The following is a 142,583-nucleotide window of genomic DNA, read 5'->3' as shown; positions in this document are numbered from 1 at the left end:
TTCCTAAAGAGTTGTATGTGTTTCTAAAATATTTTGGATATTAAGTGGGGTGCCTGGGTGGTTCAGCTGCTTGGGCGTCTGACTCTTGTTTTTGGCTCAGGGTTGTGGGATCAACCTCCACAATAAGCCCTGCATCAGGCTCCCTGTTCAGTGGGGAGTTTGCTTTTCCCTCTCCCTCTACCCTCACCTGGCTCATGTGCACTCTCTTTCTCTCTCTCTCTCAAATAAATAAATAAATTTTTTAAAAAATATTTTGGATGTTAAGCCCTTATCAGATATATAATTTAAAAATATATTCTTTCATTCTTTAGTTGCCTTTTCCTTTTGTTGATGGTTCCCTTTCCTGTACAGAAGCATTTTAGTTTGATATAGTCACACTTGTTTATTTTTGCTTTTTTTGCCTTTGCTTTCAGTTTCAAATTAAAAAAAAAATCATTGCTAAGACTATAATATCAAAGAGCTTACCCTTTGTCTTCTGGAATTTTATGTCTTCAGGCCTTATCTTCAAGTCTTTAAATCATTTTGAGTTCATTTTGTGTTTGGTTGAAGATAGAGCTCCAGTTTCACGTTTTTGCACATGGCTGCTGAATTTTCCCAACACAATTTATTAAAGATACTATCCTTTTCCCTTTGAAAATTAATTGGCCATAAAGGTGTGGGCTGTTCAGATTTTACATTTTTCATGGTTTAGTCTTGATAGTTTTATGTTTCTAGGAATTTACATCTGAGTTTTCCAATTTGTTGGCATATAACTCTTCATATAGAATCTTGTAGACTTTCGTATTTCTGTGGTATCAGTTATAACATCACCTGTTTCATTTATGATTTTATTTATTTGATCCTCTTTATTTTTTCCTGGGAATCTAGCTAAAGGTTTGTTTAGTTTATCTTTAAAAAAAATAGCTTTTTGTTTCATTGATCTTTTCTTTCTCTTTTTAAGATTTTTTTTTTTTTTTTTTTTTTATTCATGAGAGACAGAGAGAGAGGCAGAGACATAGACAGAGGAAGAAGCAGGCTCCATGTAAGGAGCCTGATGTGGGACTCAATCCTGGGACTCCAGGATCATGCCCTGGGCTGAAGGCAGGCACTAAACTGCTGAGCCACCCAGGGATCCCTTCATTGATCTTTTCTACTGCTTTTTAAGTCTCTATTTCATTGGTTTCCATTCTGATCTTTGTTATTTCCTTCCTTCTACTAACTTTGGACTCTTTTTCTACTTCCTTTAAGTGTAAAGTTAGGTAGTTTATTTGACATCTTTCTTGTTTCTCAATGTAGGTGTTTATCACTGTGAATTTGCCTCTTAGAACTGCTCTTTGCTGCATCCCGTGAGTTTTGGTATATTGTATTTCTGTTTTCATTTATCTCAAGATATTTTTTACTTCTCTTTTTGATTTCTTGTCTTTTGATATTGGTTGTTCAGTAGCATGTTGTTTATTCTCCATGTATTTGTGAATTTTCTAGTTTTCTTCTTGTAATTGATTTCTAGTTTTATGCCATGGTGGTCAAAAAAGGTGTTTGATATGATTTGGGTCTTCTTAAATTTCTTAAGCTTGTTTTGTGACCTAAAATATGATCTATCCTGGAGAATGTTCCATGTGCACTAGGAAAGAGTATGTTTTCTGTTGCTTTTGGATGGAATGTTCTCTATACGGCTGTTAAGTCATTCTTTTTCACTCTTTTTTCTTTTTGCTTCTTTGATTGGATGCATTGGATGAAAGATGCCAGGTCTTTCAGTTTGCTGCTCCTTTCTTCTGTTTCATCTAGTCTGATGTTGAGCCCTCTTATTGAATTTTTCAGTTTAATTCTTGTATTCTTCAGCTGTATGATTTCTGTTTGGTATTTTCTTATATTTTAAATCTCTTATTGAAGTTTCCATTTTGTTTTTGCATTGTTCTCCTGATGAGCGTTTTTATGACCACTATTTTGAACTCTTTATTAGGTAAACCCCTTTACTCTGTTTCATTAAGGTCTTTTTCTGGGGCTTTATCTTTTTATTTCATTTGGAATGTATTCTTCTGCTTCTTCATTTTCCTTGACTATCTAAGTTGGTTTCTATGCATTAGATAATACAGCTGTCTCTCCCAGTCTTGAAAAAGTGGCCTCATATAGGAGATGAACTTATCATTCAATCCTACCCTAGCTCTTGGTTGTCTCTCAAACCTTTATATTTGTCCAAGCAGCCTTCTTTGTTCTTAGGGGCTCCCAGTAGTTGAGGGTGTGCCAAGGCGTGTCAGTGTCCCAGAAGAAAGAATTTCAGTCAGCACCAAGATGTAGGCTGATCGGAAGCTGGACTCTCAGGCGGCAGCTTTTAAAGTATGCAAGTACACCTCTTGCAGGGGAATACTGGGAGATGATTATTTCTCTTTGTTTCTTCTGCACCTGATCCCTGGGAGGATAGCCAGTTAAGAACTATTTCTGTGTTTGCTAGAGTCCTATTGAACCTGTGAACACAAGTCATACCGGCCACCAAAGCTAGGCTATCTAAGAGTTGTATCTTCTGGGCCACAGCCACAAAAGCCAGGGTGCCAGACATACTCACAAGTTCCTTTTATGGAGACACAAAAGATTTGAGGCAGGGTAGAGGGAGTGTTAACATGGCACTAGCCAGCCTCCTCTTTCTCTAAAGGGGATTGCAGTTGGCTCCTAGATTTGTGTTAAATTAGTGACCCTCAGATGGCAGTTTTAAGATCTTAAGATCTTTAAAAAAGGGCCTTAAGTGGAAAAACTGGATGGTTCAGTCTACTGCCTCTGTGCTGTGCCCTGGGGGGATAGGCAGTTAAAATTTGTTTTTGTTTGTTTGTTTGTTACAGTTCTGTGAGACCCTGGAATGTAAGGCCCACTGACCACCAGAGCCACATAATCAAGGGGTGTGTTCTGGGAGGCAATTGCAAAGCCTAGGGTACCAGATGTGTGCACAAATTCCTGTCTGGGAGACACAGCAACCTGGAGTGAGGCATAGGGGAAGTGTAAAGATGGATTAACTAATTCTTAATTTAAAATATTGTGTTTCTTCAATTGTAGAATATCCCTCCCCCCCTTTTTTAGCAATTCAATTCCTTTGTTGGCATTCTTTATCATTTCATCCATTTTGCCCATCTTGTCTTTTCTTTAACATATTTATAATAGTTATTTTAAAGTCCTTGTCTGTTATTCTAATTCCAATTCTGGATGACCTGTGAGACTCTTTTTTTTTTTTTTTTTTTAAAGATTTTATTTATTAATGAAAGACACAGAGAGAGGCAGAGACACAGGCAGAGGGAAAAGCAGGCTCCATGCAGGGAGCCCGATGTGGGACTCGATCCCGACACTCCAGGACCACGCCCTGGGCCAAAGGCAGGCGCTAAACCACTGAGCCATCCAGGGATCCCCGTGAGACTCTTTTTATTGTCTATTTTTTCTCTTGCTTATAGGTCCAATTTCCTACTGTTTTTTCTACTTCTCTCTCTTTCTCTCTGTCTTGTATGGTAATATCCATATAATCTGAAGTAGATGTTATTTTTTCCCAGAAAGAGAACAACCCTTTCTTCTCTGAGATAGCTGAAATGATAGACTCATTACTTCAATCCAGTTTGATATTGAGCTGGATCAGTTTACTTTTAGTTTCAAATATCTTAAGATTGATGCTTAACTTGTGCTTATTGCAGGCCTTCTTTTCAAGCAGACTTCTCTTTCTCAAACATAGTATTTCAGAAAATCTTTCCCTGAATTTATGTTCTAACCCATAGACTCCTCTATTGCACAGAATATAGTATAAATCCTGTGGGGGATGACTGGCAGGTGGGGAAACCAGCTGTGCATCTGAGACTTCTTGAGATTCTACTTTATTAAGCCAGCCTACATGGCCATTAAAAACTGGCTTTTTTTTTTTCTCATTCTCTCTCTCTCAGCAGGTTTGCCTTTGCTCTGATGAGTCCAATTTCTAGGAGTCCATGCCCAGATTCAGCAAATGCCTCAGAGAGGAAAGCAGTCACTAATCTTCAATTCATCTTAGAAGAGTTCTTTCTGCTCTGATATTTAGTTCCATTAGACTTCTTCATATCTATAGCTTTCCAATATCTTTAAAAAGAAATGTGATTTTTCTCAGCTTATCTATTTTCCTCCCAATTGTTAACAGTGAATACAGTGATCTGCTGCTACCTTCTACATCTTAACCATCAGTTACAAATATTTTGAATTCCCATTATTATTTCTTATTTTACTCATTAATTATTTAAACAAGTTTCTGGGCACCTGGGTGGCTTAGTCTGTTAAGTTTCTGTCTCTTAATGTCAGCTTAGGTCATAATCTCAGTGTTGTGAGATTGAGCCCCATGTTGGGCTCTCACTCAGCATAGAGTCTTCTTGAGATTCTTTCTCTGTCCTTCCCCCTGCTCATGCTCTTTCAAATAAAATCTTAAAAATAAAATTTAAAAAAGAGCTTCTAAGTTTTTACCTTCATAATTTCCAAAACATGAAGCTTTAAAATTTATAATTTTTTTTTGTTAACTCCTGACTTAATTGTGTGTTGATCATAGACTATGGGATTGGGCAAATTTATCCTGTGAAGGGCCAGAAAATAAATATTTTAGGATTTATGGACCATATGGTCTGTATCATTGTAGCTCTATAAATGACCATACAGTCACTGTAGACAATATGTAAATGAATGGGTATGGTTGTGTTCAAATAAAACCTTATTTATAAAACTAGATGGCAGGGGGCAGCCCAGGTGGCTCAGCGGTTTAGCCCCACCTTCAGCCCAGGGTGTGATCCTGGAGACCCGGGATCAAGTCTCACATGGGGCTCCCTGCATGGAGCCTGCTTCTCCCTCTGCCTGTGTCTCTGCCTCTCTCTGTGTGTGTCTCTCATGAATAAATAAATAAAATATTAAAAAAAATAAAAATAAAACTAGGTGGCAGACTGGATTTGGCCTGCAGACTATAGTTTGCTAACCCCTGGTCTATATTGTATTTATTTTTTAGAAATCTATTAAGAGTTACTTTGCTAATATTTTATGTGTGTTTAAAAATAATATATATTCTCTGTTAAATAAAGAATTCTATATATGTCTATTGGATTAGACTTATAATTTTGTTGTTCAGCTCTTCTATGTCTTTGTTGACTTGGCTTGTTTGCTTGACCTAGCAACAGACAGAAATATATTTAAATCTCTTCTTAAAATGTGGATTTGTTAGATGTCCAATAGGTCTAACAATTTTTACTTTAACTATTTAAACGGAAATTATAAAAAAGATTTTATTTGTTTCAGAGAGAGAGAGCATGCACAAGCAGGGGGTAGGGGCAGAGGGAGAGGGAGAAGCAGACTCCCCACTGAGCTGGGAGCCGGATGAGGAACTCTACCCCAGGACGTTGGGATCAGGACCAGAGCCAAAGGCAGATGCTTAATTGACTGAGTCACTCAGGCACCCCACACCTAAAGGCCAATTTATGAACATTTTAGTATCTTCTTTATAAGTTAAAATTTTAACATTCTTGTAGTGAATTGTTTGTCTAATGATGCCTTTCATTTTATAGTCTATATTGTTTGATATTAACTCACCAGCTTTCTTTTGATAAGTAAGTCACCTGATATATCTTTTTTTCATTCAACTCTCCTGTCATGCTTCAGACATACCTCTTCTAAATAGTATTTGGCAATATTTTTGTTGTTTAGTACATTAACATTTCTATAATTTTTAATATATTCAAACTTTTTTCTACCATCTTTATTTTTATGTCTATTTTAATCTATTTTTACCTATGTTTCTTTTTACATATATTTCATTTTTCTCTTTTCTTCTCCTTTTTTTTGGGGGGGGGGCTATGGAATTGGGAGGTTGATAGATAAATCTTTTTCCAAAGAAGTATTTAGCATGCTTTCATGTACTTTGGTCTCTTCTACTCCTGTAACTTGCCACATTGCCATTGTATAGAATCTTAGTTCTGTGTTGTTATTGATAAACGTTCACTTACCTGGCTACTTTCTTCAAAAATATTTTCAAGGAGAGACTTTATGTGGCAAGTTGAGGACTTATTTTTTAATTTTTATTTATTTATGATAGTCACACACAGAAAGAGAGAGAGAGAGAGAGAGAGAGAGAGAGAGGCAGAGACACAGGCAGAGGGAGAAGCAGGCCCCATGCACCGGGAGCCTGATGTGGGACTTGATCCTGGGTTTCCAGGATCGTGCCCTGGGCCAAAGGCAGGCACTAAACCGCTGTGCCACCCAGGGATCCCCCCCCCCCTTTTTTTTTTTAATTTTTAAGTTGAGGACTTATATACTTAAAGGTATTTTTATTATGCTCTCATATTTAAGTGATAATTTGGCTGGATATAAAATTCTAGATTCAAGAATCTTTTCCTTCAATTCATTAAACCCATTGTTTTATCTCACTGTCACTGTTGAGAAACCTACTGTCAAACTAGCTCTTATTTTCTTTTGGGTGATTTTGTGTCACTCTAGAAGTTTTTAGAATTTTCTCTATGATATCCTGTAATGTGGGATGGATTTTCCCTTATATATTTTGCAGTCAAATCTTTACCATTGAGCATGTACTCTCTGCCTTATAGCTTTTGTTTAGCACTCTGTGGCCTTTTCAATCTGAAGTCCTTCATTTTGTTTCTTAATTGTAGGAAATGTATCTTTTTTTTCCCAAATATTTTCTATTGTTTTTTCTTTTTCTGTGACTCCTATTATCAAAATATTGACACTTCTACTTCTATCCTTCATATTGTTTAACTTTTCTATTTCTTTTTCTTTCCCTACCACTTACTAAGAGAGTTTCTCAATTCAGCAATTCATTCTTCAGCTGTATCCATTCTAATAGATGTATCCATTTATTACATTTTACGTTTTATTTTCTTAACAATGTCTCCCAAAGAGCAAATATTTTTAATTTTAATGGGGTTTACTTTAATTTGTTAGTTTTTCTTTCATGGCCTATGTTTTGGTGCCACACACACACACACACACACACACACACACACACATATATATATATATATATATATATATATATATATATATAATTTCCTATTATATTGTTTTTTTTTTTATTTTTTTTATTTTAAGATTTTATTTCTTTATTCATGAGAGACACTTATATTGTTTTTCAACTCAGTATTATGTTTTTTATGTATAATACCTCTAGATTTTTAAAATAATTTCATTTTATTTCATGCTATTCTTCTTTATCTCATTAAATAGATCTGTCATCTTAAATTTTTAAAATTTAAATAAGTATATCTTTCATCTTTATTTTACATTCTTGTATGCCTATTCTAATATTTCTGCTTCAAATGGTATATGTTACCTGGTTTGTTGATGTTCTTTTCAGATAGTTTTGTTCCTCATATATCTAATTAGTTGCTTGGTGAGCTTCTTCACCTAAGGGTTATCTACTACTCTGATTTAGAATGTGTACTGGGTTAGAGCCTAAGGCTGGAGCCTAATCTGAGTTAGTCCCAGTGAATTCATAGAGATGGGAGAGGAAGAGCCATAGGATGTAGGGTCCTGGACCCCCAAGCCCCCAGTTAAACATTTCTGTTAGCCCCAAGTATTTTCTTGGTTAGGGTTTTGGGGGTTGACCTTTAGTCTCTGGGGAAGAAGCAGTACTGGGAAGGAATATCTCACTGGGTTACCATCTCCAGCCCTTGGGGCTCTGTGAGTAATACCTGAGGCTGGTCAAGCCTCACTTGCTTTTATGGCTCTTTGCTCAAGCAGGCCTTCTGCCCCTATTTTACTCCATGAACCCCTGTGCTGGAATCTGAGATATTCCTGCCCCTAGCAAAGAAGCAGGAAGTAACTGTCTCAGGTTATATGCAGGGAGAGGCAGGAGAAGATTTTACATCATTTTTCTCTAACCTTCACCATCTTTCACCTACTCAATCAGACATTTCCTATAGTTAGTTGATACATGTGGATATGGTTGTTTTTCTTTGTAGCAGTGGTAATAAAAATGGGATTTTATACATTACTCTGTATCTAACTTTTTTGGCTTAACAATACATTATGGATAACCATTTTGATTTATGTCACCTTTTCCCTTTTTTAATAGCTTCTTATAGGTCTAAATGAAATATTATCCACCAGGTACCTTACTGCTGATAAAAACACAGTATGTCTTATAGTCAACTGTGAAGGAATGGGGGGAGGGCTGGGTGAAGATATAAATCTGATGGTGGGATTAGGCCTGAGAGGCCAGAGGAAAGGAGATTGACATTTCCGAGGGAAATTGACAGTTTAGTCAATGTCCCAGGTCAAATCCATCTTCTTAGAATCACCTGGCATTTCTTCTGATAACTAAAATACTTACTATTAAACACTTACTGCTGACACTATGGCTGCCTGGCTCATTTTTTTTGTTTGGTGTATATGTGCTTAATCTGTGTTTTGTCTATTTGAGGACTTCATAGTTCAAATCTGCTCCCAGCCCCCACCACTCACTCGCATCCTTTCCCTCCTATGCCTGTTACACAAAAGGCAGCACTTACTGGGTCAAATTGGGAATTTATCCCTCCTCTGAGAGAGTTAGGGTTATGTATGTGGCTAGTGTCTGGTCCCAAGATCCTAGTCTATCTAAATTTCTGAGTCTGCTTATGAGGTCAGGTGATGCTTCTGGCGGAGAGAACAGGGTGGACTGTCCTGGGATTGAAGCTTGGGATCTAAACTGTTGGACAGTGTCTTGAGTTCTATACAAAAGAGAATTGAATTGTAGATCAGCTGGGAGGTTATTGTGATAGCCCTGGTGCCCTGCGCCTCCAGGGCACTGGAACCCTGTGGGAGCACATAGCTGGCATATTTTGCTTGAGATAGGAAGTCTTTTGCTTCCTCTGTGAAGAGGCTTGAATTCAAAAGACTGTTGTGGTAGGATGGAGTCTTTTTCGTGGTAAAAATGAAATTGAGATTTGGCTTCAGTTGTTACGAGGTGGTGGGCAAATGAGCTCTCTCTCCAGTATTTGGCAGAAAGCCGGCTTAAGAGCTTGTGGTCATATTTTTGTCCGACATCATAGAGGGCATAGAGAAGCTGTGATTCCAGCCCCAGAGGAGTGAGCTTTTATCTCGATGTGATTCTCCAAAGACCATCTTTATGCAAGAAGTGTCAGAGACCCATTTCATAGTAAGTTTCTTTCAAGGTTTTGTTTCGGTTGGTGATAAGTTCCCTATCATCACTCAAGGGCTGACGTCATTTCCAGATAGTGGTGTCCCTGAGAGCCTTCCCAGCCCTGGGCGGTACTGACTGGTGGTGGGATGACCAGGCTGAGAGGCAGGTCCCTGTGTTGTGTTTCTTCCTGGGCCTCAGTCTGGCTCTCTCTGAAATGTGCTAATCATCTCTCTGTCGACTTCCTGGGCTATTGGCAGAGAAATCTGAAAGAGAATTTAAGTTGCCTTTTTATACTCTGCCAAATTTTGTTTTCCCTGAGTTGGGTCTTTTGTTAGCATATTTGTTGGAGTAGACCTTGTCTAAGCTTTGGTTTCTCAATTTGGAGAAAAAATTGGGTAGTACCCATTCACAAGTACCCATTCACAAGTAGCCTGGGACTGGATGTGCAGAATGAATGTGTGAATAAACATGCACTGGGTTGGATGTGGTGAGGAACTTCAGAGTGACACAAGAAGCATGTTCTGAGGACAGTTTACTCCAGAAACTAAGAGGTCATGGCTGTGAAGTAGTAAATACACATAAGCATTGGCGGTTTAAATATATGGTCCAGGTCAAGAATTCAAGACTGAAACAAAAGCACATGAGAGGGATGTCAGTGAGTTGGGGAGCATCCGAGGCTCGGACCAGAGTTAGGAATCAGATCCTTGTGACCTTAATTTAACATTCTTCAGAATGTGGGCCAGTCTGCACAGCCACCCTGTGTCAGCCTGCCCAGCTGAAGGCCACATGTACTTGAAGTTGCTATTATGTTTATTCTTGCTTTAATCAGAACATTTATAAGTCTGGGGTCTTCTCTTGGATCTGGTTGGTCAGTGATTGTGTCTTTGCTAAGAACCACAAATAAGCATGATTGTCATCCTTGGGAGGTAGTGGGAGGGAAGAAAGGGTTTTATGCGAGTCTAGAGCCCTAAGGCCAACAGAAAGAAGTCAGTTACAGCCAGCCACCAGTGGAAAAAACCTGCTTTTAAGGCGGAGATCCTGCATACCAGGTATTGTCTTGGATGGGGATGGGAGTGGGACATGATATGCTAGGTTCTTTCCAGGTCTCAGAGAATATGCTTTCACCTCCTGGAGTCTCATCCCCTGGGAAATTAATCTCTAAATGGCTAAAATCCTTGTATTTTATCCACCTCTAACCCCATTAGACAACTGGTCCCATTTCTCTCTATGGCTACTAATTCCTTGTTCGGTGTTCTCTCAAATTATCATCTGTGAATTCCTCTTCCATGTGGAGAGCATGAGAGAGTGGAAGAGAACCAGGGTCTATTATACTTTTGATGAGTGAATGCACTTGACTGTCGACATAGAGAATGTGGCTCTCAACTTGAGCAGGTGGCAGAAAGGCTAAGGGGGCTTATTAAGCACAGATCATTGGCTTCTTCCCCAAAGTTTTCCAATCTGATATGTCTGTGGCAGGGCCTGAGAATGTGTATTTTTAACAAGTTCCCAGGTAATGTTGCTGCCACTCATCTAGGCACTTTGAGAACCACTGTCCTAGAGGGTAGAGACCCAGGCCAGCCTACTCTCAGCAAGGCCCAAGTCTGCAGGGGGTGAGTTAATAAATTATAAAGGACACCCTCCTTTTTACCACTTCCTCCTCCTCTTTTATTTAGTCTCATTTGTCCTTGCCTAAGGGGTTTTAAAGAAAACCCTGGCCTAGACCAATGTGTCCCAGATCCAAAGTCACCTCTCTGGGAAGCCTTCCATGAACCCCAGGATTAGATGTCATGGCTTTCTATACTTCCTCATGATAGTTACCAGCTACAAGTCACAATTTAGGTAATTAACGTGATTTCTTAACACCTCTCTCCCCTAAGAGACTATAAGGAAAGCTCTCTGAAGGAAGGGTTTAAGAACAGTAGGAAAAAGGTAAAGTGGCTGGGTGGGGGAATCGTGGTTGGTCATCCCCAGGATTATGGAAGAGAGTGGAAGAACAGGGGCTTTTGTCCCCAAAGAAGTGCCTCATGAGGGGAAGAGGAAGAAAGGAGGTGACATTCTCTAGGAATTTTGGCTCAGGTCTACCCCAGCTCTGGCTGGCACCAACCAGATACTTGTCTTCTCTACTTTACCCACTAGTCTGAGTATTTCATCTCTCTGTAGATTGTAAAACCTGAGTTGGTTTTGCTTGCTCTAAGCCTCAGCTACTGCACCCAAAAGATAAAAAGTTAAAGCCCCAGGAAGGGAGAGACCTGAATTCAAAGCTCCATTCTGCTACATTTTCATGTGTATTACTGTTGCATTTCTTTTTTTTTTTTTTTTTTGTATATTTTTTTATTGGAGTTCGATTTACCAACGTATAGTATAACATCCAGTGCTCGTCCTGTCAAGTGCCCCCCTCAGTGCTCATTTCTATGAGCACTTGACTTAGCTTCTGTAAGCTTCAGCTTCCCTTGGCACAAGAAAATGGTTTCTGTTTCCTAGCATTTTGGGGAAACTTCCAGAGTCAATGCACAGTACCTGATAAGTATGATGAGGGCTCTGTGCACATGGGCTAGCATTCATCACTGTTCCCACCATCCTTTTTTTACCATTGCCATGATTCCTGCCCCTCACCCAAGGTTTTTATGAGGTTACTATGAGTAGGATCAAGAACTTCATAGCCATACAGCACCTTCTGCATGTCTAGGGTACCAAGTGCCCCAAGCCTTGCCCACGAGGCCACCGTACAATCCTCTTCATTGGAAACAAGGCCCATGCCTTTCTATCCACAGCACGCCAGCGCACGTTCTCCCCCTGCCAGTCCTTTGGTGACTCTTGATATGACAAATGCATCTTTTGTCTCTTTCCGTTCTCAGGACTCTAACTAACCAACTAAAGAACTGTTACCCAGAGCATTGTTCCCACGGAAGAAAAGAGCTAAACACCCACCCACTACTGCTTTGTGCCAGGAATCTACAGTTGGTTTGCAAGGCAGCATATGTTGTCCTTTTGGGAAAATGAGAGTGAGACCAAGTGAAGAGGCAGCAGAGGTGTCTCAAGTCATCCCAAGGCAAGTGGCCATACCACGGTGGTCTCACTCTTCCCTGGGCTAGATCCTTCCTGGCCTTTTGCAGTATGTAGCTTCCTATTCTCCATAAATAAGACAAATAAAAGAATACTCAAGTCTCATGATCTCAAAGGGTAGATCCTAAGGTTTAAACCCACTTATTTTACCGATGAGGCCCAGAGAGGGACACTTTCCCAAGATTACACAGTGATTTATAACTGGACCAGAACTTACTATAGTTACATCTTTTTGTTTGAAGTAGTGGGGCTAATGCCATCTACAGTGTGATTTTTTTTTAAAAGGCAAATGCTGTGTTCATCATAGCTTGATAAACTGTAAAAGGCCTCTCTCTCCTGAGTACTCACTTCCCTTCCCTACTAGCCTCTGTGTCTGAATTGATGCCATGCAGTTGAGGGAGAGCATAATAGAATGATGGAGCGTGGGGGAGCTGGAGCGAGCCTGATTTCAAAGTTTGGCTCTGCTACTGACCCGCTGTATGAGGTTGGGAAATTCCTCAATCTTCTTGAGCCTCAATAAAATAAGATAATGTTACTTAAGAGAGATTCTTGTGATTTAATGTCTTGAGTCATCTGTAGCTGGGCCTACCAAACAATAAACACTCAAAAATTGCTAGTTATAGTTACCTCCAAGTAAATTGTTTAAGAAAAAGATGGAAAGTCAATTGATTAGGGTGTTCATGGTGTCTGAAAACAAGGCTAAAATGATAAAAAGAAACTCTAAATGGAAACAAAAAAGGAATCCTGCCATTAGGAGACATAAATGAATTATAGATTTTTTTGTTATTAAAATGCTGGGATATCTGGATCCCTAATTTCAGGTCAATGATTCAAGAAATGAAGTATCTACTTTGAAAGTGTGTTATGATGGTGCCTGTGTCAGCTATTTTGGGAAAGGCAACACTTGGTTTACATAGATGCTTTAGAATCTGAGGAGGGAGTTCTAAAGAGATCTGTGCAAGCAAGTCCCAGGGAGAAGAGTGACAGGTTCCAAGGGTAATGGAGCGATAGGGGAATGCCAGCTCACAGCACGAAGTAGGCTGTGTATGCAGAATGGAACCATGGTGGGCCAGTGGAAATGCCATGAATTTCTACGTGAACTTTAGATCAAATAGTCTCTTGACAAAAAGCAATGCTGAACTGAATGACCTTCAAACTGTGTGCCCTGGGCCAGTCACAAGGGCTCCTTTTCCCCTTCCACTCCCATCTCTTGGGTAACAGCAGATAGGAAGCCATGGAAGAAGGGGACAGACTCATGGGAACGTAAGAAATGAATGCCAATAGAGAAGATGTAATATTTATTCTCGGTAAGGTTGCTTTGGTGATCCAGAGCAGTGTTTGAACTAGATTTAGGAAGTTACCAAGGTATCATAATGGAAGGCAAGAGTGCCTGTGGAGTGAGTTGAGAAACTGCTCTGAATGCTAGTGGGGCAGCTTGGCTCCTGCAGGCTCTTGTTGCAGAGGGCCTGGGTCTGGGAAGCCTATGGTTCCCCTCACTCCAGCATTCAGGAGGCTGAGGTATAAGGAGGGGTGGATGCCATGACACAGGCTCTGGAGGAGAGGCAGCATGCAGAGTGGGAAGAAAAGGCTCTGGAGTCTGTAAGATCTGCACCTATGCTCTCTCTCCAGGTCCTGCTGTGCGATTTTGAGAAAATTCCAGGACCCCTGAGTGTCAGCATCCTCATCCCTAAATTAGAATCGTATTATCCCCCTTGTAATGTTGTGACAGGATCAAATGAGAAAATGTATATGAATTGTAGTGCAGCTAGTCCTCTGTGAATGCAACTCTTTCTTCTTGTGGCATCATTAATGGTTATTGAGCAACAAGGTTTCTTCCAGCTTCCATCCAGGCCATGCTAATGGCTCCCTTGAGGGATCCTCATAGCTGTATGTGATCCTCACCACAATCCAGTGAGGTGGACAGTAGAGCAGTTGTAATTGGGTTACACACTGAGGGTTGGAAAGGTTAAGCAGCCTCCCTGAAACCATTTGGGGAACAGGAGGTAGACCCTGAACCAGAGACGGTTCCCTGGCTCCTAGTTCAGGGCTCTTCTGCCTCAACCTGCTCCTGATGGGCAGGGACCAGCTCCCTGGGCCTCAGGTACTTGCTACGACATAAAAAAACACCCACAAACTTAGTGACTTGAAAAAATAAACTCATGATTCTCTATTTCAGCAATTTGGTTGAGCTCAGCTGGGTGGTTGTAAAGGAAGAAACACTCCACTTGTATGTCTCCTTCTCACTTCTCAGACTCAACCATGTGTGGGGGGTTACCAATGTGTGGGGTTTCTTCTCACACCAAACAATTCTGCAACACCAGAATTGCAGAATGTCTTATGATCAAACTCAATTCTATTTAAGATGAAAGAGGACTCCAACCACCTCCATTTTGACCTCAGTCTAATTCTAAGTGATTTCTTTTTTTTTTTTTTTTCTAACTGATTTCTAACTAATTTTCTAACTGATTAAGTTCTTCTTCCCGGCTTATCTCTTAACTCAGAAAAAAGACTGAGTGAGCAAAGCATCCCGTGATGGGAACCAAAACTACCCCCTCAAGAAATAGGGACTGCCCTGAGCCAGTAAGGCCCTGTGGGACTGACCCAGACACCATGAATGACCTGACTGTTGCTGCCCACCTGCATGTACTCCCTGACCTTCGTCCCACATTTTCTTTATATAAACCTCCAGGTACTTTTGTCTCCCTTTGGAGACAGTCTTTGAGACATTAATTAGTCCGCTGTCTTTCAGATGATTTCCTCACTGAAATAAATTCCTTTCTGGTTTCACCACCACTCATTCCTCTGCCTTTGGATTATGTCAGTGGTGAGTGGCCAGACCTGATCTGTTTGGGACTCTGGAGCCAGGTGCTCTTATAATCCTGTGCCTTGGTTATAGAGACAGTGTCAGACTATGGTCTGACACTTGGTCCCAAAGGATACCCTCTCCCCTCTCTTTGATGCCAATCACAAGGTCAGGTTGTCACCTGGGCTTCTGATCAATCAGCTATAGAATCTCAATTCTCTGTCCTCAGGTTTGCTTACTTGGCTAGAGCAGCTCAGAGTTCAGGGAAATATTGACTTGCTAGATTACTTATTTATCATAAAAGGATATAACTCAGGAATAGCCAGATGGAAAAGATGCATATGGCAGGGTATGTGGGAAGAGGTGCAGAGCTGCCCTCCCAGGGCAGTCACTCTCCTAGAATCTCCATGTGTTCCCCAACCTGGAAGCTCTATGAACCCTGTCCTTTCAAGTTTTTCATGGAGGCTCCAATACAGTCAAGAGTGATTTAATCATTGCCCTTTGGTGACTAATGTATCCTCCAGGCCCTGCTCCTGCCTTGCAGAGGGGCAAGCTGAAAGTTCCCACCTTTAAAGTATAAGGTTGGTTCCCCAGGCAACCATCCTCATTAACATAAAACTCAGCATCATTGAAAGGAACTTGTTATGAGTGTCAAGACACTCCTCTCACCTTTATCACTGGAACTATTTCAGGAACTGGAGCTATTTGGGGACAAAAGACCAATGATTATAATACAGGATTCTCTCATTTCTCTTAAAACTTGAGAAATTACAAGGATTTTAGGAGCTGTGTGCCAGAAATGGAGACAGAGACCACATATATATTTCTTATTATAAATCACAATATCACAGTGGTGCTGCAAAGCTGAGCCAGGTGTGGCTGGTTTGGGCTAGACTTGTTCCCGCATCTTACTTCCCTGGTTGGCTGGGGGCTAGCTGGCCTTAGATACTCAGCTGGGATGGCTGTTTCTATCTCATGTGGCCTGTCATCATCCAATAGGGTAGCTGGGGGTTCTTCCCTTGGCAGCAGAGCCAGGGATTCCAGGAGCAACAAGAGAGTTAGCCCCTCATGAATAAACATTTTTCAAACCTTTTCTTGTGACTGCATTGTCCAGCTTGCCAAAGCAAGTCATTGGCCAAGGCCAGGTCTTTGTGAATGAGAACTACCCAGGGCCATGGATAGAGAAAGGCATGCCCATGGTTGCAACAATCTACCATGTGTACAGTTATCAGGGGAAGAAGATGAGCACCAGCATTCCAATCTTTATCCAACCTAGGATTCTGTACTGTGGCTAAAGGCTGGTTTCCTACTCTGAGAAGTCTTCTTGGGTTCCCAGATATGTGTAGTTCAAAATAAACTTCCCCATTCTTCTCCCACCATCACAATGCACTGTAATTTCTCTTTGTTATATGCTCTGCAAGGCAGGGACCATATCTATCTTTTCTACTCTAGTGCTCCTAACCTCTAGCACTGAGATTAGCATGCAGTTGGTGCTAAATAAATACTTGTTGATCGGACATTTGTATATTTTCTTCTCTCAGAATTACAGAGAGGTGTTTTCTCATGTTTCATAATGGGACTGTATCTGGCAGCCTGATGCCCTTCCTGGGCTTCTCTTGTCCACCGTGAATTGGTGAATGCAGATAAAATGAAACACCAATATTCATAATAATAACCATTTATTTAGTACTTACAGTTACCACTTAGGTACCTACTATAAGTCAGGCTCTCTGCATGATTTATTCTGATCCCCCACCAGGAGTGTTCTAGACTATACTAAACCTTCAGATTCAAAGGTTTGAATCTGCCACGGGCCACACTTGGCCCCATTCTGCCTGTGGGGCTATAAGACAGGAACCACAGCTTGCTGGCAGGACAATGCCAACTGTTTCTTTTCTGAGGGAGTCCGTGCAGAAGTCCACAGATGAGACTTTGGTTAGATGTGAGAAGAAGAGAAGACAAGCTCTCACTGGGTAGGTGCAGGATTCCTCCTGGCTTAAAAAGCCTTCTGCCCAGCAGGAGCCAAATTCTCTTGTTATGACTCCATAGGGACATTTTCCGGGGTCTCTTCAGGGGATGAAACAAGAGTCATCTCACTGGGGGAAACCTAGAGCTATGCCATCCCATCTAGTATTTATAATTTTTCCAACCCAGGAACAACCTATCAATGAGGGATCATTTTCTTTATCATCAGAAATGTTACTCAGTAACAGAGGCACCAGGGTGGTGCAGTCAGTTGAGAGTCCTACTCTTGATTTCAGCCTAGGTCATGATCTCAGGGTCCTGGGATTGAGCCCCACATTGGGCTCCATGCTCAGCAGGAAGACTGAGGATTCTCTCTCCCTCTCCCTCTGCACACCCCCCAACCCAAGTGCTCTCTCTCAGATAAATCTTTTCTTTCCTTTTTTTTTTTTTTTTTTTTTTAAGATTTTATTTACTTATTCATGAGAGACACAGAGAGAGGCAGAGACAAGAGAAGCAGGCTCCATGCAAGGTGCCTGATATGGGACTCGATCCCGGGACTCCGGGATCACGTCCTGAGCTGAAGGTAGGTGCTCAACCGCTGAGCCACGCAGGCATCTCATCTCTCAAATATGTCTTTAAAAAAAAAGAGAAGTGTTACTCATAACATAGTTGATATTCTATCCTTAACTGTAACTGAACTAACATGAGTTCCCTCCTTGGTGAGTCACAGATAGAACTTACACCAGGTGGAGTTGTCACACAAAAGAAACTTTATTTGCAACAAATAAGGAAACCACAGGGAATAATTTCCAAAGCTGTGACGCCCTGAACAAGGATGATTTTTTTTTTTTAATTTTTTTTTTTGATTTTTTTTTTTTTTTAATTCAGGGTCAGGATGAATATTTAGAAAGGGAGCCTTGTCATTGCATATGGAGGCAAGCATAAAGTCACACATGCACCTCAAGGAAACATGCCTAGACGTACATTGTAAGTTACATAAATAAGGCTTGTGCTCTTCCTTGGGTGGAGATTTTAGTATCACAATGAGGTAGAGTTGGGTGCCTAGGTGGCTCAGTCAGTGAAGCATCTGTCTTCAGCTTGGGTCATGATCTTGGGGTCCTGGGACTAAGTCCCACATTGGGCTCCCTGCTCAGTGGGGAGTCTGCTTCTTCCTGTTTTTCTGCTGCTCCCCCCACTTGTGCTCTCTTTCTCCATCAAATAAGTAAATAAAATCTAAAAAAAAAACAACCAAAAAACAATGAGGTAGGGTTGACTGTTGGTCAGCGCACAGGTTGCCCCATGACCCATCCATGTAGGTGTGAGTCCAAAGTGGACTGAGCTTTCTGTCAGGGTGCTCATTATTGCTTGAAGGGTAGTTTCAGTTTCCAGTGGGGATGCTCTGCATGAAGGTTCTTTTCCTGAGTTAAAAGATAAGATGGAAAGAAGAGCTTTAAGGAAAAATGTTGGTGAGTACAAGCAGGTAAACAACAAAGGTCAGACCTGGGGAGCTAGCTGGTGACAGATAACTGGGAGAGTGGAACTAGAGCATTAACCTAAGGCCAAATTCTAATGCAAAAGGAAAAAAGTTATTAATTCTCACCTATTACCTTCCTCATTTTATAGACAAGGAAACAAGCTCAGAGAAATTCAGTAAGTGGCAGAGTAAGGATGAGAACCCAAGTCCCAGGCTACATTACTATTTTACCTGTTAGCCTATTATAAGCATAATTAGAGAAACATCTTTTTAATTTTTTATTGATTTTTAAAAAGATTTTATTTGTTTATTTGAGAGAGAGAGCAGAGCGAGAGAGAGAGTACAGTGAGCTGGAAGGGAAGACGGAGAAGGAGAAGCAGACTCCTCGCTGAGCAGGAAGCCCGATGTGGGGTTCCATCCCAGGACCTCAGGATCGTGACCTGAGCCGAAGGCAGATGCTTAACTGACTGAGTCACCCAGGGGTTCCAGGGAATATCTTTTATAAACACAAATCATAAATTATAAAGCAAAGTGTATATTATCTTCAGGTCACATTCTGCTTTGGCCTGTATTAGGTATTGGGTTTTAATTAGCACAAGTTGTTGAAGTCTATGACCTCTTGTCAGGTCAGAAGAGCTGTGGACAAAACCAAGAAGGCTTTACACTCTCGGCCAGGGTTCTCCAAACCTTTTCGGTCCTGCTCTCTATCAGTAAAATATTTCTGCAGACACATTCCTCCATACGTTTCACACTTACTATGTGTCAACACAGGGGGACATACAAAGTCCCTGTATCCTGGGAGTTTATCCTCCAGTAGGAGAGGGGGGCTAAAAGTAAGTAAATATAAGACAGGTACAGATATTTCCAAGTTCACTGAAGAACATATGACAGCCAAGTTCTGTATGTGTCTTCTCACCCTGAGAAATATTCAGGATGAAGGAATGAAGTATGAGCTTTAAATTAAATTTTGGGTGCACCTGGGTGGCTCAATCGGTTAAGCATCTGCCCTCAGCTCAGGCCATAATCTCAGGGTTCTGGGATGGAGCCCCATGTTGGGCTCCCTGCTCAGGGGGCGTGGGGAGCCTACTTCTCCCTCTCTCTCTGCTGCTCCCCTCTGCTTGTGCTCCGTGCTCTCTGTGTCAAATAAATAAAATCTTAAAAAAAAATTAATAGAATTTTGTTTATATAAACAAATAACAAAGAAACCCCCACAAATTTTGTTTATGCTTCTGAGCTGAGCCACAGAGTGTTTGGGATGTTGGGGGCACCAGATATCCCACCAACACCAGCTCTAGCAGAATTCATCAATACTGAGCCACTGGGATCCAGTGGCTGGGGGCCCAGTGTTACGTCAATGTTTAGAAGCCTGGACTCTTGGCTTACTCTCTTTGAACTGAAAAGACCTTCACTAATTGGTAGGCAAATCACATTAATATTTCTAAGCTGCTCAGTATATGGTAGAGACTGAATAAAATTGCTATGAATGTTGACTTAGGACATCTGACACTTATTGAATTATTTTATCATTCTTCAGTAAGCCTTTCGGAATACGAACTATAAGATCTCTACCCAGTGTAACCAGTAAAAAAAAAAAAAAAGAAAGAAAAAAAAAGATCTTTATTAATTGACATGAAAAGATTTTCATAGTATATAATTCCATGAAAAAAGTAGATTTAAAAAGAATATGAGTGGAACACCTGGGTAGCTTAGCGGTTGAGGGTCTACCTTTGACTCAGGGCATGATCCTGGGATCCGGAGCGAGTCCCCATATCTAGCTCCCTGCGGGGAGCCTGCTTCTCTTTCTGCTTGTGTCTCTGCTTCTCTCTGTGTGTCTCTCATGAATAAATAAATATATCTTAAAAAAAGAAAAAGAGTGTAAGAGCATGGTTCCATTTTGGTGTTGTTACTGGTGTGTAGTTATCTGGAGAAAAATATAAGGGAGGATATAGACCAAAATGTTAATAGAACTTCTTTCTTTTTTAAAGATTTTATTTACTCATAGACACAGAGAGAGAGGCAGAGACACAGGCAGAGGGAGAAGCAGGCTCCATGCAGGGAGCCCGACGTGGGACTCAATCCTGGGTCTCCAGGATCACACCCCAGGCTGCAGGCGGCGCCAAACCGCTGCGCCACCGGGGCTGCCCTAGAACTTATTTCTGTAATGAGTAAAGATCATTTCAATTTTTAAACTACTTGCCTGTATTTCATGACTTTTTTTTGTGAGGTGTGCGCATTGCTTTTATAATTAGAGAAGTAATTTTTACCCAGAGCTACACCCTACCCTGGTTGAATTAGGCGAAAAGAATGACTCTGGTGAAGGTCACACTTCCAAAATTTGGACTTTTTGAGGCTGTCTTGGCTAATTTCCATTTCTGTTGGATTTCCTCCTTGAAGCAAGATCCTATTTTTGGACCTCTTTGTAAGCAGAGGAGGCTGTAGTTGGTTGACGAGGCACCACCTGCGGACTGGGTTCCAGGAGATTCCTTCTAGAATAATATCCTGCCAGAAACCTTAGACATTTTACTTGGGATTATAGATCCTTCTAGAAACAGAGGCCTGTTTGCTAACCCGGTCCTCAGTATTGGGGTGTTCAGCTTCCCAACTTGTAAAGGAGAGGAATGAGGTTGATGAGCGCCTCACTCTTTCTCCTTTGGGCTTTGCTTTTCTCCAGGCCTCCCAGCCCGGATTGCTGAAAGCAGAAGAGAAGAAAGAACCCAGGCACAGCGGGCGTCCTCCCCACCATGGGGCAGACTTGCCAACAAGGATGCGTAAGTCCTCCCCTTACTCTTTTCTGACTTCACGTGGTCACAGGCACCACTGCCTGCCCACCCTTCTCCCGTGGGAGATTACTTGGGGTCCGTTGTCTCGGAGGGAGACCCAGACCCAGAGCACGGCAGACACGTGTTGTGGGGTGAGGCAGGAGGCCCTCAGATCCATCCTCTAGCTCTCTTTGCAGTTTAATTTTACCCCCGGGGTCAGATAGGTCCTGGCAAGGAAAGCCCAGAGGGTCATTTGTGTCACCCCTAAGTGGATTAATCACTTCTTAGGTCCTTTTGCTGCAAAGTCATGAACATGTGTTGAACACAGGAATGTGGCTTTTTCTAGGTGAAGTCTTCCCTGGCCAGATTGTATATGGCCGTGTAAAAGCAGAAGCCCATTCTTGCCTCTCACAGAGAGCTTTACTTCTCCCCTGGGTGTTGGAACAAACCCTGGAAAATGTTTATGGGACAAATTATGTTCTTCTGAGTAGCTGGTTCATTTTTAGTAACCTAATCTACAGATGGTTACACCAGAGCAAGGACTACACAGGATCCCCTTTAATAGTTTGGGGAAATGAGGTACAGTCGGGATTAAGCCCAGTGACAAACCCGGGGCTGGGACTTGAGGTGTGCACCAGGGAGAGGATTCTCTCAAAGCAGCCTGTCAACCCCTCCTGTCGCCTGGCCTGCCTGCCTTGTGAAGACTTCCAGCTCAGTCTGTGGGTGGGGGAAATTCTTTCCCAGGTAATGGGGAGGAGTGGGGAGGAGGGAACACAAGGCCAAGGAGTTTTTCCTCTCTATGTGAGGTGGGTGGGCAATTGTCCCCAGTCCTACAGGCCTGGCTCGAAAAGCCCCCTTCATTACCTCTGAGGGAATCCCTATGGTCCAGCCCAGAAATATCCTTCCTACCTCACGGGGCTCTGAGAGAGCTGAATTGCACCCCACTTCTGACACCCCCGTGACAGCTCAGGCTCTCAGTCTTAGTCTCATCTCTGTAATCCGAGACACCTCCCTGGGTTAGAGTGAGCAGGAGGCCACTAAATACACACCTGAAAACTCCTTGGGTCCCGGGCCCCAATGCCTGTTCCTTCTCCTTTATTCCACACTTGGGGTGAAAAAAAATTTTGCCTGCTCTGGGAAAGGAGGAGCTCCTCCAAATCAGGGGGTCTGTTTGGGCTGTCATTGCCACCTTTCATGGTCCCCACTGTCCCCTTCTGTGCCCCTACCTGGCCTGGCAGGCCTTAGGCAGAATGCTACCGAGAGAGTAACGCCCCTCACTCTTTCTGGCCAGTAAAATAAGTAAATATAAGACAGGTACAGCTTTGGAGGCCAGGCCAGCTTTGGAGAGGTGACACAAAGCAGCCAGTGTCACAGGCGCCACGCGGCAGTCAGCAGGCTTGGGCACTGGTACTTGGAGTTCAGGGCCAGTCTGTGGGTCTCCGGCTGGTCCTCTGTGGTCCTTGGGGGTCCGGAGAGAGGAACATGGGCTCTGGGATCTCAGACACAAGCAGGAAACCCAGGAGTTGGAAATCGATTTGTTCTCTCAAGTGGCCCTCGTGAGTCACAGTTATTGCCCTATGTCTCTGTGAGTCTATGATCTTTACTGGTGTCATTCACTGAGCAACTACTCTGTGCCAGCCACTTCACACAGTCTCCTTAAATTTCACAAAGTTCCAACAAAGTAGGTATCATTCTCATCTTACAGATGGGAAAACCCAGGCATAGGGAAGGTAAGTTACTTGCCTAATTTTATACTTATCAGTGACAGAACTCAAGTCCCTGTAACTCCCAGCCTATGTGCTCTTTCTACCTCCAGGACAAACTCAGGGCTGGGGGTGAGGCATGTGACTCCACCTGTAATTACATAAGGACATTCATATTTTGAGGTGTTCCAAACTTAGAAATGGTGTGCTCTGGATATTGAATTCCCACTCTTAGTCTAATGGACCCAAAATCATGTGGTCCATTCAATTACTTTCTCCTTGGCTCCTAGGCCTCCTAGGCTGTTCCAAGCTACAGACTGTATTTTTTGTTGTTTCCTTACTCTTAACTCTCCTGAAGGCCTATAAATATCTCTAAGGCTTCATTAGAGTGCCTTTCAGCAGCAAGCTTGCTTTCATGGGATATCAGCATAAAGCCTAGTCTTTGGTTTTTGTCCACGTGAAAAACTTGCTAAGATTGTCCTGGTCACTTGGGTTGTCTTTGGGATACCTTTTTTTGCTTCCCTAGGGCCATGATTTCTGTAGAGCTTCTTTGAATAGCAGCCTACTCAGAAGAGGGCATGGTTTCTCACTTCACAAACAACAAACATTTATTAAGCACCTACCCTGTGTGAGGCAGGACAAGAAGTGCTGAAAAGATGGTCTCTGCCCTTCAGGGAGAATCCATGGGTTACCCCTGATTCTTATTCAGACTGGCTACATGTCTGTGGGCCACTATCCAACCTTCTAGAAACCTCAGTCTCTTTCCTTATAAAGTGGGATTGCCTCGTGTATTTTATCACTCCTGGTTCCCTCCCTCCTCACCCACCAAGAATCGTGGTTGTAAGAGTCCCAAGAGCAGCAAGAGATGGCAGGCCCCAGCACGAGCATTTTTGAAGGGTCTGCTTGTATCCTGTTGTTATTGTCCTACTGGCTAAAGCAAGTCACACAGTCAAATCCAGAGTCCCCGTGGGAGGAGACACCAAAAAGTATGCTTACAAGAAGAACAATTTTGGCTCTTTTGTGCAATGTATTACACCTTCCTTCTCCCTTCAGCTGCCATCATGAAGAGATCTAAATGGGCCTCTCTCGTGACTGGCAGCAACTTCCAAAATCTATAAGGCATGGAAAGTTATAAGAGGGTTATGGAAAGGCAGGATGCTAGCCCATCCAGCTGGTTGCTACTTGACAACCATGTTCCCTCCATGTTCATCTGGGAAGTATTGCATCCTGCAATCTTCGGGACACAGTGTGGCCAGTGGCTCAGCAAGGACAGAGCCCTGTGTTTCCACAGTCTCCCTACATGCCTCTCTAGTGGCTCAGTCAGTGCTGTGCTTTCATGATTGATTGGCACATCTGTCTACTCTGATGGGCTGTGGACTCCCTGTAGGGAGAGCCACTGCTGTTTGTCGTCTTTGAACCCTCACTTCCTAGCACAGTACCTGTACCTTGGTAAGCACCTAATCAATGTTGATGTGAATAAATTCATGAATAAGACATTTCTGAGCTCTGCTGCATTTCATCCAGAGACTCATTAATCATGTCAGAATGTAGCCAGTGATTTCAGGGTTACTTGTAGTTACTGTTGCTTTCTAAACAAGATTGATTAGTTATAAGCATCAATACGCTGTGAATACAAGTTGCTAAGATGCCTTTGTCACAGCTTATTTTGTCCTGTCTTTTATTAAGAGTGAAGCATCTGAGAGGCCAATCAAGCCCTCGCTTACTGAAGTTAAGGTAAGAAACCTAAATGTTCTTTCCATCTCCTTCTGTAACCTTTTCTGTAAAAGAGGGATAGCGTGTGGCAATTCCATTTGGGAATTCTGATCATGGCTTCAGTGAGCCAAGCAGCCTTATGGTGGATTCCCAGGGGAGGAAGAGCTTTTACTTCTAACTTGTTCCTACCCAGGCCCAGCCCACCCCATAGGGCAGGTGCTTTATAAGGATGCCTTTGTCACTACACTCTCCTCTCTTAGCCCTTGTTTGGGAGCTTGGGAGCCTTCCTGCCCTGGAGCCATATGGCCTAATGACTGTGGGAGGGGTTCTGGGAGAGGGAATGGAAGGGTCTATTCCCTCGCTTGTCTTTTCTGGTGTGCAGAATCTGACATGCCAGGAACTTGGTATCCATGTCCTCTGCACTGGACCATGGGCAAGTTTCAGATCTTTCCTGTTGACCTATCCCATATGCTTTCAAATCAGAGAATTGTCTGTGTTATCTGTGATGGCCCCCCACCTTCCCTCTCACTCCCAAGCAGGCACTTTACTGTGTCTGGAAAATTGCATTTTGCGGGTGGATTGCTTCATGTGAAGGTGATGAGGCGGGGGCTTTAGAGAGCCAGCTTGCTGGGAGAAGAGTACAGTAACTTTTGATTTCTCCTGCATCTGGTCCCCTTATCTAGTCCCAGGTGAGGTCCAAGGCTGGGTCTGGATTCATAGCAGCCACCTCTGCCCTGCTTCTTATTCCACTGATCAAACAACCATATTCTTGTTCTTACAAAAGTGAATAAGAGACTCCAGCATTTGAGGATGTAGGGCTGAGAACTGAAGCTCAACGTACAAAAAAGGAAAAAGTTACAACACAGGGTGACACATGCCTTCAGAGCCAGATGAGGGAGGGGTCCACCCTGTCTTGGGGAGAGAAGGAAGGTTGGATAGAAGAGGTGAGGTTGGCATGGGTCGTGTAGCAGAAGAAGGAATCTACAGGCCAGGAGGGACATTCCAGGCAGAGGTGGCAGCAATGGCAAAGGCAGAGCCTATGAGGATGGAAAGAGCCTGGGAGGCTGCCTGCTGTGGAGCTGGTGGGGAAGGCGGGAAGGGAGGCTGATGGAGTTGGGTGGGGCTGGCACTAGATGTCGGTTATGGTCTATTGGTCTGTTGAGGGGGCCCAAAAGATCTTTAGGCTGAAGAGTCATGTGATTAAATTGTGTTCTGACACCAGCAAGGAGCATGAGCCTTGAGCTTCCAGGGTACCAGTCAGGAGATAGTGGGGATGCGTGTAGAAAGATCTCCAGAGGTGATGTGTGTGCCAGATGATCTACCTTGGAGTGGGAAGAAAGTTTTACAAGTTCCATTGCTAACAATTTTTAAAAGCTCAATCAGCACTGGTAGCCTTCCTTGGTGAGCCTTCCAGATGGTTACTTGTATGATTTTGTACTCAGGGTCTCTCAATAAAAAGGGGGAGGAACATGGTTCCTTCCTTTGTTTCCAGGGCCATTTTTAGCATATCACAAGGCATTACTGTCTTATGACTGCCTGGTTGAGGTAGTTTCATACATCATATCTGGCTTTAACTAGGCTGACCCTCACAAAATAAGCAAGTGGCTTAGAAAGATTTCTGCATAGAAACTGTGGATTAACACTAATGAATAATGGAGGCACCTGGTTGGCTCAGCTAGAAGGGAAAGTGACTCTTGATCTTTGGGTCTTGGGTTTGAGCCCCATGTTGGATGTAGAGATTACTAAAAAAAAAAAAAAAAAAAAAAGCTAATGAACAATGAGAAGAGTGCTGACTCATTTCCTATCCCTGGTACCAGCTGCTTATCAGCCACATCTTGGGGTTAAAAAAAATAAAAGATCTGATCAGATTTATATTTGAGCAGTCAGAGAAATAAAACAGGCTAGACTATTTGAATTCTGGCTTTATTCTGTATATCACTAATGATAAGCTAATCCTTATGTATAGAAAGGCCTTAAGATAATGAGCTAATGATACTATTAGGCCACCACACTTTAAAATAGTTTATCTCATCTTTATGTCTCTTTTTAATTGAAGTAGAATTTATTAGCAGTCAAATGCATACATCCTAAGTGTCAGTTTGAGAAATCTGAACATGTGTATAGAACCCAGTTCAAGATATAGAACATTTCCATCACCCCCCAAAGCTCATGTCCCTATCCATTTACTACTTTCCCATCCCCTGTCCTGAGGTTATCATTGTTCTGACTTCTATCACCATAGGTTAGTTTTCCTGTTCTTGAATGTCATATAAGTGTCATTATACATGTGTGTTCTTTTGTGCCTGGCTTCAATATTTTCATATTGCTGTGTGTATCAAGTTCATCCTACATGATCTTGTATATAGACAATCCTGGGATCCCTGGGTGGCGCAGCGGTTTGGCGCCTGCCTTTGGCCCAGGGCGCGATCTTGGAGACCCGGGATCGAATCCCACGTCAGGCTCTCGGTGCATGGAGCCTGCTTCTCCCTCTGCCTGTGTCTCTGCCTCTCTCTCTCTCTCTCTCTCTCTCTCTGTGACTATCATAAAAAAAAAAAAAAAAAAAGACAATCCTAAGGCACACACACACACACACACACACACACACACATACACACACTATTAGAATAAACACATTCAGCAAGGTTATAGGATACAAAATCGATATGTGAAAATCAATTGTACTTCTATACATTCACAATGAACAATCCAAAAATGAAATTCAGGAAATAGTTTCATGTCTAATAGCACAAAAAAAAAAAAAAGAGAACAAAACACTTAGGAATAAACTTAAATGAAGTCCAAGACTTATACTCTGAAAACTATAAAACATTGATGAAAGAAATCAAAGAAGATCTAAATAAACGGAAAGATAGTCCATGTCCATGGATTGTAAGACTTAATATTAAGGTGGCATTACTCCCCAAATTGATCTATAGAGTCAACACAATCCCTGTTAAAAATTCCAGCTGGCTTCTTTGCAGGAGTTAACATGCCAATTCTAAAATTTATATGGCAATGGAAGGTACTCAGATTAGCCAAAACATCTTAAATAATAAGAAAGTCAAGGAATTCACATTTCCTGTTTTCAAAATTTATAAAGCTACAGCATGGCACTGGCATAAAGATAGACCTATAGAAGACACAAAGAGATGGAAAAATATTCCATGCTCATGGATTGGAAGAATTAATATTGTGAAAATGTCAGTGTTACCCAGGGCAATTTACACGTTTAATGCAATCCCTGTCAAAATACCATGGACGTTCTTCAGAGAGTTGGAACAAATTATTTTAAGATTTGTGTGGAATCAGAAAAGATCCCGAATAGCCAGGGGAATTTTATTTATTTTATTTTTTATTTAAAAAAATTTTTTTAAATTTATTTATGATAGTCACAGAGAGAGAGAGAGAGAGAGAGAGGGGCAGAGACATAGGCAGAGGGAGAAGCAGGCTCCATGCACCGGGAGCCCGACGTGGGATTCGATCCTGGGTCTCCAGGATCGCGCCCTAGGCCAAAGGCAGGCGCCAAACCGCTGTGCCGCCCAGGGATCCCACCAGGGGAATTTTAAAAAAGAAAACCATAACTGGGGGCATCACAATGCCAGATTTCAGGTTGTACTACAAAGCTGTGGTCATCAAGACAGTGTGGTACTGGCACAAAAAACAGACACATAGATCAATGGAACAGAATAGAGAATCCAGAAGTGGACCCTCAACTTTATGGTCAACTAATATTCGACAAAGGAGGAAAGACTATCCACTGGATAAAAGACAGTCTCTTCAATATATGGTGCTGGTAAAATTGGACATCCACATGCAGAAGAATGAAACTAGACCACTCTCTTGCACCATACACAAAGATAAACTCAAAATGGATGAAAGATTTTAATGTGAGACAAGATTCCATCAAAATCCTAGAGGACAACACAGGCAACACCCTTTTTAAACTTGGCCACAGTAACTTCTCGCAAGATTCATCCATGAAGGCAAGAGAAACAAAAGCAAAAATGATCTATTGGGACTTCATCAAGATAAGAAGCTTTTGCACAGCAAAGGATACAGTCAACAAAACTCAAAGACAACCTACAGAATGGGAGAAGATATTTGCGAAAGACGTGTCAGATAAAGGGCTAGTTTCCAAGATCTATAAAGAACTTATTAAACTCAACAGCAAAGAAACAAACAATCCAATCATGAAATGGGCAAAAGACATGAACAGAAATCTCACAGAGGAAGACATAGACATGGTCAACATGCACATGAGGAAATGCTCCGCATCACTCGCCATCAGGGAAATACAAATCAAAACCACAATGAGATACCACCTCACACCAGTGAGAATGGGGAAAATTAACAAAGCAGGAAACCACAAATGTTGGAGAGGATGCGGAGAAAGGGGAACCCTCCTGCACTGTTGGTGGGAATGTGAACTGGTGCAGCCACTCTGGAAAACTGTGTGGAGGGCAGCCCCGCTGGCGCAGCGGTTTAGCGCCCCCTGCAGCCCAGGGTGTGATCCTGGAGCCCTGGATGGAGTCCCACGTCAGGCTCTCTACATGGAGCCTGCTTCTCCCTCTGCCTGTGTCTCTGCTACTCTCTCTCTCTCTGTATCTCTATGAATAAATAAATAAAATCTTAAAAAAAAATGGTGTGGAGGTTCCTCAAAGAGTTAAAAATAGACCTGCCCCACGATCCCGCAATTACACTGCTGGAGATTTACCCCAAAGATACAGATGCAATGAAACACCGGGACACCTGCACCCCGATGTTTCTAGCAGCAATGTCCACAATAGCCAAACTGTGGAAGGAGCCTCGGTGTCCATCGAAAGATGAATGGATAAAGAAGCTGTGGTCTATGTATACAATGGAATATTACTCAGCCATTAGAAATGACAAATACCCACCATTTGCTTCGACGTGCATGGAACTGAAGGGTATTATGCTGAATGAAATAAGTCAATTGGAGAAGGACAAACATTATATGGTCTCATTCATTTGGGAATATAAAAAATAATGAAAGGGAATAAAGGGGAAAGGAGAAAAAATGAGTGGGAAATATCAGAAAGGGAGACAGAACATGAAAGACTCCTAACTCTGGGAAACGAACTAGGGGTGGTGGAAGGGGAGGTGGGCGGGGGATGGGGGTGATTGGGTGACAGGCACTGAGGTGGGCACTTGATGGGATGAGCACTGGGTGTTATTCTATATGTTGGCAAATTGAACACCAATAAAAAATAAATTTATTTAAAAAAACGGGGAAGAAAAAGATAGACCTATAGATCTATGGAATAGAATTAAGAGTCCAGAGATAAACTCATACATTTAGAGTCATTTGGTTTTCACAGGGGTATGAAAACAATTCAATGGGGTAAGAACAATCTTCAACAAACAATGCTGTGACAATTGAATATCCACATGCAAAAGAGTCAAGTTAAATCCCTACCTCATACCATATACAAAAATTAATTCAAAATATTCAATAGCTCAAATTATAAAACTCTTAGAAGAAAACATAGGTATGAATCTTTGTGACTTTGGATTTGGCAGTAGTTTCTTAATATGATATCTGTTATGGGCTGAATTGTGCCCCTCCACTACCAAATTCATATGTTGAACTTTTAACCCCCAGTACTTCAGAATGTAATCACATTTGGAGATGGGGTCTTTAAAGAGTTAATTAATTAAAAGTGAGGTCTTTAGAATGGGCCCTATTCCATTTTGGTGGGTTTTTTAAAAGATTTTATTTATTTATTCATGAGAGACACACAAAGAGAGGCAGAGACATAGGCAGAGGGAGAAGCAGGCTCCCTGCAAGAAGCCCAATGCGAGACTTGATCCTGGACCCCAAGATCACACCCTGAGCTGAAGGCAGACACTCAACCACTGAGGCACCCGGGTGTCCCCCCCTATTCCAGTTTGAATGGCATCTTTTCAAGAAGAGGAAATTTGGACACACAGAGAGACATCCTGGATGTGTACACACAGGGAGGGAGATCATGTGAGGAAGGGGGATTTTGCATGCTAAGGAAAGAGTCCTAAGAAGAAGGTAAACCTGCCAACACCTTGATCTTGGGCTTCTAGCCTCTAGAATTGTGAAAAAAATACATTTCTGTTGTTTAAGACAGTATGTAATATTTTATGGCAACCCTACTTAATTAATACAACCCCAAAGTGGAAACAACCAAAGATTAGTCAACTGATGATCGGATAAACAAAGGTGATGTATCCACACAATGGGATCTTATTCAGAAGTAAAAAGGACTGAAGTTCAGATATGTACTACAACATGAATGAACCTTAAAAATATGCTAAATGAAGGAAGCCATTCACCAAAGATCACATATTGTATGATTCCATTTATATGAAACATCCAGAACAGGCACATCTGTAGACAGAAAGTAGGTTAGTGGTTGCCTGAGGTTGGGGAGCACAGGAGTTTGGGAGGTGACAGCTAATGGGTACAAGGTTTCTTTTTGAGATCATGAAAATTCTCTAAAAATGACTGAAGTGATGATGTTACCACCCTGCAATTATATTAAAAATCATGAAACTATACTTTAAATAGGCAAATTATATGATATATGGATTATATTTCAGTAAAACTGTTACCAAAGGGAGAAAAAGACATCATTCCATTTTTTATACTGAGAACTTTGAAGTATGGATAGATATAGTACGGTTTTTTAATCTGCTCACCTGCTCATGGACATTTGGTTGTTTCTAGTTAGGGCTATAAAGTGCTGAGAACATTTGTGTACAAATCCTTGTATGGACAAATGCTTTAATTTCTCTTGGGTAAATATCCAGGAATGGAATAGCTGGGTCACATGGTCAGTATATATTAAACCTTTTTAAAAAGATTTATTTATTTATTAGAGAGAGAGAGAGAGAGAGAGAGAGTGTATGTATGTATGTATGAGTGGGGGTTGGGGGCAGACAGGGGGAGATGGAGAGAGAGAATCCCGAGCAGACTCCATGCTAAGTGTGGAGTCCTACGTGGGGCTCCGTCTCATGACCTGGAGGTCACGAACTAAGCCAAAACCTAGAGTTGGATGCCCAACTGTGCCACCCAGGCACCCCTATATTAAACTTCATTAAGAAGAGTCAAACAGTTCCAAAGTGGTGTCATTTGACACTCCCATTGGTCTCATCTGTTTTCATGTCTATGTTTTAGGTATGTTTTATAATATAAATAATACATTAGTGCCATAGTATGCATTGATAGTTATGAGTAAATGTACAGATCGTGGAGATATGTGAGCAAAACATTTTTGCTAAACATTTTTGATTCTGAACAGATGAGTTCCTTAGCCTGGTTGGAGAGAGTTGGTATCACTAAGGGCTTTGTATTCATTTTGTAGAGCTGCAATAGCAAATTGGCACAAACTTAGTGGTTTAAAATAACAGAAATTTATTATCTAGCAGTTCTGTAGGCCAGAAGTCTGAAATCAAGGTGTCAGCAGGGCGGGGCTCCCTCCAGTGGCTCTAGGGGGAGGATCCTTCCTTGCCTCTTTCACTTTTGGTGGCTCCCGGTGCTCCTTGGTTTGTGGCTGCAGAACCCCCTCATGTCTCTGCCACTGCCTTCACGGGCAATTCTTTTTTCCCCACCATCTTCTCATCTGCCTCTTATCAGGAAGGTCATTGGATTTAAGGTGTGCCAGGGAGATCCCATCCAGGAAGATCTTATCTCAAGATCCCTAAAGTAATTACATATACAAATATCCTTTTTATTCACTTTTTAAGAGTTTATTTATTTATTCATGAGAGAGTCAGAGAGAGGCAGAGACATAGGCAGAGGGAGAAGCAGGCTCCCTGTGGGGACCCTGATGCAGGACTCAATCCCAGGACCCCAGGATCATGACCCAAGCCAAAGGCAGATGCTCAACCACTGAGCCTCCCAGGTGCCCCAAGAACCACCCCCCCCCCTTTTTTTCAAATAGGGTCACAAACACAGGTTGTGGGGATTAGGGCATATCTTTTATAGGGCACCGTACAATGCACTACAGGCCTGTTCTAGCAGAAAGAATGGGGATGAGAGGATGGATTCGAGATAATTCTTAGGTGAGTGTTTTGTTTTGTTTTTGAGGCACATATATGGGGAGACTCAGTAGGGTTTGGTGACAGATTAGATGCAGGGCATTTGGAAGGGAAAAATCTCAAGGATAATGCTCAGGTTTTCAGCTTGGCTGATAGGGAGATGGTCCTACCTGGACCACTCTTTTCCCCAGAGGGCAGAGGAGGCACAGGCATGGTGTACTCCCTTCTATTCTGGTTTCTGCTCAAGTGTATCCTCAGAGAGGCCTCACCTATTCATGCTATCTGAAATGATACTCTTATTCTCTGTTGTTCAACCTAGATATCAGGATTAGATTTGGCTGGTAACAGAAAACTCCAAAATAGCAGTTGGGTTAATGCACTGGAATTATATTTTCCTCTGAAGTTCTACAAATCTAGAGGTAGGGGGCTACCTACCCCTACCCCAAAGCCAACCTTTGGGGCTACCTTTGGGGCTACCCCCCTACCAAAGGGGGCTGCTATGGGGCACCCTGGTGATGGGGATGCAAACTCTTCCTATTTTATTTTGTTGCTTTGTTTTGTGTGGTTGCCATTCTCAAGATTATCTCAAAATTCAAGACATTCCTGGTTCTCTAGCCAGTCTGTCTGTATTTCAGCCAGCCAGAAGGAAGAATGGCAAAGAAGAAAAGCTGCATAATCATCATGTCTTAAGGAAGCTTCCTGGAAGCTAGCATGAGATGCTCTCACTTTCATCTCTTTGGCCAGAACTTGCTCCCATAGTCACATCTAGCTGCAAGGAAGGCTAGGAATGTAATCTTTACCTGGGAAGGGGGGAAGTTCTGGATTCAGCTAAAAATTGACTCTAACTCATTAGTTAGAACAAAGGGTAAATGGAAATTATAGGATGTAGCTCTATCGCCTACATTCTTTTTATTTTTCCTCCTAGCACCTGACCTAATGTATATTTAATTTGTGACTTGTTTACTGTCTGGCTCTCCCCACCAGAATGTAGGCAGGGACTCTGCTGCTCACCAGCACATTTCTAGTGACAGGTAGACTAGATGTTTCACAAATGTCGAATGAGTGAATAAATGACAAGGTAGGGAATCAAGAAGAGAGAGTTTAAGGAGAAATGATGGTGTTGGGAGACCTCCTGAGTTTCAGGTGCATATGGGGGCTAGGACTTCATGTTCACAGGCAGTTGGAATATGGGTCTGGAACTAAGAAGAGAAGTGGGTTGAAGCTCTGGACAAGAAGTCACCAAATCTTCCTGTGACTCAGTATCTCATCTATAAAATGGTGATAGAACTAGTATTTACCTCATTAGGTTGTTCTGAGGGTCAAACAAGTTAATATAAGAATTTAGAACAATGCCTGGTCCACAGCGAGTTCTATCTGAGAATTAGGTATTATATTTTATAAAGCTGGAGATACTTAATTTAAAAAGCAGCCCTTATTTTTCTTCCTCTGGCTTAAAACATTTTTTTTCTTTAGGAAATTATGGTGATAGGAGATAGAAATTGCAAGTAAAAATTGTCTTAGCAAAATGAAAAGTCAATACCTAGTTTTTATTTGTATGCATGTTTCATTTGCTGGCCTAAGAGATCTCACAGTCTAGAAACCCTGATTAGGTGTTGACATGGACTCTCCTACATGAACATTTCCTTCTATATATTTGAGCTAATTCTAACGGGGTAGTATTGAAGATCTTCTGTTGGCCCTGTGGAGGTGGTTGTGCGTGGGTATCAGAGCGAACTATCCCAGGAAACTCAGAGTAATCAGCAAGGTGATTTTTGAGATTGCTCTGTTCCAACAAGATATGGGTTTCCTTTGGGGAAGGAGCAGGCTTGAGATAAGGAGCAGGGCTGAAAGCCAGGCAGGCCTCAGTAGTCTGGTTAACCCTTCTTTCAGGCTGTCATTCTTTATGCATAGGAGGCTTATCATTCTTTATTCATAGGAGGTTCAGAGGCAATTGCAATGATGATGGGATGTCCACGAAGCCACAGGGCCAGACAGGGCTTTCCTCACAATCCTGAGGGACAATCATCCCCACAGGGAAGTGGAAACCTTCTTGGGACAGAAGCTGAGAGAGGTGTCTCTGGGAATCAGGTGTTTTATGAACCAGGTAAACCAGGTCAGGGTTGAGCAAGGAGCAGCCAGTCAGAGAGCTTTATAATACATGAAGGGGATAGGACCTGGGTGAAGCAAGAGAGGTGCTGAGGGTACAAGATTTGAATGCAAGATTTAAATCTTGCATGCCTTGGCACCTCCCTTCCTGATCCCAGCCCTAAACCCGAGGCCTTCTGCCTACAAATTCCAATCATCAGGAGCTGAAAACTTAAAGGCCTTACAGGGGCCAGACATTAGAGTGCATCAGCACAGTGGGCAGGCTGGGTGGGGCCTGGGCCAGGCTGCAGCACCCCGCTCTGTCTGAAGGGGGCAGTGGCTGCTCAGTTCTAGCAGAGGCCCTGTGTGGCTAGACCGGAGGTGCTGGGAACCTGCATTTGAAAGTGAAATCTCCTAATTTGTGTTTTCCCATATTTGTAAAATATTAGGCGGGCTAATTAAGATAGGTGCTAGGCCACGTGGTGGCCTGGCAGTAGCCAGGATGTAACCTCTGTTAGGATGTTGTCAGAGGGCGGAACTTTGGGCAAAAATAAAAGAGGAAGCGAGTCAGGCCCAGGGTGTGATTTTACAGCCCCGCCCCTCCTCAGCAGCCTTTCCACAAAGGAGCAAAACCGGCTGCAAAGTGGATGAAAAGTCGCAGTGAACTTTGATCTGGGTGCGCAGATGTATCTGCGGAAGGACCAGGACCCCGGAGGGGTGGCCTCAGCCTTGCAGGGACCGCAAGGCCTAGCTCCTGGGGATTCACGTCAGAACTTTCCTCCCCATATTCCCGTGGAAAGTTAGCGTGGAAATCAGCAACTCGCATCTCCTGGCAGTCCCTCAGACCAACCTGGGGTGCTTCTGCCAGGAGCTTGTTTGCACTGTGCTCCGGATCCGGCAGGGTCAGGTCAGCTGCCACCTGGGGCCGTGGGTCTGGGCATCCGCATTTGTAAAAGCTCCCCAGGTGATTCTTCTCAGTAGGTGCAGCAGGGTTGAAATCTACAGATCCAATGGATAGAAATGTGGGGTCAGGACCCCTCTCAGGTGCTTCCTGTTGGAATGTGCTTTGCCTGCCAGAACGCCCCTCTCAGGATTCCAGCTTGCCGCAATGGCTCACATTCCAGCCTTCATTTTTCTTTATTCCCTTTCTCTGCCTTTGAGTCCTGCCACATACTCTATAACTTCCCTAACCCTCATTGACTGATGAAGTGGGCATAATGATATTTGCCCTGGTAACCTCAGCAGCCTGTTATCAGAAGAAATGAGGCATTATCTGAGAAAATAAATGCTCTGTAAACTGTCAGTATTATGCAAACATTGCTGTTGAAGTGTACTCCCAGGTGCTGGAGTACAGCTCTGATCCACTGGAGAGAATTTCTGGAGTACCATTCCCGGTGCCCTGGGGCCGACGTGAGTTGTCACAGTCTGACTTAGCCATGGCCTGCCTTCTCTTACGGGCAGTTGCTTTTTGTGGGTGGCAGCCTGGCATGGCCTGATCACTCTCTCCCCCAACCCCGACTTCTATAAGAAGAGCACAGTAAATGCAGAGGGAAGTCCAGGGGGCTTCGGCGAGGGGTGAGGGCCATCTGGAGGGTGAGGGGAGACTTGGAGGACTAGATTTCCAATGGTCAAGATCTTTACTGTTCTTCCTTGGGGTGCAAAGAATAATCAGCAAGGAGCTTGATATAGTTTTGGGTTGGTGAGGTCCAGAGCTGATGGTCAAGAATGAATACTTGAGATGTCTTTGGTGCAACAAAGGTGATTTTATTAAAGCACATGGACAGGACCCCCTGCTAGAAAGCTGCTGTACTGGGGTGGTGAGGAGTGGCTGATTAATATACTTGCGAGTTGAGGAAGGTAAGGAAAAAGGGAGGTGGCCAAAGGGGCAGCTTTCATTATGCTAAAGGATACCAAAGACCTGGCTATTATCAAGCAAATGTTGTTTTTTCTTCTAGCAAGGCATTAACTTTAAGACAGTTGGAAGTTTCCTGGAATGGAATGTCACATATATCCCACTCAGGAGAGGGGGGCGGGGGGGAGGTTCCAGGCTGTCTGCTCATGGTTTGTCCTCAGCTTGCCTTCTGCTCCCTCATCAGGCTTAGTTGGCGTCTAAGAGCTGTATGACAGCAGAAAGAGGTGGGATAATGAAGAAGTGCATGAGGTGATAACTGGCATGATAAAGAGAGGACACAGGCCCAGCTCTGAGCCCAGGAGGGGACACAGCAGTGCAGCATGGGCTCTGGTCTCAGGAAGCTGTGTGATTGGGGCAGATAAGGCCAGGCCCCCAGAAGACAGTCAACAATATCAGGCAGACTGTTACGACTCGGTGTCACTTATCAGAGGCCCAAGCTGCAGTGAGGTGGAGGGGGCAGAGGATGGACAGAGCACTGTCTGGGCATCAGAACTGGGTTTAAGCCCCAGCTCCCACCTCCACCACAGCCTGACACTGGACAAGATGGCCCACATGTTGCATCGCAGGTTCCTGGTCTGTAAAGAAGAGTCTTGGTCTAGATCTAGATGGACTCTGAGCACAGTCCGAATTGGCCCTGTGGAAGTGCTAAGGCCTGGGAGACTGGGGTGAGTAGTATGCCTAGGAAAGGCTTTCTGTGGATGGTGGGAGAGCTGGGCCTTCGGTGAGAGGGTGACAGGGACACTTGGTCAGGGGGTGGTGAGTGGAGAAGGCAGGGCAAGCAAGGACTCATGAGCAGGGGCTCAAAGGGAGCTGGTGGACCTGGCAGGCCAGCTGGCGACAGTGGGAAGTGGCCTTGCTGTGGCCCAGGGTGGAGGAAGAGATAGGTAGGGAAGAGTTGAGTCGGATCACAAAGGCCTCAGACATTAGGCAGAGATGTTTCAGTTGGCTCTGTCAGGAAGGAGGGTGTCATCAAGGGATTTGGGGCAGGGCTATGATGTGATTAGGCTGCTTTTTAGCAGGAATGAGGCGGCCTGGACTTCAGAATGACTTGGATGGTAGAAAGCGAGGAACCAGGAAGGCTAACATTTGTAACATTTCTGGCATGGGACAACGAGGCCTAGAGGTTGAAGGAAGCAGTGGGGCAGACCTAGAGGTATCTCTCAGGAAATATTGATGGACCTTGGGGACTGTGTGCATTGGAGGGGTGGGGAGAAGGAGAGTCATCCTTCCTCACTCAATGGCCAGGGAAGAGAAACCATTGGCAGCCACCTTGCCTGCAAACAGAACTTCTCGGAGTAGCCTGGAAAATTGGGAGGCTCAGTTTCTCCCTGGCTCCAGCTCACGATGATCCAAGAGATCATGAATGTAATGGGGGCGCAGTGATGGTAGGTTGAGGGGTATGTATACTCCTAACATTCCTGATCACTATGCCAGGCTCATTCCACCTTCGAGTGCTAGGCATGCGAGACAGCAATTTGCAAAGCACAGTTCTTGATCTTCAAGGAGCTTCTCACCTTGTGAGTCTGGCAGCATCATAACTGCAGGACTCAAGTGGCAGTTGAGAGCAACCAAATCATTCTCTTTCTCCCAATTTTGCTTTATGGCCATGTAGGCAGTGTAAGTGTTTGATGGATGCCAGGAAACTTACATTCCTTGTTTATAATGACACTATCCTGAGGGCAGATCCAGGCTTTGTGGGGTTTGAAGCCTAAATAATTTTAGGGAGCCTCTTTGGAAAACAATTCAAAATTGCAAATATAAAATTGCGCCACCCTCTCTGTGCTTAGAACGGGTGGTGGTGGTGGTGGTGGTGGGGCAACGCAAGGGAGAAGCCCTCATCATACCAATCTTATAGTAATATCCGCCACTTACTGTGTAATATAAGCAACTATTTTATTTGTAGTATTCCACAGCAAGGAAGGGAGGGTGAGTGGGCGTTCCTATCTCCATGCTATGGAGGAGGAAGCAAGCTCACAAAGGTGACTCAGAAGGTCACTGCCAGACAGCTAGCAGACAGTGAGTGCTGAGCTGTGGACTGAAGGCTCTGGCCTTAGGGCCATATCTTCAGTCAGTGACAGCAATGGTCAGACCCCAAAGGAAGAAGGTAGCGGACCTAAGCCATCTCCCCCTGATACCACTGTACCTTTATGTAGGCCGGGTCAGGGTTCCCCGGATCCAGGTCTGGGGTAGAGGTTGGGGGGTTGGACTGTGGCCATCTCTCAGGGCACCACGGGGTGCGGCCCTGGTCCCAAGAGCATGGCCTATTTAGGCCGAGAGGCTTCCTCCGGTAGGAAGATGGCAAGCTGCGCCGGGGAGCACTGGCTTGGAGAACACAGCGTCCTAATCCTGAGATCTACAACTTCCCGGTTGTGTAAAGTTTGGCAAGATACACGGCCCGGGGTGAGCCTCAACCGGATTACCTGTTGAGGCAGGATAGTAAGCACTTGGTTGTATTCTGAGCTCATTACGTGTCGCCTTGCAAGGCAGTGGGGCTCCTGCACACAGACACTCGGGCCCTGTCACAGCCGCCCCCTAACCGCCCGAGGCCGCACCCCCTCCCCTCCCCCCCTCCCCTCCCCTCCCCTCCCCTCCCCCCCTCCCCTCCCCCTCGTTAAGGCCGGACGTTTCTCTAAGGATTCCTCCCAGCCCAGCTCGCTTCCGTTGGGGAAGTGAAAAAGGTGGCACCTCGGAGGGACGCCTGGGGCAGCGCCCAGACGCCCGCGAGGAAGAGGAAGGCGGGGGCGGGGGCGGGGGCGGGGGCGGGCGGGCGGCCGGGCCGGGGCGTGCGCCCTCGGGGGAGCCCCAGGAGCCCGGGACTCCGGGCGGGGGCCGTGGGGCGTCGCTCTCGATTTGGCAACACAAATCCGCCTGCGGGAGATTAGGCCGGGGAGCGGGGTCGGGGTGATGCTCGGCCCGGAGGACGCGGACGCGGACGCGGCCGGCGCGCGGCGCAGGAGCCGGCGGGAGCGGGGACCCGGCCGGGGCTCCGCGCAGCCGCTCGGCCCCAGCGCCCGCCCGCCCAGGCCCCGCTCGCGCCGCGCGCCCGCTCCTGCTCCCGCCTCCGGAGGCCCCGCATCCGCCGGGCTCCCGCGGCCGGGCCCGAGTTCCCGCGGGAAGGGGCCGCGCTTCTCCGGCTGCCCCGGCCGGCGCCCGGCCCTCGTCCGGCCCGAGCCGGGCGGCGCCTCCTCCCGCGCCCCGGCCCGGCGCCCCCACGCGCGCCCCTGCGCGGCCGAGCCCGGCGCCCTACGTGGGGGACGTGCCGGGAGATGCCGGGCCGCGGGGGCCTCCGCAGCGCCGCCGCCCCCCCGCCCCGCCCCGGCCCGGCCCGGCCCCGCCGCCGCCGCCGCCGCCGCCCCGCGCCGCAGAGGCCGCCGGCAGCCAATGGGCGCCGAGGAGGTGGGCCGGCCGGCGGCTGTCACCCTGCCGGGCACGGGCGCGCGGAGCCGGGGAGCGCGCGGGCCGCCGCCTCCCGGGCCTTGGGGGCGGAGCCGCGGCGGGCGGAGGAGGAGGAGGAGCCGCCGAGCAGCCGCCCGAGGACCGCTGCTCGCCCCGGCCGCCCCGCACCGCCGCCGGCCCCGCGCCGCCGCCCGCCCCGCCCCGCCCCGCCCGCGCCCGCGCCCGCCAGCATGATCGCCGCGCAGCTCCTGGCCTACTACTTCACCGAGCTCAAGGATGACCAGGTCAAGAAGGTGAGCCCCGCGCGCCGCGTTCCGGCATCCGCCCGCCGCCGCCGCCGCCGCCTCCATCCCCCCGGCCGGCCCGGCTCGGGCTGCGGGGCGTCGCTGCGGTGTCCTTGAGCCGGGCTCTGGATGTCGGGCGGGCGCCCGGGCCGCGCGGGGAGGCGCTGTGCGGGGCGGCGGGGCCGGTCCTCCGGGCCTGCAGCGGAGGGGCGGGGGCGCGCGGGCGGGGGCGCGGGGGCGGGGGCGCGGGGGCGGGCGCGGCTGGGGCGGCTGGGGCGGCTGGGGCGGCTGGGGCGGCTGGGGCGGCTGGGCCGGGCATCCCACCCCCGGGGCCCCGCCGAGAAGCCCGCGCCCCGGTCCGACCGGCTGCGGCGGCTGCTCCTGAGCCCGAGACCCGGGCGACCCGCCGGGCTTCCCGGAACGGGGAGGGGCGCGGAGGCCACCGGAAACTTTGCTCACAGGGCCTCGGGTCCGGAGCCGCATGTCTGAATGGAATTTTTTATTCCTCTCCGTGACCGCTCTCTTAAACTGTAATTTTCAGCCAGCGCAGGGAGCCGGGATGGGAGGCCGATGTTCTGAGCCGGGTAGAGGCCTTGACATGTATGCTTGTGACATGTGTGCACTCGCACTTGGCCGCATCTCCCTACCTGCAGGGCTTGCTGGCTTTGACGTCCCTCTCATAAAATATCTGTCCATTGGCAGGTCCTACAGGTCTGTCTGTCCCCTATGCCAGCTTTGCCACCGGGTTTTTAAGAAACAGCCGGGGCTGTGGGGAAGAGCTCCCATTTTATCAGTACTAGGCCTGGCACAGGCTTCTGACCCACCCACACCCAGCATGGGTGACATTACTGCTGGGGGAAAGCTGGGATGGACAAAGTCAGTCTGACTGGAGTTCAAACAAGGGACATACCTACAGGTGAGAGGCGGGAGTGTAAAGCCTAGATTTTTCTGCCGGGCCAGCCAGCAGGATGTTCATTCAGTTCTCTTCCTATCTCCTTAGGACAGCCCCGGCTGGCACAATAGGAAGTAGGCCTGCTGAGGGCAGTGACCTCATCAAGGTCACCTGGTGAGTGAGAGGCAGAGCCAGGGCGGGTCTCTCCCTCCCTCCACTGGGAGCTTGACAGGGGCTCCTCCTGGAAGTCAGCTGAGGGGGAGGTGCTAAGGCAAAGGCCCTGGGGACGCTGCTTGGATCCTGGGTCCTGTGCCAAGTGGGGACCAGAGTAGGGTACTTGGGAGGTAGGCCTGGAAATGTGTCACCGGCCCTCACAGCTGTAAGCAACGGTGACTCCCGAGTTGTCCGACTGTGAGACTCATGCTCACTGCTGTGCCACGCTGTGGAGCTTCCTTCTGGCCACCGAGCTCTGTGAGCTGTGCATGCATGCCTCTGTGCACATTTCACCTTCTCTCGATTGGTGGTGTGTGCCCTTGAAATTCTTCCCGTTTCACAGTGGGGAAGTTAGGGTACCGATGAGTTCACTGTCCTTTCCCTACCCATGGCACACACTATATAGCTCAAGACACTGGGGTCAGGGGGGACCCCAGACAGACCCTTCTAAGTTTCCATCATCCATCCTCACTGGCCATCACTTGTGTGGCCTCCAGGAGCTAAGTTGGGTCAAGGTTTGGACGGTACTCAGAATTATTTGATCAGGCCCTCGGTATTGACTGTGGCCCCAAAGCCGCCTGCTTGCTGTGGTGGCTTCCCTCAAATTCTATCCACCAGGCTCCTGGAGGCATCTCAGTGTGTGACTTCTGAATCACTTGGCCCCCAAATCCCTTCTGCACTGAGATTGGGATTCTGACATTCCCTCTCCACCCTCTTCTGGCGTCAGAACATTGCTAGAGGAGGGTCTTTAGGCCAAAGCTTCCACCAGATAATATTATTGGCGAAGGAGAGTTTTGAGGAGATGGCTTTCTTGCACCCCATGGGGGACCCTCTTGAACTGCTTCCCCAGGGTGTGTGTGTGTGTGTGTGTGTGTGTGTGTGTATTCCTGCCAGAGGGCCTGCATGATGGGCCGCATCGCACTGTCATCCTTGGGTGTGGTCTCCAGGAAGCTTCTTGGGCCTCCTGAGAGCCTAGTGGACGCTTGTTCCAGTGGCCTAGCCAGCTTTCCCCACCCCCACCCGTGCAGATGCTGGGGGATTGCATCTTCTCTCCTGGGACGGAAGACTTGATAGAGAGCAGCCCTTCCTACCCACCGCTGCCTGTGAAAAGGCCAGGTGGGGGTGCAGGACTCCAAGCCCTGTTCTTGCCGAAATTGGGCCCTACCTGTGACCCAGTGGGGACCCAGTGAACACAGCCCCTCGCCTGCCTACTCTGCCAGCGTGGGTAGCCATGATGATTCAGCCCTTCAGCCCTAGACAGGCTCCGGGGCTCTGGAGACAGCTGTGGCATCCCCCACTAACCTTCATTCGTTTTCTTGCCTTCTGGTCTGAGGGTAGGAGGAAGGAAGATGGGGATGGTGCCAGGGTAGGATTTTTCGGGATTGCTCAGGATACAGACGTGATCATGAAAAGGTTATCATTTCTCTCTCCATTGCCTATGAGACATGTCACTAATTCAATCTCATAAATATATCTGAGGTTGCAACAGGCCAAGAGTCTGCCTTCCCGGCATGGAGCCCCATTTACCAGACTGCATCTGCATGATATTGGTGAATGGGGTGCTGGGAAAAGCGTGTCCCGGCACTAGACTGAAATAAGTACAAGGCATATTTTCCTTTTACTCTTCTAGTGCTTTTAGGAGGAAAAGGAAGGCACGTGTGTGCTTGTGAAAGATTCCATTCATCAGAATCCCAGACATCTGCTAGTTCTGCAGCTAGAGGCTGGGTCCTTTGACCTCCCCGTAACTTTCAGCATGCCTGTCATCTTGCCTGCTTCTTCCTCTTGGCTTAGCTGTTAGAGCCTGGAGGAGGGTGAAGGTGCACATAGTGCTTTGTTTGGGAGAAGAAGATGAGCCCAACAAGGTGAGAGCTTGCCCTCTTGAGAAGGTCTAGCTTCCGGGGTGCCTGGCTGGCTCAGTAGGTAGAGCGTGAGACTCTCGATTTCAGGGTTTTGAGTTAGAGCCCCACATTTCGTGTGGAGATTACTTAAAAATAACATCTTAAAAAAAAAAAAAAAAAGGCAGGACTAGCTTCCTTTCCTCCAAGTTTGTCAGAATGGTGACCAGTGGTTTTTCTCTGAGTGGGATCCCTGTGACCCTGTATAATTCCCATTAGCAGGTGAACAAACAGGTGTGCTTTATCCAACAGCTGAACCCAGGAGTGCTTGGCCCAGGAAGGTGGGGGAGAGTATGCTAGCAGTTAAAGGGGTCCCCACGTTTTTTTTCTCAGAGCGCATGTGTCCCAGCTGCAAAAGCAAGCATTAAAAAAAAAAAATCCCCTTTCCTTATTGCTCAGGGGGTGAGAGAAAGGATAGTTAGAAAATTATAAAAAAGACCTCAGATATCTTTTGATCTGATGTTATACAAATGTCTGGTAAGAGCCTCACTCCTAGGCGAGTCTTTCTCTCATAATCCTTGTTCCCACTACCTTGGATGTTTTTCGGAGTTCTTCCCCCAAGAGAAGCCCTAATGCTTCATTTGGTTTGATAATTTGGGACTGTCGTGAGGGAGTAACCTGGGAAACCGGGTGGGTACCAGGAACTTTCACATCTGGCCATGCTGTGCTGTCCTCCCACGCTCCTGCTGTTTTCTGGAGATGGCATGGGCAGCTCTCTCCAAAAAAGACTGATTTGGTCCTGTCTCCGTGTGTGTCTGCAATCAGGGATTCCTGCTTGATAGAATTAGCCACTGGAGTCAGCTTGAGCATGCCTGAGGACGCCCCTGTGGATAGAGAGGCAGCCGTACACCTCAGAGCCTGCTGGCACCTGCTTATTTATTTGAGGACCTTTAGAATCAAGTCTGGTCTGGGAACTCAATAGTTTCTTTGGAAAACCTTTGAGTCCTTTATTATTTTGAGTCCTATGCTAGGCTGGGGTGACAACTATAAACTTGGTAGAAATGATCCCTGTTCTCCTGGAACATAAGTAATGGTTCACTGGCTTACGATAAGTGCAAAGCACAGAATGCTGTGAGAGCATTTAGGGGCCAGTGGTCAGATCGTGGGTGGGAAATCACTGGTTTAGGAATGGCTTAAGGCCAGGCTCTAGGTGTACACATGGGAATATTATACTTAGAAACTTTGTGAGGGAGAGTCAGATGGATAGTTCTCAAAATGTAGTTTTGGTTTCTCTTTAATGGTTTGTTATATCTGAGCATCCCAGAACACTTTATGGCAGTCATGTCAGGTATCAATCATGTGTGTGTCTGTCTGTCTGTCTATCTATCTATCTATCTATCTATCTATCATCTATCTAATAATACATACAAGTATGCTAACATGCTTGTGTGGATGCTTTCATTTCATCTTTCAAAAACCTCCATGAGGATGTCAGGACAGGAGGTATTATTATCCCTTGAGTGTCCCAGAGCAACACCTCCCCCTTGCAGTCCTGCCTCCTGCCCTGTGTGCTGCCGACCCAAGGCAGGGATTTTATTCCTCATTTAGAAACAGGGACTGGAGGTCCAATGGAGGGAGACATGCCTTTCTCAAGGTCTTAAGAAAATCTGGAATGGGGTCCGGCGGGCTATTTTTACTTACTCCCTCTGCTTCTTTCCTCTAGGAGAAAAATCCGTCTTTGTTGATATTAATGATTTAACTTGGAATCTGTATTTTAATTCTCTCTCCCACAAGTCAACACTTAGGAGTCAAATTTTATTATGAAATATTTGAGGATGGGATCCCTGGGTGGTGCAGTGGTTTAGCGCCTGCCTTTGGCCCAGGGAGCGATCCTGGAGACCTGGGATCGAATCCCACATCAGGCTCCCAGTGCATGGAGCCTGCTTCTCCCTCTGCCTATGTCTCTGCCTCTCTCTCTCTGTGTGACTATCATAAATTAAAAAAAAAAAAAAAGAAAGAAAGAAAAAAAATATTTGAGGATGCCTAAGAATGAGATTGAGATTAACAAACACCTGTGTACTCACCACTGAGCTTGAGAAGTTACAGACACAGTTACAATTACATTAGAGATTCGACTGAAAGCCCTGCATTCCCATCTTCTATCCCATTCTGTTTCTCCTTCAGAGAGCACCCCTGTCCTGATTTTGATGTTTATCATTTCCGTGCATGTTTTTATGCCTTTATTACATAGCATATATCCATAAATGGTATGTAGTGTTCCTTTATGCGGTTTTAAGCTTTTGTAAATGATGCTGTACTCTGTGTACCCTTCTGCAACTTGCCTTTTCTACCTCAGCCTTCTATATTTGGGATTTTTCCATATTGATCCATACAGCTGTGCTTCATCGATTTAAACTGCCGCTTGCTCTCACATTGTGTGAATACCTCACAATTTATACTTTATGTATTTTTTAAAAGATTTTATTTATTTGAGAGGGAGTTAGAGAGCAAGCGTGGAGGGGTAGGCAGAGGGAGGGGGAGAAGCAGACTCCCCACTGAGCAGGAAGCCCAACTTGGAGCTCCATCCCAGGACCCTGAGATCATGACCTGAGCCAAAGGCAGACATTCAACTGACTGAGCCACCCAGGGTGCCCCTTATCTATTCTTTTGATGGGGATTTGGGTTTCTACTGTTTGACACTGCAAACGGTGCCACAGTGATTTTTCCCGTGCGGTTCCCCGGGCTCTGGGCTGTATATCTGGGATGGAACTGCTGGGTGGAGGAGTGTGTGCATCTTCCCATTTTCAAGATTTTGTCAGATTGCCACCCCCGGGGATCCTGCCACTCAGAAGTTTGTACAAGTTCCTCCTGTTCCACACCAATCCCTGGTATGGTCCAACCTGTAACATGTTTTAGTAGATGATTTTTAAAGAGTCTGTTTCTTCCCAGTCATTTCCATTAACTTTACAGCACTCAAGCAGCAGTTTAAAATTAGCTATTTCCTAGTTTACCTTATCAAGCAGAGCCCTTGTTGCAAAGCTTCACTGAGTGAGGTCGACAGCTCTCACTCTGAGTGGCGCCAGCCCCATTTACTACTGCCGCTGGGCCAAGGAGGGGGAGCCAGGTGCAGGGAAAGGTGGGGAGGGCTCTTTGTGGCCCCTCGTGCTCCCGTGTGTGTGGGAATCCGTTGAACTTTTCCGGGAATTAAAAATGCACACGTGCTTCTGCCCGCCTGCCCTCTCCCTTCCTGGGTGGAGCTGACCCAGCCGCAGGCTGGCTTATCAGTCTCCTAAATGTGCCAGGCTCTGTTAGAGGACACTCAGGCCCGCAGCCTCTCTCAGACTATCTGCCGTAAAAGAAGAGGGTGGCCGTGCCCCACGGCAGGAAAACTGAAATGATGCAAAGTGTGCAGCCCAGCCCTTTGCAAACCGCTGTCCCTGCTCCGGGACAGAAAATGTCGGATCGCGTTCATCTGATTCCAGGCTTGGTTACAGGCCACAGACGCCGATACCTGGAGGGGACCTTGGAGGGGAGGGTGCATTGAATGCCGACTAGGGGGCCTGACTTTTTCCTAACACAGGCCTCATTTCATCATCAGTAGTAATACTAATGGAAGCCAACATGGAATGCCTGTCACACTCACTGCTGGGGACTGCCGAAGGCATTATATCCCCACGATGCCCCTGTGAGGGGGGGTTCTGTTATGATCACTTTTGGGTAAAGACCCTGAGGCTCAGATAGGAAACAGAAGAGCCAGCATTCAGACCCATCAAATCTAATGACAGAGCCCTGTTATTTTTTCAGTTGAGGTATAATACTTCTGTAAAACTCCCCATTTTAAAGTGTACAAAGTGGCTTCAAGTAGTTCACAAGGTTGTGCAACCATTACCACCATCTAATTCCAGAATATTTTCATCACCCCCCCCAAAAAACCCCATTCCCATTAAGCAGACACTCCCCATCTAACCCTACCCCCAGCCCCTGGAATCTACTAATCTGCTTTCTTTCTTCTTCTTCTTCTTCTTCCTTTTTTTTTTTTTTTTTTAATGGATTTACCTCTTCTGGACATTTCATATAAATAGAATCATACAATATGTGGCCTTTATGTCTGGCTTTTCACTGAGCATCGTATTTTCAAGGTTCATCCATGCTGTAGCAGAATAATAGTTGTATCGGTGTACCACTGTATGTTTATGCATTTGTCAGTTGATGGACATTGGGGTTATTTCCACTTGGGAATAATGTTGCTGTGAACATTTGTGTGCATGTTTTTCCTGTGTGGATGTATGCTTTCATTCCTCTTGGGCGTATGCACAGGAGCAGCATTGCTGGGGGAGCCTTGTCTTTATCCGCCTGGAGAAAGGCATCGTCCCCATTTAGAAGTGAGGAAAATGAGGCCCCCAAGGGGTGAAGTGACTTGCCAGAGACCACAGAGTTCGTTAGTAATAGGGACAGGAACACTACCTGGTCCCCTGACTCAGAAACCCATGTTCTTCCCACCATACCACACCCAACCCTCCCATTTTGTTGTTTAGGCAAACAGAGGCTAGGAAGTTGAGGGATGACACAGAGCTAGGCACAGGACCCCCCCAGATTCCCCAGGCCTTTTTCTCTCCTTCCCATCCTCCCCAAGACCAGCACTTTGGCTTTGCTTGCTCACCCCATGCCTCTCTTCCCTTGCTCAGCGTTGACTAACTCCCTCCCCTCGGGGAGGAAATTGGCCCAATAAAGTCTTAAAGTCTTTCACAGTGAAATGGTAGGGATTTCCTGTTTTTTTTTTTTTTTTTTTCTTTTTCTTTTTTTCAAATTTCTCCTGGTACTCTTTCTATTTGTCTTCCACCCCCATCCTTGTTTGCATTTAAAAGAGGACCCCCACCAAGGGCAATGCCTAACCTTCGAGAAGAACCTCTAATACTAGTTTCCTTGATTGGGGTTTGCCCAGCCCTGTTACTCAATCTGACCTCTTTCCTCTGGTGACTCCTGGTGCCTTCTCTGATGTCTCTTTGGATGAGTGGGAGGGGTGGAGTAGGAGACCCAGGCCACTGTCCTTGTCAAGGCACTACTGTCACCTGTGCAAAGTTCTGTTCTATGTAAATACTTTCACATGCTTGATTTCGTGGAGTCCTTCCAGCAAGCTTGGATGTAACCATTTCTTCCTCCGTTTTACATACGGGGCAGGTGAACCTCAGGAAGTGAAATTGATGTGATCTTGGTGGCCAGAGAGCAGTAGGACCAGGGTAGGGCCGCAGGTCTGTCTGACACCCGTGGGAAGATCTCGCCACACATGCAGAACTAGGACCGTGGTCCAGGGCTGTACACTTCCAAAGTGGTACATTGCAGTAGCCCTTGGTAGAAACCATCACCCAAGGCTCCCATAATGGGGGTGCTAGAGCTGCTGTCCAGAACAGGAGCCACTAGCCACACACGGCTACTGGGCACTTGTAATATGGTGAGTCTGATTGCTTTGGGATGTACTATTAAGTATGAAGTACACACAGGATTTCAAAGACTCTGTGTGACAAAAAGATAATGTAAAATGGCTCATTAATAATTTTAAAAGCATTGCTTAACCTGTGGGAATAATATTTGGGATATATTGGGTTAAATAAAATGTTATTAAAATTAATTTCATCTGTTTTTTTTTAATGTGGCTATTAGAAAGTTTAAAATGACATATGTAACAGAGCTCTGCTAGATAATGAATTTTATGGCTAAAGTTTGGGCAGAGACACTATGTAGTTAAAGTGGTGGGTTCTAATGGGTCCTTGGGCCTTACTGTCCTCACCTGTAGGATCAGGAGGCTGAAATCCATGATCTCAAACAGAGCCTTCTAGCTTGAGCAGTGTGGTGCTGGCCGGCAAGCTTTCTGGGCCTCAGTTTCTTTATTTGTCAGATGCAGTAAATGATTCCTGCCTTGCTGTCTGCTCATTTATCCGATTAGAGAAGGGATGTCGAAGCACTTGGAGAGCATACAGAACTGTATGAATGCCAGGTGTTGTCATTGTGGGTCACCCAGGACACACCTATAGGCACCGTGAGACGCATGGCCAGGGAGAGTAATCCACTGTGCCAGGGAGCTCCTACACCATGTATGAGGGCCAGAGGGCAGTTTTCTTTGTTGCTGTTTTACTCATGGCAGTGACTTGTCCAAGGTGATGGGAGGGATGGGGAGTGCAGCTGGAGGAGGCCTGAGGTCTACTCACATCACTGCCTATTTGCACCCCATGGCATTAGGGTCTGGTTGTCTCACAGTGAAAGCAAAACTGCAGTTTGGATACTCTCCTCTCTCTTGTCTGGAGGTACTTGGGGACGTTGGGAACTGTGAGTCTGGAGGCTGGCCCCAGCCCAAGCCATCCACCACAAGGCTGAGAATTAAGCCTGTTGTTCTTGCCCTGCCACATTCCAGGGTGGTTCCATTCCCCTTGACGCCACTGGGTACCTCCTTTATTTTGAGCTGGTTCAGTGTGACAGCTTTGCTCTCATCCTGAGCCAGAGCTTGGTCTCTCTCACCAACCAGGAAGCGCCTATTACTGGGTCTTAGTGGGTATGAAGGTCGCCAGGAGGACCTTGGGCATGACCTCAAGGCCCTTACTTGGTTCTCCTGGCAAGAGGATTCTGGGGAATGAGGGGAGGAGCGTCAAGCTTGGAGTCTTGAGCTGGAGCTGCACGGTTTTCGGGTGCTTGGGGCCTTTCACTTGATTTCATGGCCCCAGATGGAGGCCTATGTAAGGTGGCGCCCGCATGCCCACCGGGCAAGTGTGCAGATTGGATCAGGATAGGTTGGTGTGCCCAGCATGAGCCCTGTCCATACTCAATATCTCCTTTCCCCAGACAGTCTCTTATCAAGAACAGGGATCCCATCTTCCTCCTGATTTTTTGTGAGTAAACAGAAGTGTTGTATGAACAATGTGTAGTGCCCAGTCCATGCTCGTTGAGAGGGAGCTCGCAGTTCAGCTGCATAAAGATGGTGGATGAAGGTGAAGAACCCCCGTCAGGGCCCTGGGCTGCCTGAGGAAAAGAACCTGATAATGTTTTAACATGCCGAAGGGATCCTCCTGGCTCTGGTGATGTTTGCGCACGCCTCTTTCAGGAGCCTCTGAAGGGGAATTTATTTTCCCAAACACATTTCCTCTGGTGACTCCCAGGTATTTAGCCGTCTCTGGGAGGCCTGAAGAGTGGAGTGAGAATCTCGGTTATCTGTAGGGCTTTGTGTCCAAGGCCTCAGCCTTGAGATGCAGATGTTGTGGGGAGAGGGTGGTTAGAGAACTAGAGAACGCCCAGAACACTCTGTCCCTGAGGGAGAGGCTGTTGGCCCCATGTGGGTCCCCAGGAGGCTGTTGTGAGGGGCTGGTCCAGGAGACAGGCTGGGCCATTCAGGGAAGAGGATCCTCTGTCCTTATCTGAGCCAGCAAACCCTTCTGAGACCTCCCTGGCTAGGCGTCACCAGAGGCCTTCCCGCCCAGCAGGGCAGGCACCCAGGGCAGTGAAAAAGACACCCCGAGAGCTTGGCAGAGGACGTGAAGGGCCTGGAAGGCATGGTGCTGGTCCCCTTGGTGCTCACAGACTAGCTGGAGGCACAGATCATGTGTGTGTCGCTGCAGCTCCTGGGAAAGGCTCTGACACGGCCATGTGTCCACCAGGGCAAATTAATTCCTACATAGTGGACGCTGACGGCCGAGGGGATGTTGAGGACAGGAGCAGCTGGTATTGGGCGGGGCAGATCATGGCATGCCCCTCGGAGGAGGTGAGTCTGGAGGTGGACTGTGGGAGAAAGAAGGGGTGAGGCGTGGAGAGGCCCTTTTCGGGCTGAACCAGCAGAGTGGACCTGTGGATCTGTGAGGAAGGGCCTTCGGGGGTCGGGGGGTCAAGAATCATTGGTAGGGCCCCAGGCTGCCTGAGGGAAGGTGGGCGGGTGCTGGAAGATGCTTCCTCTGGGGAACCTGCAGGGTAAAAATCTCTCTTCTTGTGGCCACGAGGAGCTGAGCAGGAGCTGCCTTCCCAGGTGCCAAGAGCAGGGCTGGAGCCCAGGTTCCTTGGGCTGTCCCCCACAGCAGTGAGGTGGGGCTGGGCCCCCAGGAGCCTGGCAGCGGGGAGGAGGGGCTGGGACCCTGGCCGAGGGGCAGGAGGAGGGGGGCTAGGCCACTACATGCCACGGCAGGGGGATAACCTTTAGGCCCACTGTGGTTTCAGCTTCCCTCCCAGGGTTTTGCGAAGGGAGACGAGAACAGGTCAGACAGCTTGTGGCTGGTGGAGAGTGAATGAGGAGTGGCACGCCTTGCTGCGAAGCAAGGGAGCCATGCTGCTTCTAGAGTGGATGGGGCTGTGGCATTAATGCCATGCGCATTCCCACATCTCCCTGGTCTAGGAAGAACCTGGCCTGGGTTCTCCCTCTCTGGGCTGAGCAAGGAAGCTTATAGAGGAAGAAGCACAGGACCAGGAGCCAGGGGACTTGGTGTCTACCCCAGTTCTCTTGCTGACCAGTGGTCACCTTGACCATTTGAGGAAACTCTCTGGCCTCTGATTTTTCCTCAGGGCAGTAGAAGTGATGACACCTGTCCTGGTTCTCTGGATAGGATAGTTCAAGGACCAGTATGTGAAAGTGCTGTGCAAAGTAGAGAGGCCTTTATAGTTCAAGGTCGTGTGAGCATGCCCACATTACAGATGGAAAAACTGAAGTCCCTAAGGATATTAAACCCAGAGGCAGACACGGGTGTCCACATTACCCTGTCGGTGCCTTGTCATTGAACCAGGCAGGGTCCTGAAGAAATCCAGTATGGCTGTGGTGCGAGTCTTAAAGGCAGGTCCTTGAGAAAATAAATAGGAAGTTGGGGTTAAGATTTCAAAGGATAAAGTGATTATGATTCCATTTTTTCCCCTCTCCCACCTCCTCCCCCCAGGTATTATTCTGTTTTTGTAAGACAAAATAAAAAAGGCAAGCTCTGTATTGTATGAGTGTTTAGGTGGAAAAACTATCTGAGTCTACAAAGCTCTTAGCCGGGAATTCTCTGGGAAGATTGGGGGAAGAACTCATACTTCTTACTTTCATGTATTTATGGGTTGGGTGAATTTTTTAATAATAAGTATATATTGCTTATTGTTACCATGACTTACTATTAGTTAAAAAAAAAAAAACAAGAACAAACAAACAACCTAATAAAACAGTACAATGTTTCAGAAGAATTTTGTCAGTCTTTAAGTTGCCGTGGTTTGGGGCATATGGCTGTTCTACCTTTAGCAGCCTCTTCTATAGAATGGGTTGATAATGTTTGGTAATCAGTGCATTTCTCCTAAGTATCTAGGTAAAAGGAGTCAGGGACATGTGATTCCCAGTTAGCCAAGGCATGGAGGGAGGTGGCCTCCCTTTTGGTTGTTTAGATGGGAAGGTGGGAAACGTTATTTGATGTTTACCTTGTTCGTGGCACAGTATTACAATTTTCCCGGTAGCTCTCTGAGGTGAAAGCATTATCATCCACTTTAAAAGTGAGGAAGGCAAGACTCAACCAGGTTAAGTAATTTGTCCAAAGTCACACAGCTAATAAATGGCAGGTCCTGAACCCCGTTCTTTGAATCCACAGTCCCCTGTTCTTTTCACCACGTGAGAGATCATGGAAATGTGTAAGGAGAAGCCCAACACAAGGGCTTAGAAGACCTGGAATCTAGACCCGGCTGCCACTAGCAAACCATGAGACCTGCTGTGAGTCACGGGACTCAGCTTTCTCTACTATACAATGGAGATAGTGTTGCTTCCTGCCTACCTACCCAGGTCATGGTGGTGGAAGGGGTGCTAATGTTAGCGCCTGCCTCATGCCCAGTCCCTGGCGTCCACAAGCTCATTTCACCTCTTTCTGTGACACCCAGACGAGATAACATGTGTGACAGTCCTGTGTATGAAGGGCAGGGTCCTCTGTAGATGCGAACTATTATTAAAGTGACAATCACCCGGGACCAGTTCTCTCCTGAGTCAGTGCCCCTAAGAAAGAGAAGTGAATCTGGTGTTGAAATCTCTGCTCTGTCCCTTAAGCAAGAGTTTTCTTAACCTTCCACTGCCAGCTACTCAGTTCTCTTTGCAAGTAGAACGTCTCACTTGGCAAGTTCACTTGAAAGGCCTGTGCCGGCACCTCCAGTCACACCTGCTGGCTGGCCTCGTTCTTGGTCGTGAGGGAGAGTGCAGGACAGAAGCAGAGATTTCCATGGCCTGCCCCCTTCCCCGGGGGCTCAAAATGCCTGGGCCACCGGGGGTTACCGCGCCGCCTGCCACAAGGGCTTGTTCACTTGGGCATGTCTGGTCTTGAATTGGTTTTTTGTACATGTTCTGTTGGGAGCAGGAGGTGGGGCTGAGGTCAGGCCCAGAAATGTTTGAGGTTTAGCCCAGGGCAGGGCCCCTGGATTCTTTCATTAGCTGGACAGCTTTGGGCCAGAGGAGCTTGGTGAGCCTGCCTTCTCTCTTCTGGCATCCCGTCCTGCTTCTGCTGTGGTCCAGCTTCTGGAGCTGCTGGGAGCTGTCAGGCTTTCTTGGTCTACAAGACGGACCATCCAGGACAAGTGTTGGCACAGTATTAGGGCACCTTCCCTCCAGGGGACAGTGAAAGATGCCTGGAGATGGGACGGGGGTCCTTGTCAGTCTCGGCCAAGAGACTGCGGGATCCAGCCCACTATGTGGTATCTGGGAGCCCCTGGCACCTCTCCATTCCCTTCCTAGTTTGACCGGAGTCCTTCACGCGTGTGTCAGCTACTGCGTGTGAGAGGGAGCACTTCAGGGGCTGGAGGGTTCCTGTCACGGATTCCTGGGAGCCTCTGGCCTGTGACAGATATGCCAAAGGCTGAGGCTTACAGCTTGCAGCCTCCAGAGGATGGGCTGTGTTGTGCCCTCCTGTCACCAGAATGTCGAGGAACGGGGGGGGGAGGCCCAGGAGCGATTCTTTGGGCTCTGGGTTGGGCCAGAGCAGCCAAGCAGCAGTGGTTTGTGGAAGTGTGAGTGAGAGGGAGGGAGGGAGGACGGAGGAGACGAAGGATGTGGAGATGCTGTGGAGACGGGATAGAAATAGAGAAGTTGAGAAGACCATAGATTTTGGCCAAAGCGCCAAAGACCAGAAGTCGTCCTTCCTCAGGTCTGCATCCCTCTGCCATCCTCTGCTCCCGGGCTTCTGGCCTCCTGCAGAAACAGCTGCTGTCTTGCTGGGTGTCTTGCAGGGGGTTGCTGTACCGAGATGTGTTGGGCAGGAGTGATTAGCCTGACACTCTTCTTCCCTCCCACCACCCATGGCCTGTTCCACTTTCCCAGGTGGACAGGGCAGCCCAGCCCGCTGCCAGGCAGGGCTGGTCCAAAGAAGGGGAGCGGGACCCCTTGTTCAGTGAGGCGCCAAGCACTCTGGGTCCCTGGGAATATTCTACAAGTGTCTCTTGACCTGCACTTTGCACCAATGTTTCCTGTATGGCTTAACGGGCCCTGGTCCGCATGGCTTGGACCCACTGAGTCCTGCACTGGGTGCCACCTGGCTGGTGGTGCAGTGGGTACCTGGCTAGCCCACCCCTGACCCCAGCATTTATGCTGGATCAGAGGCTCCTTGAGCTCTCGAGGACCGGTGGAAAGGGTTCCCCTGAGCTTACTTCCATTCTGATGGGATCCAGGAGGCCTCGGGCTCACTTCCAGCTCAGCCTCAACTTATACCTTCTTTTTGGCCCCCATTTCCACATCTCTTCTAAAAGGAGTTGTCCCACATAATGATTCATGAACTTGAACCAGAGGAGGAAAGCTCCCTCTCCATAGATGCTTGGGGGCTGGCTTGTCTTCTGTGTCCCCAGCCTGCTTCCTCCTTTGAGCTTCTAGGCTCTTTTTTTTTTTCTCGGATCTGTGTCCCCGTGCTAACCTGTACCTTGAGTCTGGAGGCAGGATGGCTGTGGAGCTGCAGAGAGCCTTGCCTTTTCTAGAAGCTTCTTCCTGTCCAGCTGGAAAACCTCAGCAGCTTAGCTTGGGCTTGCCTTCCACGGAATAGGGGAACTGGCCTTCCCCAAGGGATGGGGACGTTTATAGGGAGCAGTGTTAGACTTGCAGGTATGAGACCTGACTCTCTTGGCCCTGTCTTTGAACTACTAATCACTTTGCTTTTTGCACCCTCATCTGTAAGATGGGGAGCAAGAATGTGTCCCTGATCGGGTTCTTTTGAAGGTTAAATGACATACTGGATATGAAAGCACTCCGTATACTGTGAGCCGTAAGATAAATATCAACTAGTATTCTAGCATTTGGTATGAGTTAAATTCTTCTTTTGTGCCAGGCAACCAGGTGAGTTCCTTTCCCTAGGGAACTCATGTTTTATCAGAGGAGATAGACATATGTAAGGTGGGGTGGGGAATGTGACAGTGGGAACGTGTCCCAAGTGCTAGGGTAGCAGTGTGGTGATTATTGATTATTGCATAGTCTTGCTCCCGCTCACCCATTCTCTCACCGACAGTCGATCTCTCTGAAATGCAAATCTCATTGTTGCATACTTGTTAAAGTCATCCCAAGGCTCACTGTGTTTTGAGATCAAGTCTAAATTTGTTCATGTGCTTTATGAGGTCCCGCACAGTTTAGTTCCTCACACTCTTTCTAGTTGCCTCACACTGTGCTTGATCTGTATTGAATTTCTTTCCGTTCCTTCCTCAGACCACCCCCTCCCTTGCCTTTGGCCTTCACACATGCTTTTGATTGTGCCTGGATGCACACTCCGACATCACGCCTCCGGGAAGCCTTCTCAGTAGACTCCTGCTCCTGTGGCTGCTCACACACACTTGTATCGTGACTGCCTCCCCCCCACCAGACTGTGGGCACCATGACAGCAAGTTCTGCTGATCTGGTGCCAGTCTTGGGGGTAGAACAGAGCGTGTCTTCTCCTGGGGCCGTGATTCTGGCAATTTCTACTTTAGCTCTTGGTGGTTTCTGATTGCCCTTCTCTGCATTGCTTTATCACAAAAGGGAAGGGAAAAGGTGGTCATGGTAGAAGAGTTTAGGGGTGGGGGCAGGGTTGTCTTTGGCCACAGAGGACACTGGGGGACTCCTGCCAATGTGCTGATTATTCATGAGGCAGGACACAGGCAGTGCCTGGGGGAGCACAGGGCATGGAGACCAGAGTGAGAAGGCTGCCCAGGCCCCAAATATGCAGAAATGACCTAGGGCTGGGGACTCTGTGTCCTTGAGTCAGGACATTTCCAGCCACCCTGCAATGTGAACACGAGATGCCATTCTCAGAAGCAAATAAGCATCAAGGTCTTTTTGGCTTCATTGGGTCATAAATCTGTCTCTCCATCCACGGGAGCCTTCTGTGTGCAAGGCTGCGTGCAAGGCACTGGGAGGTCAAGGTGAACAGAGCAGACACGGTAAAGGTGACGGGTACAGAAAGCTATGATCCAGGTTATTTTGTGTGGGGAGATAAGTGCTAAGGGAGGGGTCGTTTCCAGCCGGAGGAGCTCTGGCATCTGCGGAAGGAGGTGAGATCGGATCTGAACCTCGAAGGGTAGGGGACGTTTGGATAGCTGGGAAAAGGAAAGGCTTTTTGGTGGGAAAGCCCAGGCACCCATCAAGAATGGTAGAGGTGTTTAGGCCCGAGTTCAGAGAGCACAAAGCCATACCTGGAGAGTGTCGGTGCCTCGGGCATGGAAGACATGGCAAGGCTTTGAGCAAGGGAAAGCATTGACCAGGGTTGTACTTTAAGAAGATGAATGTGGTGGTGACATACTGGATGGGTAGGAAGGGAGAGAGATTGAACATGGAAAACCATTACAGTGGAGGAATCAGGAATCAGGAATGAGAAATCCAGGCACATGGCTATCAGGGCTTCCTAAGCCAAAGAGGAGCAAAAAGAATGAATGGCGAGTGAGACAAGGTGACTTAGAGCTGGGTACACAGTAGGTGCCCAATAAGTTCTTTCTGAGAGACTCAATGGGCAGATACTACGAAGGAAGAATGGCCAGTAACAACCTAGGGGGTCTGAAGTTAGGAGCCTTGGTACCTTGAGGAAAATGGGGAGCGCCCAGGAAGAGCAGCGGATTGGGTGGGGACTTGGAATGGCTTGGAAGTATGGGCATGCTGGCCCTGGCCTGTGGGGATGGTGGGGTTGAAGTAGTCCCTGCTCTGGGCCTGCCACCCAACATCCTGTAGAATTCCAGCCCTTTGGCCACTGTTTCCACCTACCTAGAAATCTGGCCTGAGGAAACCCACCAGCACCACTGTCTCATGTTAATACTAATAGCTGATGTTTATTGAGCACTTTCTGTGTTCTAAGGACTTCTGCATTCCATCAGGTCTAAAATTGCCATCTGTGAATTAGGTCCTATTTATTGTGTCAGTTTCTCAATTGAGGAAACTGAAATTCACACAGCTGTTAAGTGATGGTGCTGGGATTTGAACCCCCCACCCCCCACCATGGCCAGCTCTGGCACCCTTGTTCTTAACCTTGGTGACACTGCCATCCATTTGAAGATGAGCCAGCCACTTCTCACAGAGGAAAGGAGTCATGTGCAGGGCTAGGGCACCTCTGGCATGTGCTTGGGATCAAAAAGGCAACTTCCATGTGACATTGGAGGATTGGAAGTGACTTGGAGCTACCTAGTTTTACAGGAAGAACTGGGACTCAGAGCATTTGCAAGACTGCTTTGAGGGACATGGCCCATGGCATTGTATGACTGCCCATCATGTGGTGTATCAGAGTTTGTGGGAGCTGGACTGTCCTAGACAGGCGGGTACCTCACCCTGTCCTGTCCCTCCCCAGCTAGACTCAAGCTGAAACGACCTTCTTCAGGCTTGGCCTCACTCTCTTTCCTTCTTATCCTTACCCTAGATTGACAAGTATCTCTATGCCATGCGGCTCTCTGATGAAACTCTGATAGACATCATGACTCGTTTCAAGAAGGAGATGAAGAATGGCCTCTCCCGAGATTTTAATCCAACAGCCACAGTCAAGATGTTGCCAACATTTGTAAGGTCCATTCCTGATGGTTCAGGTGAGTCTCTCACCCAGAGATTGGGCTCTGAGAGCTGAATTCTTTGTGAAAATGTCCTTCCAACTTTCTTTCATTTGTTCATTTATTCCTTAACTCCTCCACTCATCCATCCATCCATCCATCCTTCATCCTTCCATCCACCCACCCACCCATCCATCCTTCATCCTTCCATCCATCCATCCATCCATCCATCCATCCATCCATCCATCCATCTAATGTGTGCCAGGCACTAGAGATACTTTGGTTGGACAAGGCTGATCTGCTCTCATTAGACTGACTGTCTAGTGGTTAACGATAAGAAAGGGAGTGTGTATGGCCCTTACAGATGCCGTGTGGGTTGCCCTTATGTCTCTAGAACATGAAAGGCTCCAGAACAAATGAAGAGTTCATTTTAAGAAAATCTCTTCATCAAGGACACTAAGACCTCCCTTCAGATAAGTAGCAATCCCAGTGGCCAGCTAGATATTGGACTCAGAGGGGAGATTCAAGTTCCCATGTAAAAAAAATTTTACAGATGCTAAATGAAAGTAGCCCCTAAAGCAGAGGAATGGTGAGGGGAGGTTGAAATGGAGAAAAAAAATCTCTTGTCAGCATGCATCTGTGTAGCTCATGCCCCACAAAGGGGAGTTGGGGGCTCCCCATGAAGTGTCAGTACCCCTTCCCCAGAGGAGTGGGCTGAGCTCCTGCACTTGGCAGAGTGGAGGCTGAGAGTATGCAGCTCAGCACACTCCGTGGAGGCCATTCTGTCTGGCTGACCCGCAGCTAGTAGTTTTCAGGGGCAGGTGCTGTACCAGCCCCAGCTTGGCACACTTCCAGGAATCCTGCTTGGAGGGGTGTTCTGTGCTCTAGACTGGGGTTCATCTGCTGCGTGTGCGAGGAGAGAGATTATGGGGAAGTCCAGTTTCTCTAGAGGCTGGGAGTCCACGCCCTGAGAGGATGGCCCTCACACATGTCCGCTGTTTCTTCCCTGCTCTGGAGGCTTGTTTCAAGCCTCGATTTGGAGCATCTGGTACACAGCCTGCAAAATGGATGTCAGGAAAACTGTTGGTGTTCACAAAGGATGGGTAAGGGCACAGCTTGTTGGAGAGAGACTGGCCATGGTGGGAAAGGCCTGCTGGACCTACAGTGCTCTTTAGGAGTCCCCAGTGAGATTTGGGTGCTAACAAAGGGCATTGGCTCTGTTGGCTCTGTTGGCCACACAGGTGGGGTTTGTATCATGTGGAAATTGGCTGTTGGAAACCTATTCCACCTCCATCCTTTTGTTTTCTTTGAGGTGCTGGTTACCAGCAGTTTTAACTTTTTAATAACGACTAATTCTGGTCATCAGAGTGATGGGATGGTGGTATGTCCTGGGTTTTGTCCTGATGTCTCTGGCTTTGTGGTTCACTCCTGCTTTCTCCCAGCTCTGGATAGCACCCACATCCAGGAGCATTGAGCCTCTCCAGGATTAGCAGAGTTCTGTCGGAGAGGCATGGCTGGGCCTGCTTCCAGCTAAAAGAGGAGGAATGGGCGGAAATGTGGGTGTGGGCGGCCCTCGGAGGGCCCCTGCTCTGGCTTTGCTTGGGAGAGCTCAGAGGGATACCTGATGCCCGTGGGGCACCTGATCCTGTGTGACTGGCCCAGGGCTAATGTGTCCAAGGACCATATGTCACACCAGGACCATATGTTAGCAGGGGGTGCTCTCCTTTACTCTTTCAGAAACCATTTGCAGAGTTGAGGCTCTCTAAGTGTGATGTTACTATGTCAGTAATCTAGCCATTTACCCCTCTCAGCTCCTTTTTAAAACAAGGCTCAGAATTTAGACTCACTGGAGAAAAACACTCTGCAGCCCTCTCCCAGACATTCACAACAGATGCCAAGACACTCTATCTAGGCACTGAGCTGTCCTGCAGAAAAGAAATCATTTAACGTGGCTTACCTGCCTTTTCTCCTGACCTTTGATCTTTTCTTACCCACTTCATCCATTTTGAGACACTTTTTAGTTTGAATGTCTCTGAAATCAGCAGTGCATCGTGCTATCATTGCATCTTAAAATTGTAGCAGGCAGCGTTCGTTCTTTCTCCGAGATATGTAAAATAATGACATGTCCGACAATCCTTGGTGTCTTCAGAGTGATGACATCTGTGGTGACTAACATGCCATGCCGGGGAGCGCTGTCCTGGGGTTGGTGGAACGAGAGCCAGCAGCCCGGGCTCCACGCCTCCTTTTGAGCCTCTCTATTCTCTCCAGTATGGATACAGCCAAATATTTAGGGCCTCTGAGGAGCACAGAGTGGTGTGAACAGAAGGAAGATGAGGAGATGGAACCAAAGCCCAGAAGTTGAGGGACCCCCTTCCTGTGCGGTGCCGGGGTCTGCCCATTTGCACTTGGCACCCAGCCCTGCCCGTGTCTTTCCTGGCTTCCGGTGGTGGTGGGCAGCCCTTGGTGCTGCTTGGCTTGCCAGCTGCATGTCTCCAGTCTCTGCCTTTGTGATTATAGGGCATTTCCCTCTTGCAGGGACCTAATCAGATTCAGCCCCACACTAAGGGCTCATCTTAACCTGATTACATCTGCAAAGACCTTGTTTCCAAATAAGGTCAGGTTTACTGGTCCCAAGGGTGAGGACTTCAGTATATCTTTTTGGGGGACACAGTGCAGCCCTAACACACACTATATATAGGCTTGCTCCCTATATCTATTCCTAATATTCATGGCTGGGCTCAGTTCATGTGCCCTGGCACCCACACTCCATTTGGAATGAACCCTACAGCCCCGTGCAGGCATTGACATTGATGCCAAGGCTTCACATCCCTGACCCCAGTCGATCGGCGGTCGTGACAGGAGTGCCTCCACCTTCAGGTCCCCTGCACTCCTTTATTAGTGGAGAACTGCGAGGTCCCCTGGAGTAGTCAGAATTCAGGCCTGGTAAACCATGGTGCTGTTCCCTTTTTAAATGTTAATCACTGCTTTAACTGTATAATTAGTCAGCGACAGAATTAGTGGTAATCCCAAACCACTGAGGGATATGTTGGACTCAGGATTCAGCTCTTTGGACTTAGCTTGGTGGAGGGATGATTGCCTGTTAAGGGCTGTGTGATTTCGGAGTCAAAGGGAGAAATAAACCTTTCCTTTCCTGCTGACTTTGACCCTGGGGGACCGGACTCAAGAGTTTTGAAACTCTACTGATTTTTTGGAAGTGTATCAGCACATTTTTATTATTTTCCCCCCTCTCTTTGGACATTTTTTATGGGCAACGATTTTTCTTTAATTGTTCTTCGGTAATCTATACATTAATTTTTTAAAAAAAAAACCCTAAAGTGGCCTTTAACTGCTGCATATCCTTTCTGGAGTAGGAACGGTATGAATAATAAATAAAAGAAGGAAGATATCAAAGCCTTTTTACTTTGGTGACTTGGCCTAAATAGAAGGTCCCCTTTCAGAGCTGCCCATCTCCAGGGATAGCTGGTCATCTGCATCTGGCTTCCCTCAGAAGACCTGGCTCACTCTGCATCTTGTTTGTGCAACCTCCCCTTTTTTCTCTTCTTCTCATTTATCAGTAAGAGAATTGGAAATACCAATTAGATTGCAAGGGTTTTGAGGGTAAATTGAAATGAATATCTCACTGTTTCTGCCCCATGATTCTGAGCATGCACCTTACCCATAGGAAAAGTTGGAAAATATTTGATTTGTGGTATGTTCAGTTCATTTTGAGGACCCCAAATATACATAGTGTTATTTTCAGTCAAAGGAAAGAAATTCTGCCTTTTCCCATAGCATTTGGGCTGATCTCTTATCTTTCTCTGTCTTTGTATCCTTATCTGGGAAGATGATTGGATTATCTCAAAAATTCTTTCCATCTATGTCTCTTGTTCTGGTTGGGTTTTTTTCTCCCTTTAAATTTTTTTTAAAAAAATGCATTTAATTAACCTATAGTATATTATTAGTTTCAGAGGGAGAGTTCAGTGATTCATCAGTTACATAGAACACCCAGTGCTCATTACATCATGTGCCCTCCTTTAATGCCCATCACATAGTTACCCTGTCCCCCCAACCCCCACCCCTCCTGCGACCCTCAGTGTGTTTCCTATGATTAAGAGTCTCTTAAGGTTTGTCTCCTTCTCTTATTTCGTCTTGCTTTATTTTTTCCTCTCGTTGGGTTTTTGATGAAGGTGTAGAACTGTCATCAAGTAGCTGGTTTGCAGACATGGAAGGAAAGCCTTTGTATCTCACGCACAAAATCAATTCATTGAGCAGGGCAAAGGTAGGCATTTCCTGAAGGGGGGGTTTCTGTTTGCCCTGTATTCCATCTAGTGCCGACCTGGACTTAAGAAAGACATCTGTCCCTGTGTTTGTTTTCCATTATTTGCTGTGAATAATGGCAGTCATCATAAAGTGGAGAGTTGCCAGGGGCCCTTCAGGTGTTTTGCTTAATGAGCCTTCTCTGGAAGAGTGGTTCTCCTGGCTTCGGTGGAAATGGGAAATGTGGGAAGTTGCAAGTAGGAGACAGCAGGAGCAGGAAGGAAGGTTGAGGCCAAAGATTTGAAGAGGTAGTTGGAGGGAAGCCCAATGCTATAAAAAAAGAGGCTGAACTTGACATTAAAAAGAGGTGAAAAAAACCCAAACACAGAACACTGGATTAATCTCTCACTCAGCTGCTTCTTACTTGACTGACCTTGGTGGTGTCACTTAACTCCATATGTCTCCATTTCCTCATCTGTAAAATGGATTCTCAACCCTACTTTCTCTGCCTCACAAGGCTGCAAGAAGATCAAATGAAAGTGCTTTGGAAAGTGCAAACCACCGTGAGAGTTACAGTGGGTCCTTCTTCTCCTTAATGCTAGTGTCATCTAATAGCTAACTTTGTAAGAATTCTTTGGGAAGGCCCTTCCCGGCTGATACCCAGGATGCCCAACATCAGGCCTAAACATGTAGGTCTAGCCCTGGGGAAAAATGATTGAGAATTTTTCAGAATTCACTGGCATCTCTGTGATGTCACAGGGGGAGGAGGCAGAAAAAAGGGAAAAGCAAGTGCAGGCTGTCTCACTCCCACCCTAATACCCCACAAAATGTGGAGGAGCCCACAGACGGCTGCGGCTCTGGTGCCTCTGCAATGGGGTGACGGGACACCACGGCTCTAACTGGGGAACCAACCAGAGATAAAATAGACGCCCTTTGTTATGGAGGGCAAGTAGGTAATGGGGGCTTCCTTCCCTAATAAAGAATATTGAATTTAGGAGCCTTCTGGCTATAGATGAAAGAAATCTAACTCAAATTTGTGTAAGCAAAAAGTAAAATTTTAGGTTCATATAACTGGGAAATCTAGTTGTAAGTTGGCTTCTGTATCCTGGGACTCACCCATCTCTTATTCTTGTAGTCTGTGTGTTGGCTGCATTCAAAGGCCACGTCTTCCATATAGTGACAAAGGTCTGCCCTCCCTGCCCCCCGCCTCCGTGCTAGTGATCCCAGGGATGGTGTTGGAGAGGGTGATGATTGGCTGACTTGGATCATTTGCCCATCCTGAACCAGTTGTGATGGCCAGGATAGGTGACTCTGGATGCTCCTGGATCATGCACCTGGGTCCCACATTGGTCGAGCTAGAGCGACAGCTTACCCATGACCTGAGATGAAAAATGGGGAGGATAGTTATATAAAGAGATGCTAGACCCAGCAAGGTTTACTGGAAATCTTTTTGCTCTACCAGAAGTCATTTCTCAGTGGCTTCTGCCGGGCAGAGAATAGTACTAGACGGACAGGCATTTGACCCGGACAGTTCTCTTGAACGAGCAGTAAACACCGATTCCCCGCTGCGTGCAAGACTTAGCACGAGAAGAAGGAAGTAAGCAGTCACTTTCAAGTTGCTTGTCATCCAACTGGGGAAGATAAGGCACATACATACACACAGAAGAGAATGCACATCACGATATTTGCAAGTATGTGAGCCACTAAGAAAAGAGAGGGGCTCTGGCTGTGCCAAAGGTATAACCACGAGCAAGTCATTCAGCTAAGTTGGCTGGAGCCTCCTTATCCATAAACCAAAAAGATGAGTTGGTATTTGTCCCATGTCTCCTGAGCTGCAAATGTGATTTACAGAAAGAGTTACCAGCTGCCATTTCCTTTAGCAATCACAAACACACCCTGGAACCAGGGTCACTGCTCAGGGTAGGTTTGGGAACTGCACTGGGCTTGACAGTGACTCCTTATAAACTGCCTTCTGGGACAGGCACCCCTCAAATCTGTTGACTCCCACCTGCAGGTATAGGGAATGTCCAGTATTTAGTGTTGTCCTGACATCCCAAGGTCACCCTTTCTGGTTGCCGTCTCTGACCCTAACTTCTTGGGACCCTAAACTTGTTGAAGGAAGGAGCAGTGAAGAGCTGGAGTGGACAGGCTGCAGTGGGAGGCCCGGATGGGGCATGGGCCTTTGTAGAGTTGCAGAAATGAGGCCGGCCCCATGTATCCTAAGGCCAGATTCCTCCCATTATTAGCAGCTGAGGTCACTTTCACTTCTGCTGCTTGAAAAACTTTAGGCCTGAGTCCTGCAGAGGTGCTGCCTGTGACCTGACTCCCCTCCTGCCTCAGAGGCTGAAGGATTTCACTTGATCTGTGTCAGTGCTGACACCAATACACAGCAGCTTCCCTGCAGATGCCTGGAATTTGAGCTCAAGAACCTCCTTTCACTTAGACCTTTGATTCAACTGAAAATGAGACTTCTTTTTTTTTTCTAGAGATTTTATTTATTTATTCATGAGAGAGAGAGACACAGAGAGAGAGAGAGAGACAGAGAGAGAGAGACAGAGAGAGGCAGAGACACAGGCAGAGGGAGAAGCAGGCTCCATGCATGCAGGGAGCCCGATGTGGGACTCGATCCTGGGTGTCCAGGATCAGGCCCTGGGCTGAGGGCAGACGCTCAACCACTGAGCCATCCAGGCATCCCAAAAATGAGATTTCTGACCAGGCTGGCAACTGACAAATTGGTCATTTTTTGTGTGTGTGTGTTTTTTAAGTTATGATGTAAAGTTGGTGTAAAGCATGAAAAAAAATAAATGTTTATTTAGACATTAAAACAGTAAAAAGTTAATTAAGTAAAGACATCAAAACAAAACAAAAAGTACCCATAATTTCATGCTAGCACAGTATTTGCTTTGGTGCCTGTTAATACTCACAAGTGGCTTAGAATTGTTTGCCCTATTGAGTTTTCGTTGTCTTCACTGGAGAACAAAGCAGAACAAAACCAAGAGCTGCAAAGAGTCATGGGTGGATATTGAGGAACCCCGGAATGAAAGCCTGCCATTCTGGTTGCACTAAAGTCTCACTCCACTGCTACCCTTGGTGACCCTCGTTCACGAGGTCTGTTCTGCAGGCAGTTTGAATTTGAGCTTTGGATTCACACTCAGGCTCTGCTACTGAGGTTGTGTGCTTGGGCTAGTCACCTAACCCCTCCCATCCTTCACTTGCTTACCTGCAAAATGGGGATCACAACAGTACCTACTGCATAAGGTTGAGAGTGTTAAAAATAAAATGATGTGTATGAAGCACTTATCAACTGTGATTCCATTCATATAGAGTGCACAGAGGCTCAATGAAAGTTAGTTGGTGGTAAAATAAAGTGAGTTTCAGGGGCTCCTGGGTGGCTCAGTTGGTTGAGCATCTGTCTTCTGCTCAGGTCATGATCTTGAGGTCCTGGAATTGAGCCCCATGTCGGGCTCCCTGCTCAACAGGGAGTCTACTTCTCCCTTTCTCTCTGCCCTTAGGTCTACTCGTGTTCTCTCTCTCAAATAAATAATAAAATCTTTAAAAAGAAAAGTACTTTTGATTTCTAAGTAATTCATCCTCCTGAGAGGGGCCACCTCCCTCATACCAAATTCAGTTTTTTAACTGGGTAGCAGTAAGCACCATGGAGATTAGGGTTCTGATGGGAACTCTAAGAAAACTGGGGTGGCTGGCTGGCTGGCTTAGTCAGTAGTTGAACATGGATTCTTGATCTTGGGTTTGTTTGAGCCCCATGCTCGGTAGTAGAGATTACTTAAAAATGAAATCTTTTTTTAAAAAGATTTTATTTATTTATTCATGAGAGACACACACAGAGAGAGAGAGAGGAAGAGACATAGGCAGAGAGAGAAGCAGGCTCTGTGCAGGGAGCCCGATGTGGGACTCGATCCTAGGACTCCAGAATCACGCCCTGAGCTGAAGGCAGACACTCAACCACTGAGCCACTCAGGCATCCCTTAAAAATAAAATCTTTAAAAAAGCGCCCCATACCAAAAAAAAAACCCTCTGAACTGATTTGAACAAACCACACAATCAGGGGCAGAATTTCCTACAAATTTGTGACACCTGCTTCCCAGCATTCTCCCTGGGTCTGTTTCCTTTGGACCATAGAAGCAATTTAAAACCAGTGGCATCATGTGGCATATTCATGGAATAGAATATAATTTGGTCATAGAAAGGGCTGAGGTGCTAATATGTGCCACAACATAGATTCACCTTGAAAACTTCAGGTATAGTAGATGAAAAGCGATCTGCAATAGCCCACCTACTGTGTGAGTCCATTGATATGAAACGTCCGGAGTAGGAACATCTATAGAGATAGACAGTAGGGTTTGTGGTGGTTGGTGGATAAGAGGAGTTGCCGGGAAGTGGGTACGGAGTTTCTTTTCAGGATGCTGAAAGTGTTCTAAAATTAGGTAGTGGTGATGGTTGCACAACTCTGTAAATATCCTAAAAAAGAAAACAACACTGAATTCTACACTTTAAAATGGATGAATTGTAATGAACTGAAATGAAAATAACCTTAAAAAAATAAATGGGGATGAATTGTATAATACATGAATAATTTCTTGATAAAGCTGTTATTTAAAAAATCAGCCAACCAGCAGCAGCAGCACTGCTTTGTGCTTAATGACAATAAGCAGGACTACCTTGAGTGAGTGAATGATTAGGCCACCAACTCCTGTGATCAAGCAGCCATCGAGTATTTACTGAGTTCTTCTGGGTGCCATGTGTAGATGCACATAAGCCTAGGCTATGGTTATTCTCCCAAGGAACTTGAGAGAGAGGATAATAATAGTGAAAATTTGCTGTGAGAATCTTCGGTTCCTTCATTGAGTCCTTTACCACCCTCATGAGTTCAAGTATTTGTTGAGCTCTTACTGTATATCAAGCACCATCCTAAGTTCCAGAAATAGGGCAGTATGTCAGAGATTACAAGTTGGTAGAATCAAAGATATGTGTACTTTATAAAAAAGAGAAGGGTTTTTTTTTTTTTTTTTTTTTTACTAACCATCCATTACCTTAAAAAAAAAAAAAAATAAGAACGAGACCCAGAATAGCCAAAACAATCTTGAAAAAGAAGAACAAAGCTGGAGGATTCTCACTTCCTGGTTTCAGATTTTACTACAAAGCAACATTAATCAAGACACTGTGGTGCTGATATAAGGATAATAGATCAGTGGATCAGAACTGAGAGTTCAGGATATCAGTTCTATATCAACATTGAGGAAAAAAGAATTCGGAGTTCAGAAACCCATACATGCATGGTCGCTTGATTTTTGACAAAGGTGCAAAGACTGTTCAATGAAGGAAAGAACAGTCTTTTCAGCAAATGGTGCTGGGATAACTGGATATCCATATGTAAAAGAACTAGGTTGGACCCCTACCTCACACCATAAAGAAAAATCAACTTAAAATGGATCAAATACCTCCATGTAAGAACTAAAACTATAAAACTCTTAGCAGGAAACATAGGTGTGAATCTCTGTGACCCTGGATTTGGCAACAGCTTCTAAGGTAGGGCTCCAAAGGCACAAACAACAAGAGAAAACAGTAGATTGGTTGTACTCATCAAAGTGAAAAACTTTTATGCTTTATAAGTCACCATCAAGAAAGGGAGAAGACAACCCACAGAATGAGAGAAAATATTTGCAGATCATATATCTGATAGAGACTTATGTCTAGAACATGAAGAAATCTCAAAATTCAACACTCAAAAAGACAATCTAATTTTTAAAACAAGCTGGGGAATCTGAGGGGACATTTCTCCAATGGAGGTAAAAAATGGCCAAGAAGCACATGTAAAGGTACTCATTGTCATTAGCTAGAGAAGTGTAAATGAAAATAAAGTAAGATGATAAATATTGAGGATGTGGAGAAGTTGGAACCTTTATATATCACTGGTGGGCTGGACAATGGGGCAGCTCCTCAAAAACTAGTATCAGTTCCTCAAAAAGTTCAACGTGAATTACCAGTTGACAGAGCGTTCTACTTCTAGGTATATACCCAAGGGGAATAAAAACAGCTGCACAGGAATTTATGCAGAAATATTCACAGCAGTGGTATTCATGATAACTAAAAGGTAGAAACCACCCAGATATCCATCCACAGACAAATGGGTCAATGAAATGAGGTACATCGATATAATGGATTATTTGACTATAAAGAAATAGAGTACTGACACATGGTACAACAAGAAGCTGGTCACAAGAGGTCTCATGCTTTATGATTCCATTCATATGAACTGTCCAGAATGGGTGAATCTTTGGAGACAGAGTAGATTAATGGTTGCTTAGGGGCAGTGGAGCAAGCAGGTGCTTGATTGAGAGGGTGATAGTTAAACAGTTCAGGGTTTCTTTCTGAGGTGATGAAAGCATTCTGAAACTGGTTTGTGGCAATGGTGGCATAACTGCATATACTAAAAACCATCGAATTGCACACTTTAAATGGGTGAGTTGTCTGGTGATTTATATCTCAACAATACCGTTGAGATATAAAAATAGAATATTAAAGATGCTTCCCTAGGAAAATGAGATCCCAAGCAGACTTGTATCTATACTGCTGTAGGATTGAGGACCTAGGGGACGACTGGGGCTCGGGATGGCAGGGGTGGCTGTCACCCCTGGCATGATACACATTGGGACAGTTGGGCATGTCCCTCGGCAGTAAAATTAACAGATTTTAACTGAGTTTTTATTTTTATTTTTTTATTATTTTTATTTATTTTTATTATTTATTTTTATTTTTTTAAGTTTTATTTATTTATTTTTTAAAGATTTATTTATTTTGGGGGGGGGCGGGGAGCAGAGACACAGGCAGAGGGAGAAGCAGGCTCCATGCAGGAGGCCTGACGTGGGACTCCATCCTGGGTCTCCACGATCACGCCCTGGGCTGCAGGCAGCGCTAAACCGCTACGCCACCGGGGCTGCCCTAACTGAGTTTTTAGAAGCATGTGTAACAATTACTAATGAAAAACAAGGTAAAGAATGGTTAGATGGTGGTTTGATGGTTTGGGATCTTCCCACGGCCACCTCCATTGCTGCTTGTCTGGTAGCCTCGACATACAATCCCATTATCTTTATCCCACTCAGCCCCACCCTAGTTGGTGTAGACATTGGGCCCAAGGGATGTAACCATATCAGGCCGGTTCCTCTTCCGTGACTAAGAGGGATTTCTGTTAAAAACATCCCCTGTTTAGAAACAACACAGGTGTCCACCGACAGGTGAGTAGATAGGCAGTGTGGTAACTGTATACAGTGGACTATCAGCCAGCCTCAGAAAGCAGTGAAATTCTGACACATGCTACAGCATGAACTTTGAGACATTATGCAAAGTGAAATAAGACAGACGCAAAACAAGTATTGTGTGATTCCATTTCTGTGAACTATCCAGACTAGGCAAATCTGTAGTGATAGCAAGCAGAGTGGCAGTGACCAGGGACTAGGGGAGGAGGAGTGAGGAGTGACTGTCTGATGGTTCTTAAGTTTTGTTACCCTGTAAGGGTTGATGAAAAGCTTTGGAGATGGATGGTGGGTGATGGTTGCACAACATTGTACGTAACACCACCTAAAGATGGTTATAGTAGTTAATTTTATGTTATATATATGATACCATGATTTAAAAAAAAATCTCCTGGGGAATAAGTCGGGGTGTAGACTCCCTGAGATGACAGGAACTCAAGGCATGGAAGAGACCTCAGACGTGGGACTTACTCTGAGTTGAAATACCTGTTTTTATTTTATGGATAACAATGCTGTTTGGGGGAAAGGATAGGGAATTAGAGAAAGTGTAGGTGGAGCTTTGTGTGGAGTTTGGCTCTCTCGTTCCCCTGCTTGGAGCCGGCCTGCTGCATGCCAGGCTGGGAGGGTTTCCCTGGCCCGTTTTCCAGACAGAGCAGTGGTTGGATGAGGTTTGCAAGGGAGGAGGCAGGCCAGCCAGACCTGTCAAGAAGCGAGCAAAGCATGACGCCTTCCTGTAACATACGAAGCTGATGTGATACCTGTTGTCTCCCTAAACAGAAAAGGGAGATTTCATTGCCCTGGATCTTGGCGGGTCTTCCTTTCGAATTCTGAGGGTGCAAGTGAATCATGAGCAAAACCAGAATGTTCACATGGAGTCCGAGATTTACGACACCCCGGAGAATATCGTGCACGGCAGTGGAAGCCAGGTGGGTCCCCTCTCCCTTCTGATCAGCCCCAGTGGGTTCAGACGTTCGGGAACTAGACCAAGCACTGATGGCTGAACCCCTGAGAGGAGTCCTCAAAGATTCATGTGGAGGGGGGCTCCTGGTGGAAGGGTGTGACCATCTAAGGAGAGCCCACTCTCTGGGGAAATTGGTGGACGGGAGGGTATAAAGAGGGGTCCTGGCAGCTGTGGGGGTAAATGTATTCATTCCCTTGGGATCCTGGGTTTGGCTCCCTAGCAGAGGTTTAGCAGAGTCCTTGGGTGAAAACGCTCTTTCCTTCAAGTCATTGGCCACTTCACCTAACTCACCTAGGGCCCAGGGCATGGCTGTCACCTGGTAGGGCAGTAGGAACTTGAGTTCATGGCCCCAGGGATAGTCAAAGGCTCCTGGCTACCTGATTTAATGGTCTCCTGAGAGTCCTGGGTACAAACTGTCATCACCCCCTTCCCTCACATTGGATACCTGAGGCCCCTCCCCTTCATGGGTGCCCATGGAAGGACTGCCTTCCCTAGCTGGCCAAGGGGTTGTGGATATGATCAGAAGGCCTCTTGTCCTGTGGCTGGCTGTGGTGAATGGTGGGGCCCTAGCTCACTAAGGACCCTGTGGACACTCTGTGTCTGTCACTCTGTGTCCTGTTAGCCCATTGGGTGTGGGAGCTGCTCTGTGTAGTCTCCTGGAGATGTTCAGGCTCCTGAGGTCTGTAGCTCGCCTCCTGAGTCATGGCCACTGCCCAGGATATGTATTCATTGCTTGCCAAATATTTGTTTTAGGAAGGGTGTGTTCATGTCAAGGTTCGTGACTAAGTTCTCCAGAAAACTCATTTGTTCTGAGCTGGACTTTGAGATGAGACCCAGGAGCCTTCTCCTCTTGACTCCACTTTGTTTCTAAATTACTGTCGGTGGGGCCTGGAGCAAGCTTTCTGCCGATTTTTGGTTTTGGGCTTTTTTTTTTTTTTTTTTTTTTTTGCGGAGAGAATAGGGCTAATCCTAGTCTTTCACCTGCTCATGGAGGTTTGGGCTTAGGGCTTTTCTGACTGTGTCCCACAGAGCATGGAAGAAGACACTGTCATCAGAACAGGCAGCCAATGAAATGAGTGTATCACTCATTGGATGGCCCTGCCTGCAGGTTCCCTTGCTTATCCCTTCACTGTTGGGCTGCAGCAACTGGCTCATCCTTCCTATGAGTGCATGAGGACAGCCAGCTGTGAGGTCTCCTAATCCTGCTCAGTGGTTGCTGCTTTATCCTTCCTGCAAGTGGCCAGCAGCCTCGAGTTGGCATCCTGCTCCTTTCATTTGACAATAAGTACTGACCTTCACTGTGAGCGACAAGTCCTTGGGTTTAGCCACCTCTGCTGCCTTCACCATCAGGACTCTTCCCTCATGGCTGAGACATTCATGTGTGCTTTGGCTTGACCTTTGAGGAGCAGGGTTTGTAAATTAAGGGAGTACCCCCCAACAGGTGCACACTTGGCTATATACTGCCACAGTGACTTCTTTCTTACTGCGCCCCCAGGACCTCATCTCTCCCAGCCTCTGTCCTCATCTTCTCAGCTCTAGGATCACTGTTTCCTGCCATGTTTCTGCCTCTACTCATTTCAAGCAGTCTGCAAAACAAAAACAAAAACAAAAAAGGTGATGAGGGTGATGATAATGATGGTAATGATGGTGTATTTATTATTATAGCAGTACTTCCATAGTGCTTGTTACGTACAGGTCACTGGTGTCAGCACTTTGAATGAATTAACTCATTTCATCATCATTCCCATTTTATAGATGAGAAACCTGAGGCTCAGATTTTAAGTAACCAGTCCCTTGGGTCACAGCTCATAAGTGATAGAGCTGGGATTTGCACCCAGGTAGTCTGGTTCCAGATGTTGGAGTTTCAGCAACGTGGAACACTCTGAGCCTGGGGCTTGTCTTTATTGTTTTTAAAATTTCTTGATGGTCAGGCAGTGTGAGGGCTGTGGGCAAGGAGGAGAGTCCAGGGGATGAGGAAGAGGGTTGGCAGTTGAAAATAGGGATGAAACAGGAAACCCTCCTTCAGAACTTTGGTTTGAGATTAAAAATAAGTATCAGCGGACCATTTTTCTTATCAGCCCGTAGAATATTGTAGGAGGCTAAGGGCCCCATTGTGCTCATGAAGCAAGCTCAGACTCACAGTCTATGGAACAGTCCTGAATTCATGGGGTTGTGATCTCATCTTCTCTAATATGCAGGAATTTTAGATAGATTTTTAAACCTTTTATTTGGAGTAATATTAAACTTACAGAAAAATTTCAAGATAAACAGAAAGAGCTCCGGTAGATACCCTCATCCAGATTCCCCAGTTCTTAACTATTTGCTTTATCTTTTTTTCTACCCCTCTACACACACACACACACACACACACACACACACACACATACACGCATGCACACACACACAAGTATCCCAAAAGGTTCAGCTCAGCTTAAGCTTTAGCAATACTCTTGGAAGCATGAATGCAACCTTCTTAAAAATCATTTCTTTAGTTTGGGAAATTTTGAATCATTAAATATGTAAGTTTTTGTTGTAGTCATTTTTACCCTTTTTAGTTGGAGAAATGGAATCTGTGTGGGGATTTTTTAAATAATGATTATGTTGTTAGAGGAAAAAAATGCTTTTTAGACACCAGAATCTTGAGCCCTGTGGGTCTGGGTAACTTCCCTTCCTGATGGGTCCCAGACTTGGGTTAGCTTGGTGGTAGCTTCCTGTCTCTTGAAACAGGCTGGGAGCTCCTGGGCCATGAGCATTTCCTTCTTAACAGCACTGCTGGGCTGAGGTGTTTGGTTTGGATCTGGGAGCCCTTAGAGCACCTCTTCCATGGGAATCCATTTCTACAGCTGGCCTTCTCCCTGCTACTTCCTGCCTGTAGCCTTCCCTCCAGCCTCCCTTCAGCTGGCTGGCCATCTCTCCTGAGGGCCACAGGGGGGCCAGGGGCTTGTGACAGCAGATGACACGGGGCTCGCTGACGGACTTAGTAATGGATTTATATTACTTAGAAATGTGGGTCGTGGGAAGCTTAGCCCAGCTTCTCCAGGGAAGGTGGTCATGTGTCTCTTGAGTCGGAGTCACTGGCTGCAGCCATCGTCCGAGCAATAGTGAGTCAGGGACAAAGGCTTTTAGTCAAAGTCGGCAGGTTTTCCTTTACTCTGGCAGGCAAGTCAGATTTTAGAGCTGGGTCAGGAATATCTGGGTAAAGTTGGGGAAAGGAATAGTGACTTTTGGCCCCTCTTGAGGGTATCCCTGCAAGGAAAGCTTTCGGGAAGTAGCCTTGTCTGGGAACATGGGCTGGGGTTGCTTCCTGTGACCATGTGGTTGGCCCTGCCAACACTGCCTTCTTCTGGCTTTCTAGAAGCTCTGTAGCTGTGCAAATCCCATACATAGGGAGGTCTAGTGTTATGATAGCCATGTGAAAAAGATTGGATTACTGAGACTGCGGCATGGTTGCCAAAAAGCATATATATGCTTTGATTACATTAATCGGGGTATAGAGCTAAGGAAAAGGGAGATTCCTTAGTTCAACTAAGCTCTCCTGTGTTCAGAACACATATAAAACATTATATTCAATTGTAGGTATGTTTTAGAGATGAGGGGAGGTATTAGAGAGATCCAAAAAGGTTGCCTTAGAGGGGATGAGCCTTCCCACATTGACAGTATTTGTGCAGAGGCTATGGGAACAGTGTCCTGTGCTCTTTCCAGTGGATCCTAAGATGTGTATGCCTATCCCAGGCAATGTGTCATGGAGCGGGCAAGCTTAAACTAAAATACACTGAATAAACTGCAGTGTATGCATACCACAGACTACTATGCAGCAATTAGAAGGAATAGTCTACAGAGGCACATGACAACGTGGGTGACTCTTCCCACACGTAATGTTGAATGAAAGAAAGCAGACACCAAAGAGTGCACCCCCATTGAATTTATATGTAGTGGACAGACAGCAGAAAGAATCCAGAGTGCTGGAAGTCAGAGCAGCTGCCAACTGCCCTTGTGGGGGTAGGTGGTAGCAGTGAGTTGGAGGGATGTGTCTGGGTGCTGACGGAGTTGTGTTTCTTTTCTTTTCTTTTTTTTTTAAAGATTTTATTTATTTATTCATGAGACACACACACAGAGAGAGAGAGAGAGAGAGAGAGAGAGAGAGAGAGGCAAAGACACAGGCCGAGGGAGAAGCAGGCTCCATGCAGGGTGCCTGAAATGGGACTTGATCCTGGGTCTCCGGGATCACGCACGCCCTGGGTCAAAGGTGGCGCTAAACCATTGAGCCACCTGGGCTGCCCCACAGAGTTGTGTTTCTTGACCTGGGTCCTGATGACACAAGTGGACAGCTCTGTGCTTAGGATGTGTGCTCTTTTCCATGTGTGTGTATCAGACTTCAGTAAAAAGTAAAAAGAAGATAGTTTAAAGATTGTGAAATCACACAAGTAGACTAGAGCCTCTGGAACTGCCCATAGAGTGTTTGGAATTTGCACAGACTGAGGTAGATAGAGATGGAGACATAAAAGAAGGGGCCAGGGGTGGGGGGTTGCTGATAGAGACCCACTCATTGCCTGTGTGTTAGGAGGGGGTAAGGGGATTTTCTATTATTTTGAAATTTCCTCAGCACTCAGACGTATTAGTGACCACTGATAGGCCAGTTCTGATGGAGGGCTTTGCTGTGCTGGTCCACAGGGAGGCTCTTTTTAAGGGACTATTTCTCTAGCATTCCCACTCAGCGTGGCTTTCCCAGCAGGGCCATGGGAACGGGCCACAGGGATGGGCAGCCAGCGTGGCCCCGCTCTTCTCGGTGTGTGCAGAGGGAATTGTTTACATCCCCCCCACCCCAAATGCCAGCTCCCCTCTCTCCCTGCTGACAGCTCTCTCATGTTTCTTCCAGCTTTTTGATCATGTCGCCGAGTGCCTAGGGGACTTCATGGAGAAAAAAAAAATCAAGGACAAGAAATTACCAGTGGGATTCACATTTTCTTTCCCTTGTCGGCAGTCCAAGATAGACGAGGTAAGCACATGTTGGGATTGGCGGGCCCCACAGAAGCCCCAGCGTGGGGAGGTCGATGAGCCCCTTTTTTCCCCTTTGCTCACCAGCTTGATGGCCTGCCTATGTTGTATTTTTTTAAAAAAACATTTGTAGGAATCAATGTGGGGTTAAAAAAATAGTGTGTTTATCTTTTCAGTTACCTAATGATTTCCATATTTCTGGAGGTGAATCATGGTATTTGTGGCCCTTGCGTGGGTAGAGACATCCATGAGACATAAGCTAGTGAGGGAAGAGCATGTAGGCTTGGTGACAGAGGAGAGAGGCTGGCAAGGCTTTTGTCAGGTTTGTACAGTGTGGTGTTTGCCTGGGGGCCATCCTGGGAGTGGAGAATCTGGGCAAGACCCCATGCCTCGGGGGCCAGGGCCGTCCCTCCACAGCTTCTGCCAGCGAGCAGCTTCAGCCACAGGGATCGTTGCACCCGCCTTGTTGGTGGTCATTGTTCATTCATTCACCTGCTTAGCAAGGAGGGACTCAGACATACTCTGTGGCTCCATTGTACCTCAGCATATCGCAGGGAGACAGAGTACATAGATGCAGCCTCATGTCTTTTCTACATGGACAGGCAGACCATGCACACACAGTGACCTGTGAACAAACTCCTCATAACAGGAATCCTGAGAGTTAACATTATGGAGGGTCCATCAGGTGCCAGGCTCTGCTCTCATGCACGCTTCCCAGCTAACACGTTATCTTCAGACACACCCATGAGTGAAGTGCTCATGATTCCCACTTTACAGAGGAGGACACTGAGGCTGGCAGGGGTTAGGAACCTATCCAAGACCATCCAGCCAGGGAGCAGCAGAGCCCAGTTTAGCTCTGGGCACTTTGGTTCCAGTGCTGTGCTTGACACCAGTCTGCTTTCTGCAGGATGGTAACGTTGGTAGACCAGGCACCCTGTGTACTTCTGGGCAGCTTCCCTGTACCTCTTTGTCAGTAGGGTGAGCCTCCTGTCCCAGGCACAGCTTCTTGCCCCTGGAGCCCTTTCATCTGTATCATTTGTGTAATCACGTCATGTGAGAGCTAGGAGGGGCTTGAGAGCTCAGTAGGTCAAGTCCCTTATTCCCCAGATGGAGAACCAGACCTCCCAAGGTCACAGGGCTTATTAATGGCAGGGCAGAGCTAGGACCGGAATCCTGGGCACTCCCATCACCCATTCCTCCCTCTTTCCCCCCATTAAAGACCTCTGAGACACTACTGTCCCCTTGTCTCCATCAGGACTGCCGTGGCCAGTCCAGATGCTCTGGTATCTGGCATTGGGACACCAGTGTGGCCCGGCCTAGGAAACTAGTGGACCACAGACTAATTGCTCATGGTGGGGAGGCCTATGCCCACTCTTCAAGGCTGCCTGGAACCTTGAAGATTGTCCATATCTAGACCAGCTGCCTATTCCACAAATGAGCACAGTGACCCTCAGAGGAATTTGGGGAGCTTCCCACAAGGAAATGGGCAGAGGTGTGAGGACAGGGGAATTTGGGGAGCTTCCCACAAGGAAATGGGCAGAGGTGTGAGGACAGGACTGGTCTCCTGATTTCCATCCCAACATTCTTTCTACAGCATACTCTCGGAGGCTTTTGGGGGGTTAGGGTTGATGGGAAGAAAACAGTGTCCAGGAGTTTCTGGAATGCTTGGCTTAGTACAAGCACTCACCCTGCTGTGCATCTAACGGGCCAGGTGGCTTTCACCAGGAGCTGGGGCAGCCACATGTGGGCAAATGCCCCATCCCTGTGGCATCCCCAGAGGCCCATGGGGCCCAAGCATCAGCTCGTCCCAACCCTGCTGCATGTGTGGCAACATTCTCCATTCAGACAGAAACAGTTAAGTATAACAACTATTTTTTTTTAGTATCTTAAAAAAAAAAAGCAATATGTAAAGCTGTTTATACAAATAACACAAAGATGTAAAACAAAAAAGTAAAATTCCTACCCTTCCCCATTCCCCAGTGAGTGACCACTGGTTGCCTATCCTTTTTGATGTTTCTTTTCTAATAAAGAAACAGAAATGGGTCATATTGTATAAATAGTGGAGTTGCTGCTTATAGATGGGGTTTAAACTCCAAATTTGGGGAAGAGGCATAAATCATATTTAGTCGGTATTATCCTTAAGTCTCTAGGACCTGGCTTTAAGTTCAGTAGCCAAGAATTCCATTGGTATTTTGCTTCTCTTCCCCATTTGGCTCTGATTTCCTTTCCCTGGGGCCGTGGAAGCTGGGATCTAGATTGCCAGTGGGGAGGGGTGATCAGGTAATGATGAGATTTCTCTTTGTCTCTTTTTAAGAGAAAAGCGCAGTTGACATCCAGTTAGATTTGCGTGCGGTGTGACACTCCTCTCCTGGCCAGACACTTGCTGTATTCTAGTGTGAGCTGTGGGTTTTTTTCCAAGGCAGCCCCCAGAGAAGTCCCTGATACAGATGGATGAGTAGGAGATGGGACAGGGTCTGTGGTTACCTGGTGCAATCTGGAGCAAGCTGCTTGTCCTCTCTGGGCCTCCGCATTGTCCCTGCCCCTTGAGGAGCCCTCCCCCCCACCCACCCAGTGACCTGGGGCTCCTACAGTGCTCGTCCATCCCCCATCTGCTCTCCTTTACAGGGCATCCTGATCACCTGGACAAAGAAATTTAAAGCAAGTGGAGTGGAGGGGATGGATGTGGTGAAGCTGCTTAACAAAGCCATCAAGAAGCGCGGGGTAAATTCTCTCTCTAGGGGCCGCCTGTCTGGGCCACATGGAGGTGGAGGTTGTGGGGAAAAGGCTGGGGTCTGAAACAGATGGGGCCCTTCCTGGGGACAGTGCTGCATGGCCTGGGCCATCACATGGGGTGTCTGGAAGACCTGGACAGATGAACAGAGAGGGTCCACAGACCAGGAGGTCAGGTGGTTCGAAGCAGGGCTGTGTAAGGTGCTCCCCCCACGGGCCGAGCCCTCAGGCAGGGGCCGCCTCCTTCTGACAGGCGCAGCCCGCACGGCTGGAGCACAGGGATGGAGTGTGTGCTTTCCAGATGGCTGTGGCTCTGGGTGGGAAATCCACTCTGAAAAGCATCTTAAGCCAGGTAATGAAGGTGACCGTGCAGTTTCCATAATGTCATCACTGCGCCCTAATCGGGCGGATGTGAGTGCCAGCAGTGATGAGAGCAGCACAGCCCACTGGAGCCGCGCTGGCTGTGCTCTCTCGCAGGCGGGTGACCTGTGCTCTCATGTGAGAGTGGACGGTGACACCCCCTTCCGTGTCCCCAGGACTATGACGCCAACATAGTGGCTGTGGTGAACGACACAGTGGGGACCATGATGACCTGTGGCTATGATGACCAGCAGTGTGAGGTCGGCCTCATCATTGGTAATGTCACCCCTTCCTCATGTCCGCCCCTCAGCCAGTGTTTCCAGAAAGCATGGGCAGCCTCCTCTCAGGGTTTTGTGTGGTCATGGCTTCTGATCTGGTTTCTCTCTCCAAGGCACTGGCACTAATGCATGCTACATGGAGGAACTGAGGCACATTGACCTGGTGGAAGGCGATGAGGGAAGGATGTGCATCAACACGGAGTGGGGGGCCTTCGGGGACGACGGGTCCCTGGAAGACATCCGCACCGAGTTCGACCGGGAGATAGACCGGGGCTCTCTCAACCCTGGGAAGCAGCTGTGAGTCCCACCTTTTCTGACTGGTCGTGGGCCTGACTTTGGGGATATAAGTGAAAGCTGTAGGGTTCAGATGAAAGGGGCAGAAAGGCAAGTGACCACAAAGTGAGAAACCCATCAGATTTGCGTGATCCGTCCCTCCTTTGGATAGATACGCAGCCATGGTGTCTGCAGCTTTAAATTTTTTTAAAGATTATTTATTTATTTATTTGACGCAGAAAGAGAGAGCTAGAGAGAGCGAGCATGCATGCATAAGCAGGGGGAGCAGCAGAGGGAGAGGGAGAAGCAGACTCCCCACTGAGCAGGGAGCCTGACCTGAGCTGAACACAGACACTTAACTGACCGAGCCACCCAGGCACCCTGCATCTACAGCTTTAAAAGCATGTTTTAAATGATTTTCTTGTCGAATTACGCTATAATTGTGTCCTTGTGAAAAATTTTGAAGATGAAGAGCACAGAAGCATTAATATACAGCTAAGGCTTAAAAACACTTGTGCGCGCTGTAGTCACTGGTGTTGCCGCTCAGGGCGAGCAAGGCCACACAGTAAACAAGGCATCTCCTAAGCAGGTAGAGTGAGTGTCCTGAGGGCTCTGTGCTAGGTTCCCAGGACACAGACTAGCCCCTTCCTGTCCAGCCCTTGAGAGCTAGCTGGGGAGCTGTGTCCCATAGGTACATACCCATCATACAGAGGAGCGGGGGCAAACCATTTGTGTCCTTTGGAGGCCAGGGAATGGAGACCCTTCTTCCATGCCGTGTATAGGTGGATGGATCAGAGTTGATAAAGAGCATCAGACTTGTTGGGCAGGTTATTTTTGGCTGTGGAGAGCTCCCGGGTCCGGAGGTATGAGTGACACTATTCAGGGCAATGTGGGCATCTCTTGATTTGAATGACTTAGTTCCTGAAGTGTGTGCTTCTATTTCTCTGTGATGCCAGCGTGCTGCTAGCTCCTTCTGATCGCCATCCCAACAGCCTTTTCCTGGGGTTGGATGCTGTCAGTGTGCTGAGAGATGTCCATTGACCCTGTTGGCTTACTAGTCCTTATTTTGTGCCAGAGAGAAAAGGGAGTTCCTTTGTCATTTTGAAACCCATCACCCACAGATCTCCATAACCCAGGCTGGATGATTGGGTTTTCCACCCAAGTTAATGGAATCGCATCAATGGCCAGCCTCCCTCCACTGGGAATGGTGGTGATAGATAACTGAGTTTTTCATTAAGAGAATGCCAGAGTTGAATATCCACTTTGCTTCCTGAGACTGGGGTACCGACCTGTGATAAGGGTGCCAGTTCCAAAGCTCTGACAGCCAAAGGTTTTTTTTTTTCTCCCCCCAATCCATTTACCTAATCCCTTCTGACATGAAACTATTCACTGTACCTACTTGTATGGTTCACTGGAGAGCTGTGGATGTGCTTGGTAATTACAATTACTGTCTCGGGTACCTCTGGGGATATTCTATAAAATGTGCATATTCATCATATTGCACCCCCTAAAATCCTCACATTTCCATATTCCCAAGCATTTGTGGCCCTAGAGGTTTCAGATAAGAGATGATGTACCTGGAATTACTGTCAATCACTTAATCAGGAGGTGCCCCTCCCCCAGAGCAGGGCAATTACCTGGGATAACTGAGCAGATGTGACCCAGGCACTAGTCTGTATCCTATCCTTAGCCCCAGTGTGAGTATCTGCTGTGGCTTCGGTGAAAACCTGGATTTTTCTGCCATCCATTTTGAAGTATTTCTGAATTTTTTAAGGGGCCAAACTGTATTCCCAGGCTGAACTGTGAATTAGGCTTGTCGTTGCTTTGCAATAAATATTTCTGGAATGGTGGCTGGATGGATGCATGGATAGATATGAATGGATGGATGGATAGTGGATGGGGACGAGGAGGTGGATAGATGGATGGTGATGGCTAGATGAAGGATGGGGGGATGAATGGATGGATGACTGGTAGATATGGGAGGTGACTGGATGGCTGGGAAATGGATGGGTAAATAAATAGGTGAATGGGTGAAAGAGTGAGGGGTGGGGTGAAGTCCATCTTCTCCAGTATGTTTCCCTGTATGCTGATTACCAGAGGTCAGGTCTTGTTAAGAACAATGCTGAAGATGTGACAAATCCTTGGGTTGCATCACACATGCCTAGAAATTGGCTGTTGGCCAGAGTTTTTTTTTTTTTGCCAAAGTGGATTTTTGCTATTCTCCTAGGCTCCTTGCTGAAGTTTTTGGGGATTCCCTGTGTCTTCTGTGCAATGACAAATTCTTCAAAGCCATTTTGTCCTTGTTTGTGGTGTGGGGATGTGAGCTCCATTTGACTGGTAGGGAAATTAAGGCACTGGGATAGGACAAGCTGACCCACGACTCTTTGTTGAGCTTTGATCTGGTTTAGGTTTAGGTTTTTCTGCCCCATTGGAAAGTTTGAGTTTTTAAAGTAAGCTTCTAGAATGTCTAAGAGTCATCTCTGATCATTTATGGACATTTATCAAGAATTGTCTGGAGGATTGGTTTTACATCCCTGATTGCATATCAGAATTACATAAAGGCCTTTTAAAAACAGACTGCTGCTGAGGCATCCCTCACCCTGCCCACGTCCTTCCCAATTCTGACTCAGTTGGCCTGGGCTGGGACCTGTCCTCAGGAGCCTAAGAGCTCCCCAGGTGATTACAGTGTGTGGGATTTGTGCAAAGGTCCTCGGTACCCAAAAGGGCTCTAGACCACTACACACCCACTCATTCATTTTGTCTGAAGTTTACATTCACCGAATTCTGACTATATGCAGTTGCTGGAAGGGTATGAGCATGCTAGCTTGGTGGTTCCGGCCTTCATTGGTGGTTGCTGCTTTCAGGACAGCAGGGGACAGCTCTGAGTATTCAGCAACCCAAACCTTGCCCCAGAGTTAGAAGTTCTCTCTCTAAAAGGGATCAGGTATTCAACATCCTCTCTACTATCCTTCTACTCTAGGCCTTTGAAATTCTGGCCACATACCTGTCTCCTGCTATAGATTTTGGCCCAGCCTTCTTTCATTTTTCATTCTCTTTCTCCTCCCATCCTGCTCCTTGGACTTCTTGATCTTCTTTTTTCTGTGTCATGTCTAGAATTTTGAATCCCATTGCCCCGTGTGATTCCTTATCACATCCTTCAAAATGCAAGGAGACACTTGCCCTACAAAACTAAAGCGGCAGTGATTATGACAGCAGGACGGTTTGACCTGGAGAATTCTTTGGCCTGCACGGTAGTTGAAGTCAGCCCCCAAACACCTGTTCTTACCGTTGCTCTTCCCACGGTACAGAACCTCTCCACACTGCTAGTCCTGGTTAGCGTGGCCTCAGACCCCCCCCCCCCCCCCCCCCCGGCAATCTGGCCCTGGGCTGCCCTTTGGAGTACCCCCTGGGCTGCCCTTTGGAGCACACCCTGGCTGCCAAGGGAACTCCCAATTGGCATGCAGGTCCTTGCTCCCCTGTCTGAACATGACCCCCACCCCACCCTTCCCAGCCAGTCCCCAGGCCCCATGGGTCTCAGTTCTGCCTGTGCCCACCAGCAGGCAGGAAGGCTGCAGCACCACGGTGTTGCCGGCTAGTCTGTGGTTGGAGGCATCTGAATGCTGACAGGCAGATCACCACTTGCTTGGTTCACTTGAGCAGAGGGAAGCATGTTGGTGGAGAAGGAGCCCTGCTGTGTCCGAGAGCCTTTGGCTTGAGCTCAGCGAGACGCATCAGAGATGCTTTTTCCTCATCCTGCTGCTCTGTCAGGGGCCCTAGGAAAAGGGGGTGTCAGGATCTGTGTATGTAAAAGATGTCCTTGTAGAAAAGGGAGATCATTCTGAGTGTCTCCAGAGGGCAAAGTGAGAAGCAGTGGGTAGAGGGTGCCAGGAGGTTGATTTTAGCTCATCCTAAGAGGAAGAACCTTTTCTGTTACACCGCCCAGTGGGGGCAGGCCGCCTAAGGAGGAAGTGAGCTGATGAAGGTAGCCAGGGACAGAGTCGGGGATGGGGCTAGGTGGCCACTAGCATGATAGCTGTAGGTCACGTTTAATGACAACTACCCATGAAAGAGAACAGCACAGTGCTTACAGCATACATAGCCTCTGGTGCTTATGTGGGTTCAAAATGTGGATTTGCTACCTATTAGCTGTGTGACCATGGGCAAGTTATAGAACCTCTCTGAGCCTCAGTTTTCTCACCTGTGAAATGGGGATAATGATACTGTCTACCTCATAGGGTTATAATGAGAATGAATGTAAGTTAGTACAAGTGAAGTGCTTAGGAAAGTGTGAGATGCATAGCAAGGGCCACATACTTATGGCTAGCAGACACCGAAGCACTTCACCCATGGTGGCCTGTATATCCTCTGTACAGTAACCTTACCAGAGGCCCTGCCATCTACCCCGTTATCCAGGTGAGGAAACCAGGAAGTAGCATGGTAAGCAGCAGAGCCAGGATTGAGCCCAGGCCATCTGGCTCCTACTGCTTTGAGATTCCTGCTCAGGGCTGGGCAGAGGCTATTCCCACAGGTATTGGGGTGGTGGCTGAGTGACTGGGACTCAGACAGGCCCTCTCCTGCCAGGGATCCTCCACACGGCTGTGGCTGGGGCAGTCCTGTCTGGTCCTGTCAGGAGCGGTAACAATGAGAACCATCTTCCTCTGTGCCCATGTGGGGGAGAGGGGGTCCGGGAGGCAGGGAGGGCCAGGTGCTCAGGTCCCAGCAGCATCCCTGGCTCCTGGGCATAGCTCTGAATGGAACAGATTGTTTTGCTGTGTCACAGCTAGCTCTGGGTGTGCCAGCTGGGCTCCCTCAGAGGAGAGGCAGGGCACCTGGATGTGGACCTGCCTTCCACTTCGACGTGTCCTGCTTGGTGCTTCCTCCTGGCCCCTGCTCAGCCAGGATATGGGGCCTGTATCTGGCTCATATGTGGCCCAGAGCCCACACCTCCCAAGGAAGCAAGAGAGAGGATTCACTATGATTGGCCTGTGGCTACATGTGGCTGGGGCCACAGGATAAGTTAATCAGAGCCCTCCTCTGGGGTTTAGGGTGAGATCAGTAGGGGAGGAGTGGGTTCCCCAAAGTAAATTGTTGGTCCTTTTGGCCAGAGAAAGAGAACACAGATGCCAGGAAGGTGGATAGTGACAGGGGTCCCATGGGGAATAGCTGTATTTCAGTCCCTCATCTACTCAGCCTTCCTACCTAGAAGGCATTTACCTTTTCTGAGCCGGGAAATGGAGAGAATGCATCCTAGCCACCTCCTCTCACAGGGCTCGGGACCTCCTTGCTGGAGTGATGGCCATGAGAGCCCTTTAAAAAGCACAGTGTAATGTCTTGTAAGAAATGATGATAATCGGGATGCCTGGGTGGTTCAGTGGTTGAGCGTCTGCCTTCAGCTCAGGTGTAATCCTGGGGTCCTGGGATCGAGTCCCACATCAGGCTTCTGCTTCTCCCTCTGCCTATGTCTCTGCCTCTCTCTGTGTGTCTCTCATGAATAAATACATTTTAAAAAATCTAAAAAAAAAACAGAAAAGAAATCATATTGTGCATTTTTGTCTGGGGAACCTCCTCGTCATCCCCAGACTCACCTCCAGGCAGCCTTCCCTGCCTGCCCTGTGCCCCATGGTGCTTCCATCCTTTCGCCACCCTGGTGTTGGATGTGGGGTCCGGAGGAGCCCCGCCCCCCGCCACTGCTGTCTCGTCAACATTTAGCGACACAGGAGTGCGGTTTGGCCTGCCGGTGAGACCATAAGCTTGGGCAGATGAGGCGGTGCTTCTCTCTTGTGTCTACCTGTCTGTTGTGTCCCTCACGAGCTTTCCCTTGGGGTACACATGTAGGAAGGACCTGACAAGTGCCATGTGCTTTGCTCCTGCAGGTTTGAGAAGATGGTCAGTGGCATGTACCTAGGGGAGCTGGTTCGACTGATCCTGGTCAAGATGGCCAAGGAGAGCCTGTTATTTGAAGGGCGGATCACACCGGAGCTGCTCACCAGGGGAAAGTTGAAGACCAGTGATGTGTCAGCCATTGAGAAGTAGGTGTTAGCCCCTAGGGCTTTCTCTCTTCCTTCATACCACCCCCTACCCCTGTCGCCCACACATGCAGGGGAGATCAGAGTCCACAGAGCAGATGCTTCTAGTGGTGAATGAGGAGCTCACTGAGCCTGGGCCTGGCCTTGGAAGTCCCTGGGGGCACCTTCTCCAGCCTGTGTTCCAGGGAACCCTGGTGACCTCAAGATAACTAGGTGTTCCCTGAAGAAAGGGTTCTGTGGCTAATAGGTTTGGGAAATATTGCATATTTAGCCTCCATTTAGAGATTTATAGTATTCATTAGCTTATTAAAGAAAACCCAGTTTACTTTGGTTAACTTATAATTTGCCAAACTTTTCTCTCTCTCTTTTTTTTTTCTTTGAGAGAGCACACAAAGGCAGTACGTGTGTATGCTGGGGGTTGGGGGGATGAGGCAGAGAATCACAAGCGGGCTCCATGCCCAATGTAGAGCCTGACTCAAGGCTTGAACTCACGGCCCTGAGCAGAAATCAAGAGTTGGACACTTAACTGACTGAGCCACCCAGGCACCCCAATTTCCCAAACTTCTTTTTGTGCCTGAAATGCCCTCTCCCCAATCTCTCACCTGTTAACAGCCAGATGTGTTCCCTGGCACAAGTCTGAGAAACATTGGTTAACAGCTGAGACAGGGTAGATGGGCAGCGGAGGATAGAGTGCAGCCAGCAACTGCTACCTTTCAGCCTCCCCTAGAAGCCCAGACTTCTTTGCCTCAGCTGTTACTTGTGGGCCAACACCCCAAAAGGGAAGAAGGCAAACTTGATCCGATGGCAGTTTGAGTAGTCTGAAGGACTCCTGTCTTATGGCTGGCCTCTGTGTGCCACCAGGCTCTGTTTCTGGTTCAGAGACATGTAGCCCTGTGAGAGGCCACCTGCTGAAAGATAGGGCTAGCTTGATGCTGGAGATGTCCTTTCACCTCTGCATGGAGCCATCCTTCCCACTGCCCTGCTGTGTGGAGACTTGCGTCGAGCCAGTGGCTTCCTAGCTCTGGTTCCTGGCAGAAGATGCACACCTGCTGGCTGCAGTTAGAGTAGGAGGCTGTGGAAATTGGAAGGGGTTTATGTAAGACTTACTCTTCAGTCACATCCCTGTCCTGGGCATCTACCCTAGGATCACTCTCCTTCAGCAGCTATTGGGACAAGGTGCCGCAACACTGAGTTTCCGGCCATCTCTCTTCTCAAGCCTCCCAGCTAGCTTCTGGGAAGGGAGGGGACACAAGGCTCATGGCATGTCTTCAAAGTCATTGACAGAGTCAGGAAATGCCTGACTTTCTTTTGGCCTGCTTCTGGTGTCAGCTCTTTGGTTACCAAGAAACAAAAGCCCAGGTGAACTAGCTCAAGAAAGCACATGTACATTGTCATAAAGGCCGTCTCAACCAAACCTGAGCATCCTACCAGGACAGACATTCAAAGCATTCTCTTTAAAATCAGCAGTAAGACAGTATCACCTATTTCTATTTAGCATGGTCTTAAGTCTTAGGCAGTGTTTGAAAAGACAAAAAAAAAAAAAAATTAAAAATAGTAAAAAAGAAAAAAGAAAAGAGAACGAAATTAAAGACATAAGAATAAAAAAAGAGGAAGTAAAATTATCATTATTTGCAGATGTTAATTGTCTGTATGGGACACCAAAAATATCTAGACAAGTAATATCTATAACAAGAGGTTAGGGAGTTGTCTGGAGATAAGATACCAAAGCCAACTGTATTTCTATATATTGGCAATAATTAAAATAAAATAAAATAATTAAAATATGTAAATAAAATAATTAAAATAAAAAATAAAATATTTTTTAAATAAGCCTTTTATTTTAGAATACTTTTAGACTTACAGAAAAATTACAAAGATGGTACAGAGTGTTCCCATGTGTTGCTGACTCAGTTTTCCCCAGTGTTAACATCTCACGTTACTATGTTACAGGAAAGTGAAAAAAAAAAAAAAGACATCTATAGATGTGTGTGTGTGTGTGTGTGTGTGTGTGTGTGTGTATGTGTATATATATATATGAATATATACCATACCATCTATAATGGTAACAAAATCATAATACCTCAGAGTGAATCTAACAGAAGATACATAAAACAGGTATGCATAAAATTAAAATCTGACTGGAAAACCTCAAGGAAAGGGTATATAAGCATCTCAGGGCAACTCACAGACCTCAGGAGCAGGGGATTTGCCTGGGTCAAAGCACCAGAGCACTGAGCTCTGGGGGTTGAGGCAGCTAAGTCTCTCCTCCACTTGTCTCCATGTTCCTGACGTGTCATAACCCAGCCCAGTACCATTTTTTTTTCTCTTATTACCTGGGATTTCTTATGGAGGAGACTCCTTCTTGTGTTCTCAGAACACACTTCTTGTCTTAATCCCATACCATACACACATGGTGAATGAAGGAGTTCACCTTTCCAGGACTTTCAGAACTCAATGCTTTGCATAGCCCAATGTGATCCTTAACTCACAATTATTGGCCTCTAACCTCACAGGAATAAGGAAGGCCTCCACAATGCCAAAGAAATCCTGACCCGCCTGGGAGTGGAGCCATCTGATGACGACTGTATTTCAGTCCAGCACGTGTGTACCATTGTCTCATTTCGCTCCGCAAACCTGGTGGCTGCAACGCTGGGCGCCATCTTGAACCGCCTTCGAGATAACAAGGGCACACCCAGGCTGCGGACCACGGTTGGTGTCGACGGGTCTCTTTACAAGACGCACCCACAGTGAGTCTGCCCTTTGCTATCATTGGCACTCAGTGCCCATCTGGGCTCAGGACCTTCTCCAAAGGTCAGACTTTTGCACCCAGTGAACGTCTTTGGCATACAAGACAATACCAGGTTCTGGGCAGAGAGGTCAGAATTGCTCACTTGAGAAGTATCTGGCCCTCAGCCAGTTCTCCTGGTGTTGCTTCTGTACTGTCACTTTTCCTTATTTCATAAGTCTTATTAGAGACCTCTGTAGCTGCCAGGAACACTGGATGGGATGTGTCTGTATCTTAAATTCTCTTACTTATTCCTATTTCATCAGTGACCTTCATTCTTACTACAGCTTGGGTCATAGGTACAATGCCCACATTCTTATTTTAGAAGCTTCTGTAAAAGGCCCCACAACCCTCAGACATGCCTTTTTTAAACGGGCGACTTGTTGATGCTTTGTATCCGAGAGCCAGAAGGAGGTACAAATTGTAAGTGGTCCCTACTGGTGATGAGGGGCTCATCACCATGCTGCCTTCTTGTGTATTGAACAGCTTAGCTGCAAAAGCCATTTGTGGTACCAAGAATATGGTGGGTACATTTTTAAAAGGCTAAAGATGAAAATCTGAATCTTTATATACTAACTTTTAACAATAGCTGCCTATGACATGATTTTTTGCACAGGACCTCAGATATTTGGCCATTGTATCTACGAAGTACATGTGAAGTGGCCCTGTGGTACCTTCACACCCAGTTCTAGTAACAGTTAAATGAATGTTGACTTACATGGAAATCATCCTGTTACTGAGAGGATAGGGTGTGAGCTCGTTACACATTCTTATCTGTTAGGTTCATAATTTTATTTCTTTGTATTTTTAAAGTATTTGTAAAATTTTTCATAATGAAACTAGCTATCTTTTTTGGGGGGTGGACGGTTTCTTGGCAGATGTTTGGATAAGAAAGGGATTTGCAACGTGACATTAAAAAAAATGTTTTTTAATTGCAGTAAAATACACACTATAGAATTTACTATCCTGACCATTTCTGAGTGTATGGTACTAAGTATATTCACACAGTTTTGCAACCATCACCACTAGCCACCACCAGAGCTCTTCATCTATGATTATCACATGCAAAAAAAAATAAGTAACTTTGATCAAATGTGTTTTATTTCAGAAGTAACATGTATTTGGTATAGAAACTTTAGATAGTTCAAAAACTTACAAAGAGAATAGAAGTTATTTTTTAATTCTATCCCCTGGCATTGATCACTGTTAATATTTTGGGGCTTTGGTTTCCCTGTTTCCTTTGGCAGGCAACCTTTCATACTTATGACAGACCGTAAACTTTGAGGAGGTTCAGTGTTCTCACTGAGTCCTAAAGCCCTCTTCTAGCCCATAAAGGATGTCCAGACCCTTGGGGGCAGAGGGAAAGGCAAGTGAATAAAAAAACAAAAAAAACAAAAAAACAAGAGTGATTATTTATGGCACCTGTCCTCAACCCCAGTAGCCAATCCAAGCAATTGATGATCTCATTTGGTTGCTCCCACACCCCTATCTGCCAGATACCGTCAATCCTCATGGACTTCGGGGTCAAGTGACAGGCCCAAGGTCACCTGATGTGGAAGTAGCAGAGCTTGCCCTTGTCTCCGGAGCTTTCTGACTTCCAACCACAGGGTTCTGGATGACTGCTGTTATCTCCTTGTCATGGTGAAGGACAGAAGCCCTTTCAAGCCCTGAATTTTCTGTATTTGACACTCATGAAACAAGGCGAATCTTTTTTGTCATGTGTGACTATGGACTATTTCATTTTTTTTTTAAACTTCTCTGCATTTGCCAGCTTTTCTACAGCGCATGCATGGTGCCCTGTGTCATGAGAAAATCAAGTACAGAACATGGAATTTAGGTGTGAGGAAAAGGAAGGGGAACTGAGGTCCCTGACAGATGGCTCCTCTAACTATTGTGGCATGCTCCCCTCGCAGGTATGCCCGGCGTTTCCACAAGACTCTCAGGCGCTTGGTCCCCGACTCCGATGTGCGCTTCCTCCTCTCTGAGAGCGGCAGCGGCAAGGGGGCCGCCATGGTCACTGCGGTGGCCTACCGCCTGGCCGAGCAGCACCGGCAGATAGAGGAGACCCTGGCCCACTTCCGCCTCACCAAGGATATGCTGCTGGAGGTGAAGAAGAGAATGCGGACCGAGATGGATATGGGCCTGAGGAAGCAGACGCACGAAAAGGCCGTGGTGAAGATGCTGCCCTCCTTTGTCCGGAGCACTCCAGACGGGACCGGTGAGGGCCTCTGCTGGGGGCCAGTGCACCTCTCTGGCGTCTCCCCACTGGTGACCGAGTGGGGCTGCAGGAAAGTCGCATCTCCAGTGGATGCGTTTATTTTGGCAAGAACTAGAAACCCACTCACAACCTGGGTTTTCCATTTTTACCAATTATTTGCCACACCTGTTGACTCTGGACACATGACTTTCTTTCCCTAGGTCAAGCCCCCCAGGCAAGCACCATCACTAAAACCACAGTCCTGCTCAGAATCAGAAAGTATTCTTAAAAGAATGACTGGGACAGTCCTACAGTACTGGGATTACAGTAGGGTCTCTTACAAGCAGATGAACCAGCAGAAGGATAGATAACCCAGTGCACCCTTCCTAAGTCCTAACAGGTTGCACGGGAGGTAGACAAGGAGGCCTGGGGCTCCAGGCAGATTGGAGAACAGAGTCCAGCCCCTGGGACGCCTGGGTGGCTCAGCAGTTGAGTGTCTGCCTTTGGCTTAGGGTGTGATCCCAGAGTCCTGGGATCGAATCCCACTTCAGGCTCCCAGTGAGGAGCCTGCTTCTCCTTCTGCCTGTGTCTCTGCCCCCCCCCCCCTCTCTCTGTCTCTTATGAATAAATAAATAAACTCTTAAAAAAAAAAAAAAAGAATGCAGCCCCTAAGGCTGACCTTGCTGAGTGCTATGGAGACTCTGAGGGGTTCTTGGGTGAGTCCTTGAAATTCTCTTTGTGGTATAAATTATGTCCTATGTGTGAGTTACTTATTATTGTGTTGTATCATCACATTATAAACCACCCTCAAACCTAGTGGCTTAAAATAGCAACCACTTCTTATTGCTCCTCTGGGCCAGGCACAGCTGGTCTCTGCTGGACACATTCATGAGTCTGCAGTCACTGGACTGCTTAGAGGCCTCACTCACACATCTAGCAGTTGGCACTCAGCAAGGGTACAGGAGTGCCTGGCCACATGTCTCACCCTCCAGCAGGCCACCGGGCTTGTTCAAGTGGTAGCAGCAGGGTCTGTAAAAAAGAGGAAGGATTTCAGAGCCTCTTGGAGACCTGTGCTGGGGACCGGCTTAGCTTTGCTTTTGCCACACTCTGTCGGCCAAAGCGAGTCATAAGGCTGGGCCAGAGCCAAGGGGAGGAGAAACAGACTCCATCTTTTGAGGGGAAGAACTGCAAAGTCACTTTGCAAAGGAAAAGTAGAAGGAAGAAAATGTGCACATTTTTACAGTCTACACATTGACATCAAGTACTAATTTTGGTGTGAGCTTCCCTAAAATCGGGTCACTGTTGCCCTGCTTTTTAGTAACCCTGGAGAATTTTGTTTGTTGGCTTATTGTGAGGTGGTTTGTCCATGGGTCTTTTGTCCTGCTAGCGTGGCTCAAAGATCATGGTGGTCAGTGAGTGAGTTGCCCACCCTCCCTGAGCTGGAGCCGTGTGCTGGAGGGAGCAGAAGCCAAAGCTTCTCCCCTCTATTTAATATAGGGGCTCGAGTCTTGGGGTTACTGGCTACCAAGAGACACTTTGCTGTTTTTGATGATCTTTCTGTTCTTGACTGTGATAGAGCATGGTGACTTCTTGGCCCTTGATCTTGGAGGAACAAATTTCCGTGTCCTACTGGTGAAAATCCGCAGTGGGAAAAAGAGAACGGTGGAAATGCACAACAAGATCTATGCCATTCCCATTGAAATCATGCAGGGCACTGGGGAAGAGGTGAGACAGTTTTGCTTTTATACCATGATGGCACACGTGTGTCACCTGTCCAGTGGCATTGGGTCCCCCCAAACCTGCCACGTGGTGCACCCAGCTATGCAGCTGTGTCCTCATGGCCTCAAAGCATCAGGCACCTTCCGCAAAGCTGGGCTTATGATGCTTGGGGGGCTGCAAAGTTCCTGGAGGGGTACTTGTTCTGTGCATGTGTGTATGTAGTTGTGCACTTGTACATGTGAGCTGAAATCATGAAACCAGAGAGCACGGTAATCCCTTCTTTTCTCCTATAGCTGTTTGACCACATCGTCTCCTGCATCTCTGACTTCCTGGACTACATGGGCATCAAAGGACCCAAAATGCCTCTGGGCTTTACGTTCTCATTTCCCTGCAAGCAGACAAGCTTGGACGCGGTAAGACTCTTTCCCCTAGGCACGGGGCAGCGCGGACTCCTGGGGTCTCCTTCAGCCTCCACTCAGTGTCGGGAGTGGCTCACATGTCACAGTGGGTTGACCCAGGCTTTATTTTAAGCTCTTAAGAGCCTTCTCTGTTTGTTATCATTTGGAGTACCCACCTCCTCTGGGAAGCCTCCTGGTCCTGTAGGTGAAAATATCTCAGCCTCTACCCCATGTTCCCTCTTCCTTCGAGTATTAATTGCAGCACTTTTCCCATGTTTTTAGTGATTGTCTCTTTTCTGTTGTGTCCGGTGCTCCTTGAGCTAGGGCCTGTGTCCACCCTCCTCCCACCCCACCCTACCCCATACTTACTTAATAAATGCTCAATAAATGGAATGAAACAGGGTCTCCAGGGCCAGGGCTTGAGCACCTGCAGAATACTGAGTGCTGTGTACAGAGCTGAAGGTGACAGTTGCCCGCCTCAGGGGGCCAACAGTCTAATGGAAGATCCCAGCCTTATGTGCGCAGCTCGGCACTGGGCTGAGGGCTCAGGGCTGAGGGTGGCAGGTTGGTGGGGTTATGCTGGGCAGAGGGAACTGATTGTGCAGAGTCACAGAGGCAGGACGGAGCCTGTCATGCTAGAGTAGTCACAAGTGCTTCCTTGTGTCACCGGTGGGGGTGTGGCCAGGGAGGAGCCCTGGAGTAGCATTTGATCACAAAGAGCCTTGGGCCAGGATTTAAGGCAAATGATTGGCAGGCAGCACCTAGGAGGCTAGGTAGGGTCACTTGCTTCTGGAAGCCAGTTAATCAAGTCACTGTGCTGGCTTGGGGTGTTGTCCTCTTAAGCTCTTTTATACCTCAGCAGTTAGATCCAAATACATTTGTGCTCTGTAGTTTTTAAAGGTCTGCATTTTTTTAAGGGGTTCGCTTGTACTGTCACCTGTATTCATTGTAGTGAGTACACGCCCAGCCAATGTATAACTTCATTCAAACCAAAAGTTTACTTTAGGCAGTATCAGGCGTTACTAAAAATTTGCATTTCTCCATTTATGCTATTGGCAGACTATTCCTTAGGGGAACTAGTTGGTTTTACCAGGGGCTGCACCATTATCCTCTGAAGCCTCAGTTTCTTCATCTGTGAAATGCGAATTATCCACTAGACTGTGGTGGGTGTTGGGGATGGTGAGGAGGGGACAGGCTGGTGCAGAGGACCCCTTGTATGTTAGTCCTTTGTGCCTGAGATGCTCTAACATAGTCTCATTGCAGATTCTCAGCAGATGTTTACTCAGGAGGGAGGGAGGGAAACTTTACATTCTGCCCAGAAGGGCTAATTACACAGGACTCTCCTGGTACCTTACCTGTTTCAGGGAATCTTGATCACCTGGACGAAGGGTTTTAAGGCGACTGACTGCGTGGGGAACGACGTAGCAACGTTACTAAGGGAAGCGATAAAAAGGAGAGAGGTAACTATGGAAAGGATGTTTTTAAAAATCTTCACTGTTTTGGGGATGGTGGGATCATAAAAACTGGCTGTAAAGAATTGAAGCACAGAAGTGTGTGCCCAGGGTCTGAAGATTCTCTGGACTGTCAGCAGTAATTTGGAGGTGGACGGTATTGTGTTGTTGAAGGATGGTTTTAGAAAAGTAAAATCATGACTTTTATAATGCCTGAAACAGAGACAAGCAGCCCCCAGCAGCCAGGCATGGCTTGGCACAGCCAGTCGGCCTTGGGGACCTCCTGGTGACCACGAAGCTTCTCTCCATAACTCTGATGGAAAATAGACAAGAAGAAAACAAGTCTGTACTGACATCAGAACTCAGCACACACTCAGGGAATTGCCCTGCTTCCGGACCATGTCCAGTCCAGAGCAAGCCCCACTTTGAGCCCTCCCTATGACCACCACCTCAGGCTCAAAGCCCACATTAGTGCTTTCTAGCACGTTCCAAACACCCCGGGAGATGTGTCACCTGTGTTGTAACCAGTCACTGTGCCCAGCTCTCTTTGACTACAGGTTTGTTTCTGGTGGTGTTTGGCTGGAGGAGATTGACAAAATATAACATGAAAAATTCCAGAGACTTTACTTATTAATGAGGGAATTAGGTTAAAAAAAAAAAAGTTCAAATGCCTCTAGTTCCAAAGAGCAGACAAACGAGTCAGCAGTGGGAAAGGCTGACACGAATAGGATTTTGACAGAGGGGCTGATTGCACCTGGAAGAGTACGTGAGACAACTTACATCCTGCTGGAAAGAAACCTGCTGACCTACCTTTGCCCATTGCACAACTCTTAATGGTAGCATTCTTCCGATTTATGTTCTGTGCATATACCGACTCACACGTACGCGCATCATATGATGGGAATGCTCCCGTATGTGCTCTATTACAACTTGCTTATTCCATTTAATGTGAAACCGGCATCTTGCCATGTCACCACACAGAGATCAACCTCCCTCTTTTCAGCGGTGTCACGGCATTGCAGTGTTTGCTGGAACTCGTGTTTTACACAGCCCCCTTTGATCTATATTTCTGGCCCACGTGAGCCATGAAGTAAGTATCTGTGTGTACCTACATGGCTATTTCAGAAGGACAGATTCTGAGGAATGGATTTGGCATTGGTGTTTGCCTTCTGGAAGGCTGTAACACTCTAAACTCCCCGAGAAAGAGAGTTGTTTGGCCATAGTCCCTTGTTTTTTTCTCCCTTCACCAGATTGGTCCAGGCTGCTTCTCTGGTACTCAGCATCATCTGTGAAATGGGTAGAATGCTACCTTTCTATAGATCTCCAGTGTCAGATACATCATTAATAGTAGTTTTAGTAGTTTAGTTAGTGAAGGAGTATTAATTGCCTTTTTAAAGGTTGGTAAGGAAACTTTTTCTGGTGATGTGTCAGGCAGTGCCATCCCTTCCTAAAGTTGTATCTCTTTCTTTCCAAAGGAATTTGACCTGGATGTGGTGGCTGTGGTCAATGACACGGTGGGCACCATGATGACCTGTGCTTATGAGGAGCCTACATGCGAGGTTGGGCTCATCGTAGGTAGGTGTTCTGGAAAGTCTGTCTCTCTCGGGCAGGGAAGGCTGGGTTGTCCTGTTCTGTGGGGCCTCAAGCCAGCAGCTCATTTCTCTGTATGGGACACTATGTCTGTCCCTCTTGTCTGGTCACCACCTCCAGAGTTTGGACCGAGGATGCAGAGCTATCCTGGTGGCTTTCTGTTCCCCAACACTCACCCCAGGGCTTATGACTAGAGCTGTCTAGGAGCGAGGCCCCAAATGGCTCACACAGCTTGGGTGGACAGGGTGGGAGTACCTGGGGCTGGGCTGGCCATTGGGACAACTACTGGGCTCAGTGGGAGGGCCACCAGGCAGGTATTGTGGGGTGGGAGCCTATGACTGGGGAGGCAACAGAGTCCTCCTTCTCCCTTGACTGTGGGAAAGGGCCAGAGAGTAGTCTTGAGCACCGTTTTGCCTTTGGCAGCCACTTTAGTGAGATGCAGAGAGGTTGGCTCTGTAGGTTGTTCCCTTATAGTCCAAACACACTAGGAGTCTGGGCCTGAGAGCATGGTATTCTGGAAGCACATCAACTAGGGCAGTGAGAAGACCATTTGTCCAGCTGAGCCTGCTCCTGGTGTCAGGATGCTGGGAGAAGGCCCCGTTTCCTGGCCAACCTCTGCAGGCTCTCCCTGGGCAAGGTGGGGTGACAGCCCTGATGTGCAGACCCTTTGCCAGGTGTCTAGGAGATGGGGATAAAGCTCCTGCAGGCTGCCTTCCTGGTGCCTGGAATACCCTTTCATTTGTTAAGACATGTTTGGCTCCTGAGAACATTCTGAAAACTGGGGAACAGCTGCAGGTGTAAGGTTTGGGGGCCTGGCTCTGGGGCTATTTTGTTTCCTCCTTTATTTTGCAAAGCTTTCTTTCGTTACCTAGCCAGCCCCACTCCTCTGCTTATGAGTGGCCTTAGGTGTGACATGCAAATCCAGAGTGACACAGCACATTCCCCACTGGAGGTCAGGCCTGGCCTTCCTGCCTAATTCAGGGCTGCCTGATTAGCTGTTCCTGGCACCGGGTAAGCGAGCAAAGTGGAGGTGCTCCCAGTTCCTGCTGCATTCACACCCACTTTCTCCTTCCTCCCTCTATCCATCTCTTTGCTCCCAGTGCCCTTTGGCAAGAAGTAGGATTTATGTGTTTTGGCTTTCTGTGCACCCCTGGCCATTTCTGGGGCTCCTCTTCTCTCAGTTTCACACTTTGGGGTAAAAGGGAGCTGAGAAAACAGAAACACAAAACAATCCAGTTACACAGTGAGAAGCATCCATGAATTCTACTTAAGTTTATTTAAAAAGAATGAAACCAATCCAGGCCCTTTTGGTCTGGCCAGTGGGGATTGCCTTGTATCCCCCAAGGGTGCTGAAAGTTGGTCTGCATCCCACCTGAGGGCTGGGTTGGTGGTGCTCTGGGGCCTGGTTACAGGAAGTGTGGACCTGCCAGCATGTTAGAAATGCAGAGTCTCAGGCCCCACCCCAGAATCTGCATCTTAACAAGCTCCCCAGGGGACTGAGGTGCATATTAAAATATCTGGGGGAAGTATTCCTTTGTTAAATGGTTGGTTTTAAATTTTGTAGTCCATTTACCAAGACAAGGCCAGTGACCACAGGGGCTTGGATGTCATGGCGATTGAAACTGTTGTGCACGTTTTGGAGTGCTTTCCTCTCAGTTTCCACACTCAGCTTCTCATGGATGAGAACAGCAAACAGTTGGTGGTCCTACCCCAATCCTTGCTGGTCCACAGCCTGGGGAGTTCAGGGAGGGAAAGCAGAGGACTCTGAACCGCTGGAAACCATATGTCAGGTTGTATGTGTGTAGAGTGTGTGCATCCAGAGGAATATCCCTTTTCCCTTTTCTCAGAAGAATCATCAGTTTTTCAAAGAGGTCTGTGACATCAAAATGGTGAGGAACTGTCTCCCTTTGAAAGGCACCACTGACATGATCAAGACACTGGCCTTCTCTGAACTAACTGTGGGCTTCATTCTGAAACACTTGGGAGGGTGGACTGGGCAGGCTAGTCCATGACCATGTTCAATCAGTAAAGATAAGCAGACATCCACCGTGTGATAGTAGACAACCCCCCAATGTAGTGTTTTATAGATATGCATGTAGTTTGGAGAGAGAGAGAAGAGAAATATCCTTCCAATCTGAATATTGCCTAAACTTTTGCCATTGAAGACGTAGCTCTGTTGTCAGACTGCCTTCTATTAAAATAAACAGAGCCTTGTCCGGGCAGTTAAACACACGAGACTCTGGATATTGACATCTTAGTATAAAGTAAGTTGATCACATGCTCTCTGGATAGTTTAACACTGACTCTCCTTTTCTATTTCAAGGTTTTCCTGGAAAACATTAGGAAAGGAAAGCTATTTTGTTATTAGTCTCAAAAACACATCCCCTGTCTGTGGAATCCCAGGCAGGCTCCAGGCCCTCCCTGCTACCCCGGGCATGGTGGCACAGCCATCCATTTCCCACCTTGTGTCCCGTAGGGACTGGCAGCAATGCTTGCTACATGGAAGAAATGAAGAATGTCGAGATGCTGGAGGGGAATGATGGGCGGATGTGTATCAACATGGAGTGGGGTGCCTTCGGGGACAACGGGTGTCTAGATGATATCAGAACAATCTACGACAGACTGGTGGATGAATATTCTCTAAACGCTGGGAAACAAAGGTAACTGTGCTTGGTGGAGGAAGACACATATGGTGGTAGGACGTTGAGGCTGTAAGGCTGTATTTTGCCTGTTAAAATAGAAGAAGTTTCTAGTAGGGGTGGAGTCTGGACAGAAGCTTAGTCCCTCAGATTCCCTCCTGACTTTGGTTTTGGCTCACGGAGAGCAGATAACCAGAAGGATGTGCCCCCAATGTGGTACACGTGGGACCAGGTTGATGTCCTGGCCAGGTGCCTTTCTCTGTCTAGGAGTATGCCTAGAGGACAGGGTGGCAGCAGCCACACTACTTCCCTCAGTGACTGTGATCATCCTGGAACATTCTGGTCTTTCTATTGCTCTGTGTTTCTTCCTCAACAGACTAATAGAAAGCTCTTGGTCAGCAGGTTTTTGTTTTGTTTTAGTGGAAGTAAAACATACTTGTCAAAGGGCAAAGTGAATTAGGATGTGGCCAGTGGGGGCTTCGGCTCTGTTCATCCTCCCCCATCCTCCCACACCACCTCGTGGCTTTTTAGAGCCTGGGTCTTAGACACCGTGCCTGGGCTGGCAGTCTCTGTTCTCCCTGCAGAGAGACAGATGACTCCTTGTCTCAGGCTCCCAGGACTCAGGCCATCCTCTGCCATCGCCAGGATGAATTGGTCTGAGCTGTGTCCTCAGGAGCAGAAAGGATGGGGGAGTTGGCACCTCCCAAATAAGAGTTGTTCTCCAGCCACCCTCAAGATTTATGCCTTTTTCCAGATATACCTACATGTCATTTACTTAATGTTTTTAAGTCAGTTTATATTTTTTTTACTTAAATTTAACAAGAGAGGAACAAAAGGGGAAACCAGTATTACCATAAATAGATGATAATCATAAAATGAATATAGCAAAGATCAGTGTCATTCGATTGCCTACCATAGGCTCGAAATGAAGACCTCCTGGGTTGTAGGGAAGCAGCGGGCAGTGGAAGGGGCTGGAGCCCCATCAGCACTGCACCGAGGTGGTCTCCTTGATGGTGTCAGAAGGACTGGTTGGGAGCTGATAATAGTAGCATAATCTTGTGTTTTTCCTATGGAGCACCTGAGATCTTTTGGAGTGTCCAGTGGACTCTTCCCAGCCTGGGGACACTGGGACTGGAGCATGGCAAGGGCAGGAGACAAGCCCCAGGAATAGGCTGCCCTCAGGAGTGTGGTAGCCACCTGAACCCTCCAGCCTGGGTGGCTTCATCGCTGTGCTGGGGCTTGACCAGTACTCTGGGCTTTCTCAAAACCTTCCAGAAATCTAGTAGAAACTTTCTCCTCATTGTCTTCTTGTCCCTTTAAGAGTCAGACCAGTTGTTTGCTTATTCTGCAGATATTTATTGAGCACTGGACTGAGAGCCTAGCACTGCACTGTGCTAGACCCTGGGCCTCAAAGCTGAGCAGGACACATGTTCCAGGCTCTCTAGGCTTTTGCTTCAGGGCCAAGAGAGGCAGTGTGCCCGTGTGCCTTGTGACAGAGAAGGGAGGGTGTCTGGGTGCCTGAGAGAGGCAGATGGAACCCGGTCAGGGGGAGGAGGACAGGTTTTTTGGAGGAAAGTTTTGAGCTGAGAGCTGGAGTGGGCTTCTGCGGGCAAAGGTAGGAAGTCTGGCCACGAGGGAGACAGTCCTGCAGTTAGATGTGAGTGCTGGTGATGTGGGTTCTGATCCTGGGGAGGGTTAAGGATCCCTTTGCCCTTCCTGGCCTCCCTCTGCCTCTGCTGAGAGCGCAGGGCTGGGTGTGCAGGTGGTGGTGATCTCAAGGGGCAGGAAGACGCCCGGGACTACTGGAAGACCAAAGGCTACACATAGATACCAGCCTCTGCTCCTGTTTTCAGGTTCGAGAAGATGATTAGTGGTATGTACCTGGGGGAGATTGTCCGCAACATCTTGATTGACTTCACCAAGAAGGGGTTCCTCTTCCGAGGGCAGATCTCTGAGACACTGAAGACTCGGGGCATCTTTCAGACCAAATATCTTTCCCAGATTGAGAGGTGAGTGATGAGGGGTGTCCCCGCAGATCTGTTAGAGGTCCATGTGGCCAGGGGATCAGTATGGGCGTGGAGGCCTCTCATGGGATGTTTTATCATTTGTGAGGGGTTCCCCCCACATCTGGAGTAGTAGGCCATGAGCAGCTAGCTACAGATTGAAATAATATAATTTCATTATAAATAATTTTCCTTCTCTTCATTCTTTATGTTGGAGCATTATGTGTATTTGTTGGAAGTCTTGTGTATAAGTAAAGTTGTATGGACTCCATTTCAGGATAAAGGTGCATTACAGATACTAATGTCAAAGGGCACTGAGACCAGCAGAGCCAAGAGGTCTAGTCCCACCTGCATTCATCTGAAAGGCAGGCTGGGATTGGGCTGTTGGTCACCCAGTGAGTGAGCCCCACAAGTTGCTTTGTCTTCTTCCCGTTTTCTTCTTTGCTGTGATTGCTTCATCCCTGCCTTTGCCTCTTCCATGGTGAACTATGAGAAGAGGGCAGGGTGCTCTGCAAAAGCAAAAACCACCTTGTTTTTAGAATGGTCATAAAAGCAATATAATGTGGGCCACGCTGGAGCCTGCTCATCGCTTTCCCCCATGTCTATATCTGTAACTTGTTTTTTGTTTGTTTGTTTTAAAGATTTTATTTATTTATTCATGAGAGGCAGAGAGAGGGGGGCAGAGACACAGGCAGAGGAAGAAGCAGGCTCCATGCAGGAAGCCCAACATGGGACTCGATACCAGGTCTCCGGGATCACACCCTGAGCCAAAGGCAGATGCTCAACTGCTGAGCCACCCAGGCATCCCTGTATCTGTAACTTGTACGTCAAACTCACTGCCCACCAGAACCCAAGCAGTGAAGTGCTAGCAGCAGACACAAGGCCCCAGCGCACTGGCCCTGGTGGGCCTGAGTGCACCGGGTAGTAGCATTTCACCGCAGCTTGGAAGGAAGAGGCTGTCACAGCTGGTGCTGGGTGCTCATTTACAGACCAGGAAACAAGTTCTCCCCTCTTTCTGTCATTTCAAATGCAACCAAGAGCTGAGTGGTCAAAATAGGAGCCATAGAAGAACTAGAAGAAAATATTGAATTTAACATTTTTTAAGTGTCAAATATACATAACATGAAATTTACCATTGTTACTATTTTGACATCTATGGTTCAGTGGTATTAAGTACATTCACAGTGCTGTGTAACCATCACCACTGTTCACTTCCAGAACTTTTACATCACCCTGAACTACCCTACCCCTTAAACAGCAACTCCCCATCCCCCCAGTCCCTGGCACCCACCCTTCTACTTTGTGTCTCTTTGGATTTGACTATTCTACACACCCATGTAAGTGGAATCATACAGTTTTTGTCTTTTTGTAACTGGCTTATTTTACTTGGCATAGCATTCTCAAGGTTCATCCATGTACAACATGGATGTGTGTCAGAATTTCTTTCCATTTTAAGGATGAATAATACTCTATGTATAGATCATATTTTGTTTATCCATCTGTCTGTCCTTGGACACTTGCGTTGCCTCCACCTTTTGGCTACAGTGAATAATGCTGCTATGAACATGAGGATAAAATACACGATTGAGTCCTGCTTGCAATTCTTTGGGGGTAAATACCTGTACGTGGAATTGCTAGATTAGATGTAATTTTATTTTTAATATTTGAGGAACCACTACACTGCTTTCCACAGTGGCTGCACCATTTTACACTGCCACCCGTGGTACACACCAGGGTTCGATATCTCCACATCTTTGCCCAACACTTGTTTTCTGTTGTTGTTGTTTTTTTTTTGTTTTTTTTTTTTTTACAGATTTTATTTATTTATTTGAGAGAGAGAGTGCGCACACTAGCAAGGCGGTGGGGCAGAAGGAGAGGGAGAAACAGACTCCCTGCTGAGCAGGGGGCCCGATGCAGGGCTTGATCCCAGGATCCTGAGATCATTACCTGAGTCTAACCAAAGAAACCCAAGCACCCCTGTTTTTTAAATTATAGCTATCCTAATGGGTATGAAGTAGTGGGAAAGGTCTTTTTAAGAATAAGAGCAACAGGGATCCCTGGGTGGCGCAGCGGTTTGGCGCCTGCCTTTGGCCCGGAGCGTGATCCGGGAGACCCTGGATCGAATCCCACGTCAGGCTCCCGGTGCATGGGGCCTGCTTCTCCCTCTGCCTGTGTCTCTGCCTCTCTCTCTCTGTGTGTGTGACTATCATAAATAAATAAAAAAAAAAAATTAAAAAAAAAAAAGAATAAGAGCAACATTAATTATACTGGAATTTAAAAATAAAATGAAAGCAAAGCAAGAAAGAAAAAAAATTGCCAAATTAAAAAAAATATTTATTCGTAAGAGACAGAGAGAGAGAGGCAGAGACATGGGCAGAGGGAGAGGCAGGCTCCCTGCAGGGAGCCTGATACAGAACTCGATTCCAGAACCCTGGGATCACGCCCTGAGCCAAAGGCAGATGCTCAACCACTGAGCCACCTGGGGATCCCCAAAATTGCCAAATTTAGCTTCTGTAAGTTAAAAAAAAATTGGCAATAAACCTGAGGCAAATAGCAAGCTATGGAAACCATTCGCATTATATATGCAAGCACTGGGCAGCAGAGTGCTGGGCAGTGGGCAGGGGCTTCGACAGAGCTGGTCTTGAGACCTGCTGTGTGCTTTGAGTGAGTTACTCAGTGCTCCCAGCCTCAGTCTCCTCATCTTGAAAATGGAGGTAACCGTACACACATCGGTGGGCTGTTAGGGGGAAATGAAGTGATGTATGTGAAGCATTTGTCACATGCTACATCCTTCAGAAAGGCTGGCTGCTCTTACCATCCTTGCCATCACTGTTGGTCATTGTCCTCTCTTTCCATTCAATAAGATCAAGACAAATATCCCAAGAGAATAACAAGTCTTGCCATAATAGTAGCTCATATGGGCAATAAGCAAAATTTTTTGAAAAAAGTCTTTCTCTCAAATAGAGAAGGATACAAACCACACTGCAGCATGATGCCATTACTACTTTTTTTTTAAGTTTATTTTTTTAGTAATCTCTATATACCCAACGTGGGGCTTGAACCTGTGATCATGAGTTGTATCCTCTTCCTACCGAGCCAGCCAAGCACCCCTGTTAGCATGTTTTTGAAAGTGATCCCTTCCACTGGGGACAAGTATAGTGGAAACTCAGCTGGAGAGAGAGGGAAAAAGAAAATGGACACAACCTCCTGAAAGGCACTTGGCAATATGTATCAAAGTACCTTTGACCCAGAAATGTATCTCCTAAGGGGAAAAGCAGAGTTGCACACAAAGGTTTATAAACAGGAAACTTTATTAGAGTGTTACTTCATAATAGCAGAAAGTTGCAAACAATGTCATTTTCTCCAAACTGGCTAAATAAATTAGGGTGCGTCCCCAGAATGGAGTACTATGGCAGCTATTTCCGGTCCTGTTCTCAGACAAGGATGTGGGAAATAGCTCAGAAGTGTGAAGTAGGGGGGGAAAAAAAGGCAGAAAGGAAACCACAGATAAAAGATGAGCCCATTTTGCATATCATAAGAAGCTCATTTATTGACATTTAAGAAAAGTAGATTGGAAGGAAAAATATTAAAGTGTTAATAGCATTGCTTCTGGTGTTGTGAATAGTTTTAATTTTAGAATTTTAAGTTTTCTATATTTGCCAAATTTTCTACAATTTCAGGTGTAATACTTTTGGTATCACTTAAAAATAAACAGGGGCGCCTGGCCAGCTCAGCCAGTAGAGCATTCAGCTCTTGATCTTGGGGTTTTGAGTTCGAGCCCCGTGTTGGGTGTAGAGGTTACTTTTAAAAATAAAATCTTAAAAAAGATATAAATGAATAAAAATAAATAAGTGTTGTTTTGGAGGAAGGAAGCCCCCACAACCCTACTCATGGTTAAGGACAGTGTTTTGGAGCTGGAGTCAGCTCCCAGGCTGCTCTGGGCAGTCCCACTTCATTCCAGCCCTCTGGTTTTGTCCCCCACAGTGACCGATTAGCGCTGCTCCAGGTCCGGGCCATCCTCCAGCAGCTGGGCCTGAACAGCACCTGTGACGACAGTATCCTCGTCAAGACCGTGTGCGGGGTGGTGTCCAAGCGGGCCGCACAGCTGTGTGGTGCGGGCATGGCTGCCGTGGTGGACAAGATCCGCGAGAACAGAGGGCTGGACCACCTCAACGTGACTGTGGGCGTGGATGGCACACTTTACAAGCTTCATCCGCAGTGAGTGGGGCTTCCAGTTGGAGTGGCAGAGCTGCCTGGGCTGGCAAGGTCCCTGATGGTTATGGGACCGCAGGATGGGAGTCCCACCAGGAAAGTTCCTCACCAGGACCCGAACGAAGGCTGTGCATTCAGGGACTGAGCCTTGTCTGGTCCAGGAGATGAGCCGCTCTGGAGCTTAACTGGGATCCTTGGAGACGAGTGGCTTCCCTTGGTCAGCGCATGCCAGTGGCATCGCACGCCCCCCTCCTCACTCCTCCTGGGCCCCCTCTTGGGCCAGGCAGAGTCCGAGGCCAGGGTGGGTGTGGGCTTCCCCATCCAGCTAGGTAGCTGCAGCCTGCCCAGGAGGCTGTGCTTGGAACGTGGGGAGAGGAAGTGAAGGATGGAGGGAGGAGGGCGCGTTGCCTTGTTCACCTGCTAGATCAGTTTCTCAAGAGGCTTGCAGGGCAGGCAGAGGGGTGGGGAGTGGCCTTGTCATGGTCAAGTGCCTGACACTCTGTGCCCAAGGAGGATATTTGGCCCCGCCTGCCCTTTCATGTACCTCACCTCCCCAAGCTTGGCTCTTAGGAATCTAGTGACCATATTATTTATCATATAAACTGGGGTGCTTTTGCCAGTGAGGAGAGTGCTGCTAATAATTACACTGGGACCATCCCAGGTAAACTGGGCCATAATGTCACTGTACTTAAAAGCTACCTCACCCAGATCATTATAGGCATTAGCTGCTTGCCTCACGGCTACGGCTGGGGATGGAGCTGGTTGTCTTGCCCCCACCTCCCCACTATCATAGCTGTCCTCTTCGTCACCTGGGGAAGCACACTGGTGGGGCTGAGAGCTAGATTCAGAGCCATACACCTTGGATGTAATCCCGGCACCATGGTATGGAGGCTGCACTGCCGAGTGTCGTCTTTCTCACGGGATGACAGCCATGGGCAGGACTGGAAATCAGTATATAAGGTGTAGGGCAGGCTCTGGTAGGGGCTCAACAGAGTGCAGTCGGCATCACCACTGAGAGCCCCACCGCCCTGAGCTGCTTCAGCCTGGTGCTCTCTCACTGTCAGCCCATCATGTAGGGACCCGGAGTCACCTGTCACTGCGAGATTATCTTTCACTGGGGCCCGCCTCTCTTGGCTTCTGATGATGCCAGGTGTTGGGTCATGGATGGGATGAGCAGGGAGGTCTCGGGGCACAGTGGGGGCTGCACGGTGTCTGTTTCCATGTCACCGGCCGAGCTGCCCTGGTGCTGGGCTACATCCAGGCCCTAGCACCCTTCCTGATATCCGGTCCTCCAGACACCCCGGGCTTTGGGGCTGGGTGTGTCAGTGCGTTATTTGTGCCCCGGCCCTGATAAGCCATGCAGTCACTTCTTTTTGGACTCTCAGTTGTTCCTACCTGCCAAAGACTCGTGGCAGTAGGATTGGCAGCAGATCCAGTGTCCTCTCCTAAGCAGCCCCTCCCATCTTGGTTGTCCCCCTGTCGTCAGGGTCCTGCGGCATCTTCACGTGGGTCCAGCATCTCTCCCCATCTCCTGTACTCACCCTTCCCCTCTGTGTGTTGTCGTTTTCAGCTTCTCCAGAATCATGTACCAAACCGTGAAGGAACTGTCACCAAAATGTAACGTGTCCTTCCTCCTGTCCGAAGACGGCAGCGGCAAGGGGGCTGCCCTCATCACAGCGGTGGGCGTCCGGCTCCGGGAAGAGACGAGCAGCTAAGAGTACCGGCCCCCAGCCTGCTGCCCTTCCAGCACTTCTCTCTTGGGGCGGTGACCCCGTCCCTCCCAGTGAGCCGTGCGGGGGGAGCCGCCGGCGCCAGAGCCCGCCACCGCCGCAGCGGGGAGGGAAGCCGAGCCAGCTAATGGCGCATAACGTAGGGTACAGAATAGAGCGTGTGCTGTTGATAATCTCTCCCCACTCCGGCCCCTCCTCACCTGCCCTGCCACTCTGCATGATCTGATTTCAACCTGGTCGTACGCTCCCCACGTGTGAAGTTTAGTGGCGCCCATTTCCAGTCTCTGCATTCGTCTGACAGTTATTTATTGGCCCAAGATGAAAAGTCACGCCATCCGCCAGGCCTTATGGGGCCTCCGCAGCCCGTCCTTGGGGACACATCCCCTGTGTGAAATGTATTATCACCAGCAGACACTGCCGGGACTCCTCCTCCCAGGGGCATCTTAGCTGCTTCCTCCCGTCCCAGCACCCACTGCTGTCTGGCGTCCCGAGGATCCCATCAGGACGTGTCCATGCCACTGAGTCGTGTGTCCGTGGAACTGGTCAGAGCCACTTCGTGACAGTCTTGCATTCTGTCTGTCTTGGGGGTGGGGGGAGGTGGGCAGTTCTGTGGGAAAGTGTCTTGTCTCCATTTGGGTAAAAGGAACCAAACCAACAAACAGTGCCCTCATTGGAATTCCCCATTGCTTTTGTGAGCCATGTTGTATGACCTAGTAAACTTTGTACCAATTCCAAGACCCGAGTGATGCTTGGTGGCTGGAGAGCGGGGAGGATGTATGGGGATGGCGTGATGACCAAGCTCTGGGGATCCTGGGTTGGGTGGGGAGGAGAGGGAGTTTGAAATGAAGATTATGTGCTTCAGCCCCCATCCTTCGTTTGGTACAATAACGTCTCTGCCCTCTACGAAGTGTCACAGCACTAGCCTCTCCCCTTGTTTTCCAGCACCTGCCTGGCCAGGTCCCCGCTCTAGCCCCACGGTCTTACCCAGTACCTTTAAGAAGGTAAAGTGATGGAAGGCCTCTGTCGTCCGATAGCCTGGGCCCCCAGAGGCCATGTGGGTTTAAGGAGAGGACAGTGCATCACTGGCCATCCCCACCGGCCGCCAGCTCCAAGGGAACAGATGGTGTATAGCCCCTGCTCTAACACAGATGAAGTCTTGCAACAGCCCAGGGGAGCAGCTTGCCTGCACTGTCCTCCTCTCCCATTTTAAATTAATGCCTTCTGTAGGAAATGGAGCCTCATCTGACCCTTTCATCCCTACCCCTTGAGGTTGCCGCTCCACCCCATGACCCACCAGTGCATCGTACATCAGTCCGTGTCCTGCACCCTGAGATCAAGGTGCCTGCCATGTGGTTCTCCCAAGCTGGGGCTATGGCTCTACATGGCTTCCCCTGAGATTAACTGCACGTTCACTTGGTTTAAGATGGGAGTCCCTTTATTTGGCACTGCCAGCGCCTATGGCACAGGGGTCTTCATGGGGAACACAGATAGCATTAAACTCTTGCTCTGCATTTACAGTGTCACGTGGTTCTTCTGGAAGGGCAGTGGGGTGTGCAGGGTGAGTGGGCAAGCAGGGAAAAGTGTGTCCTCGGAGTGGACCGGGCCAGGCCTGGAGCACCCTGGGAGTCGAGATGGTTGGCAATCCCTGCCAGCCAGCTTCTTGCTGCTGGAGCGAGGGTGCCAGCTGCTGCTCACTTCCTGGAGGCATCCATGGCTAGCTTGGTGGTGATAAAAACTCATCCCTGCTGCTCATTAAGCACTTCATATATGTTTGGCATGCTAGTTTATGGGCCTCCCTTCACTCTTCCTCACAGCATCCCTGTGAGGCAGTTTTGTCACTGGGAGAAGAGGCTGAGGGTCACAGTGACTTGTCTGAGGCAACACAGCCGAGGCTCCTTTGGACTTTTAACCACCATCTACACTGGCCTGGATCTGAGTTCAGATGCTGAGGCAGAGAAGCCAGGGATCGACTCATAGGTGATGGGCTTTGCAAAATAAGAAGCTTCCTACCTGTGTCTTTTGCCTAAGAATAAATCGGTATCATGGTGGGGGTGCCTATGTCCATAGGTATGTTTTGTTTGGTTTAGCCAATATTCATAAAAATGTGAGCCAAATTTAACAAGTCTGGAAGTCTTGCAAATCTGGATTCCTGGTGTGTCTTAAAAGATTCAGAAGATGTGGCAACAGTGTGCTCCCATTGCCACATGGCAACATTTGTCCAGAGCTGATCAGGGCTGCTGTCTCCTTTGGAGGCGTATCCCCTCCAGTTCCCACCATCCCATTACTCCAATGCTGGAAGTCAGTTGCCTTTGATCACATTTGCAGTTTTGTTTTTTTTAAATACTGGATCCAATTCACTCATTCAGTTATATGCCCCAGAAAGGCACCTGAGCTTGCAACTCCCAGATTAGGGAAGTGCTAGGTCATTCTATCTTCTTGGACTCTTCCTGGGTGCTGTGAAGCATGGCCAGAGGGGTGGCTGGGTGCTCTCGGAGTTAGTATCTACTTGCAGAGCTCCTGGCGCCATCTTGTTTTTCCACTGATATAGTGAAGGCTGGGGCATATGGGTCAAACTTTCAGATCTGGACCTCTCAAGTGGCTGCTTCTCAAAGGGTGCAAAGCCTCAGCAGCAGCCAGGTACAGGGCTTCAGGATTCATCAGGTAACCCATCTTGGGGACCCTTGGCCTGCCCATTGGTAGCTGGAGAAAGGGCAGTCTCCCCAGCCACGAAGAAAGTCTCTTTAGTGTGGCACCTGTTGATCCTCGCAGAGAGGGATGGAGTGTGAGTCAGCTCAATCTTATCCTCCTCAGTTGGCGTGACCCACGGGCAGCAACGGAAAGCAAGCCGGAATCCAGAGCGAAACCTAGGAGACAGAGGGTCACCATGAGCAGAAGAGTGAGGGGGGGCAGTTTGGGAACTACCACACGGCTGCCCCCAACCTCCAGGACGCGTCCTCTCATTCCTAATTGCCTGTCACTATTTGGTGTCTCTTTACAGATGCATTCCTGAGTATGTTTGATTTTTGGAAACACCTGGAAGGAATGTGGGGCTAAATCTAGTGATTGCAGTGGGTGATTAAGCCAAAGTAGACCATGTGTTATTACAAACAGAAACCAAATACAGTTTAAAGAAACAACACATTTTCTTATTTGACTGGTTAATTGGCTTCTAAAGGAGTATTCCAGTGGAGTCTTAAGAAATTAGGGCTTCAGTGGTGTTAGGTGGAATAAGGATGCTCTCCCAAGGGGGCTGCTTTGCAAGAAAACATGTACAGGGAGCTACAACATTTTGGTATATTTTCTTAAAAAATAACTCTCCCCATGGCTGCACTAAAGGTAAATCAGAAGGGGAAGCAGATGGCAGTGGAGGAAATTGCCTGGCAGAGAGAGAACACTGGCCTGTTGGAGAGGAGCAGAGATCAAGGGGACCCTGGGTGACCCCGGACTGTCCCCAGGAGACGCAAGGTTCTGTGTTGCAAAACAGGCCTGACTTTGGTTCCTCACCTTGTTGCTCTCCAGGATTCCATGGTGTGACCCAACAAATGCCTCTATCATAGGAGCTTCATGGTCTTTCCCCCTCTGCCCATACTCAGAATGTCCTCCCTGGGGCTCCCCCTCCCAGCCCCCACCGCACCCCCCTTGGCCATCCCCCTCTCCATTCCTGACAACTGACAATTCCGTCCTTCCAGCTGCTCAGGCCTGGAACCTGCGAGTCATCCTTCTCTTACATCCACCTCCCCTCCATCAGGTCCTGTTGACTCTACCTTAGTAGTAGCCAGACTCTGACTACTTCTCACCCCAGTCTGACCGCACTCCCCCACCTCTCACCTTGATCCTTGCCATAGCCTCCCCACCCCCCTGCTTCTGTGCTTGCCCCTCCCCTGTGGTCCAGGGCCAACACACTGCCGGACTGATTCTTTTATTTTTTTTTATTTTTTTTTATTTTTTAATTTTTATTTATTTATGATAGTCACAGAGAGAGAGAGAGAGGCAGAGACACAGGCAGAGGGAGAAGCAGGCTCCATGCACCGGGAGCCTGATGTGGGATTCGATCCCGGGTCTCCAGGATCGCGCCCTGGGCCAAAGGCAGGCGCCAAACCGCTGCGCCACCCAGGGATCCCCGGACTGATTCTTTTAAAAGGAAGTCAGAGTAAGTGTCTCCCAACTCAGAGCCCTGCTGGCCTCCTCATGTCAGACTTGACTGCAGGACCCTTGCCTTGGCTGTTCCCTCTGCTTAGAGCCCTTCCCCACACAGTGGCAGGGCCCATTCAATCCTCATCTAGCACTTCCTGTCCTCCCATCCCCAGCTCTGGTTTTCCTTTTTTCCATCAAACGCACCACCTAATATGCTGTGTGGTTCATCTACTCATCACGCTTGCTTATCGTCTGTTTCCCCACTAGAATGTCAGCTCCTGACAAGAAATCGTGGCACCTGGGGGGTATCCCAGGTGCTTGGGGCAGGGCACACGGAGCCCCTTGTGAACATGTTTTGAATGAATGAAGACTCCTGCCAGGAGCATTATTCCAAAGTTATTTCAGAAACCTAGCCTGTGGAGCCTGGAGACTTGTTCAGACTCTCAGGGACTGTGTCACCAGGAGAGTGACCAATGCCCAGACATGGAGGGCCAGGGGCCCCTCCCTGACATGACAGTCCTGTGTCCAAGTTCTCCTAGAAGCTGCATCAAGAGAAAGGTGTGATGTGGGGTCAAGGTTTTAGGCCTTGGGGATCCATGGAATCCTGGCTCCATTGCTTGCTGCACAAGATTAGGTATCTTCCTTTCTGGGGCTCAGTTTCCTCATCTGTAAAATGGGGATAGCACCTCTCTTCCTCCTGTTATCTACTTTTTACCTCTCAGGAGACAATGGAGGGTTCTGGCACCCAAAAAAACACTCAAAAAAAATCACAATTCTCTCACTTCCCTTCCCTCCATCTCTGTCCCTGCCTTCTCTCTTCTTGTCCCAGATGAAGTCCCTGAGGAGAGAGCAGGAGCAGACAGACAGAACTATGGCCTGGGCAATGGGACCAGGCTTTCGGGAGGAGGTGGGGCTCAGGCCAGGCCCAGACACAGTGAGGATTGTGCTGGGGGCTCACTCTGAGGCCATGCGGGAGGGGGGCGCACAGGCTCCAGCTACACAGGGGAGCCCAGATGGGGCCAGGCCATGGGTCCCTGAGGGCTGAGGAGAGGGGGGCTGGAATGAGGGCTCACCTGTGGTTGAGGCAGCAGTAGATGATGGGATTGTACATCGTGGAGCTCATGGCCAGCCAGAAGAGCGCCAGGTACACCTGCTGGATGAACTTGTGGTAGTAGATGTCCTCCTGGAAGCTGCCCAGGATGAAGTAGAAGTGGTAGGGCAGCCAGCAGATGGCAAACGTCACCACCACCAGCACCATGGTCTTCACAAACTGGGCCGGGAGAGGCTCAGGTCACACCTCAGCCTGGAAGCACCACACCCCAATCCTCCCAGGGTGGCACCAGGGCTCCCCTCACACCAGCCTGGGAAGCTCTCAGTCCCCCGGAGCATACACTGCCTTGACTCCTGGGCCCCGCACCTCTGCCCACACTGATGTTCTCTCTTTCAAGTCCTCAACACCTTAAAACCCAGCTCAGTGGCCACCTCATCTAGCAGGTGTCTCAGACCCCTTCCCTCAGAGCAGCTCCCCTCCCTGGAGTGTGGGTGAGCTCATCATCCCAGCCTTGGGGGAGGTCCCCTATGCCAGCTATGGGTTCTCTGGTGCCCCTCTCCCTGGGATCTGTGTCTGCCATAGCCCTTCTACCTATAAGTAGTGAGAATCTAGTTGGGGACCCCAGCATCAGCCCAGGAGCCAGTTCCCTGACCTTCCCCCCTCATGGCCTGGTCTCTGCAGGACCCCGTGAGCATGGCCCAGTACCCCATGAGGAATGGAGGACAAGCCAGTGATGGCAAGTGGAGACCGGGTCTTTATGAGGGACACTCAGACGGTGTCACATATCTGACTACCTCCTGGAATGGCCCTATGGAAAGTGCCCAATAGCAGACGTGAAGCCAAGATGTTGACCTGATACCTGATAGGATTAACCATTGCCTCCCCTGGACGCCTGGAAGGAAGCTGGCACAGCAGAGAGAGGCTTTGATTGGGAGAGAGTGGAGGAGGTCTGAATCATAGAATGCTGCATCAGGACCCTGGGGTGGCTCTGAATGGCAGGGAGGGGAGGGGACACTGGTACTTGGGTTGGAAATCCAAGGCAGACTGGGTACAACTGGATTCCAAACCAGTCTCCACGATCTCGCATCCGAGGTCTGCAGTTCCAGCATTTGAGAATTCTCTTGTGATTCTAGGCAGGAGCCTCCCGTTGTTCTGTGGGGCTTCTTAAATTCAACACTCCAATCATGCAAAAAGTCTAAGATTTTGAGAATCTATCATTCTAAGATCTCTGAGATTCTATGGGGCTTTAGGATTCTCCGATTCTTGTAATATTCTGGGGAAGTTCCTTTAACTTCGCATTTGGCCAAAGGCCAGTCTAGCCTCCTGGGAACAACGAACTCAGACTCTGGCCAGGGACTTGGGACAAGGGCAAGTTAGGGGGATCCTATCCTCAACAGCTCCCCCTTAGGGGCGGGGTCCGGTCCGGCCCGGCCCCGCCGAGCCCCGCCCCCCCGCCCTCCCCCCCCTCTCCGGGCGCCCACCTTCTTCTTGGCTCGCAGGTGGCGCAGGCTGGCGCCGTGCACCTGGTGCCGGGGAACCTCGCGTCTCCAGAGAGTGAGGCCGATGACACTGTAGGCGAGGAGCATCACCACGAGAGGCAGCACGTAGATGAGGGCGATCACCACCAGGTGGTACCTGGAGGGAGAGCCAAGGGCTGGGCACCGGACGGCCCGGGAGCGACTTGGGCATCCGCCTGCGCTCAGTCCCCCTAACCCCCTGCGCCCCCTGAGCCAACTCCGGCTGCCCTCCCCGCCCCCCCCCCACCGGCCGCCTCCCAAAGCCTTGCTTTAATTTAAAGGGAAAAAGAGAACGACATTGGCTAGCATATATGCCCAAAGAGGGCATCCCCTGCTGCAAGAGGGACACCAGCTTTATCTCTCCATTCCTCCGGGTGATAGACAAATGCTACCAAAAAAGGAAATAAATAGGAATGAAAAAGTTAACCAAATAGTACATTCATTTAACATTTAAGATGCCATTATACATTAATACAAAGGAGGCAATAAAATTACTTATTATATTCTCACAAATATTAACAATATAGAGTATTTTCTTCCTGGGTCATTTGTGTGTATATGATACGTCTCTGCACATGCACACTGGATAGATGATATATATAATCTATAGCTGCATTTGTCCGTCTGGAGAGGTAGATTTTCTGGAGTTGATACGGTTCCATCCTGCACCGACACCCTTATCGGGGAAGGGGGCAGTGGCGACAGTGCCACACTGTACGTGATATGGGTTGTCTCTTCCTGCCCATCAGCACTGGGTTGGGAGCATGGCTCACGTCAGCAGGCTTTCTCTCACACCACCTTGGAGCAAGGGGCCCAGAACACACTGACGATTACTCATCTAATGCCTGTGGAGGGCTGTGTTGAGCAGTTTCTTTTCCTTGTGGAAAGTGTAAAGGAGAAGTGTCCCGTCCATTCTGGTTTCTGAGTGATGCTGCAGCAACTCTCGGACGAGGCCCAGATATGGGCATGTCGTGGAAGGGCCTGAGACCCATGGCCCTGCCACGTGACCTTATTCTAGGAGGGCTGATGTGTTCCCAAGGCCCCGACCCCCACGACCTGTGTGCCAGCCTTGCTGGGCCCCTTTTCAAGAGGCGCCACCACCCAGAGGGAGAGGAGTGGGTGGCTTTGGCAAATATCTTCTCTAAAGTCTGTGTTTAGAATTCTGCTTACAAAAAAAAAAAAAAAAAAAAAAAAAAAGTCTGTGTTTAGAATTCTGCTTACTTGCTCTTTGGGCAAGTATGCTCATAAGTGAAGGTTTGGGGGCTCCTAGATGCCCTATGGAGCAGGTAAGGGCAGGGAGGAGCAGTGAAGGCCAGGCCCCTCTCATGTTACCTTCATTGTAAGGTCACAGAGAGTCTGAGCTAGATGGAGCTAGAGGATGAGCAGGGCTACCTGCCTCGGTGTCTGGAGGGGGAAACAGGCTCAGAGAGGTTCAGGAGGCCTGTGGCCTAGGAAACAGCTCTAGAGATGTAATCACCCAAACGATCTCCCTGCCACGGAAGGCCAGCTCTGTGACATCAGAACTGAGCTCTTGTTCAGACTCTAACTTCAAAGTGCGACCTCTTCCTCGGTCTGTTTCCCCATTTGTAAAATGAGGAGGTAATCTAAGATCCTTCCCAAGTAGGAGTGACCTCTCTCTCGCTGTTGCCTCATTCTTTCCTGGGACCTGCTTCAGGATAGGAGTTCACTCTGGGCTCGGGTCCTACCCAGAAGGGAGCACCAAACCAAAGAGCCCTGGGGATCGGCTTCGGGGATCTGCCAAAAATCAGAACTGCCTCCTCTCAGAGCCTGGGCTTTGTCTTGATTTTGGGGGTGTGGGGAGGTTTACGTGCACTTTCCTGGACAGGGCACCTGTAATCTCATCAGATGCCTGCACAGCCAGGATGGGAGCCTGTGAGGATGCAGCCCCCAATCTAAATCCCAGGAGTTCCTCCACCGAGAACAAGGAACACATTTGCACTCATAAAACCAGGCTTTCCCCAGATCCTCGCAGAATTCTAGGTAACACCGAAGCATCGCCTTCCGAGCCCACATCCGCCCTGTGTCCCCCCGGCGCCTGAATCGGGGTTGGGACTCCCCATCGCCACTGAGCCCGGGCGGGGTCCCCAGAGTGAATACGGGTCCCCCTCTCGGGGCGAGAGGCCTGTAGTAAGGTGGAGAAGCACTGCCCCCCAGTGGTCAGGCACAGAGTAGCCCCCCGACACCTGCCTGGGGGCCCCGGGGCCTTCAGAGCGGGGCGTGCACGGACGGAGGGCGGGGGCCGCAGGCAGGGCCCGGCCCCCAAACTCCTGGGTCCCCGGGACCGGCTTCTCAGGCTTCTTCCCCGCTCTGAAGGGCACCCAGCGGGGCCCTCTCCTGCGCGGGGCGGGGCCCGATGGAGACCACGTGGGGCGGGGCGGGGCCTGCGCTCGGCGCCTGCTCGTCCTCCCGCCGCGGCGCCGGGCCTCGGTTGGGCCAAATCCGCCGCCTCCGGGTTTGCTCGCAGCTGTCGCCTGCTTGAGCTGCTGCGGGGACGGGGTCCGCGGTGCGCGGGGGGCTGCGCTGACGCTGCGGGCCCCCGCCTCTGCCGCCGCCGCCCTGGCCAGGCCCCGCGGGGGGAGGCGGGGGCAGGCGGGGGCGGGGGGGGCAGCCCGGCCTCCAGCCCGCGGCCAGCCCCCGAGCCTCAAGCAGTTCTCCAGCCTCTGCTAGACCCACTGAGGCCGGGAAGGGAAGAGGACTCACCCAGGGTCGCCAGGGGCCTGGCCCACGGTGCCCGCCGGCTCCACAGTAGGAGACAGGCAGGCACCACACCTCCGGCGAACGTCCCGGGCTCCCGCCCCTGCCCTTTCTCCCCGCCTGCTACCCCGCCCCTCTGTGGCCTGGGCACGCCCAGTGCCCCTCCCCCAGACACACCTGCGTGCACCCACACCTCCGCCGACAGGCCCCGCGCTCACACCCGCGCACGCAGCCTGCGCGGTAGCACCTGTGCACAGCCGCTCGCGCTCACATCCTCATCCGAGGACAAGGACAGTCCTTGTCTGAGCCGCGGGGTGGCGGGGACGTGGCGGGCTTGGAGCAGGACGGCCCGTGGCCTCACTACCTACCAGCTGTGCCACCTTGGGCATATTGCTTAGCTTCTAGCGCTGGTTCCCTCATCCGAAAAATGGGAAGAAGCATGCATGCGTGGCTCATAGGGTCAGAGAATCGAAGGGCTTCGTGTATGCAAAGCCTGACTCTTGGCAAGCGCCAACGGCGGTTTTCACACAATCCCAAACACCCTCACAGGGTGTGCACGCGCACATACATTCTCCGGATGTGCATGTGCTACCCGCCCCCCCCCCCCCCCCCAGGCCTTACAAAAGGAGCATCTTGCTGCCGTTGTCCTCAGGCCACACCACCACACACTTGGTGGCGCCCTGGTCCATGGTGATGGTGGAGTAGAAGCACTGGGGGAAGGCGAGGGCCAGGGCCAGCAGCCAGATGCCAGCAATCACCGCTCTGGTGCCCGGGGCAGAGAGCCGGGGCTGGAAGGGGTGGACGATGGCCACGTACCTGTGAGCAGAGAGCTGAGTGAGTGGTGGGCAGCCTCCCATCAGAGCCATCCCCATCCCCTGTGTCTCCCCTCTAGCCCCATCACCCCCCCCCCCCCACGCCACCCACCACTCACTGCTGCTGGGGACCTGCAGAGAGCCACCTGGGCTGGTTACTCTCCCACAGGTGAGAGACGGGTGTCCTCTCCGGGACAGCACTCTAGCACCCAAAACCCCAGCCCAGGCCCCACCTCACTGCTTCCCTCTGAGGGTGGACTTGCTCTCAGATGGTCACGAGAGAGTGGTCCACTCGGGACATTTGCCTGTAGCTCAGCCCAGCCGAGCCCCCTGCCCCGTGCCGGTCCCTCTTCTGCTCAGAAGCCTTAGCAGAGCCTGACAGTCACCCCGACAAACCCCAAACCAGTGCTGCCCACCCGCTTTCTTCAGTGGTGGAAATACTCTATGTACTGTCCTGTTCAGTTGCCACTAACCACACACAGCTACAAACACTGGGAGTGTGGCTAATCTGACTGAGGAACTGAATTTAAAAATTTTTTTGAAAAGATTTTATGTATTTATTTATGAAAAACACACACAGAGAGGCAGAGACACAGGCAGAGGGAGAAGCAGGCTCCCTGAGGGGACCCCGATGTGGGACTCGATCCCGGGATCACAACCTGAGCCAAAGGCAGACGCTCAACCACTGAACCACCCAGGTGTCCCTGAATTTTAAATTTTAATTAATTTCAAAGTAAATAGGCACATACGGCCGTGGTTACATTATTGAACGGAGCAGGTCCAAACCTTTAAACTCAGCATCCAAGGCCCTCTGCGCACGGCCAACGCACTTTCCAGCCCCCTGTGTCGCTGCTTCTGGCACCTGCCCTGGCTCTCTCTGGTCAAGGAACGGCCCTACCTGTGTGACCCTCTGTGGGGGTATTTCTTCCCCCTTAGCTAAAATTTTTTCTTCCCTTCTGGATTCATTAAAGTCCAACCAAAAGGCCACCTCTTCCAAGAAGTCAGCCAGAAGCAGGCTTGTCTCCTCAGTTCCTGCCTCTCTCTGGGGAATCTGTGGGGATTCGAGCTGCTGTTTGGCACCCCGGTGCCTGGTGATCGACTGTCTCAGGCACGGGCTGGTCTCTCCATTTCCTGCACCAAGAGACTAGGGCTTGGAGAAATGGAGGAACCAGCTTGGAAGAGGTAGCACTGGTTCTGAGCCAGGTTATGTATCTCCCCTCTGCTTCCAGAACCTCTGAGGCCACTGTGGGCATGTCCTGGAGCCTAGTGGGGCTGAGGCCTCCGAGGTCAGTGCCCGGGCTGGGGAAGGGAGAGAGTGGGGTAGCCCCTGCTTCCAAGGCCAAAGGATCCAAAGAGCACTTCCCACCAAAGACACAGGGCCCCACCTCTGCCCTATAGTGCCTCTACTGTGCGGTGCTGTGTGACCTGGGGCTTTGGTTGCTGCCTCGGAAGAGGGAGGGGATGGGCCTAGAGCTGGGGCTCCCTGTGTCATGGGCCTGTTGGCCACCTGGTGAAGCCCACGTGCCCTCCTCAGAATATGGTTTTTGCATGAATAAATTACACAAGATTACAAAGACAACCAGTTATACTCAAATACAGTTGTCAAAATATAAAATAGGGGCATCTGGGTGGCTAGCTGGTGAAGGGTCAGACTTGGTTTCGGCTTAGGTCCTGCTCTCGGTTGTGAGATCGAGCTCCATGTGGGGCTCTGCACTCAGCGTGGAGTCGGCTTCAGATCCCTTCTTCCTCCCCCTCCTGCTCACTCTGTCTCTGTTTCTCAAATAAATAAAATCTTAAAATATGTACGTTTGGGACATAGAAATACACACACTTCTTTATCAACCCTCTAAACAACAAGATCTGGCGGCGGGTTTGGAACCCACTGTTGTTTTTAAGTAGCGATGGCTGCAGGCGGTCCCTTTGAGATTTCTGTGCAACAGAGGGGTCTGTGGTTTCCATCGGGGCTGGAGTCCCAGCAAAACATGGGGTCCTGCCTCCCTTTGGGATGACTTTTCACCCTCAGAAAAGCTCACGGCCCCTGGGATTTCTGTGCACAGTCTGCCGTCACAGGTTCCTGGAGTTTGCACCAGATGATTGGTGACCCCTTCCTCCTCTTCCCGAGACACTGACCCCCTTCTGTGACCGTGACCGGGCCCTGGGCCAGCTCTGCCCCTCGGCAGCCTAAGCCCCAGCTGAGTGTGTCAGCAGGACAGGAGGGGTGGCCATTTCCACAGTGTCCCCTCCCTGCAGAGGAGGCAGGTGACTAGCCAGTGGAGGGACGGGTCTGGGACTTTGGATTCATACTGATTGGAAGTTGAGTCCTGACTTCACTACCTTCCAATAGAGTCCTGAGCAAACAACCCAAGGCTCCCTCGAGCTTTTCCCTCTTCTGTAAAGTGGGACTGCAGTCGTCGCGCTCTTGGGATTGGCGGCAGGGCAGTGAGATGCTTGAGAAGCACCTGCAGGCAGCAGGGGGTTGGGGTTTGAAAACATGGGTAGTCCCACCTACTTGTTTCCTTTAAATCCACCAGAAGTGGTTTTGGTCTTGGGATGACCCATTTCTCTCTGGGATTGATCCGAACCTTGAGACAAGGCCAGGACAGTAGGGCGTCCTTGGCCTGCGCAGGGGGTCACATCTGGGTGTTTGGGGCATAAGGTGAGTGCCAACTCTGTGAGCCAGGAGGTTTTCCATGCTGTCTCCGGGAGGACGGCCCTCTCTGGGGCTCCTCATGCACACCGGGGGTGATCCTGCCACCCCCTGCCGCAGGCCCTGCTGCTCCCTGGAATGTTCCTTCCCCAGAGCTAAAGGAGCTCACTCTCTCTCTCCCCTCCTCCTTCCATCTACCCTCCAAAAACCCATTCCGCAGGAGGGTCCACCCCACACCCGATCTCTTACTACAACCTGCCCTACCCGACCCTAACACACAGCTGGGGACCTCGGGTCCCCTTGCCTCTCAGCACCCGTGACCTCAAAATACAACGTACAGTTTATTCATGTGTTTGTTATTTAAATTCTCACCAGGGCAGGCATCTTTGGCTGTTTTTCTCCCCAATGGCCAGAGCAGCGTCTGTACGTTGCCGGCACGGAACATCGGAATGAAGAAATGAATAGATGGGTTTTCACTGTTCTGGCCCGGATCTCTGAGCACCATCGTCTCTCACCTGGATTATTACTCAGCAGCCTCCTGCCTCGTTTCCTGGCTCCCACCTGCCTTCTCCAGTCCATATACAGCCTTCCCCGGCCCCAGAAATGGTTGTTTCTTGGAGCCTGACTTCAAGGACTATTTTTCCCGCTGGTGTACATTCCCCAGTGCCCGAAGCAGAGGGAACACTCAAATATTTGTTGAATGAATGAAAAGGAAATGCTAGTGGATTTGCAGAAACGTCCAGGGGGACCAAGGTGCTTCTGGTAGGGCTGGAGATTGTGATTGGGTGGTGAGGGATGTGCCTCTTACTGAGAGTTGGAGAGGCCTGGGTTCTGGGCCCTGGTCCTGCCCCTGACTTGCCATCAATCCTGCTTGTTTCTAGGCTCAGGGGCCCCGGATACAAAAATCAAGCTTGGCCTACGCAAATGGTTTTCGAACTTTGCATTTTTGACCAGTAGAAATACATTTCTTAAACAAAATCCTTAGGAAAACTCTATAGAAAAACAGCCCAGAGCAGAAAAGCCAGCTGCTCTGTGTTGCTGGGCAGGTGGTTGGGGATGGAGACCGGGGGTTGGGGGGTGAGTGTGGCCAGTGGGCATCATGCCTCCTTAAACCATCCTGACACGGGGGCTGTGTTTCTGAGGGTCCCCGGGGAGTGTCCCATCTCCCACACACACCTGATGACTTTCGATGTCCCTTTTCATTTTCTGGCTCAACCATACTCCTCCAGGGTCACACAGTCTCCTTCTGAGTCCAAACGTTTCCCTGCCCTCCCCAACCAGCTTCAAATGGCCCCACAGAGCCCTCCTCCATCCCTCCCTGCAGCCATCAGCAGAAGGTCACAGCATGCAGCCCCCTGAGAACAGCATTGGGAAAATAACTGGACCCATTATAATTATGTGGTAATTGTATGCAATATTAAAGTCTCCCTCCAAAACATCTATCTAATAGACAAAAATCTAAGCAATTTCCTTGTAGTAAAAGGAAGACACACACATACACACACACACACACACACACACACAAAGGATCACCTCCAGAGAACATTCCAGAACGTCCCTAAACACAGTCGTTCTCTCCCTAAAGCTTTGAACAACCGTCTAGTGCCAAGGTCTTCCTTGTGTCTAACCTCAACTTTGCCTGCTTTGGCTCCATGGCCTCCTACCTTCGGAGGCATACTTTTGGATTGCAATCCGGTTGGGAGGCGGTTCCCTAAGTTCTACCCTTAACCTGCTGTGTGACTGCAGGCAAGTCACCAGCCCTGTCTGAGCCCCAACCAAGTGAGACAGTTTCCCATAGCTTCCCCACTGCCCCCTCTTGCCTGTCAGCGGCGATGGCGGTCATGGAGTAGATGCTGACGAACATGGCTGTGATGGGGAAGAGGTTCTGGAAATGACAGAAGGCACGGCCAAAGTACCAGATGTTGTGGCTGGCGTAGACGAAATTGAAGGCAGCGTTGAAGGCGGCCATGCAGAGGTCAGCCAGGGCCAGGTTGACGATGAAGTAATTGGTGACTGTGCGCATTCTTTGATGGGCCAGGATGATCCAGATGACTGTGGCATTGCCCGTCACGGCCACCAACACCAGGACCAGGTAGGCGGTGGCCCACAGTGCCAGCTGCCAGCCGGGCATGGAGAAGGCCGTGATGCCCGTGGTGTTGTTCTCAAGGCTGGACGAGATGTTGGCGTCAGTCACAATGGCATGGGCCCCCATGGCTGCCCCTGGGTCTGGGACCAGGGGCCTGACTCCTCGCTCCTCCTGAGCACCGGTGCCCTGCCCAGATATGCTATAGAAGAGAAACCCTCTTGGGTGCGTGAGTACGTAGGGGAGAGAGGAGTAGGTGCAGAGCTGGGCACGGGAGGAGGCAGAGGGGATCACTCCCAAGTTTCAAGTGAAGATGAAGTGGGCTGAGCAGACAGCCGGGTCCAGAGCCGTTCGCATTTCAGATTCTCATGTCCTGGCCAGACTTCCCAAATGTCACATGGAAATCTAGAATCCAACACACAGTTTCAGCAGGAAACATCCTTGGAAATCATCAGTCAACCACTTTTTTGCAGAAAGGAAGAACAGATTCCAAGAGGGGATGTGACCAGCCCAGGTCACTCAGTAAGTTGGTGACAAGCCAGGACTCAAACCCAGGTCCCCCCATTCGGGAAACGTTCTGGATCAGATGAACACACAGCGGCAGCCTTTGTATTCCACGGGTCAGCTGCACAGCAGGCTCCGTTCAGGCTTTGGGGTGCAGGCTGGGCTGTGGTCTGGGACATGCTCACCAGTCTGCCAACTGCCAGCACTAGGAGCCACTGCCTTCCCTGCTGCTCCCCTAGGCAGGGCAGGCGAGGGGCTTGGCAGAGGCGCTGCTTTGCTCACGAGGGGCAGCTCTAGCTCCCGCCCCTTGTCCCACCCCCTGCTTGGATGGCCCAGCCTTGTCTCTTGAGAAAAGATTTAGGACTGCATGCCTGGGCAGGGAGAGACCCAGGGGAAATAGAGGGTGGCAGGGGGAGAGCATGGAGGTACAGTCCCGGTGGGTGGCAGTGGTGGTGGTGGGTGGGGGTTGTTTACACTCAGCCCAGGCCAGGAGCTACATCTAGAAAGCAATTAGGAGCCCACTCTTGGGACTGAGCTGAGTTTGGGGCTACCTGGGTTACTCCGGGCAAAGCTTTTAAGGTTACCGAACTTCGACTTTTGTCATCTGAACAAAGGTGGGAAACAAGGTGTACATCTCATGGTGTGTTTGTGAGGGTTTTTTTTTTAAGATTTTATTTATTTACTTATGAGAGACACAGAGAGGGAGGCAGAGATACAGACAGAGGGAGAAGCAGGCTCCATGCAGGGAGCCCGATGCAGGACTCGATCCCAGGACCCTGGGATCATGACCTGAGCCAAAGGCAGACGTTCAACCACTAAGCCAGCCAGGTGCCCCTGTTTGTGAGTTTTAAATGAGCTAATGCGCACAGGGTCTATTTAGCATCGGGGCCGGCTCATAGGAAGCATGACAGGGGAGTTGTAGACACAGAGGAGGCCCCAGAGACTGCTCAGGGCTCGGCAGGAGGGAGAAACAGAACTCAGAGCACTTCTGGCAAGTTCTCTGGTGATACTGATGCTGCTGGTCCAGGGGCCTCACTCTCTTAGGACAAGGATGGGGCTCACTGCCTCTTCTGTGACCCCCACAAAGGCCTGAGGGGCTGCTTGGGTTTGTCCACAGGCATCTGCTCTTGGTCACCAGCTCTACATGTGTGTCGGGTACTGTGTGAGGTAGCTGTTTCCAAGCTACTGCGTGTAGCTGATGTGTGTAAATGCTAGTGCACCTGTGCACACCTTGGGGCGTACGGTCCTTGCGGGTGCGGCAGTCTCAGTGGGGCTTGAGAGCAGCAGAAGGTGCTCATTCACCACCGGGGTGGCTCTGCTATGCTGCCGCACTGGGTGTGTGTGGTCTTTAGGGGACCCTGCCTTGCTCCTTGAGCAGGGCTGCTTGCTGGGTCCCTACTCCTCCTGGGGGGGTGTGCACTGAGGGGCCCTCCCAGCCTCGGCCCCCGATGCAAGAGGCTCCAGCCCTGGCCAGGCCACGGAGCAGAGGCCTGTTCCCTCTCTGCAGTTGGCCACCATCCTCTAGATGTCTGTCCCTGGCTGATGGGCCTCTGCCTTTTTCTTTTTTTTAAGATTATTTATTTATTTATTCATGAGACAGAGAGAGAGAGAGAAAGGCAGAGACATAGGTAGAGGGAGAAGCAGGCTCCCTGCAGGGAGCCCGATGCAGGACTTAATCCCAGGATTCCAGGATCTCGACCTGAGCCCAAGGCAGACACTCAACCATTGAGCCACCCAGGTGTCCCCGGGCCTCTGCCTTTGACATCTCTTGGCGATGGCAGCAGCACCCACTCAGTTTTGGGGCTTGTTTCTTTGCTCTTCTGTCTCTTGTTCCCAGGCAGCCAGAATTTGTCGAGCCTCAGGTGCAAGCGACAGTGCCGGGCTGGGAACCTGAGAGCATGCCACCAGTTATAGAAGCCCGGAATCGTACCTGGTCTTCCTCCTGCAACATCCCACCACCTTTGATGTATATGTAAGAGGATTCAATGCTGGAGCTATTAAATCTAAGAGTTTTCATTTCCCCTTAAGTCATGTTCTCTTTTTTAAAGATTTAATTAACTTATTTATAAATAAACCTGTGCACGTGCTGCTCAGAGCTGGCCTGATGGGTCCATCACTAGACAGGTGTCTTGAAGGCTAGTCTTTGTTAAAACAAGAAAAGAAATCTAAGGTTCTTTAGCTCCTATGGACACATGAAGCCTCCAGTTTGCTCACGGAGGGTTGTGTATGGGAAGGTCCCTCCGCCAGGACATGGGGGAGGGGGAAAGGCTGCCCATGGGGTCTGGCGAATTGGCTGAGCCAAAGGCGCAGGTTGGGTACCTGGTGAGCAACTCAGATTCTGACTTTAGAGGCAGGGTGTTTAGAGGGTGTGGGAGGGTGTTTTGGGATGATACCTGGGGAAGGGAGGGGAGAGAAGCAGGAGTGGGTGGAGGAGGAGTGAGCGGAGCTGTGATGTATGACACAACCCCACTGGGCTGGTTGCTCTGAACTGGAGTGGCCCTTGAGTGCTGCCTTGTTCTGGGCAAATGTGGCCATCCACCCATCACTGCATGTAGGCCGCCCCCAAGAAAGGACGGGAACCTTGGACAAGGCAACGCTCTGCAGCCGAGACATGGGCTGAAGTGGGTGACAGCTGACAGTCTGCAGAGACATGCCGGTGGCTCGAAGGGGGTCTGGGAAGCACAGGACCATGTCCACCCTGCTGAGCGGCAGCCTTCCTCATGACGTGGGGCGTGTGCTCCTGGGTGCTCCTCGTGATTCATGCTACCTGGCCCCAGGAGGCTTGAAGGCTGGAGGTGGGCAAGGATGGCTTTCCAGGGCATCTGGAAGACAGGTGAGATGGACAGCTGCAGGGATGAAGGAAGTGGATGGAACAGAAAAGGGGGTTCCAGTGATATGGGCTGGATGCTCCTTTAATCCCTGCTGTTGGAAGTCATCTGACCATGTCTTCAGCCTGGAGACGGTGCTGGGCTTCGGCCACTTGGTTATGGCTCCAGCAGGTGATGCACAGCACCGTGGGACATTGGTGCCTCAGGGCATCTAGGCAGCCCCAGCTCACCTGGACCGGGCAGAAGGAGGACAGCAATGACAAGGAGTGAGCTGTTTACTCGGCTAAGTGAATCCAGTTTGCAAGCCCAACCTTCGTTCTGAGACTAACCCTTCCTGCTTTGGGGCTAAAGTGTCCTTTCTTTTATGAAATAATGTGATGGCAGATGGCAGTTGCTAGGCTGGCTTTCCTTTTTCTCCAAAATTCCTTACTCAGTGAATAAAATCTTGGCGACCTCCATGGTTCCATCAGTTAGGTTTTGAAATTCTTGGCTCATGAAATTCAGAGGATCCCTGATCTAGTTCTTCATTTGGAGAAGGCTGGGAACTCCGAGAGGGGAAGACTTGCCCCAGACCCCAAAGTCTGTGAGGTGGGTCCCTAACTCTGATAACCTCTGTCTGGCACAGCCTCTACCGGCCTGCCCACCTCCTCTCTCTCAGGCCTATCACGACCATCAACCTGGGGTCCCCTCCCTGTCACATGGGTGTCCTGGATTGTGTCTTATGTCCAGTGTCTAGGAGACTGGCCAGCACATCATAAGGCTCCTATAAATGTTAGTTGAATGATAATGATGGATTACATTTAAAATATGACTCAGGGATGACGGATGAGGAACATCTCTATCTATCATCTATCTATCATCTATTGATACCTAACATATACAGACATAGGTATGAAAGCCTTAAATTAGTGTATTGAGCACTAATGTGGCCTTTGAGGCAGCTTTGCCGGGGTGGGGCAGTACAGTGCTTGGCAATCAGCACCAAGTAGATGTTCCATAAATGTCAGGTGAACTAATGAACGACACACACACACACACACACACACACACACACACAAAGTTTAAAATATCACCGTGTCAGGGATGAGGGAGTAACATTCTGATTTTCACAGGATCTAAACTTTAAAAGGACATGTCTTCATAGGTCAGGCAGGGCTTTTGGAGGACATCAGGGTCATCATAGGATTTATTCCTCGCAGATAGCTACCCTTCATCCATACAGCAGAGGGTCCCAGGCTGGCCCATTTCGGAGATGAGCTCTGTACCCCCTGCTCCCTGGCCTCCTCATCAGTGGCCCAGAATCTGGGCCTTCAGCTGGGAGAGGGAGAGGTGGCCTCTGCCAAGAGTATGGGTTGTAGCTGACATTTTGGTTAAACACTGTGAGTGTGCTGGGGGCAGTGCCTTGTCCTGAAAGCCTGAAGTTTATCTAGCTGGGGAAGAGAGGCCGCCAGTGTTTACATCTGCTGTGCTCCTGGTGTACACAGACCTCAGAGCCTCTTAGCACAAAGTGAGTTCATTTGTCAGCATCAGGCTCCAGCAAAATCTGCCCATCTATGGCAGGCAGAGGAGGAAGCAGGTAGGCAAGGCTTGTCCTGGAGGAGGAGGGACATCACAACACCCACTTGCTGGTTGGGTCACAGGGTCATCCCAGAGGCAGTGTGGGTCTTTAGACACGGTGTTGTCGGGCACGTGTGGCAGCAAGTCCTGTAGCGTGGATGAGGTGATGAGAGGCTGACAAAGGATGGGAGCCTCTGCTGAGACTCTGGGCCCTGCAAGCCTCTCCACCAGGCAGGACCTCTAGTGATCAGCCCAGGGTTAGGAGAAAGGATCATCATGTCTCCTACCTTCATGAAGCTCCTGGCCAAGGTGGGGAGCAAAGTCCCGGCATCATCAGAGAACTCACCATACCCATATGTCAAATGGGTGACACCATGAGCTGCAAGCCTCAGAGCAGGGAGGGAGAGGCCTTTGTGGGTGCAGGGAGTGAAAGGGTGCTGCCACTCAAGTGGCCCATGGAAGTAAGGAGGGGACATGGAACGAACCTCTATCTGGGCAGCAAGGCCAGGGTTCTTCCAGAAAGGAATAGGAGATACAGCAAGCACAAATCTCAGTTTGTGCACCCAGGGGTGCCAGAAGGGTCCCATTTCCTTATTCTCTCTTCCTTCAAAACCTCTCTGAAAAATCTCCTTAATCTTCACTCTGAGTCCCCACCTTGTTGAACCAGCAGGGAAATCCAATCTTATTTCTCCTGGGGTTCCACTGACCCACCCCTGGCACGGGGCTATCTATAGTGCCAAGGCATGTGGGATGGGGCCTTTGCTGGTCATTAATGCACACATGTCACTTTGGAGAGGCTTTTCTCTCTGCTTCTGTAGGGTCCTTGATGGCAGGGGACTCTTCTCAGGCCCGCCTGGTACCTGAGAACTTGGGGCTTACTGGGGATCCGATCCCAGGGACCCAGCCCTGCAGAGTGCACCACCTTCCCTCCACCGGGACCATCCCTCCCAGGGCCCTGCTGGGGACAGGGGACCGAATGCTTACTTTTCCTGGTTCCACAGTCCTCTGTCCTCCCCGCCTTCTTAGGAAGTTCTGCTTCTGTAAACACTCAGCGTCTTCTTCCAATTCTCACCATGCTTCTCGCTCTTTCGTGGCATCTTGGGTAAGGCCCAGAACACCAGCCACCATAGAAACCTGCTTTCCTCAGAGGCATGGAAATGTTAATCTTCAGATCTTCCGGGAGATGAAAAAAATATTGGCATTTCATCCTTCAAGTGTGACAGAGAAAGGTAAGAAAAACTAAAGCCAAGTGTCCATATTAAAATGATTGGGATATCCATCTGCTCCAGAGAGGAGGCTGGAAAGGAAGAGTGGAGGCCGCTGGGGAGAGCCTTGAATGTCCTTTCTGGGACATGTCTGAAGTCACCCTACTGGTCCTTCAAGCACCTCTCAAGTGCCACTTCATTGAGAATAGATACATTAGCATGTGCTTTTCGGGCCAAATGGCTTTTTTTTTTTTTATTTAAAGGATTTACTTATTGATTTGAGAGAGAGAGAGAGAGACAGAGAGTGTGTGTGAGTGGGGGTAGGAGTGGAGTGAGAGGGAGAGAAGCAGACTGCCGAATGCAGAGCCTGATGCAGGGACCCTGAGGTCATGACCTGAGCTGAAATCAGGAGTCAGATGCTCAACCGACAGAGCCACCCAGGTGCCTTTATTAAACATATTTATTCACAGCATGCCTGGTTCTGTGACAAGCAGACTTGAACCCTGGTGGTTTGGGGCAGCTGCCAACAGCTCTACCTCTTAAAGTCGACCTGTGAGTACACCTTGGTAATGTCGGGGTACCCACCTTCAGGGGCTGGTAGCTGCACACTGGTGGCCTGTGACCCGGCCCTTCTCTCTCAGAGGGGAGCAAATTGAAGTCCCGCTTGGTGGCCTCTGCATGGAGCTCTTGGGCCTCAGGCATTGGCGTGATGGGATCCCTCCATCTCATGCTCTCCATGCTTGTAGGGACCACTTCCTCAGAAGCAGAGCTCTCCACTCACTCTCTTCAAAGGGAAGCTCCAGGAGAGGCTGCCGTCTTGTTTTCTCTAAGAGCCTCACAGGTATAATAAAATTGTCAGTGGGAATTAGTTTCTAGCTGGCTTTCTCCAGTTGTCTGATCCTCTTTTTTCAAATGGGCCTTTGCTGCTTGGTCTTTTTTTAGGATCTACCTTTTTCTTCTTTTGCAGAGGTTTTGCTCTCATGGGGATGAGTTCCCAGAAGGACAACAATGAAGCTCGCCGGTGGGTGTCTCTCATCTGTGCCTGCCCAGTTCCCAGAAGCCAGCTCTGCAGGCATAGAGCGTGGGCGGAGGCTCCCAGAGCCATGAAGGCCACGGCCCCTCTGGCAGCCAACTGGCTCTTTCCAGACGCATGCCATTCACCCCCAATGGCCTTCTTGACCATTAATATCGACCCTGGGCTCGACCACTTGAGATGGCTTGCAAATGCCCCCCACCCCACCCCCTGTGCTCACCTCAGAGTAGCTGAGCATAGCCTGACCCTGTTACAGGGTTGGCTCCACTAGAAATTACGGCTGACTGGCCTCATGATATCAACTCGGGTTACTCGCATTTAGTTTCACTAAAATGACCCCATGAGGCTGAGGGACTCTGAAGACCCCTGACCCATGGAAAACAGGGATGAATAGAGATGTCATGTGCCTTCAACACAAGTTGGAATCCCATATAGTCTTTGTCATGCTTTGTTATAAAAAACTTTTGTTGGTCATAGTGCCTGGATCCATATGCCCTCTGTCCATCCCCACTGGGTCCAGGTCACCATTATCATTAGATTTTCAGCAACAGCCTCATTACTGCCCACTGTCTTCTGCCACAGTGTTTAAAAACTGGGGCACCTGGGTGGCTCAGTGGTTGAGCGTCTGCCTTCGGCTCAGGTTGTGAACCTGGGGGCCTGGGATCAAGTCCCGCATCCGGCTCCCTGTGTGGAGCCTGCTTCTCCCTCTATGTCTCTGCCTCTCTCTGTGCATCTCTCATGAATAAATAAATAAAATCTTTAAAATAAAATAAAATAAAAAGGGATCCCTGGGTGGCGCAGCAGTTTGGTGCCTGCCTTTGGCCCAGGGCGCGATCCTGGAGACCCGGGATCGAATCCCACATCGGGCTCCCAGTGCATGGAGCCTGCTTCTCCCTCTGCCTGTGTCTCTGCCTCTCTCTCTCTCTCTCTCTCTCTGTGACTATCATAAATAAATAAAAATAAAAAAAATAAAAATAAAAAAATAAAATAAAAACACAAATCTGACTGTACACTTCCTGTTTGAAACCCTTTGGTGGCTCCCCATTGCTTTCAGGGTTAAGAGGAAAGTCCCCCACTCCTTTACCAGGTATGAGCGCTCACCATCTTTCAGGACCACTTCCCCATCTTCCTTTCAGGCATAGAACCTCCCTGAGTGTCAGCTGTCACCTGGCTACCTAGCTAACAACTACACTTCCAAGCTTCCCTTCCAAGCTAAAGGTGGTCACACGATTAAGATCTGGCCATGGGACGTGGGCAGAAGCAATACCTAAGGACACACATACATCCTGATGACGCAGGATGTCATCTTTGAAGGGGAGCTGATTGCCCTTCGCTTCCCCTCCCCTCTTCCTCCTGGCTGGGGAGTGGCACCTGCAGGAGCTGCCATCCTGAATCCAGAGAGGAAAGCCACATGTTGAGGATGGCAGAGCCAAGGGCCATTACGTGAAAAAGAAAAAGAAAAAGAAAAGAAAATGAAAAACTTCTCTTATCTGAGGCACCGAAGTTTGGGCTCTATTCTACACTTAACCCTAAATGGTCCACTGGACTTCAGGAACTTCCTTGGTGCCGACCCAGGCTAGCTAGCTTTGTCCTAAACTCTAATAGCATTCCTACACTTTCCTCTGGTCAACATCCTGGCTCGTCACACTTGTTCAGAGTGTGTTTTCCCTGCCAAGCTAAGAAAATCATGAGGCCAGGAATTATGTCTGTCTTGATCATGGTCATAGTTCCCTACCCTCCATTGTAATTAGCCCATAGCATATGCTTTGTGATTAAATAAATAAGTGATTGGGCAAGTAAATGAACACATCGAAACAACTTGGATATAATATTAGGAATACTTTTTGCTGTAAGTAATAGTGATGTAAACAAATGAGGGCTTATTTTCCTCACATGACCAGAAGCCTAGAGGTAGGTGATTCCATATTAAATAGCCTAATGATTTCAAAGTTCCTTGGCCATGGGATGTGGCCAAAAAAATACTTATTTATTTTGGTGAGTGGGTGTGTGTGGGGGGAGCAGAGGGAGAAGGAGAGAGAGAATCTCTAGCAGATTCCTCACTGAGAGCGAAGCATGATGTGGGGCTGGATCCCACGACCCTGAGATCATGACCTGAGCTGAAATCAAGAGTCCGATGCTCAACCAACTGAGCCATCCAGGTGCCCTGATTTTTGGGAATTTGTATTTTTCTTGGGCTTTGCCTCATGCCTATAGGATGGCTGCAATAGCTCCAAATATCTCATCCTTTCATAACATCTTTCCTGTTCCAGGAAGGAAGAGAACTCTTCTTCCAGACACCTCTTCTTTCCCAGGACCCTCTCAGCAGATGCTGCTTGTATTTTATTGGCCAGAACAAGGTCACATGACACCCTTAGCTGCACAGGAAACCAGGAGAAGGAATGTCTTCTTTCGCTAGGGCCTTCCTTCTTTAGGGTTTTGGCGCGGTGGTACTCACTGGGAATGGTGGGAAGAAACCAGTTCTGAGAGCTCTTCCCCTTCCTTGCCCACATGGTCCCACTTGGAGAGTCCCAGGTAGCATGGTGTCTCATGATACGACCAAAAATAGCATGTATTGTTCTTGATGCTTGCTGGAGAAGGTCACGTTCTTTTTTCATTTTTTAAAGATCTTATTTATTTATTTTAAAGGGAGAACATAAGAGGGGAGGAGTGGCAGGGGGAGAAGTAGACACTCCCCCCCCCCCCCACAGGAGGGTCCCCTGTAGGTGTGCAGAAAGCTGCCTGAGTAGCTGTAGTACACAGAGAATGACACTAGAGGGCGACATCACTGCTCTAATCCCTGCGGCCACCAGGTCAGGATGATGATGGTGATGGTGGTGATGGTGACCTCGACCGTGGCCAAGGTTACTATTAATTGAGCCAAACTTCCTTGTAAGGAGCATACATCACCTCTAATCAGCAGGTGTTTCTGTGCATACCCCTTTCTCCTGTGTCCTGCATCTCAGAAAACGGACCACATCTACCTCATTACCCAAGTCTGAAACCTGGACTGGACCAGCTTTTCCACCCTCGTTCCCTCCCCACTATCACCCACTCCTGTCCATTTGACACCCCAGATCCTAACCCATCTGCTTCTTTTCATTCCCACTGTCTGGCCTCCTCCAAGTCCCCATTCAATTTATATAGACTGACACAGCGTCTTGCCTCAAGCCCTGGCAGGCCAGTGGTTCCCAGACTTTGTTGCATATTAGAATCACCTGGGCAGCTTGGACAACTGGTGCCCGGTTACCCTGAAGCCCAATTAAGGCAGGATGTTTTGGGGTGGGAGCCAGGCACCAGGGCTTTTGAAAGATCTGCAGGTGGTTTCAGTTTACACCAATTTCAGGAACAACTCTCCCCTTATACGGAGACCCTCCTCCGCATGCTGTCGTCTGGGCAACTTCCACTTAATCTGGCAGGCCTCCTTTCAACATCGCTGCCTCCTGGAAGCCTTCCTGGAACACATTCAGATCCAGGCAACTGCTCCTCCGGCATCTGGACGCTTACCACACTGTATTGTTACTGCTTCTTCAAATGTCCGCCTGCCCCTCCTACACCACCTCCTTCCGCACAGAGTGGAAGGCCTTGCTCCATCACGCATGGAACCAGGAATGGAACAAATCTTCACGCCAACACGGGAGGTAGACTTTATTATTCTTGCGATTTTGAATTTTGCCCCAGGTTTTTATTTCTGCAGTTAGTCTGTTTACAGTGTTTGAAGCACAAAGAAATACGTTTTCTCTTCGCAAGTGGATGTAGATATAAAGACATCTGTTCTTAATACCCTTAGAGCCATTTTTTTTTTTTTTTTACCTATTTTCTGTTTGAAAATAGAAACTGTAGCTAATATCTGCCCAGGGGCCTTGAGACTACGGAAAATATCCAAAATGCTGTGGCTTATGGAAGCCTGGAACCAAAACAATATTTGAAAAACAATTAGAGAAAGAGAGAGAGAGAGCAAGCAAGCAAGCATGGAGGGGTAGAGAAGAGAGAGAAGGAGAGAGAAACCTAAGGAGATGCCATGCTGAGCACAGAGCCCAACGTGGGGCTCGATTTCAGGACCCTGAGTCCATGACCTAAGCTGAAACCAGGAGTTAATGCTTAACCGACTACGCCACCCAGATGCCCCTACACACAATTTTAACCAAGAAGTGAAGCCAGGGAGCTGATGGGCTGAGTTCATCTGCAAAGGTCTGTGGCCAAGAGTTCTGCCTGTGCCAGGGAAGGGCATGGGGGTGGATGCCTGATTTAGCCCATGAGGCTGAGGCTCATCCTTGTCACCTGCTATAGTGACGTACACGTCAGTGCCCATTTTACAAAGTAAGAAATCCTGACCTAAAGGGGAGATGCACTGCCCAGGATCCTATCACAGGCAAGCAGCAGAGGCAAAATTTCAGCTCAGCCATGTCTGGCTACCCATGTTCTTTCCACTGTATCAGCATGGGTCAAAGTTCCCAGGTTCATTTTCCTTTCACTCTTTAAGTATTTTTCAAATTTAATTTTTATTCAAGTAATACATTTATATAGTTTAAGAAGTCAATACCATAAAACTTAATAAGAAGTGGTTCCCTGAAATATTTCCCTAACCCAATTCCTGTCCCCTAGGCAACTGATTTCAATGCTTTGAACTACTTTTCTGGAACTTATGTCCATGTCTTAACACAATAACACTGTTTCTTGATTTGTAAGTTTAAGTTATTAAGCTCTTTTTAATTTTGATTTGATTTGATTTTTCAATAAGCGCTATGCCCAACATGGAGCTTGAACTCCCAACCCTGAGATCAAGAGTCACAAGCTCTGCTGACTGAAACAGCCAGGTGCCTCCCATCCTCTTGCTTTTTTTGAGTGAGGGAATGTGTTTGATCCTTTTTTCTAATTTTTTTAGATTGAAGGAAGTCATACATTTTTAGTCTCCCATTTTATATAAAAACGAATTTGAGGTCATAATGTTTCCTTTGAGTACATCTTTACTATAAGGCATAGGTTTTTAGATGTATCCTTCATTATTTTCTAGGAAATCTGTTATTTTAATTGCAGTTTTCTCTTTGATCTAGAAGTTATGTTAGAAAAATATTTCATATGGGGCACCTGGGTGGCTCAGTGGTTGAGCGTCTGCCTTTGGCTCAGGGTGTGATCCCGGGGTCCCAGAATTGAGTCCCATGTCGGGATCCCCACAGGGAGCCTGGTTTTCTTTCTCTGCCTCTCTCTCTGTGTCTCTCATGAATAAATAAAAATAAAATTGAAAAAAGAAAAATGTTTCATAATTTTCAGATAGTTGAGGGAATCTGGAGGTCAACCTTACTGATTTCTGGTTTCTTTGGCCTGTGATCAGCATATGTTGTTTGGAAAATCTCCGCTTTTTATAGTTTATGAGTTTCCACTGCAGCTAAAAACATGACTAATTTGGTAAGCTTTCCAGGCATATATGAAAAGGATGTATGGGGGCACCTGGGTGGCTCAGCAGTTTAGTTCCACCTTCGGCCCATAGTATGATCCTGAAGACCTGGGATCGAGTTCCACATCGGGCTCCTTGCGAGGATCCTGCTTCTCCCTCTGCCTGTCTCTCTCTGTGTCTCTCATGAATAAATAAATGTTTAAAAAAAGGATGTACGTTCTTTATTTCTGATGTTAAAAATTCTAAACATACCTATTAAACTGAGCATGTCCATTGTATTACTTAATCCTCTGTATTATGGGAGTGTTGTTTGCTTGCTTGATCTGTCGTGTTGTTTAAAAAGTATATTAAAATGTCCAACTATAACTTTTCATTTAATTTATCTGTAGGGGGGATCCCTGGGTGGCTCAGTGGTTTAGCGCCTGCCTTTGGCCCAGGGTGTGATCCTGGAGACCCGGGATGGAGTCCTGCATCAGGCTCCCTGCATGAGGCCTGCTTCTCTCTCTGCCTGTGTCTCTGTCTCTCTCTGTGTCTTTCATGAATAAATAAATTTTAAAAAAAATTTATCTGTAGACCTAGGAATTTTTACCTTAATATTGTATATATCTTCCCTATTGTACCTACTATAAATGTATAATATTATTTGGTGCATTACTTATAGATTTGACACAGACTTTTAGGTTCCATAATAAAGTACTTGGTCTTATTTCATGCTTTTGGTCCCATATGTTGCATCGATATTATTGTGAGTAGAGGCCCCAAACCTGTCCTCGCCCTTGGAGATACAGGGGCTCCTTGTGGCCTTGGGGCTCCTTCAAGTGTCCCCTCCAGTCTCCCTGGGAGTGAGCTGGCGATAAGGGGTTGCAATCAATGCTCAATCAAGGAAACTGCAGGATTCACTGGAGCCAAGTTTCTAAAGGTTTTGCTTTTGCTTCATGCCTGGATACTTTCTGTACAAACAACTGTTGGAAACCCAGGTGTGGCTCGTCTGTTTGCTAAAGCAGGTCTAGTAGGGTTTCTCCAAGGCCATTCTGTTGGTATTTTGTTTTATTTTTTTAGGTAGGCTCCATGCTCAGTGTGGAGCCCCCGGGGCCTGAACTCAGGACCCTGAGATCAAGTACAATTTTAATTAGAGTAGTGATTTGCAACAGCAGATTATGACTAGTGTGGAAACAAAGGGATAGCATAGAAAATGTAAGAATGCATCATGCCGTGAGGGTGGGTGTGTTTTGTGCAACTTTTGCTCAGTTGTGTGTTTTGTCTCCAAGCTGGGCTGTAGTGTAAAATAATCCCTGGGTCAAATTTAAGAATGTATGAGCTCTGCTGAATTGGGGGACGTTCTAGGGGGCCGCTGATTTGGCCTCACAGGACAGTAAATGTAAAGGAGGATGAAATTCTTAAGGGAAGAGTTCCATGACTCTCTCCCCACCTAGCTGACTTAAATTACCAGGTCCCCATGGCATTTATGATGCTCTAGAAGTAAGCAGTAGCCTTAAGCTGCCAGTGGTCTTAACCTAGCCCCGCTTACCTGACCCCCTAGGAGACTAGCCTGGTTCTCTGCGGTCACTGTGAAATGCTCAGGCAGGGTGAGCAAGGGTCCCTTGGAGTTGGAGGGAAGCTCCAGGTGGTGGAGGAGAAGAACCCGGGTTCTGGTGACTTCGGGCACGCTCTCTGAGACTGACTCCTTCCTGTCTTGTGTCCCACACAAAACTCTTCTGATGACCCCCCCTCGGGTGAGAAGAAAACAGTCGTTCAGTCAACCCATGTCTGCGACAGAAAGCGGCATTCTGCTAATGGAAGGCCTTTTGTTTTCTGGGAACAGGGCAGACAGGGATGTGGGCAGGGCAGGCAGACAGTAGGCGCGGCAGCTGAGCTGAATTGCTCAGAAACCAGGAGAGAGGAAGTTAAAGTGACCTGAGGGGAAAATACAGGAAGTGGGAGAAAGATGTCAGAAAATCTGGGAGAACATTGACCCCTCCCCGGTGACCCCACCAGCTGGTCATCACATCCCCTGGAAGCCTGGGGATGGACAGGTCCATGCAGTCTGAGATGGAGTCCAAGCAGGGTCAGCCCACATGGCCAAGGGACAGCTGACTTGTGGCTTCCATGTCTCAAGAGCAGCCACCTGTGCCCAGCACTACCCCCGGCACCCTGATACCATGGTGGTGAGATGGTCCTTGCCTCATGGTGCCCACAGTCCAGTGGGGGAGGAGGGTGATATCCAGGTAGGTCTGGAGGTGGCAAGAGCTCACACACGTGGATGAAAGCACTTTGTAAACTATGAAGTGTGGAGTCCACCCTCCAGGGCCTCTGGGGATCCCACAGCAACCACACAGGGCAGGACACGGCTTGTTCACCTTCCTGGCACAGAGCAGCAGATGCATAGATGTTTCTGGAGTGTAAAAGCTTTCCATCTCTTCTTTGATAGCTTGGTCCAGCTCCCCACTTCTGTGTCCCCCAGACCCATTCTGGGTACCCTCAGATTGCCCTGAGAGCTGAGTTCCTAGGAGGCCCCCTCCCCCAGCAGCACCCTGGGAGCAGCTTCTGGGGGCAGCCACCCTGCCCTCCTGAGTGACAGGTGGAGCTACTATGCAGCCGTGCTGCCTGGGCACCCTGCCACTCATCGTGAGTCATGTAGGCTTGGCCCAACACCCCAGCAGCCAGTGTTCCCAGGCTGCCTTCCCAGAACGCCTGGCTGAGCCCCAATGGGGCCAACCTCTGCTGGCAGCCGGCTGGAAGACCCTTCACCCATCAACGCTCCCCTAGACCAGCCCAGAGTCTCCTCTACTAGAAGGGCCCTCACTGCCACCGCTATGGGGGAGGAGAGGGTGGGAATGGCATTTTCTTAGCCTGTCAACCCTCAGCTCGCCCACTTCAGAGAGGCTATTACTTAATTGGAAAATGGGCAGAGGATAAAAACAGGAAATTTGTAGAGCTGCAAATGGCTAATCAGCATATAAAAATACACTCGACTTTGCTAATTATCAGGGAGATGCAAATGAAAATGAGGCAATGTTTGCCTTTTTACAAAAACGTTTTATTGTGCAAAATAGCACGCATGTGGGAAAGTGCACAAGGTGTAAAGACACAGCCTTGAGCAGGATGCTGACCCTCTTCCAGCTGCATTTCTGTCCGTGAAAGGGTTGGAAACACGGATGGCCAAAGTGCCCCCCTCCACTCCATGCCCCCCCGCCCCGCCCCATCAGTTCTGCTTTATGGCAAAGTCCCCCGGATGACATATTTCCCTGGAGAAAATGTCCTAAACTCAATCTCTGCTCGCATCTACTGGTGCCTCAGGGCCCTGACAGACGGTTCCAGAAAGCTTCGAAAGAAAGCCAGCAGGCTGGAGGTGTGTGCCAGGCTCAGGCGGCCCCTGGGCTGTGCAGAGAGGGGAGCGGCTCTGGTGGCCTCTCCCTCCTACTCCTAAGACACATCCTCAGAGGGCTCTGCTTGAGTTTCTCTCACCACCAGCTATTCCCTCTGAACAGGGGGGAAGGCTGGAAAGAAGTAGGGGGACCAACTTATCCTGCTTTTGCATGGGACTTTTCTGGTGTTAGCACCTGAACCTGCACCCAGGAAACCCCTCAGTGCCAGGCGAACTGTCGTGGTTTCAGGGACTGTCCCAGTGTTCAGACCTTCGTGATGGTTGATGATCCCAAAAAGAAGGGACAGAGAAAGGAAACAGATCTTGTTGGGGCATCCATATTTCCCCCCCCCCCCCCGAGGGGTCCAGATGGCAAAGATCAGGAGGGAAGGGAGCCCACCATCGTCAGTGTCCCGGGGTTGGAGCATGGTGAGGATCCTCTCCCAGATACCTGGGGAGCCCAGTGGGAGCCCAAGGCCTGGTGCATCTGCATGGCTGGAGCTGGGGCTCACATTGGCTGCAGGTGATGAGCTGAATGGGCCAAGCCTCACACCATCCTCAGGAACATGTAGCCTGTCACTTGCTGAGGAATGAAGTCCCAAAGTCTCTGCCGACACACCCAGAGCCCAGGCTTGGAAGTCAAGTTATAGCGGAAAGGACTGGACACCTGCTGGTCTCTCAACTCAGGAGAACCCCTCCTACCTTCTTAAAACAGAGCCCCTTTTCATACAGGCGGGCTCTCACACTGTACATCGAGGGGCAGGAAGTTCTGGGGAAAACTATGATCATATTGAACTTACCTTTGGGTATCTTCCTCCTTGCTTCCTCCACCTGCCCCTCCCCTTGCAAATCATGTCAAGAAATGGGCCTTCTGGCTCACACAGGCCCTCCCCACCTGGAGCCCAGCACTCGGACATTGAATGCTCCCCTGGGCTGCCCTTTAAACGTGCATCCATCCACAAGCCAGAAGCAGTATGCCTTCAGAGCCTGTCCCCTCCCCAGAAGGCTCCCAAGCCACTAGCCAGCTCCTGGGATGGCAGCCTCCTCGACTGACCATTGGCTGTAAGACCCACCCACTTGCCAGATCCGGGATTCTCCAGCTTGGTTCTCTGGGTTCCGGCCAAGGCCGCTCTCTTTAGGACTCTAGAGATGCCCCTTCTGAAGGCCAGCAGCAGTTCCTCCATAGGCCCTGCCCTCCTGTGACACCCATCAGAGGCCCAGAAGCTGTGCTGAAGAACCTGACTCAGGCCCCACCCCCACTCCCAAACAGAGCCTCAGAGTTGGAGGAGCAGTTCGCACCACACTCAAGCCTTTCCACACCACTCTCTTTTTTAAATTTTTTTATTTTAAAGATTTTATTTATTTATTCATGAGAGAGACACACACACACACACACACAGAGGCAGAGACACAGGCAGAGGGAAAAGCAGGCTCCATGCAGGGAGCCCGATGTGGGACTCAATCCCGGGTCTCCAGGATCACACCCTGGGCTGAAGGCAGGCGCTGAGCCACCTGGGCTGCCCTCCACACCACTTTCAAAGTCTGCACAGGGCTCCCCGGCATGGATGTGCCATCATTCAGTACTAGTTCCCTATGACCGGTCAGTTAGGCTAACATCTCCCTCCCCCAACTCCCTTGCACTCGCATACACACCCACAGCTGCTCCTGAAGACCTCTGCTCTGGCTCTCTGGTCAGCAGCAGCCTTGCTGTGGGGACAACAGGGGACATCAGGAAGGAAGGCTTGGGCTGACCTCTGTGGGAGTAAATATTTGCATAACTGGTATAGGATCATGTCTCTAGAAGGAGGGTTGGGGAGGGGCGTCTAGGACAGGTGGTTTGGTTCCCTCTGCCCAGCAAAGGAGGCAGGAAATCCCCTGAGGCTTTTGAAAGCCTTAGAAGCAGCCTGGGGGTGGGGCTGTAAGGAGGGGTGTCTGGCAGCCAGGGTAGGCGAGAGGCCGTAGGATGCAATGGGCTCCAGGTCTAGAGCAGTTAGCCTTCTTGGGGGACAGAACGGGTGAGCCTTTTAGAGGCAGCTCTTCAGAGGATTCATAAAGTGGGAAACTGCTATAGTGACCCAAGCCCCTCTGAGCATGAGCATTTGGCTTTCCTTGGAGGCTCTTGTCTAGAATTTTCTTGGTCCCCAAGGTCATCAAGTATGTGTCTCCCCTCCCCCATACCCCATGCAGGGCCCTAAGAGGTATGATCACAAATGGATCTGGTTGTCTGACAGTCATGGCAGAGGAAGTTGTATGGTCTTGTGCTTGCAAGGTCAAGCATGAAACAGAAATAATCTGTTTTTTATTTTCCTCTTAAATATAGAGCATATAACTTTGAGGAGGTCACTTCTGATTTTAAAAGAATTAGGAGCCAGTCCCATAGGAGAGCATTTCCCAAAGCATATTCTGAAGGATACTAGTTCTTTGAGACGATATAGCTGGTGTCTGGGGGGAACCAAGTTGTGCAGTCAGGCACAGCTGAGAAAGGCTGCCTACCCGTCTTTCCTCCCAGAGACGCACAGCCTCCATTCCCACGGTAAAGGCTCTGGAGTCCCACAGCATTCCCACACTTACCTGATAGATCCTTTTTTTTTCTTTTTTACAAAATGCTTAAGGTCTCATGGAACTACTATTTTGTGGACACCTACACAAACTCTACCTAAGGTTTCCACTGTAGCCAGTATCAAACTCTCAATATTTGACCTGAGTATATAGTGCCTAGTTGCTTTTTAATCTACAGAGTTAATTCATGTCATTCTAGCGTAGTTGAGGTCTAATTGCATGGGAGTAGAAGGCACATTGCTGGCTGATTCACAAAACACTTGAACCTCCTAATGGAGAAAAAGCCAATTTGCTTCTCTGAACTTCTGTTCCCTCCTTTGTAAAGTGGGATCCATCATATCAAATGCCATGAATTTTGAGGACTTTAGCGCTAAGCATGGGAAAGCCCACAGCTCAGTGCCTGATGCTAAACAAATAATTGGGAGAGGATAAATGGGGAACCTAGACTTAAAATGGGACAGGAAGGAGGAGAAGTGGTCTAAAGTCTGAGCTGGGGGTGGCACCGAAAGCAGTCAGGGAAAGCCCAAAGGACAAATGAAGTTTCCTCTTGAGAACAAAAATACAGACTGTACTTTGGGACAAGAATGGAAGGAAGAGAGTGAAAGAAAGAGATGGGTATTTGAGTTTGTGTTTTTAAGAATTTTTGGCTCAGTCCATTAAGGGTCTGCCTTCGGCTCAGGTCATGATCTCAGGGTCCTGGGATCGAGCCATCAGTGGGCTCTGTGCTCAGTGGGGAGTCAGCTTCTCTCTGCCCTTCCTCCCACTCGTGCTTGTGCTCTCTTTCTCTCTCTTTAGTAAATAAATAAAATCTTTAAAATAAAAAAAAAAATGACTATAACAATGTCCCAGCTAGCTTTTGCTGTATAATAAACCAGCCTGGAATTTAGTGTCTTAAAACAACATCCACAAATTATTTTGTGATTCTCTAGGTTGGCACATTTGGGCTGGACTCATTTACATAGATAGTCAGCTGTTAGGGTGGTGGTCTGGGAAGTCTAAGATGTTATCACTCACCTGTCTGGTAGTTGGTGGCTGCCAGCCAGGAACCAGGGTTCTGGCTCCTGTGGTCTCTCTAGCAGACTCGCTCGGATTTGTTCTCATGGCAGGAGCATTCCAAGAGGGGCTAAAGCAGGAGCTGCAAGGCCTCCTGATTCCAAGACTTACAATTCAAGCAACCTTACTGCTGTCACATTCTGTTGGTGAAAGCAAGTCAGAAGGCTGGCATAGATTCAGGAGGTAGATCCTACCTCTTGATGGAGAAGGAAAGGAAATAGATCCTCTCTCTCTCTCTCTCTCTCTCTCTCTTTTAAAGATCCTATCTCTTGATGCAGAAGCTGCAAAGAATTCACGGCCATTCAGATTTTCCCAAACAGAGGCCAACTCTTATGTCCTTGGCCTGGAAAACTATTTGGTGGACTGGGAAGAGTTCCAGGGATGCATTCCCTGGGGAAATGGTTTCTTATACCTGCCTGGGAGTGTACATTCCCCTGTGTTGTCTGCACAAGCCTCCTCCATTTCTTCCCCTTCCACTCTTGGGTTTTTGTCTCTGTTGAATGAGCTCTTACCAAAGTCACCAATGACCCACATCTTGCAGAGCTGATGGTCAGTTCTCTGTTCTGTCGCCACTTGACTTCTCAGGCACAGATGAATCCTCCGTGTATTAAGGAAAGTTCCCAGGACAATGACTCCTATTGCGCACCTCTTCTAATTTCTTTTTTTTTTTTTTAATTTATTTATGATAGTCATACAGAGAGAGAGAGAGGCAGAGACACAGGCAGAGGGAGAAGCAGGCTCCATGCACCGAGAGCCCGACGTGGGATTCGATCCCGGGTCTCCAGGATCGCGCCCTGGGCCAAAGGCAGGCGCCAAACCGCTGCGCCACCCAGGGACCCCACCTCTTCTAATTTCTTGAAGCTCATGCTTCTCCAGGTGTCTCCATCATATACCTTCTCCTCAGGGGCTGTACCCTCTTTCTTTCCTTTGCCAGCCATTCTTCCTCTCTTTCTCTCAATGCTGGAGGGCCCTAGGGTCTGTCTTTGTCTCTCTTCTTTTGCTGCATCTTCTCCCTAAATGATCTCACAGAGGCCCATGGTTTAAATTGATCTGATGACTCTCAAGTTTCTATCAATCAACTCAAGCCTTCTCTCTGAGTTCCCTAGACAACTCCACCTGGTTTTTGAATAGATGTCTCAAAAAATTAAATGGCCAAAGTAATTTATTTTTAAAAATATTTTATTAAGATTTTATTTTATTTTAAGATTTTATTTATTTGAGAGAGAGCAAGCACAAGCAGGGGAAGGGGCAGAGGAAGAGGGAGGAGCAGGCTGATGTGGAGCTCGATCCCAGGACCCTGGGATCATGGCCGGAGCCAAAGAGACACTCAACTGACTGAGCCACCCAGGCACCCCAGTAATTGATTTTTAACCCAACCTCCCTTCCCCCTGCTTTCCCTGAGCTTCCTCACCTTTGTAAAGGGCAGTGACATTTACCTAGTTTGCCCAAGGCAAAAACCCTTGGATCATCCTGGATTCCCCCCAGCCCCATCCTGCATTCCATGTCCTATCTGTCAGGAAGTCCCATCAGCTGTATGTCCAAGATGCTATCTCTGATGCCAGTATCTGTCACCATTTCCAGGGCTAGGCTCCAGCCCACTCCCAGCCTTCTTGTTCTGAGATTGCTACGATGACTTTCTCACAAGGCTTCTCCCTTGCAAGGCACTTGTCCTTGCTCCCTGCGGCAGCCTCCTGAAGTATAAATCACATTTTGTATCACGTCCCTGATGAAAACCTCCCCATGGCCCTCGCTGAAACTGGAAATAAGTCTAAACCACTTGCCAAAGCTGCGAGGCCCCTTCCTAGGTCCGATGACACCTCCTCTACTCTCCCAAGGTCCCCTTTGTGAACCCCAGAGCTCTCCCAGCCCCTCCCTCTCTCCTGGTTTCCCACTTGCTGTCTCTTCCATTAGGAAGTGCTTTGTCCAGATCTTTAGCACATATCAGTGCCTGGAATTTCCCTTTCATGTGTTTGTTGTCATATGTGTTATATGTCCCCACAACTCCCTCCCCAATAGAAGATGACAGAGATGTTTGCTGGCAGATGTAGGCCAGAGCCTGGGGCAGGGCATGAGTCACAGGAGCAGCTCAGTGTACATTTGCTCA

At 48.3% G+C, this 142,583-nt stretch overlaps 2 protein-coding genes and 1 pseudogene across 4 annotated transcripts; 1 reads left to right on the top strand and 2 right to left on the bottom strand.

Annotated features, from left to right (window-relative positions):
* Window positions 1–40,125: 40,125 nt before the first annotated feature.
* Window positions 40,126–106,760, top strand: HK1 (hexokinase 1). The gene is made up of 18 exons (XM_041748461.1): window positions 40,126–40,279; window positions 58,027–58,189; window positions 70,456–70,604; window positions 75,516–75,635; window positions 78,260–78,355; window positions 78,901–79,000; window positions 79,116–79,299; window positions 85,149–85,304; window positions 87,815–88,048; window positions 90,000–90,304; window positions 91,860–92,008; window positions 92,296–92,415; window positions 93,765–93,860; window positions 95,327–95,426; window positions 97,918–98,101; window positions 99,934–100,089; window positions 104,068–104,301; window positions 105,866–106,760. The coding sequence occupies exons 1-18, from the start codon at window positions 40,217–40,219 to the stop codon at window positions 106,008–106,010; spliced, it is 2,754 nt and encodes a 917-aa protein (XP_041604395.1). The 5' UTR covers window positions 40,126–40,216; the 3' UTR covers window positions 106,011–106,760.
* Window positions 106,761–107,438: 678 nt separating this feature from the next.
* TACR2 (tachykinin receptor 2) lies at window positions 107,439–121,751 on the bottom strand. 3 transcript variants are annotated; one of them, XM_041748462.1, is made up of 5 exons: window positions 120,722–121,751; window positions 116,064–116,258; window positions 112,692–112,845; window positions 111,233–111,429; window positions 107,439–108,889 (listed from the first exon to the last, which is right to left on the bottom strand). In XM_041748462.1, the coding sequence occupies exons 1-5, from the start codon at window positions 121,111–121,113 to the stop codon at window positions 108,673–108,675; spliced, it is 1,155 nt and encodes a 384-aa protein (XP_041604396.1). In that variant the 5' UTR covers window positions 121,114–121,751; the 3' UTR covers window positions 107,439–108,672. The 3 variants fall into 3 exon arrangements, with proteins under 3 accessions (XP_041604396.1, XP_041604397.1, XP_041604398.1); XM_041748463.1 differs by having other exon boundaries at window positions 111,233–111,309; XM_041748464.1 differs by lacking the exon at window positions 116,064–116,258.
* Window positions 121,752–127,483: 5,732 nt separating this feature from the next.
* On the bottom strand, window positions 127,484–128,753 carry LOC121488186 (annotated as a pseudogene).
* Between the last annotated feature and the right edge of the window lie 13,830 nt (window positions 128,754–142,583).

Source organism: Vulpes lagopus, chromosome 3, assembly GCF_018345385.1.
Source record: "Vulpes lagopus strain Blue_001 chromosome 3, ASM1834538v1, whole genome shotgun sequence".
NCBI classification, from domain to species: Eukaryota; Metazoa; Chordata; class Mammalia; order Carnivora; family Canidae; genus Vulpes; species Vulpes lagopus.
The sequence above is the reverse complement of the archived record's forward strand: the minus strand, read 5'-3'. Positions and strand labels throughout refer to the sequence as shown.

Coding starts and splice junctions, on each gene's coding strand:
- TACR2 (XM_041748462.1), bottom strand. CDS start 121,113: ATGGGGGCCCATGCCATTGTGACTGACGCCAACATCTCGTCCAGCCTT. Junction 112,846..116,063: donor GGCAGCAAGATGCTCCTTTT/GTAAGGCCTGGG, acceptor CTCTCCCTCCAG/GTACCACCTGGTGGTGATCG. Junction 108,890..111,232: donor TACTGCTGCCTCAACCACAG/GTGAGCCCTCAT, acceptor TCTGTCTCCTAG/GTTTCGCTCTGGATTCCGGC.
- HK1 (XM_041748461.1), top strand. CDS start 40,217: ATGATCGCCGCGCAGCTCCTGGCCTACTACTTCACCGAGCTCAAGGAT. Junction 75,636..78,259: donor GGCAGTCCAAGATAGACGAG/GTAAGCACATGT, acceptor TCTCCTTTACAG/GGCATCCTGATCACCTGGAC. Junction 79,001..79,115: donor TGAGGTCGGCCTCATCATTG/GTAATGTCACCC, acceptor TCTCTCTCCAAG/GCACTGGCACTAATGCATGC.